Here is a 144179-nt window from a genome sequence, read left to right as displayed (position 1 = left end):
CCCCGCCCCCCAGGTGGGCGACACACGCACTGGAGAATAATTACATTGCAGAAGTTCTCCCACAGGAGTGAGAGTTCTGAGCCCCACGTCAGGCTCCCCAGCCCGGGGGTCCAGCACCGGGAAGCCGAGCTCCCAGAGCATTTGGCTTTGAAGGCCAGCGGGGCTTCATTGCAGGAGCCCACAGGACTGAGGGAAACAGAGACTTCACTCTTAAAGGCACACATAAAATCCGGGGGCAAAAGCAGTCATTTGATAGGAGCCTGGGACCTACCTGCTGGTCTGGGAGAGTCCCCTGGATAGGCAGGGTGGCTGTCCCTCACCCTGGGGCCGTTCATCCACGTGAACATGGCGGCTGCATGTTGGCCTCGTCAGCACCGATACCGCACCTGGTCCCACCCAACAGCCTACAGGCGCCGGAGCTGGGAAGCCTCGGGGCCAAACAAGTAACGCGGGAACAGAGCCCAGCCCATCAGCAGGCAGGCTGCTTAAAGACTGAAGAGCCCCGCCCCCCCCCCGTCTCTACAGGCGTCCCTAGACACGGCCCAGCCCACGTGAGGGCCAGGGCCCGGCTCCACCCACCAGGGGGCAGACACCGGCCCCTCCCACCCGGAAGCCCGCGCAAACCTCAAAGCAGCCTCGCCCACCAGGCGGCAGACACCGGAAGCAAGAAAACTAGGATCAGCAACCCAGGTCAGACCCTACCCTGCGACCGGCTGGCTGGGCGTTGGCCCTGCCCACTAGCAGGCCAAGCCAACCTTCGGGACACCCCACACCCCATACCCAACTGTGTCAGGAGCCGTCTCCCCACCCCCAGCCCTCCTCCGCCCTGAGGAACAATCTGAAAAGAGCTCTGGGCTTCTGGGGCCCTGCCGCCAGACTCTAGAACCTGGCTCTGCCTGCCAGTGGTGGTCCGGTGCTAACCCCAGGGTCTGGCTTCACCTGCCAGTGGGTGTACAACAGCCCCGGAGAATTCAGGACCCTGACCCTGCCCACCAGTGAGCCAGCACTGGCCCCGGGGCCCCCCTAGGGTTCCACAACCAATCGTCACATCCTCGCCAACATTTGTTATTTGTAGACTTTTTGAAGATAGCCGTTCTGACAGGTGTGAGGTGATACTGTGGTTTTGATTTGTGTTTCCCTGATGATTAGTGAGATGGAGCATCTTTTATTGTGCCTGTATGTCATTTTGGGGGAAATGCCTATTCAGGTGCTCTGCCCACTTTTTGATCAGGTTGTTTTTTTTCTTTTGATACTGAGCCATATGACTTCTTTGTATATTTTGGATATTAACCTCTTATTGGTCATATTATTGGCAAATATTTTGTCCCATTCAGCATGTTGTCTTTTCCTTTTGTAGATGGTTTTCTTTGCTGTGCAAAAGCTTCTTAGTTTAATTAGGTCCCATTTGTTTATTTTTGCTTTTATTTCCTTTGCCTTAAGAGACAGATCCAAACTAATACTGCTACGATTTATGTCAAAGACTGTTCTGCCTATGTTCTCTTCTAGAGTTTTATGGTTTCAGGTCTTGTATTTAGGTCTTTAACCATCTTGAGTTTATTTTTGTATATGGTATGAGGAAATGTTCTCATCTCATTCGTTTACATGAAGCTGTCCAGTAGCCATATGGCCTGTGTGCGTGGCATTGCTTCTTGCTGAGAAAAGTCATGGGCATACATGTTCAGCTTTCTCTGCTTTGTCATGTCAATTACCACTTGACCATCTGATTTCTGTCTCCCAATATTCTGTTGACAACTCTATGCAATAGTTGTTTTTCCTCCATGCATTTCATCATTTTAGATATGTGCCTGTATTATTGGCTTATGGACATTTTAATGAGGGTGTAGAGAGGAAGCGGTGTTGATAGCCCGGTGTTGAATTGGCCGTATTTTGCCGGCAGTCCCCAAGTGTCATTACCGAGTGGTTAACTAGCCAGAACTGAAGGGATCAAATTCTTCTACAGGTAATCCTTAATTAATAACAAATCTTAGCAATCATTTTAAGTACTTTATATCTATAGAAATGGTGGTCAGATGAATTGTTATTTCTTATTTATCACTCTAAACTTACATTCTGAGACGAGTGTTGTGACTTATGATGCATTAAAAAAAGGTATTTAAGATAAATAGGAGAAATTTTGTGGAAAGAGTGCTGACCCTGGAGTAAGAAACCCCTGATTCCATCCTGGTGCTGTTCGCTGACTACTTGTGTAGCTGTGAAATGTTGAACCATAATTGTGCTGTAAATTGTCAAATGAAGGTGGGAAGGTGATTATAACCGACTGGCTTTGGGCTGACATTTAGTTTTAAATTTCTGTGTTTCCTTCCCTTTTAACATTTTAGTAAACATGCCTAAATCAAAAGTTTGAGTGCAAATTACATGGTCATTAATAAACAAAAGGCGAAATTATAAAGTAACATTTAGTGCCTACTTATTATGTACTAATTTTCTATGTGTCTTAGTCTGCTTGGGCTGCAATAATAAAATACCATAGACAAGATGGTTTAAACAACAGACATTTATTTCTCAGAGTTCTGGAGTCTTGGGTAGTCCAAGATCAGGGTGCCAGCATGGTAGGGTTCTTGATGAAGGCCTTCTTTCTGGCTTGCAGGTGGGCACCTTCTCCTTGTGTCCTCACATGGTGGGGAGAGGGCAAGCTCTGCTCTCTTCCTCTCTTTGTGAGAATGCTAATCACATTCAGGTGCCTTCGCCGTCATGCAGTCATCTAAACCTAGCTACCACCCAAAAGCCCCGCCACCAAATACTATCACATTGGGGGTTAGGGCTTCAACATAAAAATGTTGGGAGGACACATACATTGGGTCCATAACATTACGTGTTCTACAGTATTAATTTATTAATTCTCTTACCAAAACTATGGGACTAAGAATTTTTAATATCCCCCTTGAGAAGATGAGGAAATTAAGACACAGAGAAGTATAGTAATTCACCCTAGATCACATAGATAGAAAAGCTTATACCAGAAATGCAAATTACAAAACACGTTCTTAACCACGGTGCTGTACAATTGTGATGGATTGTATGTTGCAGCTACTCAGGGAAATAAGTTATATCTATATCTTTCTCATTAGGTGGTTTGTTTTTTTTTTAATGTAATATACCATTTTATTCACTCTAACAATTAGTTAGTTTCAGGGACGGGACTGAAATGATCCTAGGTGTTGAGTATGCCATGACAATAAATTCTAATTCTTATTCTAATCTTTGTGCTTTTCTGAAATGTCCAGATAAATTTTTAACAATAAAACTTCCCAAAGGAATATATTTTGTTAGAATATAAAGCTCAAAAATGATAAATACAATACCACTAATGCCACCACGTATAAAAAAATTTTCTGTAATTGTGCGTGAAAAAATACTTTAAACAAAATAAATTCCTAGTAGCTAAAAAGCATTTAATCTGCGTTCATATTTTAGCAAATAGTAACAAACATACTTTTATTTTAAATCTGTCAACAAATATTTGTTCCGGTTTTTTTTTGCTGCTTCCATTTTAGTGATGCCTTTAAACTCTCTAAACCTCAATTTTATGAAAGAGTCAGCACTAGAAGAGGCTGCACTAGGAAAACCTTTTTTTTTAAACTAATATTTTATTAGTTTCATTCTATTCTGTCTCTGCCTCCCCCTCCCTCTGCATCTCCCCCTCCCCCTTTCTCAAAGAACAATTTTCAATTTTGTTCTATTAATTCCCAGATCATTCAGTCTGACAACTCAATTTACCTTTAAGGAAAATGTTGAAATTACATGATTCTGTGTATTGATTTTTGGAAAATGCTTCAGAAATGATTTATGATATAATGATAAAATGCGTTTTCAAAACATAACCAATGATGGAATCTGGGACACTAGGATAGGAATGAAAAGAAGTGGTCAGTTGATAATACAATGAATAATTGGCAAAATCAACATTTAAATTCATATAAAAGAAACAGTTGATCTCCAGATGCTTGAGTGTAGGCGCTCCATTATTAAACCTGACTAAAATAGAAAGGAATTAAGCAAAACAAGTAAGTTTACAAGAAAAGAAGGCAAAATCTTGCTAAAAGAAATTGATGTTAAATACGATTAAAGAACTAAATATTTTATATTAATATTTAAGTGATGCAAATTCAGTTTTAGTATTCATGTCTGATAAAACTACAAGGATATGCTATACATGTATGTAAAGTGAGTCTGTAAGTGTGAAATATTCTTGAAATCTATGCTGAAAATGTCTCATTAATTTAGAGGAGGAACTATAAACATAATGGCTACTGGGGCCAGCAGATAAGATGAGGATTAGTTGTTGTGTAAGAAAAACTATAAAGTTTTATTTGAAGATAAAACTCCAATATATTAAACCATTTAAATAACTACACATGACTCAGCACATGCTTTACAAAATTTAACATGGTCAATTTGCTTTAAATAAATTTCAAAGAAAAACTAAATAAATGTTGAAAGAATTGAAATTCCCTGGGTAACCATCCCAAATCAAGCCAGGCATTGTTCTAAGACTTTACATATACTACATATATTAACTGATCAAACGCTCATAACATTTTTATGAAGTAGCTTTAATCATCGTCCTCATTTTACAAATAAGGGAATCAAATCAAGAGTTTATGATAGTTAGAGGAGAAGGATTTGAACCCCAGCTATCTAACTGCATGTGACATTGTACACATAGCTTATTGGGGCAAGCACATTCAAAATCTACCAGATATTGTCCACAATTGTTGTATTAATTAACACCCCCAAAAGTCAGGTTTGAGAGGTTATGATTTTCCACATTCTTGTCCATAGTTGGTATTCTCAGACATTTTAATTTTTGTAAATTTGATTATGGTGTACATTGCATTTCCCTAAATCTGAGTAAAGTTGAGTATCTTTTCATATGCTTATTAGCTATATAATGTTTTTCCAGATTTTTCATTATTACATTTTAACTAACAATATTAAGGTGTAATTTAAAAATAACAAAAATGTATAGGTTCAACAAATTATGACAAATTATTCAACTGTTTAACCTCAGTGAAGCTCATTTTCTATCATTATCTCACATGCTTGGATCCAGACAAACCTTGACTTGCTTTCTGTCACTATCAGATTTTTCTTTTCTAGAATCTCATGTAAATAAAAATCATACGGTATCTAGTCTATTCGGTTTGGCTTTTTTCACTCAACATATTTTTGACTTTCATGTATGATGTCATGTGTATTAGTACTTTCTTCCTTTTATTTATAGTGTTCTATTAAATAAATATATTACAAACTGTTTATCCATTCACTTGTTGAAGGACATTTGGATTGCTTCTAACTTTTTTCTTTGTTTTTGTTTTGTTTTTTGCTATTATGAATAAACCTTCTATAAGCATCAGGTACAAGTCTTCACGTGGACATATGTTTTCATTTCCCTTGGACAAATACCTAAGAGGGCAATTGCTAGATCATATGATGAGTCCACATCCTTCAATACTTTTCATTTTAGTCACTTCGGTGGGTGATTAGAGCCATTCACTGTGGTTGTAATATGCATTTCCGTGATTAATGATTCTTCTCAGGGAGACCACAATGCTCCATGTATGATCACCCTCTCTGGACTATTAGGAAGTTGAATCTAGACAGAAATCTGGGGATATCACAGGACTCATCTTATTTGTTTCCCTTTTCTCGGTGATCACGGTCCTTGTTGTCTTTCCTCCAGCGTCTAAAAGCTGCATACTTTTCTGCTTTTCCAGTTTTCTAGTCGTTTACTATGAGAAGGGAAGTTAGATCCCAGTTACTCCATTATGACCAGAAGCTGAAGATTCTTTATTGTTCTTTTTCAAAATAAATACTAATTTTTAGTATTAACTACAATTAGTAGTTAATTGAATTTAGTATTGCTAATGAAATTTAATTTAATTATAAAGAGTTTAGGAGTTTCTGTTTTTTTCATTATTTATATTGCATATTTCTGGATTCTAGATTACCTTAATTAGTACTTACTTTTTTTTTTTTTAAACATCTTTATTGTAGTATAATTGCTTTACAATGGTGCACCAGTTTCTGCTTCATAACAAAGTGAATCACTCATACATATACATACGTTCCAACATCTCCTCCCTCCTGTGTCTCCCCCCCTCCCCCCTCCCCATCCCACCCCTCCAGGCGGTCACAAAGCACCGAGCTGATCTCCCTGTGCTATGCGGCTGCTTCCCACTAGCTATTTATTTTACATTTGGTAGTGTATATATGTCCATGCCACTCTCTCACCCTGTCACATCTTACCCCTCCCCCTCCCCATATCCTCAAGTCCATTCTCTAGTAGGTCTGTGTCTTTATTCGCGTCTTGCCACTAGGTTCTTCATGACCTTTTTTTTTTTTTCTCCTTAGATTCCATATATATGTGTTAGCATACTGTATTTGTTTTTCTCTTTCTGACTTACTTCACTCTGTATGACAGATTCTAACTCCATCCACCTCACTACAAATACCTCCATTTCATTTCTTTTTATGGCTGAGTAATATTCGATTGTATATATGTGCCACATCTTCTTTATCCATTCATCCAATGATGGACACTTAGGTTGCTTCCATGTCCTGGCTATTGTAAATAGAGCTGCAATGAACATTTTGGTACATGACTCTTTTTGAACTATGGTTTTCTCAGGGTATATGCCCAGTAGTTGGATTGCTGGGTCGTATGGTAGTTCTATTTGTAGTTTTTTAAGGAACCTCCATACTGTTCTCCATAGTGGCTGTATCAATTTACATTCCCACCAACAGTGCAAGAGTGTTCCCTTTTCTCCACACCCTCTCCAGCATTTATTGTTTCTAGATTTTTTGATGATGGCCATTCTGACCGGTGTGAGATGATATCTCATTGTAGTTTTGATTTGCATTTCTCTAATGATTAATGATGTGAGCATTCTTTCATATGTCTGTTGGCAATCTGTATATCTTCTTTGGAGAAATGTCTGTTTAGGTCTTCTGCCCATTTTTGGATTGGGTTGTTTGTTTTTTTGTTATTGAGCTGCATGAGCTGCTTGTATATTTTGGAGATTAATCCTTTGTCAGTTGCTTCATTTGCAAATATTTTCTCCCATTCTGAGGGTTGTCTTTTGGTCTTTATGGTTTCCTTTGCTGTGCAAAAGCTTTGAAGTTTCATTAGGTCCCATTTGTTTATTTGTGTTTTTATTTCCATTTCTCTAGGAGCTGGGTCAAAAAGGATCTTGCTGTGATTTATGTCATAGAGTGTTCTGCCTATGTTTTCCTCTAAGAGTTTGATAGTTTCTGGCCTTACACTTAGGTCTTTAATCCATTATGAGTTTATTTTTGTGTATGGTGTCAGGGAGTGTTCTAATTTCATACTTTTACATGTACCTGTCCAGTATTCTCAGCACCACTTATTGAAGAGGCTGTCTTTTCTCCACTGTATATGCTTGCCTCCTTTATCAGAGATAAGGTGACCATATGTGTGTGGGTTTATCTCTGGGTTTTCTATCCTGTTCCATTGATCTATGTTTCTGTTTTTGTGCCAGTACCAAACTGTCTTGATTACTGTAGCTTTGTAATATAGTCTGAAGTCAGGGAGCCTGATTCCTCCAGCTCCATTTTTCGTTCTCAAGATTGCTTTGGCTATTCGGGGTCTTTTGTGTTTCCATACAAATTGTGAAATTTTTTGTTCTAGTTCTGTGAAAAATGCCAGTGGTAGTTTGATAGGGATTGCATTGAATCTGTAGATTGCTTTGGGTAGTAGAGTCATTTTCACAATGTTGATTCTTCCAATCCAAGAACATGGTATATCTCTCCATCTATTTGTATCATCTTTAATTTCTTTCATCAGTGTCTTATAATTTTCTGCATACAGGTCTTTTGTCTCCTTAGGTAGGTTTATTCCTAGATATTTTATTCTTTTTGTTGCAATGGTAAACGGGAGTGTTTTCTTAATTTCACTTTCAGATTTCTCATCATTAGTGTATAGAAATGCAAGAGATTTCTGTGCATTAATTTTGTATCCTGCTACTTTACCAAATTCATTGATTAGCTCTAGTAGTTTTCTGGTAGCATCTTTAGGATTCTCTATGTATAGTATCATGTCATCTGCAAACAGTGACAGCTTTACTTCTTCTTTTCCGATTTGGATTCCTTTTATTTCTTTGTCTTCTCTGATTGCTGTGGCTAACACTTCCAAAACTATGTTGAATAATAGTGGTGAGAGTGGGCAACCTTGTCTTGTTCCTGATCTTAGTGGAAATGGTTTCAGTTTTTCACCATTGAGGACGATGTTGGCTGTGGGTTTGTCTTATATGGCCTTTATTATGTTGAGGAAAGTTCCCTCTATGCCTACTTTCTGCAGGGCTTTTATCATAAATGGGTGTTGAATTTTGTCGAAAGCTTTCTCTGCATCTATTGAGATGATCATATGGTTTTTCTCCTTCAATTTGTTAATATGATGTATCACGTTGATTGATTTGCGTATATTGAAGAATCCTTGCATTCCTGGAATAAACCCCACTTGATCATGGTGTATGATCCTTTTAATGTGCTGTTGTATTCTGTTTGCTAGTATTTTGTTGAGGATTTTTGCATCTATGTTCATCAGTGATATTGGCCTGTAGTTTTCTTTCTTTGTGACATCTTTGTCTGGTTTTGGTATCAGTGTGATGGTGGCTGTGTAGAATGAGTTTGGGAGTGTTCCTCCCTCTGCAACATTTTGGAAGAGTTTGAGAAGGATAGGTGTTAGCTCTTCTCTAAATGTTTGATAGAATTCTCCTGTGAAGCCATCTGGTCCTGGGCTTTTGCTTGTTGGAATATTTTTAATCACAGTTTCAATTTCAGTGCTTGTGATTGGTCTGTTCATATTTTCTGTTTCTTCCTGGTTCAGTCTCGGCAGGTTGTGCATTTCTAAGGCTCTGTCCATTTCTTCCAGGTTGTCCATTTTATTGGCATAGAGTTGCTTGTAGTAATCTCTCATGATCGTTTGTATTTCTGCAGTGTCAGTGGTTACTTCTCCTTTTTCATTTCTAATTCTATTGATTTGAGTCTTCTCCCCTTTTCTCTTGATGAGTCTGGCTAATGGTTTATCAATTTTGTTTATCTTCTCAAAGAACCAGCTTTTAGTTTTATTGATATTTGCTATTGTCTCCTTCATTTTTTTTTCATTTATTTCTAATCTGATCTTTATGATTTCTTTCCTTCTGCTAGCTTTGGGGTTTTTTTGTTCTTCTTTCTCTAATTACTTTAGGTGCAAGGTTAGGTTGTTTATTCGAGATGTTTCCTTTTTCTTGATGTAGGCTTGTATTGCTATAAACTTCCCTCTTAAAACTACTTTTGCTGCATACCATAGGTTTTGGGTCACCGTGTCTCCATTGTCATTTGTTTCTAGGTATTTTTTGATTTCCCCTTTGATTTCTTCAGTGATCACTTCGTTATTAAGTAGTGTATTATGTAGCCTCCCTGTGTTTGTATTTTTTAGAGATCTCTTCCTGTGATTGATATCTAGTCTCATAGCATTGTGGTTGGAAAGGATACTTGATACGATTTCATTTTTCTTAAATAAACCAAGGCTTGACTTGTGACCCAAGATATGATCTATCCTGGATAATGTTCCATGAACACTTGAGAAAAATGTGTATTCTGTTGTTTTTGGGTGGAATGTCCTATAAATATCAATTAAGTCCATCTTGTTTAATGTATCATTTAAAGCTTGTGTTTCCTTATTTATTTTCATTTTGGATGATCTGTCCATTGGTGAAAGTGGGGTGTTAACGTCCCCTACTATGATTGTGTTACTGTTGATTTCCCCTTTTATGGCTGTTAGTATTTGCCTTATGTATTGAGGTGCTCCTATGTTGGGTGCATAAATATTTACAATTGTTATACCTTCCTCTTGGATCGATCCCTTGATCATTATATAGTGTCCTTCTTTGTCTCTTGTAATAGTCTTTATTTTAAAGTCTATTTTGTCTGATATGAGAATTGCTACTCCAGCTTTCTTTTGATTTCCATTTGCATGGAATATCTTTTTCCATCCCCTCACTTTCAGTCTGTATGTGTCTCTAGGTCTGACGTGGGTCTCTTGTAGACAGCATATATATGGGTCTTGTTTTTGTATCCATTCAGCCAGTCTGTGTCTTTTGATGGGAGCATTTAATCCATTTACATTTAAGGTAATTATCGATATGTATGTTCCTATTCCCATTTTCTTAAATGTTTTGGGTTTGTTATTGTAGGTGTTTTCCTTCTCTTGTGTTTCTTGCCTAGGGAAGTTCCTTTAGCATTTGTTGTAAAGCTGGTTTGGTGGTGCTGACCTCTCTCAGCTTTTGCTTGTCTGTAAAGGTTTTAATTTCTCCATCAAATCTGAATGAGATCCTTGCTGGGTAGAGTAATCTTGGTTGTAGGTTTTTCTCCTTCATCACTTTAAGTATATCCTGCCACTCCCTTCTGGTTTGCAGAGTTTCTGCTGAAAGATCAGATGTTAACCTTATGGGGATTCCCTTGTGTGTTATTTGTTTTTTTTCCCTTGCTGCTTTTAATATGTTTTCTTTATGTTTAATTTTTGATACTTTGATTAATATGTGTCTTGGCGTGTTTCTCCTTGGATTTATCCTGTATGGGACTCTCTGTGCTTCCAGGACTTGATTAACTATTTCCTTTCCCATATTAGGGAAGTTTTCAACCATAATCTCTTCAAATATTTTCTCAGTCCCTTTCTTTTTCTCTTCTTCTTCTGGGACCCCTATAATTCGAATGTTGGTGTGTTTAATGTTGTCCCAGAGGTCTCTGAGACTGTTCTCAGTTCTTTTCATTCTTTTTTCTTTATTCTGCTCTGCAGTAGTTATTTCCACTATTTTATCTTCCAGGTCACTTATCCGTTCTTCTGCCTTAGTTATTCTGCTATTGATCCCATCTAGAGTATCTTTAATTTCATTTATTGTGTTTTTCATCATTGCTTGGTTCCTCTTTAGTTCTTCTACGTCCTTGTTAAATGTTTCTTGCATTTTTGTCTATTCTATTTCCAAGATTTTGGATCATCTTTACTATCATTATTCTGAATTCTTTTTCAGGTAGACTGCCTATTTCCTCTTCATTTGTTAGGTCTGGTGTGTTTTGACCTTGCTCCTTCATCTGCTGTGTGTTTTTCTGTCGTCTCATTTTGCTTATCTTACTGTGTTTGGGGTGTCCTTTTCACAGGCTGCAGGTTTGTAGTTCCCGTTGTTTTTGGTATCTTTCCCCAGTGTCTAAGGTTGGTTCAGTGGGTTGTGTAGGCTTACTGGTGAAGGGGACTAGTGCCTGTGTTCTGGTGGATGAGGCTGGATCTTGCCTTTCTGTTAGGCACGTCCACGTCTGGTGGTGTGTTTTGGGGTGTCTGTGGCCTTATTATGATTTTAAGCAGCCTCTCTGCTAATGGATGGGGCTGTATTCCTGTCTTGCTAGTTGTTTGGCATAGGGTGTCCAGCACTGTAGGTTGCTGGTCGTTGAGTGAAGCTGGGTCTTGATGTTGAGATGGAGATCTCTGAGAGATTTTCGCCGTTTGGTATTACGTGGAGCTGGGAGGTCTCTTGTGGACCAGTGTCCTGAAGTTGGCTCTCCCACCTCAGAGGCACAGCCCTGATGCCTGGCTGGAGCACCAAGAGCCTTTCATCCACACGGCTCAGAATAAAAGGGAGAAAAAACAGAAAGAAAGAAAGAAAGAAAGAGAATAAAATAAAATAAAATAAAACAAAGCTATTATAATACAAAATAAGAAAAAAAATTATTAAGAAAAAATTTATTAAGAAAAAATTTTTTTTTAATTTTTTAAGTTTATTAATTTTTTATAATAAAAAATAAAAAAAATTAAGAAAAAAATTTATCATGAAAAAAATGTTTAATTTTTTAAAATAAAAAATACAAAAAACTTATTAAGAAAAAATATTTTTTAATTTTTAAAAATAGAAAATAAGGAAAAAATTATTAAGAAAACATTTATTAAGAAAAAAAATTTTTAAGTAAAAAAAAAGAAAAAAACAAAAACAAAAACGGACGGACTGAACCCTAGGACAAATGGTGAAGGCAAAGCTATACAGTCAATATCTCACCCAGAAGCATAAACATATACACTCACAAAAAAAGGAAAAGGGGAAAAATTAATATATCCTGCTCCCAAAGTCCACCTCCTGAATTTGGGATGATTCGTTGTCTATTCAGGTATTCAACAGATGCAGGTACATCAAGTTGTTTGTGGAGCTTTAATCCGCTGCTTCTGAGGCTGCTGGGAGAGATTTCCCTTTCTCTTCTTTGTTCGTACAGCTCCTGGGGTTCAGCTTTGGATTTGGACCCGCCTCTGCATGTAGGTCGCTTGAGGGCGGCTGTTCTTTGCTCACACAGGACGGGGTTAAAGGAGCAGCTGCTTCGGGGGCTCTGGCTCACTCAGGCCGGGGGAGGGAGCGGTACGGAGGAGGCGGGGCGAGCCTGCGGCGTCAGAGGCGTCGTGACGTTGCAGCAGCCTGGGGCGCGCCGTGCGTTCTCCCCGGGAAGTTGTCCCCGGCTCACGGGAGCCTGGCCGTGTTGGGCTGCACAGGCTCCTGGGAGGGGCGGTGTGGAGAGTGACCTGTGCTCGCACACAGGCTTCTTGGTGGCGGCAGCAGCAGCCTTAGCCTCTCATGCCCGTCTCTGGGGTCTGCGCTGATAGCCGCGGCTCGCGCCTGTCTCTGGAGTTCGTTTAGGCAGTGCTGTGAATCCCCTCTCCTTGCGCGCCACGAAACAAAGAGGCAAGAAAATGTTTCTTGCCTCTTCGGCAGCTGCAGACTTTTTCCCGGACTCCCTCCCGGCTAGCTGTGGTGCGCTAACCCCTTCAGGCTGTGTTCACGCTGCCAACCCCAGTCCTCTCCCTGCGATCCGACCGAAGCCCGAGCCTCAGCTCCCAGCCCCCGCCCGCCCCGGCGGCTGAGCAGACAAGCCTCTCGGGCTGGTGAGTGCTGGTCGGCACCGATCCTCCGTGCGGGAATCTCTCCGCTTTGCCCTCCGCACCCCTGTGGCTGCGCTCTCCTCCATGGCTCCGAAGCTTCCCCCCTCCGCCACCCGCAGTCTCTGCCCACGAAGGGACTTCCTAGTGTGTGGAAACCTTTCTTCCTTCACAGCTCCCTCCCACTGGTGGAGGTCCCGTCCCTATTCTTTTGTCTCTGTTATTTCTTTTTTCTTTTGCCCTACCCGAGTACGTGGGGATTTTCTTGCCTTTTGGGAGGTCTGACGTCTTCTGCCAGCGTTCAGTGGGTGTTCTGTAGGAGCAGTTCCACGTGTAGATGTATTTCTAATGTATCTGTGGGAAGGAAGGTGATTTCCGCATTTTACTCTTCTGCCATCTTGCCCAGACCCAGTACTTACTTTTGTAAACTTAATTTGGTGATAAACTCTCACATTCTTTATAAGTCTGAAAATGTATTTAGTTTTCATCTCACTTTAGAATGATAATTTATGTGCACATTAAATTTTAGTTTATCGGTATTTTTTTTTTTTGGTATTTTGAAGATAATAGTTCCCTACCTTCTTGTATTTTTTCTGATGATATCTTCTTATCTGTCTTATCTTTTTCTTGGGTTTTAAGATCATGTTGTTAACCTTAATATTCAGTAGATTGACTGTGAACAGAGAGCAGAATAGAATGTTGGTTACCAGGGGCCAAGAGGTGGGGAAATTGGGGAGATGTTGGCCAAAGGGTACAAACTTGCAACTAGAAAATGAGTTAAGTTCTAGTGATCTAGTGTACAGCATAGTGATTATAGTCAACAACATTGAATTATATACTTCAAAGTTACTAAGAGACTAGATCTTAAATGTTCTCACCACACAAAAGAAATGCTAAGGGACTTTATAGAGATATTAACACTATGGCGGTAATCATATTACAATATATAAATGTATCAAATAAGCCATTGTGTGCTTTAAACTTATACTGTGTTAAATGTTAACTATATCTCAATAATAAGAAAATAGAGAGAGGGGAGGAGAGACAAAGAGAGGAAGAAAAGGAGAGGTTTACTGGAAGATTGATAGATGATATTTTTTCAAATTTGAAGAGTTCATTTAAATTGCAACAGTGTGTCAAAACTGCCCTTACAATCAGATTTCCTCAATCAAGAGTAAGCTTCAGTTGTAAAAATAGCTCATTTTTTCCCCCTTTGAGGTCAGCTTGTTAAAGATGGAACAGCACAGCACAATGTTTATGCTGAAATAGGTTTTTGAGCTGTGCAGGAGCAGAGGTGGTAATACATGGCATGATTACATTTAATTTACATTTCAATTCTATGTCTCTTGAGCCTGGGATCTGCTTTCTCATTTTCCTTTTTTGTGACAGTGGTGCATAACGTGATAACTATAGATTTTCATGAGTAACTCCCAAATCCCTCCTCTCATTGGTATGCTACAGCAACGTTCTCTCTAGAATGTTTCTTTTTCTTCTGTTTTGGAAATTTGGTGATTTTCTTTTTACCTTGTTCATCCCTCTCTGTTCCCAAAACACAAAGTTATCTGAAATTTGGGTTGCCATTATACTAACTTAACATATAAAGTTATTGAATTAATTTATATCAGATTATATCAAAATTTATTAACATCGGTGTCTTCCAATTAATTGCTGTCAAATTCCATGTGCAGAGGAAATTATTTCTATTTTCTCAGAAACAGGTAAAGAGCACTGATGTGTTTGTTATAGTTGGGGAAGAGAGAGAAGCTGAAATCTAAGCTTTGTAAAACTGCTATCAGTACCAAACCTAAATTTTTAGGACATTTATCACAATTACTCTTACATGTCCACTTACCAAGGTTTTATACCTTCTTGAATTTTAAGCAACACCTGCAAGTTTGGAAAACTATTTTTTTTTCTACATGTTCCCTTTTCTTCTCAGATGGAGATTCTCTTTGAAATGAAATAATTTCATTCTCCCTATGAACCACTGTGTACTACTTACAATTAGGCAGCAAAACTATAAAATTGTGGAATTAAGAGTCATACAATAAATGATGTGAAAAAGGAAGAACAAGTTGAAAAATTCAGATATTGTGATGCACAGAATATATACAAATGTCAAAATGTACTAAGCACCTTCTAAGCCAGATTTCTGCATTTAAGTCTTGTCAATAGATATTTGCTGAGCTCCTGCTTTGTTCATGGAAATATACTGGCTGCTGTGATACATGTAGTATCCCCTTGCCCTTTTCATTCTACAAGACTCATATCTCTTAAACCAATTTTCTTTTCTCTGTCCCTTCTACGACTTCCTTTGTACAAATTTCCGTCCATCATCTCACACCTGTATGTCTGCAGGCCTCCAGGAAGGTCCACCCCTTAGCCATCCTTCCTTGTACTTTTCCTTAAATACAGACCTGCTCAGAGCATTCTTCCGTTCAGTGCCAATCCATTGCCCTCAGTTTAGCATTCAAATGTTTCATCATGACATAGGAGGCGTCTCTTGAGTTTGTTGTACTTTATTGCTTACAACTCCTTTCACCAACATAGCACCCTCCTGTGCATATTTGTTTTGGGGTATACTGCCCCTCCCATTTCATAGTGTTCTATTAGAACCACCACCAACTGTGTCTCTCCAAGGAGTGAGTACCTGACCCAAACTAGACCAATCAAAATCTTCTAAGAATTGAGTCCAGAGTAGAGTGCCAAAAAGGACCTAAGGTGGTTGTAGTTGAACCAATGCAATGACTGTGCATTAAAGAAAATGCCATAAATTCCTGCTACTGAGTTCCCTGGGAATATTATAGTTCTTATATTTCTTGTGTACTGGCTATATAGCTTTTCCATCAGTTTTGTGATTTAACCATTTCAATAAGTTCTTTCATTTTCTAAAAAGCTATCCATAGTTGATTTTGATTGCTTTCAAGGACATTTATTAGTAGACCCTTTCATAGACCTTCAACCTATCTCTTAAAATTCCCCACCTTGCATCTGGGACCTACTGAATTCAGTGTTCTTTATTAATTTACCAGCCTTTTTGTCTTATTCTTACAATATAACACAGTTGTTTCTCATCTGGTTCTAGATATTTGCTCCTCATGCCCCCTTTCCATGGAAACCCCCTTCCTCATATCTGTACTTCTCTAATTCTACATACTCTCTAGAACTCAACTTTATTTTCTGTATGAAAACTTCCTTCATGTCCCAGATGCTGCTACTGCTACTATGTGTGCCTGTATCTTGTTTAACATGCTTTTCAGTTGTTGCTTATCTGCTGTGAAATAGGAAGTTTCATAAGTGTAGAGTCTATGTCTATCTTATTTATATTTTATTCATACTACCTAGCTCAGTGCCTAGTATGTAAAAACAAATTTGCAAATATTTGTTGAATAATGAGTAAATGAATGAACCTAAGAAAAACTTATTTAATTTTATAAAACATTGTATAATCATGCTCCAAATTAAATATAATCCAAGTTGAGGCAGTAAGGCTTCTGGCAAGATAGAAAGCAAGAAAGGAAGGAAGGAAGGAAAGGAGGGAAGGAGGAAGGAAGGAAGGAAGGAAGGGAGGAAGAAAAGAAAGAAAGAAAAGAAAGAAGGGAGATTGGTTCAAGATGGTGGAATAGAAGGACGTGTGCTCACTCCCTCTTGCAAGAGCACTGGAATCACAACTAACTGCTGAACAATCATCAACAGGAAGACACTGGAACTCACCAAAAAAGATATCCCACATCCAAAGGCAAAGGAGAAGCTGCAATGAGATGGTAGTAGGATTGCAATCACAATAAAATCAAATCCCATAACCACTGGGTGAGTGACTCACAAAATGGAGAACAATTATACCACAGAAGTCCACCCACTGAAGTGAAGGTTCTGAGCCCCACCTCAGGCTTCCCAACCTGGGGGTCTGGCAATGGGAGGAAGATTTCCCAGAGTATCAGACTTTGAAGACTAGCAGGATTTGACTGTAGGACTTCGACAGGACTTGGGGAAATAGAGACCCCACTCTTGGAGGGCACACACAAAGTAGTGTGTGTATCAGAACCCGGGGGGAGGAACAGTGACCCCATAGAAGACTGATCCAGACCTACCTGCTAGTGTTGGAGGGTCTCCTGCCGAGGCAGGGGGTGGCTGTGGCTCATTGTGGGGACAAGGACACTAGCAGCAGAAGTTCTGGGAAGTACTCCTTGGCATGCGCCCTCCCAGAGTCCACCATTAGCCCCACCAAAGAGCCTGTAGCCTTCAGTGCTGGGTCACCTCAGACCAAACAACCAACAGGGAGGGAACTCAGCCCCACCCATCAGCAGACAATCGGATTAAAGTTTTACTGAGCTCTGCCCACCAGAGCAACACCCAGCTCTACCCACCACCAGTCCCTCCCATCAGAAAGCTTGCACAATCCTCTTAGATAGCCTTATCCACCAGAGGGCACACAGCAGAAGCAAGAACTACAATTCTGCAGCCTGTGGAACAAAAACCACATTCACAAAGAGACAGACAAAATGAAAAGGCAGAGGAGTATGTACCAGGTGAAGGAACAACATAAAACCCCAGAAAAACAACTAAATGAAGTGGAGATAGGCAACCTTCCAGAAAAATAATTCAGAATAATGATAGTGAGCATGATCCAGGACCTCGGAAAAAGAATGGAGGCAAAGATTGAGGAGATGCAAGAAATGTTTAACAAAGACCTAGAAGAATTAAAGAACAAACACCTAGAAGAATTAAAGAACAAACGAACAGAGATGAACAATACAATAACTGAAATGAAAAATACACTAGAAGGAATCAAAAACAGAATACCTGAGGCAGAAGAATGGAAAAGTGACCTGGAAGACAGAATGGTGGAATTCACTGCCACGGAACACAATAAAGTAAAAAGAATGAAAAGAACTGAAGACAGCCTAAGAGGCCTCTGGGACAATATTAAATGCACGAACATTTGCATTATAGGGGTCCCAGAAGGAGAAGAGAGAGAGAAAGGACCCTAGAAAATATTTGAAGAGATTATAGTCGTAAACTTCCCTAACATGGGAAAGGAAATAGCCACCCAAGTCCAGGAAGCGCAGAGAGTCCCAGGCAGGAAAAAACCCAAGGAGAAACATGCCGAGACACATAGTAATCAAATGGACAAAAGTTAAAGACAAAGCAAAATTATTAAAAGCAACAAGGGAAAAATGACAAATAACACACAAAGGAACTCCCATAAGGTGAAGAGCTGATTTCTCAGCAGAAACACTACAAGCCAGAAGGAAGTGGCACGATATATTTAAAGTGATGAAAGGGAAGAAACTACAACCAAGATTACTCTACCTTGCAAGGATCTCATTCAGATTCCACAGAGAAATCAGAAGCTTTACAGACAAGCAAAAGCTAAGAGAATTCAGCACCACCAAACCAGCTCTACAACAAATGCTAAAGGAACTTCTCTAAGTGGGAAACACAAGAGAAGAAAAGGACCTACAAAAACAAATCCAAAACAATTAAGAAATTGGTAATAGGAACATACATATCAATAATTACCTTAAATGTGAATGGATTAAATGCTGCAACCAAAAGACACAGGCTTGCTGAATGGATACAAAAACAAGACCCATATATATGCTGTCTACAAGAGACCTACTTCAGACCTAGAAATACATACAGACTGAAACTGAGGGGACGGAGAAAGATATTCCATGCAAATGGAAATCAAAAGAAAGCTGGAGTAGCAATCCTCATATCAGATAAAATAGACTTTAAAATAAAGAATGTTACAAGAGACAAGGAAGGACACTACATAATGATCAAGGGATGAATCCAAGAAAAAGATATAACAATTACATATGCACCCAACATAGGAGCTCCTCAATACATAAGGCAACTGCTAACAGGTATAAAAGAGGAAATCGACAATAACACAATAATAGTGGGGGACTTTAACACCTCACTTACACCAATGGACAGATCAGACAGAAAATTAACAAGGACACAAGCTTTAAATGACACAATAGGCCAGATAGATTTAATTGATATTTATAGGACATTCCATCTAAAAACAGCAGATTACACTTTCTTCTCAAGTGCACACAGAACTTGTCCAGGATAGATCACATCTTGGGTCACAAATGAAGGCTTGGTAAATTTTAAAAAACTGAAATTATATCAAGCATCTTTTCTGACCACAGTGGTATGCAATTGGAAATAAATTACGGAGAAAAAAACGTAAAAAACACAAACACATAGAGGCTAAACACTATGTTACTAAATAACCAAGAGATCACTGAAGAAATCAAAGAGGAAATCAAAAAATAACTAGAGACAAATGACCATGAAAACATGACGATCCAAATCCTATGGGATGCAGCAAAAGCAGTGCTAAAAGGGACATTTATAGCAATACAATCCTACCTCAAGAAACAAGAAAAATCTCAAATAAACAACCTAACAGTACACCTAGAGGAACTAGAGAAAGAAGAACAAACAAAACCCAAAGTTAGTAGAAGGAAAGAAACCAGAAAGATCAGATTAGAAATAAATGAAAAAGAAATGAAGGAAACAATAGCAAAGATCAATAAAACTAAAAGCTGGTTCTTTGAGAAGGTAAACAAAATTGATAAACCATTAGCCAGACTCATAAAGAAAAAAAGGGAGAAGACTCAACTCAATAGAATTAGAAATGAAAAAGGAGAAGTAACAACTGACACTGCAGAAATACAAAGGATTATGAGAGATTACAAGCAACTCTATGCCAATAAAATGGACAAGCTGGAAGAAATGGACAAATTCTTAGAAAGGTATCATCTTCCAAGACTGAACAAGGAAGAAATAGAAAATATGAACAGACCAATCACAAGTAATGAAATTGAAACTGCGATTAAAAATCTTCCAACAAACAAAAGTCCAGTATCAGATGGCTTCACAGGTGGATTCTATCAAACATTTAGAGAAGAGCTAACATCCATCCTTCTCAAACTCTTCCGAAAAATTGCAGAGGAAGGAACACCCCAAACTCATTCTATGAGGCCACCATCACCCTGATACCAAAACCAAAGATACTACAAAAATAGAAAATTACAGACCAATATCACTGATGAATACAGATGCAAAAGTCCTCAACAAAATACTAGCAAACAGAATCCAACAACACATTAAACACATTAATCCAATAACACACTTGATCATACACCATGATCAAGTGGGATTTACCCCAGGGATGCAAGTTCTTCAGTATATGCAAATCAATCAATGTGATACACCATATTAACAAATTGAAGAATAAAAACCATATGATCATCTCAATAGATGCAGAGAAAGCTTTTGACAGCATTCAACACCCATTTATGATAAAAACCCTCCAGAAAGTGGGCATACAGGGAACCTACCTCAACATAATAAAGGCCATATACAACAGACCCACAGGAAACATCATTCTCAATGGTGTTTTTTTCAGAAAAACCTGAAAGCATTTCCTCTAAGATCAGGCACAAGAAAAGGATGTCCATTCTTGCCAATCTTATTCACCATAGTTTTGGAAGTCCTAGCCACTGCAATCAGAGAAGAAAAAGAAACAGAAGGAATACAAATTGGAAAAGAAGAAGTAAAACTGTCACTGTTTGCAGATGACATGATACTATACAGAGAATCCTAAAGATGCCACCAGAAAACTACTAGAGCTAATCAATGAATTTGGTAAAGTAGCAGGATACACAATTAATGCACAGAAATCTCTTGCATTCCTATACACTAATGATGAAAAGTCTGAAAGAGAAATTAAGGAAACACTCCCATTTACCATTGCAACTAAAAGAATAAAATATCTAGGAATAAACCTACCTAAGGAGACAAAAGACCTGTATGCAGAAAATTATAAGACACTGATGAAAGAAATTAAAGAGGATACCAGTAGATGGAGAGATATACCATGTTCTTGGATTGGAAGAATCAACACTGTGAAAATGACTCTACTACCCAAAGCAATCTACAGATTCAGTGCAATCCCTATCAAACTACCACTCCATTTTTCAGAACTAGAACAAAAAATTTCACAGTTTGTATGGAAACACAAAAGACCCTGAATAGCCAAAGCAATCTTGAGAAAGAAAAACGGAGCTGGAGGAATCAGGCTCCCTGACTTCAGACTATACTACAAAGCTACAGTAAAGACAATATGGTACTGGCACAAAAACAGAAATATAGATCAACAGATCAGGATAGAAAGCCCAGAGATAAACCCACGCACATATCGTCAACTAATCTATGACAAAGGAGGCAAGGATATACAATGTAGAAAAGACAGTCTCTCCAATAAGTGGTGCTGGGAAAACTGGACAGCTACATGTAAAAGAATGAAATTAGAACACTTTCTAACACCATACACAAAAATAAGTTCAAAATGGATTAAAGACCTAAATGTAAGACTGGACTGTAAAACCCTTTGAGGAAAACATAGGCAGAACATTCTATGACATAAATTGCAGCAAGATCTTTTTGGATCCACCTCCTACAGTAATGGAAATAAAAACAAAAATAAACAAATGGGACCTAATGAAACTTAAAAGCTTTTGCACAGCAAAGGAAACTATAAACAAGACCAAAAGACAACCCTCAGAATGGGAGAAAATATTTGCAAATGAAGCAACTGACAAAGGATTAATCTCCAAAATATATAAACAGCTCATGCAGCTCAATATCAAAAAAACAAACAACCCAATCAAAAAATGGGTGGATGACCTAAATAGACATTTCTCCAAACAAGGTATACAGATGGACAAGAGATGCATGAAAAGCTGCTCAATGTCACTAATAATTAGAGAAATGTAAATCAAAACTACAATGAGGTGTCACCTCACACCAGTTAGAATTGGCATCATCAGAAGATCTATAAACAACAAATGCTGGAGAGGGTGTGGAGAAAAGGGAACCCTCTTGCACTGTTGGTGAGAATGTAAATTGATACAGCCACTATGGAGAACAGTATGGAGGTTCCTTAAAAAGCTAAAAATAGAATTACCATATGACCCAGCAATCCCACTACTGTGCATATACCCAGAGAAAACCATAATTCAGAAAGACACATGCACCCCAGTGTTCATTGCAGCACTATTTACAATAGCCAGGTCATGGAAGCAACCTAAATGCCCATTGACAGACGAATGGATAAAGAAGATGTGGTATATATATACAATGGAATATTACTCAGCCATAGAAGGGAACAAAATTGGGTCATCTGTAGAGACGTGGCTGGACCTAGAGACTGTCATGCAGAGTGAAGTAAGTCAGAAAGAGAAAAACAAATATCGTATATTAATGTATATATGTGGAATCTAGAAAAATGGTACAGATGAACAGGTTTGCAAGGCAGAATTAGAGACACAGATGTAGAGAACCAACTTATGGACACCAAGTGGGTAAAGCAAGGGGGGGCGGGTGGTGGGATGAATTGGGAGATTGGGATTGACATATATACACTAATATGTATAAAATAGATAACTAATAAGAACCTGCTGTATAAAATAAATAATAAAATAAAATTCAAGAAAAAGAAAGAAAGAAAAAGAAAAGAAAGAAAGAAAGAGAAAGAGAAAGAAAGTAAGAAAAGAAGGAAAGAAAGAAAGAAAGGAAGAAAGAGAAAGAAGGAAAAGGTAACAGATGGAAGGAAGGAAGGAAGGAAGGAGAGGAAGGAATGAATTAGTGCTGGTGAGGTTACTAAGGAAGGATGCAGGAACAACATGGGGCTTGATATGGTCCATGAAGACAGATAGCATCCAAGGAGTTGAAAAAAATGAGAACATTTTGGCCCCAGCATTGCAGACTTGGTACTTCAAAATGGTGTTTGTGAAACCTGCAGCACTTTTCTAGGGTAACCTTTCATCACTGTGTAGATGTGTTGACAAATAAGTTTTATTTCACATGTCAATTCTGATTTTTAGTGGGATAATGAGGCCAGTCTTGGCATGAATGAGTATGGTGATTGAATAGCAATAGCTCTCTTGGAAGAGGAATGAGGGAGTTTGAACAGGAGTGACAGGTGTTTTCCATTCATGTGCTGGTATAATCCATTATCTAGTTACCTTTTTGAATTAAAAGTTCCCATAGGGCTTCCCTGGTGGCGCAGTGGTTGAGAATTTGCTTGCCAATGCAGGGGACATGGGTTCGAGCCCTGGTCTGGGAAGATCCCACATGCCGCAGAGCAACTAGGCCCGTGAGCCACAACTACTGAGCCTGTGCGTCTGGAGCCTGTGCTCCGCAACAAGAGAGGCCGCGATAGTGAGAGGCCCGCACACCGCGATGAAGAGTGGCCCATGCTCGCTGCAACTGCAGAAAGCCCTAGCACAGAAACGAAGACCCAACACAGCCAAAAAATAAATAAATAAGTAAAAAAAAAAAAGAAAAAAAGTTCCCATAAATTTCCCATGGAGATGTAGAAAATGCTCATTTGAGAAATGTATTGAGGGCTCATGTAAAATCATAGAAACATAAAATTGTTAAGATGTCTCAAACCTATCTATTCATTTTACAGATTTGGAAGTCAAGATTTGGAGAGGATAAGAGGGCTTGCCCAAGAATGCCCTTCCGTTGATCAGCAAGAAATTATTTTTTCTATTTCTTGGTTTGGAGTTTTCAGGTTACATAAGCAAATTTAAGTTTTCTTTTAAATTCAAAGACTCTGAATTAACAAAGTTCACTTATTAGTTGTGATGACCTGCCCAATTTATTTTCGCTCCTCCATGTTTAAGTAAGTAACAATTTGTCAACAGTTGGATCACACCATATCACATGTAAAGTTATTAGCCAGTACCTGGCGCAGAGTAAGAAATTAAGTGCTAGCTGATATTTTCATTGTGATATTTCAGTTCAAACATAATATTTAAGTGACTCAACTTCCAAATTTCTTGAAAGAACTTGGCATCGATTTTCAAGTCTTGGTAAAATCAGCTGTGTTTAAGGGAGTAGGGCCCCATGTTATAAAGGGTTACCCATTCCACTATGACTTCGTTATGAAACCTTTTCCTCTACTTCATAGAGCACAGTGATGAAGAAAGTCTAGGAAAGTGTAGCTAGGACTTAGGTCACGGAAGCAAGTGGTGAAGACAACTGGAGGATAGCAAGTCTGGAAAAAGAGGAAATGTGAAAGAGAAACCAGAGTTATGATATTTTAAGCCGGGTTTTCTCTAATTCCATCTCTTTTGTAATCTGGAGTTCCACCTTCAAGGTTAAGTTTTCCTTTTCTCACTATAAATTTTATGGATTATTATACTTTTATTTGTACAAGCAGAGGTGGTGACAGCAGCAGGCATGGCTTTGGAACTCTGTCTAACATTCTGCAGCCAAAGTTATTATCATTAATAAAATAGTCTGTGATAAGCAAAGCTAGCCAATATGGAGTCCTGGTTATAGGCCAGGCACTGTACTAATTGCTTATTTACATTATCATTGTTAATCACCATAGTAACTCTATGAGAAATACTGTCTCCATTTTACGGATAAGGAAAATGAGATCTGCAGCAGTTAACTTGCCCAGAGTCACAAAGGTAACAACCAAGTATAAAAATACAGAACCGCCGTGTCTCCAAAGTCCATGCTTTGAACCCTCACAGCAGATTGTATGAAGCACATTACCTCCCTCCTCGTTCCTTGTGATTTGCACACAGAAGGTAACATCTGAGCCTGCACCATCCCCACGGCAATCAGGGTGGAACAAAAGGCAGATCCTTGGGAAGCTCTCCAGTCCCAGCTCGTGTCCTGCCTGGGTGTGCTCCAGGTGCGTCATTTGGCTGGGCCGTTATGAACCATGTGAAGCCTTGGCACCTGCTGTTCCTTCTGCCAGGAAGATCCCTCCTCCATCTTGACAGCTTGTTATTTCTATATCTTGGAAAGCTTACCTGACCTCCCAGGTATGAATCAGGTAAACTCTTCAACCCCTCAGCCCCAGGGGCTGCTTACTCCACCTCAGCAGATCCAGGGCCTTTGTACTTACCTTAATCACACTATGTATGATATGGTACTGAATTTATTGGCTAACTTCCCACTTTCTTCCATAGATAGTGAAATTAGAACAGGAACTCAATTTTATTCTACATTTTTTTAATTGAAGTACGGTTGATTTACAATGTTGTATTAGTTTCAGGTGTACAGCAAACTAATTCAGTTATTTATTTATATTTTCAGATTCTTTTCCCTTATAGGTTATTATAAAATATTGAGTATAGTTGTCTGTGCTATACAGTAGGCCCTTGTTGGTTATCTATTTCATATATAGTAGTGTGTATATGTTAATCCCAAACTCCTAATTTATCCCTCCCCCCACCCTTTCCCCTTTGGTAACCATAAGTTTGTTTTCTATGTCTGTGGGTCTATTTCTGTTTTGTATGTAAGTTCATTTGTATCAGTTTTTTAGATTCCACATATAAGCAATAGCATATATTTGTCTTTCTCTATCTGACTTACTTCTCTTAGTATGATAATCTCTAGGTCCTCCCATGTCTCTGCAAATGGCATTATTTCATTTTTTATGGCTGAGTAATATTCCATTATGTATATTATATGTAAAATATATATTATATATAAATATATATATTTTATATATATATATATATATAATGTGGTGTGTAGATAGGTAGGTAGGTAGATAGATAGATAGATAGATACCACATCTTCTTTTTTCATTCATCTTTTGATGGACATTTAGTTTGCTTCCTTGTCTTGGCTATTGTAAATTGTGCTGCAATGAACACTGGGGTGCATGTATCTTTCCGAATTATGGTTTTCTTCAGCTATATGTTCAGGAGTGGGATGGCAGGATCATATGATAGCTCTATTTTTAGGTTTTTAAGGAACCTCCATACTATTCTCCAGAGTGGCTGCACCAATTTACATTCCCACCAACAGTGCAGGAGGGTTCCTTTTTCTCCACACCCTCTCCAGCATTTATTATCAGTAGACATTTTGATGTTGGCCATTCTGACTGGTGTGAGGTGATACCTCATTGTAGTTTTGATTTTCATTTTTCTAATAATTAGTGATGTTGAGCATCTTTTCATGTGCCTTTTGGCCATTTGTATGTCTTCTTTGGAGAAATATCTATTTAGATCTTCTGCCTATTTTTTGATTGGGTTGTTTGTTTTTTTGATATTGAGCTGCATGAACTGTTTGTATATTTTGGAGATTAATCCCTTGTCAGTCACATCATTTGCAAACATTTTTTTTCCGTTCTGTGGGTTGTCTTTTCATTCTATCCCTAGTGCCCAACACAACAAAGAGAACCTAATAGATTCTCAAAAAGAGTATTGCATGATTGAAAAATTAATAATAATCATATAATTCCTGAATAATTCTATGTGCTGGGCAATGTACTTAGTTTTTCCATGCATTACCTCATTCAATTTTTTCAGTCAATCTGGAAGCTAAATAATATTTCCACCCTAAATCAGAAAAACTAAGCCTAGATAGGATATGGGGTTTACCTTTGTTCACACAGACACTGACAGAGGAAATTTGGATTTTGTTTTCTCTAAAGTAGAATCCATAATCATAAGCACTGCACTTTATTAGATCCCTTCATGAATGGAAATAACACAAGCATCAATACACATGACTTTAGAACATGGTCTTACAATGTAGGCTTCCACTCTTGCTTTCCCATTTTTCTCATCGTTCTCACAGTGTGCCCAGGCTGTTTCTGACTTGGCACCTTTGTCCTTGTGCAGTCCTCTTCGTGATGCTCTCAACTTCTGATCTGCCTATTCACACCTAACCTAGCCGCTTGGGAAGAAGGAGCATTCTTCCCTGATGGTTTTGAGCTCGCATGGGTATACTCACCTCTGAACTCATAGTGCATTTTGTCTCTTCTATTTACTCTTTTCTTGTGGTTTTAGTGAAATTCTGTTGAGGTTAAGAGGAGAGTGTTTGCAGTCAATCGAAGCTGAGTTTGTAGGTGACTCAAAGCAGACTAGCTTTGCCGTTGGGTTAATACTGATTTTACGTGTCGGATCCCTCCATGGTCAGTCTCTGGGCCGGTAAGAGTCTCAGGGTCCAGGGACAAGTGGAGGGGTGAGCGGCTAGTGAGGCTGTGGATGCCTGGCAAGGCGAATGAAGGTTGGGTTGCTGGTGAAGAGAATAAGGAGAATAACAGAAGACAGACCTGCAACTAAACGGGAGGAAATAAGAATTAGAGATTGATCTAAAACAAAATCCCTGCCATAGAGGTTAGAGAAGACTTTGGGGTGGTTGAGGTGTAACCCATAATGCAGAAATTCACAGGGAAGTTAGGTTTAGCCCAGGGACTTAACCAAGCCCGTGCAGGAGGCAATCCTCTCCAGGGCAGGCAGAGGTGAAAACCACACATTCTATCTGTAATATCTGTAGAAATCTTTGGCCTTGTGGCTCTCTGCCCTTGTCTGCTTCTGACAAACAGGATCTTTTTGTTGTTGTTTTAAAATTTTTCCCCTTAGGTTTGTGTTTATTTTTTATTCTTACAAATAAAAAAAAAAAAATGGTATCAGACCTGTCCTTAAAAGCAGGTCCCTTTTGCTCCCAAGGACATTTGTATTGAATGAAGAGAAGCCAAATGGAACAGGTGGAAAGGGAATATTCACTTATTTCTCCCATGTCATACTAGGATGCCCCAATCTCCATGCCACCTGCCTTGTTTAGCAGTCCTCATTAAAGAGCACAGGGCCTGGCAGTCTGTGAAGGCTGCTCCCTGGCAATGCCTGGGCCGCTGTGGGCTGCTAGCAGCCTTATGGTCTCCAGACAATCTGTCGTTTCTGCTTTGTCCCAATAACCTTTGGCAAAACAAAAGCAAACAGGTACCTGAAAGCCAAGGATGCCAGTACAGAGAATTTGCCCTTTCTTTGTTTTAAAAAGTGCAGGTGTCATTGACCCCACAAGAAGGCATTAGCTCTTGAGAAATTTCATTTAGAATCTAGATCACCTATGTGCTTGTTATATTTCTAGACCAAAAAAAATCCCCACATGTGGTTACCATCTTTGTTATACTTTTTACCCTCTCTTCACCAAATTCTGCAAATAGGAGGAAATATTTGGGGAGATAGTAACTACATATGTATGTGTGTGTATGTATCTGTGTGTGCCTATGTTTTTATCTCTCTACTTCTGTATTTTTCTCTCTACGTATGGAAAGAGAGGGAGAAAGAGAGGGAAAGATATAAATAGACACACATACTGCATGACACATATATGTACACATACGTAGTTGTTATTTTCCCAAATATAAGAAAGAGAGAGAAAGTTAAAAACCCAAATATATGAAGAAGGCACTGCATCAAAAAGTCTAACAGCTCTGCTTCCACTGACATGTGCAGTGTTGTAGACTAGGTAGGGGCCTCCAAATGCCTACATAACTGAAAAAGATAATATTAATGAATGAAGCTGAGTCTCTATTACCTACAACCCTCTGATAAGCCCCCCTGGTTTTCAAACCAGCCACTCCTCATCCCTTAGGCAGGATTCTTTAGCCTGTGATATCCCACCTCCTCTTTTGGGTCACCCACCAGGGGTGTGGGTCTAGACTAGACTGTGTCTCCTTCCCTCCTACCAGACTCTCTCAACCTTGGTTGTAGAAGAGCTATCGTAGTTCTCAGAGAAAGTGGCTCCGTACGTGGAGGTAGTTGCGATGTGTTCGTGGGGCGAGGTGAGCACAGCATCTTTCTAGCCCAACGTCTTGATCTCACCTCCACAGCTGGCCCTTCCTAATTTACTGGTGGCAGTCTTTCTTTACTAAAAAAGACAAAGCTTATACCAAATTCCCATCTGTACTTACAATTTTCCATATTTCCATTCCCTTCCCCACCACTTATATCACCCCCTGGCATTAGGCAATCAATAGGAAATGAATAAAATTCACATGTTAAAACATACCTAAGCAGAAGACATACTGTTTAAGTTATTGTTCCAGGAAAATTAGATTTCGTTGGCAGGCCCAATAATCTCATTGTTGGGTTTTTTCAACTATTTTTCCAATTGGAAAAATAGTTTTTTTTGTCATTTTTTTTTTATTGGCATTCAAAAAATGTGCACTATAATCTTGAATCTACCTCTAGCAGGGAGTTTATCCATTATGGCTTTCATTATTTTTTATTTATAAAGTAAAGGAATTAATTTAGAGAAAATTTAAGCCCATTTAAACTCATAAAAAGTGACCTAGTTCCAATCCTGTTTCGAATTGTGGTTTGGCATTTTATAGCTACACAGCAGTGGGTTAGTTCATTTATCTTTTTAAACCTCAGTTTTCTCATCTGTAAAATGGGATTGCCATCACAACATCACAGGGATATGAGAATTAAATAAAATAATACATGAAAATGATGCAGTGTAATCCCTGTCACTAAGAAAGCAATACATTATTGGGAGCTATAAATTAGTGATGATTATCCCTGTTATATCATACAGTGGTTTATTTTCCTATGGAAAGTTTTGTTTAGGATCCATAGAATACACAGACATGACTGAATATCAAGATTCAACTTTTCAAGGGTGCCCTGGCCAAAATTTGTTGGGGAGAAAAAGTCCCTTTTCTTTGGGCCACATATCACTTTAATCTTACCTTTGAATAATCCTTTGCTCAAGAAAAAGTTTTTGAATCACAAATGTTCCTGAGAATACTACCTAAGGCTTGAATTTAAAAACAGTTTTGATATTTCTGTTTCTTTCTATTTTCTGCGGTGGCCATGAAGGAAAAAAGCTGAATTTATGTGGACAACTGACCTACCTATGTGTGGATTCAGTTTCCACATGTTAATTCACCTACTCCCAGTGGTGGTCTGTGCGGAAATAGGGCTCTGAGGAACAGAGACTCACCAATATTAATAAAAACAATTTTAAATGTTTACCTTTTAATAGTTGAATAACTTTGTTAAAGAAAAGTACTCAACAATATTTTGAAGAGACCCTATTGCACCCTTCGCCTTGAGATAATTGTGATGCCAGAAATCCAAATTATATTCAACAATGTCGTTTTGTAACCATCAGTGTTATAAACATCTAGGCAGTGTTTCATTATTTCATGCCAAACTCTAAAACTAGATCATTCTGAGCATAAACTATACTTCATCTTTCAAGATTATAAAAATTTGTAATAATATCCACAGACTTCTCCCTGCTCTTATATTAGTTGAAAATGAGAGCTAATGGGCAAAATAAAGATAGCTACAAACAGCAGGAACAAATGTTTCTGCTTGACCTACAGATAACTGTGCTATAATGTAGAGGGGAGAGTACAGTCTTATTTATGATGTCTGAAATTGAATTTCCTCTTTAAAGGACAAAGCAATTTAATTTTCAAAAAATATTTGAGTTTTATTATGAAAGAAAAAACCCTCTGATTTAACAGTTCCATTGAATTTTATTTTTTCATTGAATTTATACTCGCTGTTCCATTTATGGAGGGAATTTATTATAGTTACTGGTTTTATACTGAATGAGACAAAATCTCCAAGATTTATTTTAATGAAACTTTGAATTCCTTGTCATTGACAGCAAACTGTGTAGATTTTCCTTAGTAACACCACACTTTATTGCTTAAATCCCCAATCTTCCCTCCTTCCTCACCCCCAAGTATTGTTACTTTAGTTTCTGAAATAAAACCAATGAATCCGTAAACATAGGCTGTGGGTAATGTTGATACAATATGCAAATAATAAAATAAAATCTCACATCTGCTTCTGAGCTCCTCTAGTAACTTAATCACTTAAATTATTCTTATTTCCAAGTCCAGATTCTCCCTGTAGATTTACTCTTTTAATGATTTCTTCTCTTTATTGAGATTCTATATTTAATGTATCATTGCTATAATACTTTTCTTTATTATTTGAACATAACTTTTTTCATCCTTTGAACATGCATATTATACTGATTTGAAATCAGCCCACTACAGATGACTCTTTTTCCTTATCTTCCTGTTAAATTTCCATTTCTGCCTCTTTTGCCAGTCTTTTGTTTGCTTTAATAAGTATTGTAACCTCTGGTTACCTTCAGTATTGGCCTTCCTATTCATTTGCCTACAAGATTACTACTATTTCCATGGGTATAGAATTTTTGCATACTTTGCTCCAATTTAAGTAAGAGCCCCCATCCCCCCAGTGGTGAAGATACATATTTATACAGCTTGTGCTTCACTGGTAGCATTATTGCAAAAATGGAGCTGAAGAGGCCACGAGTGCAATTGCAAATTAAAATGTTACATATGAACATTCTTACGAAAGTTTCAGTAGTGCTTTTTTTTTTTTTTTTTTTTAAATAAATACCCCTTACATTGTTGTTGATTTCTAGAATCTGGAAATTATTGCTTTTAGAAAACCTGTCAAGTTTTATTATTGCTTTTGGGGAGAGGAATTGTTCAGGTCCTCACTGCGCCACTCTAGAAATGTCTACATTAACTACTATTATTCCTGTTTTCTGCATAAATGAGGCTCAGAAGGAACTGTACAATGGGTCAAGTCAATATTTAAAGTGGGATCTCTGACTCCAGTGGCCATGCTCTTTCTGCTTCAATGGATACCAAAGTGTTTGTGCTGGCCATCCTCATCATCTCTAGTTTGTTTAGGATGACTTTTCTTTTTGACCTGAAATGCCAATTTTTTTCATGTTGTTTCTCATACTTTTTATGATGATTAATTTTTCAAATAAAACATAGACCAAGGAGATCCAGTGTAAGATTTTTAAAGATGAGTTTTGAAAGTATCTTTATATTAAGTACAAATTATTTTTTTAATCTGGCAAAATCACTTACACAGTGTTTTAAATGAATCAATAGACCTATATGAATTTCTTCTTTTATAACTACTCTATGGTAAGATCAGAGAAGGTAATATGCATAAATTATACTTTGATGGACTATTAATTAGGACATCATCTTTTCTATAATAACATGTGCTACATGTTACAAAGAAAGACAGGTAAATTATCAACCAAAACCAAAAAGAATCTTAATATTTTACAATCCTATGGAAACTTTGATCTCTTTTTAGACTATAAATGTTTTATTGAAAAATAATGTGGCTTTTGAAAATGCAGTAAATCAGCATTCTTTCAAATAGAGTTTTGATGTTTGCTAACTAATACAGAGGACAACCTTCCCTTTCTCTGTGAAATAATCTTAACACTGAACATAGTATAGCTGTTCAATTAATGATTACCAAATGAATGTGTGGATTTGTATAGATATTCTGAAAAACAGAGATCACTAATCAGCTGAATTAGCCAAATTCAACTGGCTGGTACATTACATGTGACAAACAATAGTTTCAAAACTGGAGTTAAAAAGAAATTCAGAATCAAGTGTTTGTTTGTTTTTTTTATTGTAACACTGTAATACATAGCAATATGAGGCCCCTTTCCCCACATGGCACCAAATAGCTGGAGCTGAGGCTAAAGAGACTGGGGGCATGTACTGTTTTTCACAGTCCCCAAAGCTTCCCTTGGTGTGATATTGTCTGCTTTACATATACATGATAGTTCCCTGGCAGTAGACTTTGTGACTGAGTTAAGTTTTAACGTGTTATTATCTTTGAATAAAAAATATGTCCCTTATCATCAGCAGCCTCCCCAACACTAAAGTGTCTGATAAATGTTGAATCATCTTTCAAAACGTAGCTCAGCTAACACTTTCATCTGAAGACGTCCCTCATACCACTTCCCAAGTATAAATGCCCTGTACTTTGTCCCTTTACATCTTTTTTTACTGTTATAACTTTAGGTTCACTTGGATTGTCTATGAAGTTATGAGCTTTCCAAGACCATACTGTTATTTTCATCTCTGTAATCTCAGTAACTACTATAGTACCGGAAGGGTTCTAAGATGTCCCAACTGTTTAGTCAGTGGTTAAATGGCTAACACCTCATAGGTTGGCCTTAAATCCCAAGGCCACTGTCCTGTGGTGCATGACTACTTCATTTCCCCTTGTATTTCAAGTTTCATCTTAGACATTATTAGTTCCTACAGATTCAATAACCTAACCTTATGAAGAGTGGCAAGGAACCCCTGTTATGTGTTTCATTGCATCCTATACTTTTCTTACAATATTTTTATCATTATTTTTGCCTAATTCTTTGTTTTCCTCCCCAATGATAGCATTGATTTCCAGATGGAAAAAGGCCATGAAATATTTATCTCTACATCCCTATTGACTAGCACAGTACTTAACACAGGGTAGAGACTCAGCAAATGTTAGTAGAATTTAGTTTAATTAAATTAACATTTGGAGTTAATTTATTTGACTAAATCATGGCTATAACATAATCAAGTCAGATGACTGCTCTTGTTGGTCACAAGAGCTGGATGGATGTTAGAAAACTCCAACAGAAGAGATTAACGAACAGGTATAATTAAATTCAAACAGATGGTCGGTTATAATGCCAAGTCCATTCTTATTCTGATTCCTTTGATAATTGTTATGGTTAGCCTTGACATGGATGTAGTTTGATAGCCAAAATAATCATCATTCACTACGTTCATTTTTATGAAAGCCAAGAAATCAATGAATGTTATGGTTCACCTAGTTTACATGGGTAGTTTTATTTGGCTTGAATAAGTCATTTCACTGGAGGATTTTAAAAGTATTAATTTTCCTAAGTCCTGAATCATTTTTTAAGAAGATGCATGTTTTATTGTAGAAATATAATTTACTTTGTTTTCACCTGGCAACCATCTGACATAGAAAGATTTGGCCTCACATGGTCTTGTCTGTAGGAGGCAGGTACAGTTTTGTGCCTATTGTTGAAATTTCTCCATTGTCTTTCAAGCGATTACAAGTATTATGTACTTTTATTTTTTATAAAGGTAATTTTTATTTTTTTAACAACTTTATTGGAGTATAATTGCTTTACAATGGTGTGTTAGTTTCTGCTGTATAACAAAGTGAATCAGCTATATGTATACATATATCCCCATATCTCCTCCCTCTTGTGTCTCCCTCCCACGCTCCCTATCCCACCCCTCTAGGTGAACACAAAGCGCCGAGCTGATCTCCATGTGCTATGCGGCTGCTTTCCAATAGCTATCTATTTTACATTTGGTAGTGTATATATGTCCATGCCACTCTGTCACTTCATCTCAGCTTCCCCTTCCCCATCCCTGTGGGCTGAAGGCCATTCTATGTGTCTGCGTCTTTACTCCTTCCCTGCCCCTAGATTCTTCAGAACCATACTTTTTTTTTTTTTTTTTTTTTACATTCCATATATATGTGTTAGCATACGGTATTTGTTTTTCTCTTTCTGACTTACTTCATTCTGTATGACAGTGCCTAGGTCCATCCACCTCACTACAAATAACTCAAACTCGTTTCTTTTTATGACTGAGTAATATTCCATTGTATATATGTGCCACATCTTCTTTATCCATTCATCTGTTGATGGACACTTAGGTTGCTTCCATGTCCTGGCTATTGTAAATAGAGCTGCAATGAACATTGTGGTACATGACTCTTTTTGAGTTATGGTTTTCTCAGGGTATATGCCCAGTAGTGGGATGGATGGGTCATATGGTAGTACTATTTTTAGTTTTTTAAGGAACCTCCATATTGTTCTCCATGTGGCTGTATTAATTTACATTCCCACCAACATTGCAAAAGGGTTCCCATTTCTCCACACCCTCTCCAGCATTTATTGTTTGTAGATTTTTTGATGATGACCACTGTGACTTGTGTGACGTGATGCCTCACTGTAGTTTTGATTTTCATTTCTCTAATGATTAGTGATGTTGAGCATCCTTTCATGTGCTTGTTGGCAATCTGTATATCTTCTTTGGAGAAATGACTATTTAGATCTTCTGCCCATTTTTGGACTGGGATGTTTGTTTCTTCGATATTGAGCTGCATGAACTACTTGTATATTTTGGAGATTAATCCTTTGTCTGTTGCTTCATTTCCAAATATTTTCTCCCATTCTGAGGGTTTTCTTTTCGTCTTGTTTATGGTTTCCTTTGCTGTGCAAATGCTTTTAAGTTTCATTAGGTCCCATTTTTAATTTTTGTTTTTATTTCCATTTCTCTAGGAGGTGGGTCAAAAAGGATCTTGCTGTGATTTATGTCATAGAGTGTTCTCCCTATATTTTCCTCTAAGAGTTTTATAGTGTCTGGCCTTACATTTAGATTTATAATCCATTTTGAGTGTATTTTTGTGTATGGTGTTAGAAAGTGTTCTAATTTCATTCTTTTACATGTAGCTGTCCAGTTTTCCCAGCACCACATATTGAAGTGGCTGTCTTCTCTCCATTGTATATTCTTGCATCCTTTATCAAAGATAAGGTGACCATATGTGTGTGGGTTTATCTCTGGGCTTTCTATCCTGTTCCATTGATTTATATTTCTGTTTTTGTGCCAGTACCATACTGTCTTGATTGCTGTAGCTTTGTAAGTATACCCTAAAGCCAGGCCTGATTCCTCCAGCTCCGTTTTTCTTTCTCAAGATTGCATTGGCTATTCGGGATCTTTTGTGTTTCCATACAAATTGTGAAATTTTTTGTTCTAGTTCTGCAAAAAATGCCGTTGGTAGTTTGATAGGGATTGTATTGAATCTGTAGATTGCCTTGGGTAGTATAGTCATTTTCACAATGTTGATTCTTCCAATCCAAGAACATGGTATATCTCTCCATCTGTTTCTATAATCTTTAATTTCTTTCATCAGTGTCTTATAGTTTTCTGCATACAGATATTTTGTCTCCTTAGGTAGGTCTATTCCTAGGTATTTTATTCTTTTGTTGCAATGGTAAATGGGAGTGTTTCCTTAATTTCTCTTTCAGATTTTTCATCATTAATGTTAGGAATGCAAGAGATTTCTGTGCATTAATTGTGTAATCCTGCTACTTTACCAAATTCATTGATTAGCTCTAGTAGTTTTCTGGTAGCATCTTTAGGATTCTCTATGTATAGTATCATGTCATCTGTAAACAGTGACAGTTTTACTTTTTCTTTTCCGATTTGGATTCCTTTTATTTCTTTTTCTTCTCTGATTGCTGTGGCTAAAACTCCCAAAACTATGTTGAATAGTAGTGGTGAGAGTGGGCACCATTGTCTTGTTCCTGATCTTAGTGGAAATGGTTTCAGTTTTTCACCATTGAGAATGATGCTGGCTGTGGGTTTGTCATATATGGCCTTTATTATGTTGAGGTAAGTTCCCTCTATGCCTACTTTCTGGAGAGTGTTTATCATAAATGGGAGTTGAATTTTGTTGAAAGATTTTTCTGCATCTATTGAGATGATCATATGGTTTTTCTCCTTCAGCTTTTAATATGGTTTTTCACACTGATTGATTTGTGTATACTGAAGAATCCTTGCATTCCTGGGATAAACCCCACTTGATCATGGTGTATGATCTTTTTAATGTGCTATTGGATTCTGTTTGCTAGTATTTTGTTGAAGATTTTACATCTATGTTCATCAGTGATATTGGCCTGTAGTTTTCTTTTTATGTGACATCTTTGTCTGGTTTTGGTATCAGGGTGATGGTGGCTGTGTAGAATGAGTTTGGGAGTGTTCCTCCCTCTGCTATATTTTGGAAGAGTTTGAGAAGGATAGGTGTTAGCTCTTCTCTAAATGTGTGATAGAATTCGCCTGTGAAGCCATCTGGTCCTGGGCTTTTGTTTGATGGAAGATTTTTAATCACAGTCTCAATTTCAGTGCTTGTGATTGGTCTGTTTATATTTTCTGTTTCTTCCTGGTTCAGTGTGGGAAGGTTGTGCTTTTCTAAGAATTTGTCCATTTCTTCCAGGTTGTCCATTTTATTGGCATAGAGTTGCTTGTAGTAATCTCTCATGATCCTTTGTATTTCTGCCGTGTCAGTTGTTACTTCTCCTTTTTCATTTCTAATTCTATTGATTTGAGTTTTCCCCCTTTTTTCTTGATGAGTCAGGCTAATTGTTTATCACTTTTGTTTATCTTCTCAAAGAACCAGCTTTTAGTTTTATTGATCTTTGCTCTTTTTTTCTTTGTTTCTATTTCATTTATTTCTGATCTGATCTTTATGATTTCTTTCCTTCTGCTAACTTTTGGGTTTTTTTGTTCTTCTTTCTCTAACTGGTTTAGGTGTAAGGTACGTGGTTTATTTGAGATGTTTCTTGTTTCATGAGGTAGGATTGTATTGCTATAAACTTCCCTCTTAGGACTGCTTTTGCTGCATCTCATAGGTTTTGGGTCGTTGTGTTTTCGTTGTCATTTGTTTCTAGGTATTTTTGATTTTCTCTTTGATTTCTTCAGTGATCTCTTGGTTTTTTAGTAGTGTGTTGTTTAGCATCCATGTGTTTTTATTTCTTACAGATTTTTTCCTGTAATTGATATCTAGTCTGATAGCGTTGTGGTCGGAAAAGATATTTGATACGATTTCAATATTCTTAAATTTACCAAGGCTTGATTTGTGACCCAAGATGTGATCTATCCTGGACAATGTTCCATGAGCATTTGAGAAGAAAGTGTATTCTGTTGTTTTTTGATGGAATGTCCTAGAAATATCAATTAAGTCCATCTTGTTTAATGTATCATTTAATGCTTGTGTTTCCTTATTTATTTGCATTTTGGATGATCTGTCCATTGGTGAAAGTGGGGTGTTAAAGTTCCCTACTATGATTGTGTTACTGTCGATTTCCCCTTTTATGGCTGTTAGCAGTTGCCTTATGTATTGAGGTGCTCCTATTTTGGTAACATAAATGTTTGCAATTGCTATATCTTCTTCTTGGCTTGATCCCTTGATCATTATGTGGTGTCCTTCTTTGTCTCTTGTAATAGTCTTTATTTTAAAGTCTGTCTTATCTGATATGAGAATTGCTACTCCAGCTTTCTTTTATTTCCATTTGCATGGAATATCTTTCTCCGTCCCCTCACTTTCAGTCTGCATGTGTCCCTAGGTCTGAAGTGGGTCTCTTGCAGACAGCAAATATATGGGTCTGTTTATGTATCCATTCAGCCGGTCTATGTCTTTTGGTTGGAGCATTTCATCCATTTACATTTAAGGTAATTATCAATATGTATGTTCCTATTACCATTTTCTTAATTGTTTTGGGTTTGTTATTGTATGTGTTTTCCTTCTCTTGTGTTTCCTGCCTAGAGAAGTTCCTTTAGCATTTGCTGTAAAGCTGGTTTGGTGATGCTGAATTCTCTTAGCTTTTGCTTGTCTGTAAAGGTTTTAATTTCTCTGTCGAATCTGAATGAGATCCTTGCTGGTAGAGTAATCTTGGTTGTAAGGTTTTTCTGTTTCATCACTTTAAGTATGTCCTGCCACACCCTTCTGGCTTGCAGAGTTTCTGCTGAAAGATCAGCTGTTAACCTTATGGGGATTCCGTTGTATGTTATTTGTTGTTTTTCCCTTGTTGCCTTTAATATTTTTTCTTTGTATTTAATTTTTGATAGTTTGATTAATACGTGTCTTGGTGTGTTTCTCCTTGGATTTATCCTGTATGGGACTCTCTGTGCTTCCTGGACTTGATTATTTCCTTTTCCATATTAGGGAAGTTTTCAACTATAATCTCTTCAAATATTTTCTCAGTCCCTTTCTTTTTCTCTTCATCTTCTGGGACCCCTATAATTCGAATGTTGGTGTGTTTAATGTTGTCCTAGAGGTCTCTGAGACTGTCCTCAATTCTTTTCATTCTTCTTTCTTTATTCTGCTTGTAGTAGTTATTTCCACTATTTTATCTTCCAGGTCACTTATCAGTTCTTTTGCCTCAGTTTTCTGTTATTGATTCCTTCTAGAGGATTTTTAATTTCATTTATTGTGTTGCCCATCATTGTTTGTTTGCTCTTTAATTCTTCTAGGTCCTTGTTAAACTTTTCTTGTATTTTCTCCATTGTATTCCCAAGATTTGGGATCACCTTTACTATCATTACTCTGAATTCTTTTTCAGGTAGACTGCCTATTTCCTGTTTGTTTGTTTGGCCTTGTGGGTTTTTCCCTTGCTCCTTCATCTGCTGTGTATTTCTCTGTCTTCTCATTTTCCTTAACTTACTGTGTTTAGGGTCTCCTTTTCGCAGGCTGCAGGTTCGTAATTCCTATTGTTTTGCTGTCTGCCCCCAGTGGCTAAGTTTGGTTTAGTGGGTTGTGTAGGCTTCATGGTGGAGGGGACTGGTGCCTGTGTTCTGGTGAATAAGGCTGAATCTTGTCTTTCTGTTAGCAGGATCGCGTCTGGTAGTGTGTTTTGGGGTGACCGTGAACTTATTTTGATTTTAGGCAGCCTCTCTGCTAATGGGTGAGGTTGTATTCCTGTCTTGCTAGTTTTTTTGGCATAGGGTGTCCAGCACTGTAGCTTGCTGCTCTTTGAGTGGAGCTGGGTTTTAGTGTTGAGATGGAGATCTCTGGGAGAGCTTTCACCATTTGTTATTACATGTTGCTGGGAGTTCTCTGGTGGACCAACGTCCTGAACTCGGCTCTTCCACCTCAGAGGCTCAGGCCTGACACCTGGCTGGAGCACCAAGACCCTGTCAGCCTCATGGATCAGAACAAAAGGGAGAAAAAGCAGAAAGAAAATAAATAAATAAAATAAAATAAAGTTATTAAAATAAAAAAATTGTTAAAAATAGAAAAGTAATAAAAAGAAAAGAAACAAAGAATGAAGGATGAGAGCAACCAAACCAAAAACCAAATCCACCAATGATTAGAAGTGCTTAAAACTATTTAAAAAAAAAACCAAAAAACAAAAATGAACAGAGAGAACCCTAGGACAAATGGTAAAAGCAAAGCTATACAGACAAAATCAAACAAGGAAGCATACATGTACATACTCACAAAAAGAGAAAAAGGAAAAAAAAATATATATATATAAAAATTTAAAAAAGGAAGAGAGCAACCAAATCAATAAACAAATCTACCAATGATTATAAACTCTAAATTCTAAACTCAGATAAACATAAAACCAGAAACAAATTAGATGCAGAAAGCAAACCCCAAGTCTACAGTTGCTCCCAAAGTCCACCACCTCAGATTTGGGATGATTCGTTGTCTATTCAGGTATTCCACAGATGCAGGGTACCTCAAGTTGATTGTGGAGATTTAATCCACTGCTTCTGAGGCTGCTGGGAGAAATTTCCGTTTCTCTTCTTTGTTCGCACAGCTCCCGGGGATCAGCTTTGGATTTGGCCCCGCCTCTGCGTGTAGGTTGCCTGAGGGCGTCTGTTCCCCACCCAGACAGGACGGGGTTAAAGGAGCAGCTGATTCGGGGGCTCCGGCTCACTCAGGCCGGGGGGAGGGAGGAGTACGGATGCAGGACGAGCCTGTGGCGGCAGAGGCCGGCGTGACGTTGCAGCAGCCTGAGGCGCGCCACGCGTTCTCCAGGGAAGTTGTCCCTGGATCACGGGAGCCTGGCAGTGGCGGGCTGCACAGGCTCCCAGGAGGGGAGGTGTGGATAGTGACCTGTGCTTGCACACAGGCTTCTTGGTGGCAGCAGCAGCAGCCTTAGCGTTTCATGCCCATCTCTGGGGTCCGCGCTGATAGCCACGGCTGGCGCCCATCTCTGGAACACGTTTAAGCGGCTCTCTGAATCCCCCCTCCTCGTGCACCCTGAAACAATGGTCTCTTGCCTCTTCGGCAGCTCCAGACCTTCTCCCGGACTCCCTCCCAGCCAGCTGTGGTGCTCTAGCCCCCTTCAGGCTGTGCTCACGCAGCCAACCCCAGTTCTCTCCCTGCGATCCGACCGAAGCACGAGCCTCAGATCCCAGCCCCCACCCACCCCGGCGGGTGAGCAGACAAGCCTCTTGGGCTGGTGAGTGCTGGTCGGCACCGATCCTCTGTGCAGGAATCTCTCTGCTTTGCCCTCTGCACCCCCGTTGCTGCACTCTCTTCGGTGGCTCCAAAGTTTCCCTGTCGCCCACACCCCAGTCTCTGCCCACGAAGGGGCTTCCTAGTGTGTGGAAACTTTTCCTACGTCACAGCTCCCTCTCAGAGGTGCAGGTCCCGTCCCTATTCTTTTTTCTCTGTTTTTCCTTTTTTCTTTTGCGCTATCCAAGTATGTGGGAGTTTCTTGCCTTTTAGGAAGGCTGAGGTCTTCTGCCAGCATTCAGTAGGTGTTCTGTAGGAGTTGTTCCACATGTAGATGTATTTTTGATGTATTTGTGGGGAGGAAGGTGATCTCCATGTCTTAGTCTTCCACCATCTTGAAGGTCCCTCTCAGTGTTTTGTACTTTAACTTTGTGCTTATAGAAACATTAAGGAATGTAATAGCTCTGCGGGAGCTTTTAAAAGTATAATGCTCAGACTCTTCCTCTAAAACAATTAAACCAGTCTCCCGGGAGTAGATCAGAAAACAAATCGACTGTATTAACAATAGAGATGAACAAACTACTATTGTTTCAGTATGTTGACTCTTTTCTATTTATGCTTTATAAATCTTGAGTTGAGGTGCTACTGGCAGCACCAGATACCAGGTGTTTAACAATTCCTCTTTTTGAAAGTGATTCATTTAAAATCATAGTTTAGGATCATACTATTGATGCATCTTCAAAAATCTTCTGAGTAGCCTAGATTCTTATTAGCACTTGGCACTTTTAGGTGCTCCTACTTGAAAATATTTTAAAACAAGGCAACGGTAGGTCATATTGATAACATGAAAAGAAAGTCAAGCATTCCATTTTTTACTGAATAATGTTAGCTTTATTATTATAATAGAATACAGTATGACATAAAATTAAGAGCTTTTGCTAAACTCTGTAAAGCAATACATGCATCTGCCATAAACAACCTCGATTCATGTTAGGTTTTATTGCCACTTCACTGCACTAAGGTGCAATAAACATTCAGTGTCATCTTTAAAAAATTTTTCCTGGGAGTTTACAGGAACTGTCCTCTATAAGAGTGTATCTTTATTTTCAAGGAAGACTTAACTAGTATTACATGGTTTAGCAAAGCACGGTAGAAAAGCTACATAGAATCATTTGTCTTTGATAAGTTGTGCAATCAATTTATACAATAGAATACTGTCCACATATACTAACAAACTAAGAAATGATAGAAATGCAGTCATTGCATAGCAGAAAGCAGACTAATAAGAAATATTCACATCTAATGAGTAAAATACAGACCAAATGTTTGCTATGAGGAGTCTGGAAGATAAAATGCTCTTAATAAACACATTAGATTAACGCCCCAAAATAACAAGATTAACAGCAACACAGAAGTTAGAGCCATATTTTACTTTATCTCTATACATGATATCTACACATGTTACCGAAGGATGAAATATCCTTGGTTCAGCCTTTATTGGGCTAGCTCATTGAATTTAGGCAGGACCATATCAAACAATAAAGCACATTTAAAAAGAAAACCAGAGTTTGTTTAGGAAAACACAAACTGTATTTTCCTGCATCATTGGATAGCAGCTTTTTGAGACAAACATTGCTCAAAACTTGGGTATGGATCCCAACTGTCTTATTTGGTAATTATGACGACAGGTTTATGTCATAGTATTCTAAATGTGGTTAGACCATAACCTGTGGATTCTGGACACTAATTTTAAATATCTCTGAAATTCTGTCAGACAAAAGGAGGCTTCAAAAATACCTTCTGCATAAATATTTATTTCTAAAACATCTGGGAAGTAATGAAACAGACTAGAATTTTCATAGGGAGTATTAATGGACCTCTTGTCATTAAAGCCCTTACGTAGTATGCCTACAAATATATTGCTACAGTATAAATGAAATGTAATATTACTCAATAAAAGCTATTTCCTGTACATTCTTTCATTTATTTTTATATTTAATGCTACATATGGTACAACACTTATTGAAATAGTTGGTATAAGCAAAGATAGCAATAACATACAGTTGATTTTCTAGCTCCCACTAATGCTTTTCCATTTTCTTTCTATATCACAAGAGCCTAAAATAGGGAAATGTGGGATGACTTGAGCAGATAGCAACTGATTTACTGCTGTACACTGGACAACAGTTTGAATTACAAGCTTTCTCTCCATAAGTAGATTTTATACCCATATATTGGAACTTCCATCTGATTCCTTCAGGCTGTTCTGGTCTTAAATGCAGGCTCTAAAAGGATTTCCATAGCATTTAGCAACATTCTAACAGCTAAGAGCGGTGAGTCCTACACAATATTTTAAGAACACAACCTTTAAAAAAGTAAAAAAATGTACAATCTCATGCCGTATATTTACATATATAATTTATATATTCTATATTTGTTTACTAGTCATAAATTTCAATCTAAAGCTTTTAATGTACTGTTATATAAAATAATACATTCAACAATTCTAGAGCTTGCAAAATATTTTTGCCCCTCTAAAAACATCTTCAGAATGAAAATCCAGTGATTATTGGATGCATGTGCTATCTGGATATAGACAGGATGGAAAATAAATCTTTTAAAATTGTTCTATTTAAATTTATTATTTCTTTTTTTAGTTTTATTGAGTGTGTATCTGTTAAAATGACTCCTCATTGAGTCTAGTGGTAAAAGCTCAGATGATAGTTAAGCAGCCTATTTAAAGCATTTGTCTCCATTGGATTAAATGTGCTTTACAGTGAGGAACTGCACATTTGCCAATGCAATTTCCATAAATTTTAAAATAGCACTTAACAACAAAATAATGCATTAGGCATTTCTTAAAAGGAGAAAGAATGGGGATCTTTAGCTTTGGAAACAGAATGTTAAAGCTATACATCGGTTTAAAAAACAAAACAGAAATGTAAGAAGCACATTGTAGTTTGTGTAATAAAGACATAGATTTTTTAAAATGCTTCTTCATTAAACATTTATAATTTATTCTTTTAAACACCTTCACATAAAAATATTTTTGACATATACAGTATCTTTTTTTCTAGAATATTTGGAAATATATATCTACAAATGACCCAGAGTTATAGAGTTAAGTTTGATTTTTCTTCTACTTTTCCTCATGTTTTTGGACCTACTTCCCCCACCTTTCCTCTCTCTTCCCTTCTGTCTCCTTCTGTCATGATTTTTCTCTCTTGCTCCCTCTTTCAGAATCCTGTCTCTCAGCTGTATGCTCTGCTCTGGACTGCCAGACAGGGGTCTGTTGTTCTTATATGAATTATGGAAATAAGGAAATCTTCAAATTCTTTAAGACAGAGGCAATAAAGCAGATGGGAATTACTGCATTGAGAACAGAAAGCAATTCCCAGTGCAGAGGACTGAACAACAGAATGTGAATGACAGGACCTATTGATGTGGGGTAGGGGCTTTTAGCTGAGGCTCTCTGTTTAAATATGTAGCCCAATAGACCAAGTTAAAGATTCCGAATAACAGCGGGAAGGCTATTCTTGACAGTCGGTCAATTTTGCTGACACTGTTAAAGGTTTTCTTCGGTTCTGGTGGTTTTGTTTCCGTCTTGACTTCTTTTGGTTCTATGGTTGCACTTTTAGCAATGGTGGCTAAGCCTGGGTCACCCCTGGCCAAATTAGGTGTGTAGCTGGTTGCTGTCGGAGCGTAAGTGTTATTTTTCTTAATGAGAGGATCCTTCATTTTCTTTGGCTGTAGAAGGAAAGAGTAAAAGTATTTTGTTTAGTAAATGGTGGGAAGCACGTTTATAAGTTGCTGAGCAAAGTGACCTTTACTTTAGAACTCAAACATGTGCTTTATTTAAAATTTAAGGAATGTAATTTACGACTGCATTTTGGGGAAAAATGAAAAACGCAGATACAAACATCTAGTTATAAGATTGACAAGTGACCTTGCAGGACATTTGTTCCTGTCCAAAATGTCCATAAGACAGTTGGTCCGTAAGACATTTGGTTTACGCCAAGTCCTTGAAATGTGCTCCTATCCAAAATGTCCATGAGCATATCGGATCCATGCCAAATGGTTTTGGACAGGATCAAATAACAAAGTCCTTTGGTGTGGACCAAACGTCTTATGGATGTTTTGGGCAGGACCAAGTATGACCACGTATCAAGGACTTTTTGGCATGAGCCCAGGTCAGACTAATAGAAATACCATCAGGTTTTTCCCAGCCCAAAATGCTTGGTGGTTGTTTTAGGTCACTAAGTTTTGGGGTAGTTTGTTTTGCAGTGAAAAATTGCTGAGCTAATTATTATTTGCTCCTTCTCCCCATGTTTCCCATGGGGAAATGACAAAGCAGGGGTAGTCAGGATACCTGAATTCAATTCTTGCTCAGAGTTAGCTGCTTATCCATGTTATCTGTGCAGTAATTGACAAGTGCAGTATTTCTTAGAGTTTCTGTCATACAGACATTTCTCAAAAATAAAGTGTATCATTGTTTAGAGCTATGTGCTCTGATACAGTTGCCATTAGTAACTTGTGACTATTGAGCACTTGTAATGTGGCTAGTCTAATTTGAGATGTTCTGGAAGTATAAAGTACACATAGGATTTTGAAGGCTTAGTATGAAGAATTTTTAAAAAGTGCAATATTTCTCCTAAATAATGTTTAGAATTATTTACATTTAAAGAGGATATTTTTGATATATTGGCTAAAGTACATTATTAAACTTAATTTTACTGGTTTGTACTTTTAAAATAAGGCTACCAGAAATATGTTAATTATATATATGGCTCACATTTGTGGCTCACTTATATTCCTGCTGGATAGCACTAGTCTAGAAGAGTGAGCCTTGTTTTTTTGTGCACACTAAATCACCAGTTAAAATTTTTTTAAGTGTAAATGTCTTGGGCACAATCTTGCATTTTGAATCAGAACTCCTAGGGAAGTGAAGCCTGATTATTGACATTGTGAAAAAACTACACAGAGAATGTTCATGAGCAGCTAAACTTGACCAACCAGCCTCGATATACTCTGGACAATCTGTATTTTTAATATCAAATCAGAATAAAATATTACTTCTAGAAGAGCTGATACTTCTCACTCACAAGGTGCAATTTTAACAGGTTAATTTCTTTATTATCCAACTCCATGACCTATCTGCTACCTTTTCTCCTCTCCAAATCCTTAAGCGTACATTCACTGGGACTTAAAAAAAAAAAAAAGCCCAGATTATTTTTTCTCCTAGTATTACACCATTAAAAGTAAGGTCACTTAGTCCAAGTATACACCCATTTCATAGTAAAGGCAGATTTGCTTAAGCTTTAGGAGGATTGACAGAAATTTCTATAATTATTTGTATAAAAATAAAATGAGTAAAATTGATTCTCTCTGAATGTGGTCCAAATGACTACAAGTCAAAAATTTATATGAATTATTTCAACACAAACAGCCAGACTGAACTTGTATTGAGTCCACTGCTTAGAAAATAGCAGATCTAATATTAAAGGATACATTGAAAAGCATGTATGTCCTTTAGATAAAATGTATATGCACTCTGATGTTTAAGAGAGGCAATGGGTTCTAATCTAAACAAAATTTGTTGAGTGACAGATACCTTATTAGATAAACTGAAATGAATAATCTGCCACAGGAACAATTCTTGGAGAAGAGTTTGTATTATTGGTAGATTTCGTCTCTCCCACTGCCAATTTATCATAGTACCCTAATACTAAGTTTTCTCAACTTAAGTGTTTTATTTCTTTCTTTCTTTTTGCAGCATCATGTTGAAAAGGATATTTAGAAATATCTGGTTGGTTTCTCAGGAAATAATATAGTTTTTTTCATTTCTGAAAATATTGAGCTCCCCCATATTCATCAAGAAGTTGGTATTTCTTTCAGCAATTAAACATATGAGGATGGATCTTAAGAAGGCTACTATATGCTTGCTTGAAAACATGATGCCCTATGGGGATTTTCTTTTTTTGTTGTTGAAGTTATACCATGTCAGAGATTGAAATTTTACCTCTCCTGAAAACACTCACCTGGTCACAGGAGAAATATGTTATTTATTCTCTCTGAATGTCAAAATGAGACCTGGATCACACTGTGATCAATCTCCTTATTATAAGCTAATCAAACTGGCAAAGCCCTGGGGAAGATTTTTACAGAGACATAGATAAATTATAAAAAATATTCTCTTTCTCATTAGGATGACAGATATGGGCATTATGTATATGCATCTATCTATCTATCTATCTATCTATCTATCTATATATATATATATACATAAAAAAATATATATATAGAGAGAGAGATGTAGATATGACCATACCTATATCTATATATGTACACTGAATAACACGGACTGTAGATTGATAGAGATTGAAATATGTTATTTGAGACACAGCACTTGAAAGACTAACATACGGTCAGAAAGAGAGAAATACAAACTCAACTATGAGCTCACCAATGCCTCAACCCAAATTCTATGCTTTCCAGATCAAGTTCAATTCATCTAACAAGTCATTGACAACTGATACTGATGAGCCACAATCAGAAAGACATTGGCCTCTTGCAGCATGGAAAGAAAGGATTAAGATAGAAAAGCAACTTTTCCCAGTGCTTGCATTTCATTTTTCAGTTGCATGTCACCGACGTTTGCATATAATTAATTCTGAAGAACTTTAATAGAGTATGCCAGTGATTCTAAGATGTGCATTTTTTAAATGTCCACATCTATGACTTTGGGCTATGTCTTACAATTGGTAGTGTCTTATGATCACTCATCTTCAGTTTTGGTGCTCTTTCCTTTGGGACTGCCCTTCTGTTCTAGGACAAATGGAGGCCATCAATGGCTAAGGTAAGTATTAGACAAAACGCTGTCTCCACTCTCTCACCCCTTTCTCCAACTGGTAAATGCAGTCCCTTTTGTCTTGTCTCCTCTTTACTGAACCTGAGCCAAGGCTCTTGATTTGAAAATTCAGAGATTTTTTTATACTGGGCAAGGATGTTTCAAGGCAAGGTGAATTTTGAGGACTGGTTCTGGCCCATTTTGGTTGTGATAGTGCATCTGATACAGAACCTTCTATGCTGTTGCTTGTGTACAAGATCATTGAGGTGTTCAACTGATTCACCTGTGGCTGAAAGGTAAAGCTCAAAGAGCTTTTGCTTGGCAGCATATTTTCTTTCTTATGTATACGTATATTAGTGGTACATCATATAATCAGTAACACTTTAGATTCTATTAAATGTGGTAGATGTTTCCAACACAAAGGATCCTCTTTTCTAGTATATTTGTGGAGCTATGGGAAAAACATCATTAAATGGATTTCTTTACTATACACCCTCTCAGACTCTTTAATATACTGTGACTTGGTGACAGTATGCAGAATTATTCAAGTGTATTTGACCACAGAACTGTATATTTAGGGACTGACTCAAGACACTAGAATTCTATATTTGCTGTAGAGTGATTCCTCCTAGATTACTTCTAGATGTCTTAGAATCTCTTTGTCTCTGACTTTGCCCTTCTTTCCACCATCCCAAGGCTCCCTTGCATTTTGACATATTTTTCCTTCAAACCCCAGAAGTAGAAATATCCTCCCCAGCTGTGCTTTATTTATTTACTTATTTATTTTGGCTGCACCCTGCAGCATGCAGGACCTTAGTTCCCTGACCAGGGATGGAACCCTCACCACCTGAATTGGAAGGAAGAGTCTTAACCACCGGACCATGGGGGAAGTCCCTCCCAACTATGCTTTAAAATCCACTCTAAAGTAGGTTCTAATTGAGAAGAACAGTGATATTCTTGACTTGATAATTTTCTACAGTGAAGAATTTTTCTGTGAATTCTGTGTGTTACGTTTCTTAAAGCAAACCTCTATTTTGGAAAAAGAAAATGTGTTTCCTACCCTTTAGTGAAAATTAGAGATAATGCATTTTGCAAGCTCAATTCAATTGAGCCATTAAAGTAATAACATTTATGACCAAAGTTATTAGGCTTGGAAAACAACCAGAAGACTATAATTTTCAAGTTACAAAAATTATAATGGCATAATTGCTCCTAATGTCAGGTTTGTTAAAACTGTTCTCACATCAATGGGGACCATAGGAAAGCATATTTGAGGAGAGATGTTTACCTTTGTGTTTCTCCTTTATCTCATTCCTTCTACTCTGAACATCTATCCACTGAAACAACCTTTCCTTAGCAATAACAAAATTCTCACAGCACTTAATCATTTGTGACATAAGAAACAAAGAATCCTCTTTACCCTCTCTCTGCATTCTTCATCCATTCCCCCAAGTCCAAACATCCCATCCTATATGTTTAAAAAGACATAATAGTGCTATATCACAGGAAATATTAAAGCATTTACCTTTTCTGGAACCACACTTTTGCCATCCCATGCATAACCTCTTTTGGTGAAATAGTTTACTGTGGCAAACTCAATTAGAGCTGAGAATACAAAGGCATAGCACACTGCAATAAACCAATCCATAGCAGTTGCATAAGCCACCTTAGGGAGGGAATTTCTGGCACTGATACTCAAAGTTGTCATGGTGAGCACAGTTGTTACTCCTGTAAAGAAAGAAAGTGAATTTGTAGGTTCATACTACAAACTTTCATCACTGAGGTCAGCCTACTTATGTAAAGGGAAACACAGACAGAGTGTGTTTTCAAGTTCATCCCATTTTGGTTTGGGATGGATGAGTTTTAATTTAACCCCAGTGTAGTTTGCAGTTCATGATATGGCAGTATTGATGGAGAGCTTTTGGAGGGATAAACTCCTCTGCTGTTGAGAAGCTGTTAATAAGATAGTGAACTCCTGTAAATAGGCGTCTTGAACATGGTGTCCTGGGTAGGAAAGGAAATAATATTCCTTCACTGTCCCCAACTCTAGAAAAAGGAAAGCAGGTATCTTCACTGTCCTTGATCCATAAGTAATCTCAGGATCCTCAGCTCTGTTTAATATTCTACCTGTGTACTTTGAATATACAATCCAAGAAACCAATAACTTTTTGATAATTCATCATTGATAGATAATTAAATTATTTTAGGATAATATCTTGTTACATTATTAACTCTTTGGCCTTTATACTATATTTTCCTGATTCTTCAAATAGCTACTCTTTTGAAGATGTTCCTGAAATAAGTTGCATGTAACTTGCTTGAGGTCACATAGCTCAGAAGTAGCAAAACCAAATTTGAACACATTCATCTGATTCAAATGTCCACAGTCTTACTCTCTCTGCCCTATCTTCCCTATTCTGTGAATCTATCCCTACTGATTAAAATCACCTATATTCAAAGCAATTTTCAAGTCAGTTGCTTTTAGTTTACTTAGATTATTATATGAGTTGGTATGTGAATGATGACATCCATTAATGTTCATTTAACAAATTAATATTATCAACCTACTATATGTAATGCACTAAACTAGTTAGAATACTGTAAGTTCCCTTTTAAGCCATTTGAAAATGTATGAAAAAAAATCACAGGAACCCAGTGGGGGTGGCTTAGGTTGCATGGTGTTGAAAAAAATCTTAACCTCTTCCAGTAACTAGTTCCTCACTACTTCTTAGCTCTATAGCCTTGAGTAAGCGAGTTAACTTCTAGGGCCCTCAGTCTCCATAACTGTAAAAGTGATGATTTAAACTTCATTCTCTTGATTGTCTACATCATTGTTGAAATTCTAAGAGAGGAAAAGTTCTGCACATTTACAAGATTATTTGAGGATTAAATATAATAATATGTGAAAGCATTTTAAAGATAAGTAAATTATTGCCACAGAAGATATTGTCATCCCATGTGTCTAAAACTCATACCTATGATTCCCCCTTTTGATTAATTTTAGAGAATCAGCAGGGTTACACAGCTGGTAGGTGGCTAATTTTTCTAAGCTGTTTTAAACCATCCAATATTCCCTAGTTTCCGCGATTATCAAGATAGATGATCTTTGTAAGTCTATTAGAAAGTGATAGGACTAAGAAGAAACACTGAGATTTTTATTAACATATTTTTGATACATGGTCACAGTTGTAGGAAATAGACTTACTATGAACATTGGAGGTGTTGCAGAAAGTTCTGGGGCATTAACCATATTATGTAACCAACAAATGGTTTAAGGAATATTGGCGGGAAAATAGCCCCCAAATTTACATATCAATATTAACTTGAGCAAAGAGCAAGGTAATTAAATGTCAGTATTTGGAGAACAGAGCAACCCAGTTTCAAATCCCAGCTCTGTAACTGCTGAGTGATGTTGGGAAAATTGCCTCACAGTTCTGAGCTTCTGGATTTTTTGTAATTATTCCCTTATAAATTAATTTTAATAAGTCTAACTCAGAGGGCTATTGTGAGTATTAAATAAAATAATGTAATAAAGTGTTTAGCACTTAGCCTGATACTTACTAAGGACAAAGTTAATAACATTTTTTAAGTTTTTGGCTGTTTTGGGTCTTCGCTGCTGCACTCAGGCTTTCTCTAGTTGCGGTGAGAGGGGCTACTCTTCGTTACGGTGCATGGGCTTCTCATTGCGGTGGCTTCTCTTGTTGCAGATTACGGGCTCTAGAGCGTGGGCTCAGTAGTTGTGACTCACGGGCTCTAGAGCACAGGCTCAGTAGTTGTGGCGCATGGGCTTAGTTGCTCCGTGGCATGTGGGATCTTCCCGGACCAGGGCTCGAACGCGTGTCGCCTGCATTGGCAGGCGGATTCTTAACCACTGTGCCACCAGGGAAGCCCCAAAGTTAATAACTTATTATTGACAACTTCAGTCCTTTTGGATAAATCCCCGCTAAAGTGAATTCCATTTTTTATTTGAATTTTGGTTTATGTGGGCAACCAACTGTTAAAAGTAATTGGGGAATGAGTGTTCTTAAAAAAAATGTATCCATAAATTAAAAACAGTTAAGAATAACATAAAGAGAGGTGTGTGTGTATGTGTGTGTGTGTGTGTGTGTGTGTGTGTGTGTGTGTGTGTGTGTGTGTGTGTTGTCTTACAATTCCTGCTATAGGGAAAGGGAAAAAACCAAAAATATGTTGAGTATCTATTAAGTTTCAAGTATTGAGCCCGACAATTTCCAAATTTTATTTTATTTTATTTTTCTCACCTAATCTTTTAAATGGCACTATTTTATTTTAATTGTACTCGCATTTTATAGGCAACTGACACTTAGAAGACTGAAGATTGAACCTAAAACTTGGGTCTATCTGGCAGCAAAATTACATGACCACAGCCTTCAAATGAGAAAGAGCATGGAAGTTCAAGAAGATGATGTTTTAAGACATGAAATGGCTCCAGCTTTGTTGCATTTTGGATGCCATTTAATAAACTGTTATAAGGTACAACTTTTGCTTTATTTTTTCCCTTTGGTATTTTTTCTTTAAATACCCATGACCCTCTCAGGCATTCCCCACAGCTCAGAGGAATGTGCTGAGCGCACACTAGAAGGAATAGAGACGTGTACTAAATAAATGTTAGAAGGCTGAAGGTCTCAGAAAATTGTATTTGTGATTTTATTGAACTTAAAACATTAGAAATATATAACTTGATACACAGAAACACTTGCCATGGTTGAGTTTACAGATATGCAGTTATGTTTACCAAAAGGGCATGAGTCATCTGAGATAGCAGACTTTTGAAAATGTTAAGAACAAGGTTTTTGACTTATAAAACATTCCAAAGTGCTTTAGGGGATTTCCAAACAGGAAGGGTAGGATTTGTTGGGGACCGAGGCGGGGTAAGTGAGCATTTTAAAAAATCATTTTCACTATAGTGCTGGGCTCATTCTACAAAAATAAACATAAAACATAAAGTCCATGTCTTTTGTTCTCATTTAAAAAAAATTCAAGTGAATAAAGGGCTCAAACTACATACACATACAGAAGTGAGCATCTGACAAGAGTTCAATCTTCAGTTCTAATAAGTGGCGTAAACACTAGTTAATATTTACAAATTGTGTTAAGGGAAAAAAAGAGTTTTAAATGAACTACTCTATTGCTCTGCAGGTGGAATCATTCTGGGTCTTGATTTAGCTGTGTTCTTAGGCTAATGTCACAGCAAAGATTTCGTGGTTTCCAACCCAGAAGCACCTTGCTAAGTTCAGAAGAAAAGATGTTTTTCTGGGCCCTTGTAACAGAGTCTTGCTTTTTTTTCCTGAGATGACTGATGCCACATGGCATATTGTGCATATTCTCTGCACAAGAATAATCCTCAGTTTAGATTGTAAGCACCTGAAGTCTTCTGTTTTGTAGTAAAGGGTTTTAAACATAGCATGTGCCTAGTTGATATTTTTGGAATGAACCTTGACAGTTGTACCTTTCACCAATTATATATGTGGTTATAATTTCCAGATGAATTATGTTGCCCACGACAACCCTGTTCCATGCCTTGTCATTGCAGCAGGCAGTACATGGGTAGTTGTACCTCATCATCATTAAGCGCACAGACTCTAGAGCTAAGAGGCTGGGTCTTACTCCAGACTTCTTCACCTCATAGCTTCTGAACTTGGGCAAGTTACTTAATATCTCGCTCCTTAGCTTTCTTGTCTACACCACAGGGATAATATTAGAGAGGATTCTTTTAGTGTTAAATAAGATAATATAGGGTTGTTTCATAGAACAAAGCCTGATATAAAAGCATTCAATAAGTATTCTGCATGATTTTATTGTTATTCAAATTTTAAGCTCCAGAATTTAACATTCATGAAAAGAATGGTTTATGTTAGGGTAACAGCTACATTCCATGCATAGAACATAGTAGGACCTCATAGTAGATTTCAAAGAAAAAGTCAGTGATTGAATGAGTGAATGAATGAATCAGTAAGTTTTTGGTGATGAAATCTTGTTTTCATCAGTCTGAAAAGTACACTTAAGACAGTGTACTATGATACAGGCAGGAAATACCTGTTTATATGAAATACAAACTTCTAAAATTATAAATTAGGGAGTGAGTTTTCCTATTAGTAAAAAGTTATTACCCTTTAAACATTTTTCCATTAGACTGACTTAAAGCATCTAAGGCATTTAAAATATTTTCATAGAAAAAAATATTTGTAACTCTTCAGAAGTGCACACATTGGGTAAAATGAGATATTCCTGTACTGGTATCATGGTCATCAATGAGTTCTTTCTACATAAGGACCACTTGCTTTCATATATGTAAGGAAGTAGTTCTGCTGATACTATATTTTCTCAGATTCTCAAAAAATACACTGACACATGATTCTAAATGTATGATTTAAGTATTAATGTTTTAGAATCATTAGATTCTAAATGATTCTAAATGTATGATTTAAGTATTAATGTTTCTATGTGTGCATTTTAATCTATCACATGCATTTTATGCCTGCTTCATTCCATTTTTCTCCTAAAATAGCAAATCAAGTGTTCATTAATCCCATCGATTAACATGCACTAAAACAGCTTGCTATTTTTAAAAAAGAATTTTTTTACAATCATGTCATAATGAGAATGGTAATTCCTTGAACATTCCTATTGTACTAACTTCAGATTTCAATGTATTATTATTTTTTTCATTCTATCTGCAATATCACAGATATGATACAACTTGCCCTCCAGACCCTTGCATGGGCGTCTTGATTGGCACTTACCAAAGACAGTCCTTGCTGGTACAGACTCTCTGTTGAGCCAGAACGAGACTTGGGAGAGAATAACCGTCATTATGCATGGCAGGTATGTTTGAATAACAAAATAGCCAATCTTTCTCTTCAGGTGGAAATGAGTGGTCATAACAACATATTCTCCTGGAGGGTGAAACAGACAGTAAGGTGAGCAATTTGACTTTGAAAAGAAATTATCTCTGAGTTTTTCCATCAGCAGCAAGAACCTGGAGGTTAGACATAGCCTTTCTCCACGTGACATCTGGTAAGCTTTTATCCAGGGAAGAAAAGAGACATTTAAAAAACACACCATAACACATTACTGTATATAAAATAGATAACTAATAAGAACCTGCTGTACAGCACAGGGAACTCTACTCAATACTCTGTAATGGCCTGTATGGGAAAAGAATCTAAAAAAAAAATAAAGAGTGGATATATGTATATGTATAACTGATTCACTTTGCTGTACACCTGAAACTAACACAACATTGTAAATCAACTATACTCCAATAAAAATTTTTAAAAAAACCAAACACCAAAATGGCACTGAGGATGAGATTGATGTGCCAGAGATATCATCGATTTTCTTATGTCCTAATCCCGGTACCTGATACATTTAAGAGACAAATCTGAGCATATATTTACAGATTGGCTTTAATAACCCTGAAGGCAATGTGCTAGATCCTGATGATGTACCACCCGTGGATTAGAAGACACCAGATCCCCAGTTTGTCCTCTGCAGAAAAGAGTCAGGCTGTCTAATGGAGGAGCTTTGGTGTCCAAGTCAGGGGAGTTGAATTCCAGCCCCTGCACTTTCTTTTGGTAGCTCTCGGACCTGGGATTTGGCTTACCCTGATTATCAAAATGAGAAGAGTGTGATAGAACTCTCAAAATTTGTTTTGAGGAGCACCTTCATCACAATCACCTGGGAAGATTTCGAAACATGCAGCTCTTCAGGTCCCACCTGTACACACAAACCATTCTTTAAGGTGAGGGCAGAAAAATCCTATTTGTCACTAGCTTTTGAACTTGTCCCAATTCCTAGACCAGTCTGGGAAATAATGGAGTAGCTAGGAACTCTCCATGGTCTTTATATATGTCAAAGTCTGATTTGATTAGAGGCCCAAAGAAATAAACACACAACCCAAATTGTAGGAGGTGTTTTTTGTTTTTAGTTGATGTTATTTCTTAATTGCAAGTCTTAGAAGTTTTTAGCTTTACTCACTCTGAATATATACTTAGTTATCTGTGTGTGGGTAAGAGAAAAATAGGTGTATTCTTACTAAGAAAATATTGCTTTCTGTGGTATTCACATTTCTCTATCTTCCTCCTTCCCTTCAACTCCAAACTTTTCTCTCTTCAACCTGTGATTTATGTCTCAGCTCATGGCCATCCAGCTTCAGCCCCTATAATGTGGTTAAAAGTGCTCATGATCTCTTAATATCCATAACTGAACATCTCAGTCTTAAAGGAGATCTCAATCTTCAAGCCCACTGACCACCTTCTTTGTAGCACTAAAAATTAAGCAATGCTGACTGCCCCTACCATCTTGATAGCACTCTCTAAACTCACATTCTCCTTTTAGCTCTCATTTTCAGTTTCTTTTGCTAACTCACTGGATATTTCAGTCAGAGAGTTATGAGTTCTTCCTGTCTCTTGGGCACTAATATTCATCTTTCTGCAAAGCAAATGTAGAGGTTCCTGGTATAGTTCTGTCTTTAGCTGTCATCTCTATTTTTTTTTTCTTGACTCTAATGAGGAATTTTCCTTCTCACCCCTGCTCTTAATGTCATTTTTATCCAGATGGCTGCGGGAATCTACATCTCTAAGTGACATTGCTCTCAAAAACCACTGTATTTCCAAATATCTACTAGACATTTCATAGCTACTGATTTTTCATTGATATCACCAACTAAATATGTTCAAAAGTGATATTACTTAAACTTTTCCATAAAAAATAATGACTAGCATATAGCAGGGCTTCTTTTCCACTTAGCGTCCATTTCTAAATTCATGGCACTCTCATCTGTCTATTCACTCAGGCTATTGATAAAAACCTGGAATTAATCCTTGGATGTTAAGTAGGACTTCCAAAAGAGAGAGAAAGGAGTCAGTTGATCATCACAATTTTAATTTCACCTGTGCAGTATCTTTCAGTTTATCTCTTATCTCATGGTCATTGCCCTTATCTCCTTTGCAGATTTACAGTGTAAATCTACCATAATCTATGAACTGTCTTGTTTGTCTCCAGTCAGGTCCTAAACTACAATTTTCCCTAAATTTGAGGTCAGAGTGATTGTTTTAAAGCATACGTACATACCTTAAAACACCTTAATGGATTCCCATTATCCACATCAGGGTTTCTCAACCTCAGTACTACTGACATTTCAGAACAGAGAATTGTTTATTGTGGGAGCTGTCTTGTGTAATGTAGGATATTTAGCCACATACCTTGCCTCTTGCCCACTAGATGCCACTAGTAGCCACTCTCCTTTCCCACAATGTGATAATCAACAATGTCTCCAGTGTTACATACTAACAAGCAAACTCCCTAACCAGTATTCAACACTCTCCACATCCTAGCTCGGATACGCGTTTCAGTATCACATCTCATGTCTCACCACACATTTTCATATCTCAGTAATCTGATCAACAAAATTCCCTACTTGACCTCTTCTATAGCCGAATATTTTGTTCGTATATGGGTTGGGCTCAGTCCATAGTAGAAGAGGAAGAAATGTACTGTATGGGGAGACTTTATTAGCTTTAGAAGCAAATGAATTTGGGTTCAAAAACCAGATATGCTATTTTCTTGCTGTGTAGCCTTAAACTCTCTTAAACTCTCTGATCCTCAGTTTCCTCATTATAAAATAGTGATAAGTATATTGTGGGGAGAATAAAGAATAAGGGCTCTAGTTAAGATCATTCTACATAAGAGTTTTAAAATAAATTTTAGTTCCTTTCTCCATTTTTTTCTCTCGTTTCTCCAGTCAGAATTGGTAGAATTATTGGTAGAAGAAATGCCCCCTATACTCTCTATAGTAGGAAATCATCGATATATTCATTTATGTTTTCATGATTGTTATTAATAACACTTGCCATTTACTGATCAATATTAAGTAACTTCAAATTTATTTACAGCTTCTGTTTACACTTATAAATATATTGTATACTTTTAATTTTAGTTATTTATGTACTTATACCCCTCCACCAAACTGAAAGCTAATTAAGAAGAGAGAGTTCTTTGAGTATAGCATGGCTTTACATATCCTAAATATTCAGCACCTGCCTATGGTAAAAAGGGATGAATGAGGCTTAAGAATACTCATTGCAATTAACATCCACTAGTATCTCTTTTTTGAAAGGTAAATAAAATGTTATCTAATTTTTTTCTATTTTCTGTAGATAAATTGGATAATGTCTCCAAGGTCATCTGAAATAAACAAGTGATTCAAATTTGAGAAAAATGCAAAAAAACACATTTTTTCCTGGGACTCTGCTAAAATGTAGCCTTGGGTAGACATAGTCAGGTTACATCTCACCTCCCAGGAGTACACATTATTATTCCTAACCATTCATTCAATTGTAGCCTGCAAAATGTCATCAGCTCAAAGAAAAAATTCCATCTCTCATATAATGCCAGAAAGGTGAGTGTCTATATATATTCCATTATCATCTTTTGTTGTTCACAATGTGACATTTTAGGAAGATTCTGCAAAGATTATTTTTTTGGAGAAGCTATCATGTGACATTATATTTGTTTTATAAACCGCTTCCTCACTAACAAATTAGAAAAAGTAGAGGAAAACTTCAAATCTTTTGACGTCGCCTTCCTGAATTAAACAAAATCTAAGAAGTTTTGGTACAAAATGTTGATGGAAGAAATTTTCATATGTTGAGGTATGGGGAAGTCATTCTGGCTTATACATGATTTGGTTGATACTTATTGCTAACCAGAACAGCCTGTCTTGTGGCCTATCAAGCATGCATTGTACGTCTACTTTAACCATTAAAGAAAAGAATGCATTTAAAAATCTAAATGGAATAACTGAGGTTCAGGCATCCAAAATGGATCTGGGTGGCCATTGTGGATGTGGTTTCAGATATATTCCTGTATCACTGAGAATTTCAATTTTCTGAACTCTACCAGACTCAAGGATACCTCTAGCCATTCTCAAAATAATATCTGCTAGCAGCTGCCGGCTGCAACCTTATGGTCTCAAGTTCTCCCCATGTAACTATGCATCCATTTCGGACCCCAACCGACCCTTGCTTAATAAACATCCTTACTTCTTGCCAGCTACATCTATAATTTCTGACAAACAACTTATGTAATTTTGCAGTTTTTGCCTTTATAAGCCTCTCCCATTTTTGTAGTCTGGCAGAGCACAATTTGAGCACTTCTTGAATCTGTGTCTCCCAGGCTATAGTCCACAGTTTGGCTCAAATAAAACTTTTATGTATTCTTATTATATATTATTTATTGATTATTTCCATCAATAACATTTAAATAAGGAAAGCAAAAGGTGGCAAAATCAGAATCACATTTTAATCGTTTAAAAATGAAAGAAAAACACAACAAAGAAGTCATGTAAATTGGATTGAAAGAGTATCTCTAGACATCAAGTGCTTATGCACTAAGCATGTCAAATTATTTCCCTCTGATTTAACAGTCTAGAAGAATTGTAATTCAAATATCCTTGCACATCATGTAACCCTGAGGGAAGCTTGTAAATTAGATGTGACAATATTTCTTATACATCACAATGCAAAATTAAAGAGAGAGAAGAAAAGAAGTAGGAATATAATTTTGTAAAGCAGCATTGAGGGTTTCTTTAGATCTGGCTTTCATCCTTTACTTTCTTAAATGTTGGTTACTTAGAGTAAATTCCTTGCTTAACTTTATCTGACTTCAGTTTTCTCATTTATTCAGTAAAAAGGATAGTGTGCTACTTAACTGTTTCCTGGGATGCTGTGAGGATAATACGAAATAACAGATATGAAAGTTCTTCTAAAAAAGTCTGAGTCACATACAGATTTACAGTGTAAATTTCATTTCTTTAACAAAATTGTAGTGGATACTGATTCCATGTAAAGCTATCACTTTCCTTTCAAGTATTCTAAATTTTGTGTTTTCTAAGATGCTACCTTTTTCAAAGGAATGAGGAATAAAAAATGTCATTGAGGGAGGGGCTGGTATTTTAATATCTGCTTCAGAGAATACTGAAATAGAAATAAGGAAACAATGGTTATAGTTCTAGGCCACTTAACCCCTCTGGACCTATCTCCTCATCTGAAATATGATTAGGTTGACCAGATGACTATGTAAATCTCCCTCTCCACCTTCCACCCTACAAACCTGTTTTCACATCTTATGGTTATATTATTTCTCTGGAGATCATGTATTAGGCTGCAAAAATAGAAGTCCTGAGGCTCCTTTGGTGAATGTCGATCACCACTGTTGCTCCCTGGTCAGTGAAAACAGTTGCTTTCCTCATTCATTTCAACCCTGCAGAGTCATCCTTAACTCATCCAGAGAAGACTGTTTCTAGGAAAGAGGATCTTATAATTTTCCCTGGTCATCCATTCTAAGAATAAACAATAGTCATTCACAAAGAGACATTCTTATTAGACAAAACTCACCTACGTTTCCTTTGATCACACCTGTCTATTGACTTAGGTAAATATGACGACTTTCCAGTCATCATTGTTGTGTTTTAAAAAAGCATTTTATATTACATTCTTCTTATTTTATAGCCATGATATAATTCTTATACCTAATGCCAAATTTAACAACTTTGCATCTCTGTATAAGTCACATTGTCATGGCCCTTAATTACAATTATAATTTTTGTGTGGGCTTTCCTTAAAGAATTCCTTAGGAAGCATAATGTGGTATATTAGAATGAGTCAGGGGGCCATGGCTGCGGTCTAGTTTCAAACCGCCCTCCCTCATACTTCAAGAAGAAATGACTTCTTCTTAGGTGTCATCATGTAGCTTTCTTGTACTAACTTCATCATTATTATTAATAGTAATATCTAATATTTATTATATAATTTTTACATGTCAGATACTCTGGTAAGCAGTTTACATGCATTTTTCTCATTTCAATTTCGCAGTAACTCATGAAGTAGATCCTCTGATCATCTCCAAATAGTACAAGAGAAAGGATGAATAGATAAAGGTCACACAGTTAATAAGTGGTAAAACCAGCATTCAAAACCTCACAGTATATCTCCAGGATCCACCCCTTAAGCTTTGTGCTATACCACATTGTTGCATTTTCACATGTCTATCTTGCCTATTACTAGTGTGTCATATGGTTGAGAGCACACACTCTATAGCTAGACTTCCCAAGTTCAAATCCCAGCTCTGCCACTGCCTAGCTGTGTGACCTTGGAAAAATTATTAAACCTCTCTAGGCCTCAATTACGTCCCACCTGTAAAATGGAGATAATGATAATACCTACAACCTCGGACTGTTGTAAGGATTAGAACAACACAATGCATATTAGCTACTTATATCACTCAACCATGAGCTTCTTGAGTTCAGGAACTATGGGTCCTTCATCTCTCTTCTCCAGGCCCAATCACAGTGTCAAACAGAGTAAATGAGCAAATGGTTGAAGGAATAAGTGAATAAATGAATGGACAACAGAGAATTGCATCGGATGTGAAAGCTGACTAGACTCATCCTTCTGTGTCCTTGTAACAAGTTTGCTCTGCCAGGTGAATAAGTCCACTTCAAACTAAGTCTCCAACTCATTTTTCCCCCCAAACTGATGGCAGATTCCAATGAAGGGACTGTCCCTCTAATATGTTTGCACTGAGAAAAATCCAAGTATTGGATTGAGCCTCATATCTTCCCTCCTATGGCACTGAAGTGATCTAGAGGTATTTGACCTGAAAGAGGTCACTGGTAGTGTGTGTGAGTGAGTATCCACACATGTGCTGGTTACATGCAAGTGAGGAAACACCTTCTAACCTTCTAGAAGGTGATCTGAATTGCTTCTCTCCCACAGAGAATTTTAAGGTAGGAGAAGATGCTTTTTATCTAATCATTCTCAATGTGTGTGTACTTTTCTGCCACCATTCCTAGTCTTCTGGCAGAAACAGGGAGATAATAGCACTCAATGTCATTTATCTTAATGTTTTCAAGGCTCTATAGGAGATGTGAAATATGGGATTGAAGACCTTACAAAAGATCTTTGTTTCTTCTCATAGAAATGTATCAAGGTGGATTTTTGATGAGCTAAAGGAGACCCAGAGGAAGGGTAGTTCAGGGTTTTAGTGTGGAGGGGAAAACATACATCAAACTGAGCTCCCACATTTGAGAATTTGCTCTTTATTCTCCTCCCCCCTCCCCCCATATCCATTATTGGAATGACAAGGAAAAGATCTTATTTTGTACAGATAAACTTGCAGCTCTAACATGAAATGATGACTTTTAATAAACCCAACTTATGAGGTCCAGCCAGCTTGGTGGTGGTGGGTTGGACCACTCTTTCTCACCTATTGCCCTTTTGGGACTGTATATCTTTTCTGAGTAACAAGAATGTAGGTAGGCTGATTTAGGAAACCAAAAGTGAAAAAGGTCTCCAAGTTCATCAAACTAAGCCACTCATTTTGCAGACATGGGAACTAGAATATAAAGAGGGATACAGTGACACACCAAGGTCACTAGCATTAGAATAGAATGGAAGCACTCCTTCCTCCCAGCAACCATCGTATATATTTGTCCTATTGCATGCATGCTATTGCACTTGAAATACTATTTCCCTGACATCCTCCAACCTCCATTCTAATGATAGTAGGGAGAGAATTTCTTGAGGGAAAGTTCTTTGTCTATTATTCTGAATGTCGTGGCCTAGAATAGTGATTACTTGGATCCCAATAAATACAGATTGACAAAATGAAAGTCAACCCCTGCAGCAATCCTTCCTTGATTACCCAGGCTGGATTCATTTATTTTTTATTCATTAATTCAAAATATTTATTTAGTGCCTCCTGTTTCATCTACTGTAGTAAATCATAGGGATACGGAAGACAGACACGTACTTGCCCTCCCAAAAATGTTAATCACAACACTTACCACCCATTTTGATAACTATAGTTTGTGTTTGTCTTCCTTTAGACTTCAGATTTCATGAGAGCAAGATATGTGTCTTGTCTATCATTGACTGTAGTGCCTGCCACAATATCCAGTTTATGATAGCATTCAAGTTTTAAAAAGTAAGCACTGCTCATTTTAGTATCTTTTCCAACATAACTTGGTGAAGAAGAAAAATTTTCGGTATTTTCCACACTCTGGGATGTTTTCAGGACAATAACAACAGCTACTGCACACCATTTTGAGCATCTGCTGTATAACACTCTGCTTCGTGTTTTATACTATCTCATCTTTAATGCAAAATTACAGACTCGCCATTCTTAGAAGAGAACAGAGTTTCTAATTGGATAAATGACCTTCCCAAAGTCACCAGGCTTCTAAGTGGCAGGACTAGGACTTGAGCCCCCATCTTTCTCACTGCAAAGCCTAAGACATTCCCACTACGCCATGTGCATTTCTAAGGTAGGCAAAGCTGAGAGAAAATCTTCTCCATTTTTCAAAACAAGAAACATAAATATTTCAACTTCTATAGTAGCCATGGATGCTATAAAGTAAGCAAAAGACAGATCCTGTTAAGCAGCGATTATCCAATAATCAGAGTAAGATATATTGACCTATTACTTGAATTTAGAATGGTCAGATTATAATGATCGTGGTACTAATATAAAGTCTGAAATGTAAGGAAGGAATTTTCCTGAGAAAAAGAGCAGTTCTGCCTTTACATATCACTTGTCTTTTTTTTAGGAATTACAAATCAAAGTGAATGAACTAATTTCAAATTTTAAATACAGTCATAAAATTGTTGATCCTTGCTAAGCTTTCAGTAATTGAACATAATTAAAAATATTGGGATTAAGGGAGTACATTTTCCTAATTGTTAGAATCCAAATTTTATTTATAATTATCTGACCCTATGATCACATATCCCTTAGTCACAAAAGGGATACCTGCATAACTAAACTCATCTTATTTCTTGAAACAACTTCAAAAGTTTAAAATTTTAGATCCAGCTGCTTGATAGTATCTGATCTAATTCTGAGTATTTCATTGGTAAAACAGTTACAGTACCAAGAAGGATGGTGGTCCATCTACTTTTAATTCCAGTATGGAGTGATCAGTGTAGATTTTAGCTGTGGAAGATCCTTGGCTAGAGTTACAAATGGATTTGTGGGGAAAAAAAGGCTTTTTGGTATCCTATGTGTAATGATTGCCGCTAGAAATTTACCAAGATTTATTGAATCATGACAATAAATGGGGCCTAGATGATATTAATAGCTAACATTTATTAAGAGTTTTCTATGTGCCAGGAAGTGTGATGATTACTCTTCATGGATTTAGTTCATTCCTTCCAACAACGCTGTGAGGTGACCACAATTAACTGGCAAGCTGGAGGAATAAGGATTTAACCCATATATTCTTCTCCAGAAGTTCACATGTCTAAATACAATGCTACCCTGATCACATGGAACTACTTCTTCATTTTGTAAACAAACAAACAACAACAACAACAAAACCCCCCAGAGACCAAAAGGCATTAAATGTCAAATTCAGGGTCATGGGTCTATAGAGTTTACACTAGCTCCCAGTCCAACTGTTTCCCAGTTTAGTGCAGTTTTCACTCTCTCTACTTGTGTCATTGAAGGACTAAACTGAATTTGCACATTCTTACAAAAACTTCTTCTGGTCCTTCTCCCCTATCTAAAGTAACTAAATGGCACTTACCTGTGCTAGACTGAACAATCCCAGAGTCTACTGTTTGTCCAAGAAGATCGTACTGGTTTAGGCGTGACCCATCTTCTGCTACAACCACTGAGCGTGCTGGCTCTCTGGTCCACTCATAAACAACTTCCGCTCTCGTGTAAGCATCTAAAAGGAAAGAATGGAAGATGGTCCATGTGTTTTGCCACTTTGCTTCTCCTAGTTAGTTGGTGTGTTCTATCAGTTTCATATTTTCTAACACATGGTTCCAGAGGTCAGCCTAGGAAAGGAGAGCCCATATCCCTTAGTTTAGGAAAACTGAGACACATTTTCCTGATTCATTCAGTTATCTGTTCACTCATAACAAATGGTATTTAAGCATCTACAAAGGACTAAGTACTTTGCTGAGGATACAGCAGTGAACATAACAAACACCTGATCTTGTGGAACATGCATTGCAGTAGTGGGGACAAAAGCAGAGAAGCTAATGAATACATAATTCAGGTAGTGTTAAATGCAGTAAAGCCATATACAACAGATATGAGAATAGAGAATGAAGGGGATGGGGCCTATTCTAGGTAAGGGACTCAAAGAGGTTCACTGAGGAAATGATATTTATACAAATACATGACAGAAATGTGAGAGGGAGCCATGTAAGTCTTGGGGAAGAGTACGCTGGATAGATGAGCTAACAAGTTTCTTCCTCCAGGGCAGGTAAAAGCTTGACATATTTAACGAAGAACAAGAAGACCAATGTGGCCAGAATGAAGAGTTGAAATGAGGTTAGAGGCAGTAGCCTGGGTCCAGATTATATCAGGCCAGGGGAAGGTCATGATAAATGTGATAACACTGGAAATTTTACTAAGCATCCTTTTTTTTTTTAACATCTTTATTGGAATATAATTGCTTTACAATGGTGTGTTAGTTTCTGCTTTATAACAAAGTGAATCAGCTATACATATACATATATCCCCATATCTCCTCCCTCTTGCGTTTCCCTCCCACCCTCCCTATCCCACCCCTCTAGGTGGTCACAAAGCACCGAGCTGATCTCCCTGTGCTATGTGGCTGCTTCCCACTAGCTCTCGATTTTACATTTGGTAGTGTATATATGTCCATGCCACTCTCTCGCTTCGTCCCAGCTTACCCTTCCCCCTCCCCATGTCCTCAAGTCCATTCTCTACATCTGCATCTTTATTCCTGTCCTGCCCCTAGGTTCTTCAGAACCATTTTTTTTTTGATTCCATATATATGTGTTAGCATACGGTATTTGTTGGTTTCTCTTTCTGACTTCACTCTGTATGACAGACTCTAGGTCCATCCACCTCACTACAAATAACTCAATTTCGTTTCTTTTTATGGCTGAGTAATATTCCATTGTATATATGTGCCACATCTTCTTTATCCATTCATCTGTCGATGGATACTTAGGTTGCTTCGATGTCCTGGCTACTGTAAATAGTGTTGCAAAGAACACTGTGGTACATGACTCTTTTTGAATTATGGTTTTCTCAGGGTATATGCCCAGGAGTGGGATTGCTGGGTCATATGGTAGTTCTATTTTTAGTTTTTTAAGGAACTTCCATACTGTTCTCCGTAGTGGCTGTATCAATTTACATTCCCACCAACAGTGCAAGAGGGTTCCCTTTTCTCCACACCCTCTCCAGCATTTATTGTTTGTAGATTTTTAGTTGATGGCCATTCTGACTGGTGTGAGGTGATACCTCCATTTTTAAAGAAAGTGTGATTTTACTTTCTTTTTAATTAATTATCCTTCTCATAGATATTTGCTATCATGATGATGAGGAAGAGGAGGAGGAGGAGTACCATATAGCTCTTTCCACTTCTCAATCATTCTTATTTGTCATGTAACACTTTAACCTAGTCATCCTCCTATAGGAGAGGTTAGGTCATAATCCTGATCTTTAATTCAGGAAGGTTAGAAGAGGAGATGTACAGAGTGAGAGAGACAGAGAAGGAGAAAGAGAAGGAATTCCATAGCTTTTCTGATCTCTAGTCACAGAACACCCATGTCATTTAGGTTGTAATGATGGTACCTATTCTCCTCTGTTTAGATGTAGAGAGAGAAACATGGAAGGGATGTCGCATCAGCAAAAACAATTTCCAGGGCTTCTGAGTGGGAGATATGATAGCAAAAGTTAGCCCTATGGTGAAAGCTTTACCCCTTGGCCAACTTCTCCATTAGGGACAGTAGGCTCCGTACCTGGGGCCTACAATGCTTTTAGGAGGCACAGACATGTTTCACTTTCTTTTAAAATCAGAAGGAAAAATGAATATAATCCAACTTTTTATTAACATCATCATAAAATATAAAAATTTAAAAGAGAAAATAAAAATTAAAATACATTTTTAATATATATGTTTGGAGGAACGGCCCTCAAAGGCAAACATGCCTGTGGCTCAGAAGTCATAATGAGTCCCTGCTCAACACAACCCTCACCCCATGGTAACCTGGCTTGGGTACTTTGTCCAAATCTGTATTTGTCCAAGCTACAATACTATGAGATGTAAAATAATGGTGGCCTTTTCACACAAACATCAGGCTGCCTAAAACCAGATGTGAGCCCGTGCCCCTCATTCTCTGAACCACATTCTCTTTAGAGTGACCACTTGTTTCTGGGTGATTGATGCAGAAAAATGTAGCTAGTATTCCCCAGATTTTATGTGGGTATCCTGTCTGCTCCAGCATCATTCCTGAACCAACTTACAGTCAGATAGCTTTTTCAACAAATTTTTTCAGAAGTTTGAGAGAATATACTAGGAATTAATTTAGTGGTTATGGCTTCTTTCAGAAACATGTAAGAGTGACAGTGGATAATTTTAGAGTTTATCGTCATTGCCTTTTTTATGTTATTAATTGTGGTGGTCCTCAATGAAATTTTTTTAACTGCAGTAATCTTTTATTAATTTATTTTCAGCTTTATTGAGGTATAATTAACAAAACTGTAAGATATTTAAAGTATACAACGTGAGGATTTATTATACATATACATTGTGAAAGGATTTCTCCCACTGACTTAACACAACTCATTGACTTAAAAAAAAAACAAACAAACAAAACTAAGCATTTCAGAATTGTATATAGTGGCATGACTGCATTTGTTAGGAGGGTCTAAAACTTTATTTATTAAAAAAGAAAATCCCTTTGGAGAGGCCAGAGCACACATTTGAAAAGAACCATATCACTTAAAATTTGTAGGTACCTATATTCAGTAAAATGTTTTTCTGGTCATGATAAACCCTTGTTTGTCAAGTGGAAGGGTCTTACCAAAGAGGACATACTGGGTTTATGGTGACCTGGAATCACTGAATGTTAATGTGGAAGAACTTTTAGAGTCACATAGTTTATTTCATTTTACAAGTGGCAAGCTGGGGCACAGGTACATTAAATGACTTGTTTAAGGGTGCATAGTTACTTAGTGGGAAAACCAAGATAAGAACATAGAATGCCATTCATTCTATTCCACTGCTGTTAGTAAGAATTTTCTAGGCAAAGACTCTCTAATATATGCTCAAAAGCCAAGCAAAGATAACTGGTGGTCATGTAACTATTGATGAAACCAATTCTAGATCTTGTGTCATTTCATAACAAATTAGAATTCTTGCCACTTTATCACACTGTCATTAGCAACAGTGCCTGGACCCTATCTTTTATACCTTGTCATGTGTTGCCAATGGGCTGCTAATTTACTTGTAGAGGGAAAAGAAAAATGTGTTACCATCGATTTCTCATTTAATATAATTCAGTGTCTCATTTCTTGCAATTTCTTAGAAACTCCATTGTGTATGAAATCTACTATAAATATGCTATTGTTGTGAAGGTAGAGATTACTCATTGTTTACATCTCTATTTATCCCTTTTTCCTTGTTTATAAGACACTGCTTGATAATCAGTCAGGAAATGATCATTTATTAAATCCTGACTACATCTAGCACTTGCCTAGATCTTATTGTCAGAATATAATCTGAATCTCTTCTTCTAGAATCAAAGCCTTATTTTGTAAATTCCTCAGAAAGCAGTTAAAAGATGTCAGCTGCCTTATGCATACTGTGTTTGAGTTATCTGGCCTTATACAGAGGGTGTTATCCCTAACAAGCAGAAAGTATAACATAGCACTGACAATCAGAATCTAATGGCGAGTGGTAAGGAAAACATCTGCTTTTCCAGGTTTGGTTCTTATCAACATATGGATGAAGTTGCTTCCGTACCTCATAAACATTTATTACATAGTGCTTTACTAAATTATTGCAAAATCATCATGCTTATGTTTTCCTTATTCTCTCTGATACTGTGGCAAGGTGTTTGCTTTAAAAGTTGGGTCAAAGCATTTTTATCTCACTTTTGCCTCAGTTTCTTTATCTCTGAAATACACTAGTTAGGCCACGTTTGAGAAATGACTGTACAATAAATGGACCACTGCTGCATCTTCCCATGCCACTGGCAGGCAACAGTAATTCGCCATGGTGTTCCCTTCCACTGAGCATGTGCCTTCTGAGCCTGTCCTTCAATATTAAGTCTTTGATGTTGAGGTTTCATTCCCCACAGTCCTTAAACCCTCTTTTCTGAGGCCATCATTTCTGAGGCTTAAACACTGAAGGGGCATTTAAAACCTGATTATTATCATCTTTATCCATTCAATAAATATTTATTGAGTGCCTACATTGTATTAGGCTCTGTGCTAGGAAATGTAGAACAAAATAGATTCTGCTGTCATGGAGTTTACAGTCTCCAGACAATAACACTGTTAACAAAACTAATAATTATTTCTGTGATAAATAGTATAAAATAAATGTGTATTGTGATCAAGAAGACTGATGGGAGCACCTACAATTTTGATAAGGGCTTCAAGGAAGGCCCTCGGAACCGATATTTATGCTGAGATGTAGGGGATAAATAAAACCAGGCACGGGGAATTCCCTGGCGGTCCAGTGGTTAGGACTCGGCACTTTCAGTGCCGAGGGCCAGGGTTCAATCCCTGGTTGGGGAACTAAGATCCCACAAGCTGCGAGGCATGGCCAAAAAAATAAATAAATAAAAATCCTATATTTAAAAAATAAAACCAGCTCTGCTAAGAACCAAGGGGAGAGTAACCCAGGCAGAGAAAAGAGCATGTGCAAAGGCTCTGAGGTGGAAAACAGCTTACATGTTTTTCTTTAAATTTCAGTTTTCTTATATGAGACATTATTTGTTTTCTCCTCACTGTCCATTTTCTTCAGGAAGACAATGTGCCTAGTTAAAAATATTTTTCCCCAGCCTCCTTTGCAGTTAGCATTGGTCATGTGACACAACTTTAATTAATAAGATGTGAGAAGATACCTGTTAGGATTTTAGGGAAAGATTTTACTTTTTTGACACAGGCACTACTCTTTTCTTCTTTTCCCACTATTCCTCTTCATCTTGAAAGCAGAGGCAATGGCTGGAGTTGCAACAAACATTCTGTCATCAGGAAGAACTTCTAAGGACATCTTAAGACAGCATCCTTGTTAAGATGCTGAACTAACCAGCAATTAACCGTCACTTACCTTCATATATCTTATATAAAAATATAAACTCCTCTTTTTTAAGCTATACTCACTGCTTAAAAGTGAGTGAGCTAACTAATATACTAAACATAAAATTAATTGTCTAAAACAAGATATTTTTGAAGCCAAAAGGAGGCACTATTAGTTATACCAAGATTTTAGGCATGAATCAGTACTGTTTCAGGCAAACTATGATGTATGATATCCCTAACTATAAGATTATTTTGTGGATTAGATGAGCTGATGCATATACAAATATTTAGTACACTGCCTGGCATACAAGTAACACATAATACATAATATTATTGTTAAAAATGGAACTGGTAATCAGAAAAAAAATAATAGTTCATGGCATAGAACATACGTTAAATTGGGGGAAAAAAATGGAGAGGAGGGAGTTATCATCAAAGGCCTGTTTAGCTGACATTTTTAAAAGTAGTTTACCCTTGGGTTTCAGTATAGAATGAGATTTATAAATAGAGAAAGTTGTCTTTCCATGACTAGCGCTGCTAGGGACCCGAAGGCCCTTTGCTATTTTCTTTGCTTGCTGCCTTCCTACACTACCACTATTTTTCTTCTGTGAATCATACCTTCACCAAAATAGTTGCTCAGATTGCGTGTCTAGTGAGAACAGAAAGCTGGTTAGGTTAGTCCAGAGGTTGACTCAGTCCTTATACGTAACTCCCCTGCAGGAAACCAGGAATACATTATTCCTCCTCACTTTATGCATGCACAGTAATCAAAAGCAGAAAAGTAGAGGAAGACAAGAGAACCTAACTCTGCTGACCACTGTTCTCTGGGCTCCTCTAACGTGTGTGCCTGCATATTTTCAAGTAGCAGAAACCCTGGAAGTTATCATAAAGGTGATTTCTAAGATAGCTTCAAAAGCATTAATATATACATGAACTTCATGAGATACTCAAATATATCTAGAACTGTTTTAAGACAATAATTAGAGTAAATTCTTTTCTAGCATCATCTTTGGGTGTAGGCTTCATTATTAAGAAAACCTAATTATTGTCCTTTGCCACCTACCAATATTTCCATTTGATCAACAAGTCAAATTATTCTTAAGAACAAACAAATGTCAGTAATGATATAAAATAAACACAGTGATCTCCATTTATTGGAAAGAAGATATTATCTATGAGGTATAAGCATTCATACTCCATTTGGTTTTTTATGAATACTACTTGAACAAAAATAGAATTTTTCCACTAAATAGTTAAATCCATTCTTTCTAGTTCAACAGATAGGGAATAACCCCTTCCTAAAAAAAATATTAAAAAGTGAAGTAAAAGATTATTACTTATAGAAAGCACTTGCAGTAAATCACTGTTTAAACTTTCTTGATGTTCTTTATCTGTCTCTTGAACATTCATAACTAACTGGAGGTTTCTTGCTTAAAGACATGCCTCTCATAAAAATAAAAATAAAATAAATTTACTCACAGCTCCCAAATTTTAGTGGGCAAGCATGGGCATCCATAGGGAAATCCTCCAAATGCATTGGACATTCAGCTCTCACCGTCAGCCTTATCGATTAAGGGAAATATGGGATACAGACAAAAGTCCTATAGATTAGATACTTTCTGATAAATACAAGTGGGATGTTATTAACTATAGCAAATATATTAAGAAAGCAGGAGAGACAAACACAAATGGCAATGCTATACCGAGCTGTTAATAATCAAACGATCTAAAAAGAATTATTGGACTTCCCTGGTGGTGCAGTGGTTAAGAATCCACCTGCCAATGCAGGGGATATGGGTTCGAGCCCTGGTCCGGGAAGATCCCACATGCCGCGGAGCAACTAAGCCCGTGCACCACAAGTACTGAGCCTGCGCTCTAGAGCCCACGAGCCACACCTACGGAGCCCATGAGCCACGACTACTGAAGCCCGCGCACCTAGAGCCCATGCTCTGCAACAAAGACAAGCCACCACAATGAGAAGCCTCAGCACCACAATGAAGAGTAGACCCCGCTCACCGCGACAAGAGAAAGCCTGTGCGCAGCAACGAAGACCCAATGCAGCCAAAAATAAATAAATAAATTTTTAAAAATAAAATAAAAAATAAAAAGAATTATTTACAACAATGACTGGATTCTATCCATTTTTTGGTCTGTTTTGAGAAAATAGGTGACACCTGATTTCGTATGATGGGCAAGCATTGCCCAAGTTTTCCAAAATAGGCATCATCAACTAATCCACCTACCAGAGCAAATCCTTTGAGAATAAAATGGGATGTAAGCAAATAAATACTTGCAATAATACTAATTCACCCTTGGTTGAGAAGACATGGATAACAAGGAAGAGAGGCAAATTTCTCCATTCCTAAGTGCATCTCTCCCCACCTCCTTCCCTAATATAGCACCAAATGCATAAGACAGCAAAGGAGTAGGTAAGGGAGGAACTGTCCTCAGGTTCTGTGAAGCTGACATTCGCTTAAAGTCTCTTTTATAAGTGATTTCACTATATTCCAACCATTTAGTTTTACCTACAAATCTACTGCCTAATTGAAGCCAGGACTCTGCTGAGCTTCTTTTTAGTCCCTATGTTATGGGAATGGGAATGTGAATTCTATTTATGTTTTAAAAAGGGTAGTCAAGAAAGGAATTCACTGGAATATATTTGATCTCATTTGGTGGAACTATGGAGAATTTACACCCAAATTCCTCACATAATTTTCAGAAAATATATTTACCCATACTATTAAGTAACTCTAATGTGGCAAGATGGCTTTATAACAAAATCATGAAGTGATTACAATATTAATTAAAGTAAATATGAAATGTGTAAATTAATGATTAAACTCATATACTTAAGTCAAACTATTCAGGGAAGTGGTAACACATTAGCAAAGGTGATGAGAAATGTAGGAGAAGGGGGATATAGGTTAGTTACTGATGAAGAATATTACATATATCAGGAACTATTAACTGATAAACTTTTCAGTATACACAAATCCCTCCTTAGATAATTACCAGCTGGCAGGAAGGACACTAGATTTAGGCTCAAAAACAAGTGTAGGTTATTTTACAAGGGGAGAATATTTCAAATTTCAAATATAAATAAATCCTGCTTAGATGATCTGGAACGTTCTCAACACATCTGTCCACTGATCCTCTGCTTTCTCTCTTTCCTGGATTTTTCATTCTTTCAGTCCTATTACACTTTTACTAGTTGAGTCCAACATCTATCTAAAGTGGCCCTTAAAGCAGTTTTTCTTTCATTTGGGTATAAAAAGCTAGGAATTCTGGCAGCTTTCTCCAAAGTCAAAATATCACTCTACTCCCACTCGAAACACAATCCACCAAGTCTGGGGGTTGCCTTCATTACCTTTTCATAACAAAGGAATAATTGGATGGTCTAAATTACCAAATGCTGGCCAGATCTACAAAAACAACATTCCAACAAGTCATCTGGATATGAAAAAACTGCTCTTCAGAATGAGTCCTACATAATTTTTTTTAATATTTATTTTATTTATTTATTTTATATTTTGGCCGTGTCAGGTCTTAGCTGTGGTACACAGGATCTTCGTTGCGGCATGTGGGATCTTTCGCTGCGGTCCGTGGGCTTCTCTCTAGTTGCGGCGTGCGGGCTCTGTAGTTTGCGACACACAGGCTCTCTAGCTGAGGTGCGCGAGCTCAGTAGTTGTGGCGCACGGGTTTAGTTGCCCTGCAGCATGTGGGATGTTAGTTCTCCGACCAGGGATCGAACCCATGTCCGCTGCATTGGAAGGCGGATTCTCTACCACTGGACCACCAGGGAAGTCCCAAGTCGTGGATAATTCTTAATTTCTCATAAATTAGGAATATTTTTAAACAACTTTTTTTCTAAAAATATTCAAACCTTTATTCAATTCATGTTTCTTTCATTCATCCATAAATGAATGATTGGTATCCAGATTCTGGGCTTACAGTAATCTCAAAATGGGGGAAATGTTTATGGAGCAAAAATATATATGTAGTCTTCAACTTAAGCAAAATTAAGAATATTTATATTCTCAGTCTAGTTAACATCATTGTGAATTAATATACTTCCTCAAAATGTATACTTCCACATGAATTTATGTTTAAAAATTTTGAACTTTTTCTATGTTCTGGGTTTTTTCTCCTTTTTAAATAGAAACATTTTCAGATATATACCATGAGATAGCTTCTAGAAATTTAATCTAGACCTTACTGGAATGCAGGAATCCACGAGGTTAATAGTAGGGAGAAGTTCCTCTATTGAATTAGAACATATTGGAGAGATATATATATATATATATATATATTGCATTACTTATACGTTGTAAACATTTTTTTTCATTTTGTCTAATCATTTTACTTAACACTTTAATACTTGCATAATATTTCAGCCAGTTTAGTTTTCATAGTAGAGTAATTATTAAAGTTGAAAACCAGGGAAAACAGGAAACCAGATGCTCTACAATGGCCCATCAGCTTGATGATTGCCTACACATGGCAGAGAAGGTCTAGAAAATTCACGAATGGAAGCACAGTCATCCTTACCTCATGGTGTACAACAAGGTCCCATCCTCCGTGATCCGTAGGAGCTTGTTGGGCATGGTCATGTTGTGTGCCACTGATTTCTTTCCATTGTGGAAAAAGGTATCCGGAGTCCAGATTTTACTTGCCATTAGGTTATTTAACCGGAGTACCGTCATGGGTCCTTTAAATTTTAACCTTTCATCCTTCCAGCTTTGACGGAAGAATACATCTATTGTATATTCCTAGGTAATTTTGGAAAATGGCAAAGAGTTCACGGTGCTGTATTTTGCAATGCAAATGGCTTACACAGACGATGCATAATTTTTGCAACTTTAGAAGCAAAATTTTGACCTAGATGATGTTCCTAGAAGTAAACTTCTGGGGGCCTGTACATAATGGTATCAGGTGAATCGTTGGTTGACATAATCACTTTAAACATATCTAAATGCCTGAATTACTTTTTGGTGAGAAAACTTCTGCTGAGTACCTCCTCAGACATGTGAAAGGAAACTAGCACCCTATTCCCACCACCACCTCCACCACATCAGTACTCGAAGAGATAAAATATATTGCAAGTGAAAACAAAACTCATGTTACAGATTATTACATACAGGAAAATGTTTAAGTTAGGCAATTGTAGTTATAAAAATAAAGCATTTGTGGGGGCCCTCTCACAGTCTGAAAACCCCACACCCAGTCCCAAGACATCCATGGTGCTAATGTGGATGTGATAATCCCATCTTCTTTTTGGCTAAGTGAACATTTTTTTCCACAAATAATGTATATAGATTTTCAATTCTACACAGTGAAGAAGATTATGAAAATAAGAAATTGTTTCACTGGTAATTTGCATACTTTCCAAGAAAAAAAGAAAAGAATGCAGAATACGCGGGTGTGTGTGAGTGTGTGTTTGTGAGTATATATATATATATATATGTGTGTGTGTATGAGACACAGGAGAAATGTGTGAAGCTCATCATCATTCACAGCCAGGGAATCTATTTATTTGAATAAGCACAGCATTCCTCATGGCAAGACCCAGAGACAAACATCTGCTAATCTGAAAACAAGCAATGTGATTTACCAGCTCCTAAAATTGAAAGGGGTAATAATATCCATCTTCCTTGCAGGACTTGCTACACTGACACTAAAATTGGAAGTCAGTGGTTTGAAATAAAGATTACCACATTCTCCATTAATCTTAGAATGCTCCAAACTGGAAGGAAGACTAACTTGAAAACATCATGCTCCGTTTTCTTAATCCCCTGAACCCTGATGCATCAGAAAGCTGTTTTTTAAAATCTTTTATACACATCGTCTTTAGCACATGCACAATAGTGTCTGTGTTCAGACTTTTTGTGCACGAATTTTACTACCTGTCTCTTTCCCAGGGTTAATGCAAGTTTGGGTAAAGACTGAATGAAGATTTTCAAAGCACACATTTGACATTGATGAGCCGTTACTGATCAGGTAACTAAGAATTATTATTGGTTAGTCTGTAATGTACCAGGCGTAGTGGTAATTGCAATTGAGATAGAAACAAAAAAGTGTAACAGGACACCAGTCTATCTTTGCAGGCAAGAGAAGTTACTTTGTTTGTTTCTTCTGTCTGGAAGTGTCAGATGAGAGGCACTGGGATACCTGGCACAGGAATTTACTTAGAAACATTTATTATGCATCTGTTAAATTCGGCAGAGGGAGAAACTGTTTGGACTTGGAAGCTATAGGAAAAACTTGTGGAGGAGTAAAATGGGTTTAGAATAGTATTTTCCATGAGGAGAGAAATGAGGGGAGTGCCTGTGGATTTTATCAGGAAAAGATCCAGAGTAGCAGTGCTTGCTAGGGAAGCAGAGCGGATGGGTTTACTCTGGGCTGTGCACGTTCTCTTCTCTGGACAGTAGAGAAGCTTCTGAGATAGGGCTATGATAATGATGCTATTTCTGTTACTCAGGAATCAGCGCTCTATAGTTTATCCAACTGAATAACTTTAGCCTGGTCAGCAGTGGAGACAACAGTCTCTCGTAAACCAAGGTTCCAAGGATGTCTAAACTGACCATATTCCCATGAATCTGAAACATTTGTTCCCTTGTTGCTTGCTCCAAGGAGATTTTTGAATATAAAATAAATGTTACATATAAAATAAACTTAAAATATATTTATCATCAAGTGTTTGACAAGATATATCCCAAAGGCAAAGATTCCAAAAACTTATGTCAAAACTTGCCAAGGTCCTAAGGTTTACAAGTTTATCATATTTACAGCTAGCTTTATTTACCTGTGATAATGGTGGACAATGAAATCCCCAAATTCATTTAAGATGCTCTCTTTTCGAATACTGTCCTAGTTACACAAGCATGCATGTGCACACACACACATACACAAGTACAAGGGGCAAAATTAACTAGATTAGCTTCCATTTCCATGATTTCCTCTGTTAGAAGTGGAAATGAAAACTGATATAAAGCAGTTGATCATGATCACCTCTTGCCTAAAAAAGAGTGTATTTGGTCTCCCATATTCTGAGAATGGCCCCTGCAATATTGCCATGGTAGCAGCATGCAGCTCCCAGCAGTTCCTTGTATAGTGTGACCTCTCCCCATGGTCGAAATTCATTAGACCAAGATGGGCCAGAGCCCGTTCTTTAGGAAGCTGGAACAAGAAGGAGAGGGTAGAGCCAGAGCATAATGGTTACAAATGTAAATTCTAAGTCTGCTAACCAGAACTGAATCGTCCCTCTGCCAGATGAATGGCCTTAGGTCATTTTCTTATTTTCTCTAATGCCCTAGTTGCCAATTTATAAAGTGGGGATCATGGAAATACTTATTTCACTTTCCTGTTGTGAGAAATGTCAACACAAGTGAACAGCTTACAAGATGTCTAGAGCAGCGGTCTCCAAACTTTTTGGCACCCAGGGACCGGTTTCGTGGAAGACAATTTTTCCACGGACCATGGTGGGTGAGGGGCAGGGGGATAGTTTAGGCGGTAATGCAAGCGATGGTTCAGGCGGGAATGGGAGCGATGGGGAGTGGCAGATGAAGTTTCGCTCGCTTGCCCGCTGCTCACCTCCTGCTGTGCGGCCTAGTTCCTAACAGGCCGCGGACTGGTATCGGTCCGCTGCCCGGGGGTTGGGGACCCCTAGTCTAGAGCACAGAAGTTCTCAGTAAACATTAAAAGTTATTGTCTCCCTTTTTTTTTTTTTTTTTTATCAACACAAATTTATATTAGATTTCTAGGTAGCTGGGAATGGAAAAAGTGCTATTTCTTTGGAAGGCTGGTAGGACAGAAAACCTGAAGAAAGTGAGAAAGTGGTCATAACTAAGCAAAACAAAAGAAGAAGGCAAAACAGAAGACTCCACAGAAAAGTGCCTGAACAAATAAGAAGCTCTGGTGAACACTTTGTTCAGGGTTCAGTGTTCTAGCCCACATCACTTGAGTGAAAATTCTCTCCAAGTTACCCTGTTCAATAGAGTAGGACCCTAGAGAATATGAGCCTTTTTCTGAAGACTGGGACAAAACATCCGTTATATTCCTAAATAAATATTGTACTGAAGCGTTCCCGCTTGCACCATTTATTACCGTCTGTGTGTGCTTTGATTTAATACATTTTAAGCGCTATGGAAAACAGGGCTGTATGACTGTGCTGCCTGGATATTTCTGTCAGAACCTAGTGCCCTGGGAATGTGAGGTTTGATTGCCAATTAATGGTTTTTAAAATAAAGTTAAGGAGTTGTCCTAATTTTGTTTTCTATTCCAGATAAAGTCAAATGCCTTGGGAGCTGTGGAGTCTCTAAGGACGGACAAGGCGAGTTCAAGTTGCTACCTAGCTGGGTCACTTTTCTCCTCTGGAAAATGTGGGTAATAATAACACTTAGCTAAAATGTTGGCAGGAGGATTAGAAGAAATATGATCAATAAAACCCTTAGCACAGTGCCTAACATATTGTAAGCATTCAATAGTGTTGAATGTTGTTATGGTTATTATTATTAATTAGATATTTTATTAGCACTCAGTTTAAAAACTACATTTCATGTCTTGAAAAATAGCTTTGTCATTCTGCCTTTTAATTTTGATAGCCTCTAAATCGTACTGCTCTTTCTTACGGATAATTCCCCAGTAATGTAGTTTAAATGATTAATCTTCTCAAAGTGGTAAGGTACAGTTTCTGCTTGTCACTTAGGAAACCAGTTGCAGACCTATGGCTAATTTGATCCCTTGATAGAACAATTCAAATATTGTCTTGTTCAAGAGTTTTAGGCAAAACAGTATCACTGGTTTAGACTCTGTTCCCTTCTTCCTACCTGATATTTGATCAAAGGCCGTAAATAAAAAGTAATTCATGATAATCTTAGGGTTAATGGTGTATCCAAAATCCTAGAGTGCATCTTTTCTCTAAGACAAAAGACATCATTGGTTCCTAAGATCATACTTAATCTGAACCAATAACTCAAAGGTATGCCAAATATTTTTAAGAGAAAACTTTTTGATTGCATGTGGCTTTATTTGGGCACTGTCCCTAACAACTTCTATCAAGCATCTACTCTTTGTGAGACATCATGCTAGGTGCCAGAGATAGAGAGAGAAAAGTTATTTATTATTATTATTAGGAGTAATATCATTATCAGTATGTGCTCTTTGTAATGCTTCATCCCCTCTCTCAGTGTTTCCATCTATGAGAAGAGAGCTTCACCAGTGTAAAACTTCCGAAAGTTCTCCTTTATCTCACACTCTTCTATTTGGGGAGGGGAGAGAGGAGGAATAATTTAATTTGACAGGAGAATTTGGAAGGAGAAATCAATCTTGCCTATCTCAGCCTCTTCCTCTTGTCTTCTGCATTTTGGATGCTGGCTGTCCATTAGGCTCACAAATGCAGCTGTGTTCCTCTATGCTAGAAGTTTTACATGGACAGTCTACACCCTCGCAGAGGGAAGCCAACACTGCCTGCTGATGGGGTGGGTTAATCTGACTGGTGTTTACACTCTGGAAACTCACTTGTCTGCAGATATGAGCCACCTTTTGCAATACCATCATTATTAGTAATAAAGATGATATTCTCATTTTCCATATCCCTTACACTGTGGCCTTATTTCTCAAAAGGTTCAGGATTCAGGTAAGAAAGAGGGTGTTATTTACTGAGTTTCAGAAGACCTTAATTTTTAAAAGATAATATAGACTCCTAAGCCTTTCACCAAATAAGTAGAAATTCAACACTTACTGTAAAACAGCAATGCACTGTTACTGTGAGGGATGCAAAACAAGAGTGCCTTTATGTTTTTTGGCATCACTTTAGGAAAATAAGATATTTATGTAAGATAAATAACTTTACAAAGCAGTGTGCAAAAGCTAAATTGTACTTTACAGTCAATAAATGTGATTATAATGCAGAAAGGAAAAGTTAACTTGTTATTGGATTAATTAAAAAAAAAGTTTTCATCAAGCATTTGGGTCCTGATTAGGGCTTTTGTGGAAATACAGAATTTAGATGGGTGGAGAATAGAGGAAATTTCCACAAAGAGTGCATGGCATGATAAAGGGTTCAGAGGCAAAATAATAATAGCTACTATTTATTGAGCGCCATCAATAGACCATTATTTACATATCTCATTTAAAATTCCTAACAGTCTTACAAGGATAGGTAATTATAATAATATACCCACTTTAGAGACTTTGAGCCTTACAACCTTAACTGATTTGCCCAAGGTCATGCTGCTGTTAGTGATGAATTTGAATTCAGCCAGCCTGAATCCTAGAGCCAATCCTGCTAACCCCCAGTGTTATGCCTCACAGAAAGTAGTACTAACGTAAATGACTAAATAGTAAATATTGGGAACAAGTGAGGTCTAGTGGTAAATCGTGTATGGATTGTATGGGATACAGGAAGAGGAGTTTAAATTTGACTTTAAACTTGACTAGGATCTATTAAATGTTCTTGATTAGAAAAGTAGCATGAGAGAATAGGGTGGTGGAAAGACTGAGTTCCAATATGGGAGAATCACAATAGGTCCTCAGACCGCAATCAATCTAGCAAAAATAATTGTATCACACAGTATTTCAATAAATGTGGTCTACAGACTGACCACACTGACAAAATGAATTGCCAGAGGAATAAATCCACAATTATGGCTAACTTTTATATTTCTATTTCTTACATAATAATAATGGCTGACATTTGTTGAGTGCTCATGATACGCCAATGATTTTTAAGTGCTTTTCATGTATTAATTTGTTTAATACTTGTGATAACCCCATGAAGTATTATTATGATTACTCCCATTTTACATCTGAAGAAACTGAGGCAGAGACATATTAAGCAACTTCCCCAAGGATACACTCTTATAAGTGGAGGAGCTGGGATTATAAACCCAGGCATTCTGGTTCAGAGATCTGTCTTCTTACCTAGCACTCTGCTGTCTCTCATATGCTCCACTGACTCTAATTTGTACAGTTGGTGCATTTCATAACCTCTCTTATCCTAAGCCAGCATTTCCCAATGTATGACTCACAGACTGTCAACAAGTATCACTTGAAGGAAAGGGTTTTGGACAAATACGATTGGAACACACTAGATTAAATGCAGTTAAACGGTTTACCTTACCTCAGGGCTGGTCAGAGCTTTAACCCTGCCAAGCTGGGTGCCCTGTGAATTTCCACCCTTTGGGAAATGCTGGTCTAAATTGATATTTTCTGTAACTTTTATTCTGAATCATCTGAGCTACTATGAAATCAGAAGACTTTAATGTTAAGGTGGTATCAACAAAAAGGCATTTCAAAAATAGTATTTAATTAATATATCTTCAAAATATCCATAACGATGTATCTTCACGGCCTCTTTATGATTTTTTGCTTATACAGGAGCTTGGCTGTTCTGAGTTCAGAAATATTATACAATATCTGCAGAGCTCTACGGATTTACCAACTCCCATCAGACAGAAGAGAAATTCATGTTAGTTCATTTGGGTTGGGAAAAGAGAGAACAGGTATGTATTCATTTTATTCTCACTCTTGGTAATAATTTAACGATTGCCTTTTGCAATGAAGCTGAACCTTTCCCACAGGTGTTATTTCATTCTCTGTCTAATTCTGGTCAAGTATTCATTCAGCTTTTAAACACATTTCTCCTTTTTAACCAAAAATAATTCAGCAATTGCAGTGTTTATGGCTGTTTTATAATAGCTGTGGCTAGCCAGAAACCTAGCATCCTTCAATCAGTATGTCCTCCTAACTAAAATATAAGGTAATTCACAGTACTTGTCTCGCAGAACATAAACCAAGGCAAAGGAATAATTTCAGGGATGGAACAAAAGAAGACTGCAGTGGTTGATAACCATAATAGGCCTGGTCTGGAAAGTAAATGGGTATTTTCTATTACATAAATATTATATGTATTACATGTTACATATTGTGCACACAGAGAGACACAAAGATATAGCCAAGGCATCGCGAGCTGCTTCCTAAATACCTAATCTATATTTTTTCTTTCAAAAGTTAAATTTAGAAAATACCCCAGAAAAACCAAAAATGCAGTCACTTACCATATCATGGTCCGAAACGGGTCCGAAACTGGTGACGAAGATGTCAGTCTTCACTTCAGTTACACGCTCTAATGAAGCAGGAAATTGGGACAGTGAATGTCTATCAACAGCCCTTATTAGATCTCACCACCGCAAACTCACACCCAAATGGGAAATTTATAGGCTTTGATTAGCTATTTCTAAAATTAGTCCACTGTGTAGTCCTGATAATTTACTGCTTACACATGAAATTTCACAGTGAATATCTTTCAATGAAAAAACGGAGCCTAAATATGCCACTTTGGGAGACAGATTTTATGGAGAGGTCAGATGATGCTTAATGAATTCTTTAAGAATAGACACACTTTCCTGAATGATACCAAGCCATTTCATATTATAATAAAAATATGTTAGCGTATGGATATGGTTTGAGCTTAAATAGTCTTATACAGCTCTCCAGATGCTCCAGGTACTTCGGCTACTCTTGGGAAGTATATAGTGTACTGTAGTGAGCTTTATTAACTGTTTAAGGACTCAAGGGTATGTTTTATAAATGATTGCTTTCTGGCACTAAATCATAACTTAATTATCCAAATTACTCCCTGGGAAAAAAAAATCTGACAACCTATATAAGTTTCTTCAGTTTTGAGGATGAGAAGAACATATTACGGTACAGCAAAAGTTCATTTAATAGATTCCATTTCAAGCTCAATGAGATTTTATGTTATTGGTCTCTGAGGCATATATTTCAACCAATAAAACATATGTATTATAGTTTGGTGACAACTCAACACAGATATTTTCAAGGAAATACAGTCACTCACCAAAAAAAAAAAGAAAAAAATTTTGCCTGTATAAAAGGAAACACTTTGTTAAGAGGTGAAAATGAAAAAAGATGACTCCGTAATTTTCAACTTTAGCTCTGAGATATAACAGTCCAGTATTTTAAGCAATCCCTTTCATTTATCAGGACATTTGTATCTTTGGTATAGGACATTAAAAAGGTGATCCAATACATGCAATAAGAATTCTTTTGAAAATCAAAACTTTTATCCCTTAGCAATTCACTTTTAAACAGTTAATACTTTCAATATAAATTTGGCTCAACAAATGATATAATAATTTTGAGGTGGAGATAGTCGCCTCAATAACCAATCTAATATTTTTAGGCCATTTCCCCCCCAACAATTTGACTGGCTCCAAAATGCTTAAATGAGCCCCCTGACATAATAGTTATGTGGGGTTTACTGTTTAACGCTTCGAAATAGAGGAGGTAGTTTGAGACAAAGAGAACAGAGATATGTTTTTAGAACTCATTTCCAGCCTCAGCTTTAACATCCAACATCCTGCAGCAACTGCGTCGCTTAAGAAGAGCAGCTGTCAGCAATAAGTCTCAGCTGTAATAACCACTTGCCTCTCATACCAGTCCCCCTTCTCACCCCTTCCAGCAGTCACTTCCCCAGTGTATACATCTCTCTACTGCACACTCTCTTTCCATATATATATATTTTTTACTAGACTGATTCTTTTCTTAGTTTAAATATCTGTTATTTCTTAAGACTCCATCAAGAGCTCACACTTTATTAGAATGTCAGGAATGACTTTCAATTAAAAACCATAATGAAAAGAAAATATATGCTATCTAGTCACAAAAGCTAGAATCTATCTTATTAATTGAGCTCACTTTCATCTTTCTCTTTCAAGATTTCCCCTTCTAGATCAAGCGAAAAACCTCATTTTGTTCCCAAGTTTGAGTTTTGGTTCTCTCCAGATTATAAACTATAAGATTTATGGTGAATATCTTACAGATTTGAGTGACACTTATGGAATTAAAATTATGTCCTTTCTTTCATTTTTATTTTTACGGCAGAGATCTGTCATTAAATGCATAATCATTTGGGAAATATACACGAATCTCAGTTTGCACACTTGCAAGTGCTTGGTGGTGCGGGATGGTTCTCTTGGACTCCTTTATCACTATTATCCATTTCGGGGGTGTGAGGAGGGTATAATTTCTGCACTTTAAGGTAACTCCCCAAGGTAGCTAGCTTTACAAAACTTGGCTTACCAGATGTTTTAGGGGCAACCAATCTTTTTTTTTTTTTAAATGCTGGAGAGGGTGTGAAGAAAAGGGAACCCTCCTACACTGTTGGTGGGAATGTAAATTGGTACAGCCACTATGGAGAACAGTATGGAGGTTCCTTAAAAAACTAAAAATAGAGCTACCATATGATCCAGCAGAGAAATCCATAATTCAAAAATATACATGCACCCCAATGTTCATAGCAGCACTATTTATAATAGCCAGGACATGGAAGCAACATAAATGCCCATCAATAGAGGAGTGGATAAAGAAGATGTGGTACATATATACAATGGAATATTACTCAGCCATGAAAAGAATGAAATAATGCCATTTGCAGCAACATGGATGGACCTACAGATTGTCATACTGAGTGAAGTAAGTCAGACAGAAAAAGACAAATACCATATATCACCTATATGTGGAATCTAAAAAATAGGGTACAAACTTATTTACAAAACAGAAATAGAGTTACAGATGTAGAAAACAAACTTATGGTTACCAGGGGGTAAGGTGGGGGAGGGACAAATTGGGAGATTGTGATTGACACATACACACCACAAATCTGTTTTATCTAGCATGATAAAATGCTCTGAAGAAGTGAGCTATCCACTTGCCAAATATATGGACTATTTCCCTCTGGTGATTTTAGATTGTTAGCAGATGATTCCATCTTTAACTTGTGGGGGTAAGATAATCAGAAGAGGAGAACACTCACTTTCTATATTTTCCCTTCTAATATATTTCCCTTGTCACACATCCAAACAGTTTTCTTTGATTTGTCATCAGCTGTTAGTAAGTATGCAGTAGAGCAAGAAGTTTCCATTGCTGTAAAACTCTGCTTATTACGTATGCCTCCGAAAGATTTGTCTTGGACATTAGCATGCTAATGTCTCTAAGAAACCATGTTTTAAATAAATGTGGTCAACATCATCTACCCCTGTGTTTCCCAAACTTACTTGGGAATGCTACTCTAAAACATTGCAAAAGCTTTAGGGTAAGCATGAGGCCCATATAACATATTATGTTGTTTATAAAAAATTTTAAAAGTTCATAGTATAAGTTCAGAAACTTCAGAAAAATATTTTTAAAAATTTAAATTCCCTGAAATACCACCTTCCACATAAATCCACTGTTAATATCTTGATGTATTCCCTTACATATTTTTTTCTATTCAAATATATACTTAATGATTATCCTCAAACCACATTCTCACTCAGTTGAGTACAGTCTCAGAGACAAGGAATAGGATCCTTTGACCAAAGTGTGTCTTTCACTCCAGCTCACCAGGGAGTCCGTGAGTGGCATGTGAAGTCGTTCTGCTTTAAGATAGAAAGTTTATAATCTGGAGTGCAAAGGTTCAAGATAGAGGGTTGTTGTGAATCAACTTCAACCAAACTGTAAATAGAGGCATGGTTAACTTGCTTTTTTGACAAAGAAATGGTGGTTTGAAATCAAGTGCTCTTCAGGTGTACCAGGCTTAAATGGAAGATGAGCTCATACCTATGTGCTTTGGCTGAGAGCTAGGGCAATTGCTGAGGAAACTTATTTTTTCCCAATTCCAGAAAAACTTTGTCATCCCCCCCGCCAACATGAAATCCCTGTTGTAGGGGGATATATATATATAATATACATATATAATTTATTATTTAAGGAACATTGAAACAGAATTTAAATCACGTGCTCTAATACTAGACTTTATTGACTTAGCATTAGACTCTGAAGTGTTATTAGAAATACCTATAAAGTACTCAAGGCCTTTCTATGGGTCACATGAGGAAAAGTCAAAATATTTTTATGCTTCGATATATTCTATTTAAGAGCATACAGCATGAGTCAGGAACTTCTGATGAAGTTCAGCTAGGAAGATTATACACCTAGCCAAAGTTAAACATGAATGAACCTCTTATGTAATGAGGAAATTGTATGCAAGTGGAAATCAATTAAAATAACTCAGTTGGAAGAAATGTTCAGAGAGTAGATTAATCAGCAAATAATTTTTTTCAATCAAATATTTTCATCACAATAATCCTTCTCTGTCCAATGTAAAAAAATCAAGATTCTTTCAAATTAGTATAACTGAATACACATGTTCAAGTTTTCAAAGGATAAAGATAGAATGAAATTATATAAAATGAGATTATGATGATGATGGTTGTTATTGCAGTGACTAAGAATATCTTAAGATAGTACATCAATGTAAATGAAGTTTATGATGATAAATTAATTAAAATCAGTCTTTGAACAAGCACACTCTTCAAAGACATGTTTTACATACAACATATATATATATAATTTATATAACATATATGAGCACACACACATATATGTACACAAACACACATATATGTATACATATATATACACACTATATTATATCCCTCTATAACAGCTAGACAGCAGTAAATCTGTTTTTACTGGGGATTTCCTACAATGTTGATATCCTGCTGATAAGTATTGAAGTAACAGATGTTTTGAAGTGATAATTCAAAAAGATGATTAGTGCTTGAGGCAGAAATGAGAAAAGCAGTGCAGTATAGTGAGTAATAAGCACATTGGATTAAGAGTCAAAACACTTGGATTTTAACTTTGATTTTCCTAGAGAACAAGCTGTGTGACTTTAGGTACAGTCCTTTAATGTCCCTGAGACTGTTTCATCACTTCTTCAATGAAGAAATAATACCCGCAAAGCCAACTCCATTGCCTTAGAGTGAGGGTCAAATAAGATTGTAATGCGAAAAACACTTTGAGATGTATTTACTGGGTACATTAATTTAGTCAACAAATGTTTACTGAGCATTTTCTATGTGCCAGGAAGGCACTGTTCTAGGTAATAGTAATATTGATACATTGGTGAGCAAAAGTACAATTGCTCCTTTTCTTCTGTAGCATATCTCACAATCTTAGGTAAAACATATTTTAGGTAAATAGGTTAGAAACATAGATAGATAGGTAGGTAGGTAGATAGATAGGAAGAATTACATACGTAGTTGTGTACGAACACATATGCACAAACTATACTAGTTAATGTCAGATCATTATAAATGTTCTGAAAGAGTGTCTTTGAAGAGATGACATTTGAACTGCAACCTAAAAGGTGAGAAAAATTCAAGGATGAACAGAGACAGGGAAAGACATTTCAGGGAGAGGAAAGAATAAGGCAAAGATCTGAGGTGAGAATAGATGCGCTTGACTTAAGAAACAGAAAGTCCAGTACATCTGGAGCTTGGTGATCCTGATGATCACGGTACAAGATGACACTCTAGAGGAAAGAGGGGTCACACCTAAAGAGCTTCTTATAGAAGCAGCTGACCTTTGTTCTAATGCAATAAGAAGTCTTTGGGTAATGAAGCAAAGGAATGTTACTTGCAGTTTAAGAGGACAGCTGATGTGTGAAGAGTGGATTTTAAGAGTGACTGTAATTTTAAAAATAATGGAAGAGGGAATCAATAGTGAAGAATGGTAGGTGGTGTTTTCTTAGGAATCCCTATTACAACAATTTATTTAATATGGCATTGGCCCTATTTTCACTGGAAATGCTGTCTATTGAGGAACTCAGAATAATATTCACTGGTCCCAGTTCCGTGTACTCAGAACTTATGAAGGAGGTTTATTGCCTCCTTCAAACTACTTTGCTTCTATTAATTCACAGAGGCAGTCACTATATGGAGAATGAATTGGCTAACATTAGTCATCATAATAAAGTATTTCTTAAAACCCTGCTTTGAAATGGTCCTGTTTGGAAATTGAAAATATCCTGAGCTCCCTACATAACCATCAGTTTATACTCCTGGATGGGACAATGTCTCAGCTCCCTGCCAGTCTGCCTGGAGCAACATTTTTTGCTCCTTGTCCTTCATTTCCATTCCCTTAATTCTTTAGAATAGTTGGCAATTTTCCCCTCCCTGATAACGTAGAGCAACTTAATGTTGGTGATATTCAGCTACTAAACCTGGATATGGGGTAGAAAATCACATTTCGAGGTGTCTAACCAATTCCTGGTCCTTTGTGTTTTCAGATTCCAAGAACTCAGATGATACAAGAATCTCCCAGGGAAAAAAAGGTAAAGTTTATTACAGGAGACATTTATTTCATCTCGATTGAGAATTTGCCTCCTTCCCTCCTTATATCATGGCATTTTCTATTGGGAGAGAGCAAAGCTGTAGAGAAGAATGTGATTGCTGTGTTGGAGGAATAGGTTTCTTTTGGTCTGTAGAAGTCTTGATCAAAATTGCCTAACCTGCAGTAGCTTTAAGGTATCCTACTTTCTGTTCCTATTATTGAATTTTAATTATATGAGAATAATAATATAATATCATTATATATTATATATATATTATGGAGGGATATGGCATCCACTTAGGACTCGGTTTTAAGTTTTTCAAAATGGCAGAGTCCATGACTATTAACAATGAGATTCTTACCTCAGAAACATTACAAACACTCTTTTTCAAATAAAGAACTCAAGTTCAGGTTGCAAAAAAAAATCATATACAGAAAAAATATATATGTATATTTTTTAATATTTCACATTGGTTCTAGAATCAAGATAGGAAATGGAAACTATATAAAAAGTCCAAAAGTAACTGCACAAAATATAAACTGCAGCTGTTTACTAATAATTTGGCCTTTATAACTTCAGCAAAATCTCAGTGGCTACATTTTATCTTAGGAAATGCTTGGCAAGATGATTTATATACAATAGGAAAAGATGGAAGGAGAAAGTTTCTAAATATGCTAGAACATTCCTCTGGGCATCTCAGTTGGATTCATTAGATGAGCTGGCTTCATGAGCTGACTGGATTTCTCAGCCAGTAAAGGTTAAAAGGTGTTCTCTGTTCATTTTAACAATTCCTCTTGGGTTTTTGGTAACTGCTTTTTCTCTAAAATTCAACTGAATTATAGAATGTCTAGATATAGTATTTCAGTGGAAATAGATTGCATTATGCCAAAGTCTGAGCATCTGCTCCACACCTTGCATTAAAAGCACCAGATACACCTATAGAAAATTCAAAAAGAAGAGTTCCAGAGTAGAATTTCAAAAGCTGATACGAAAAGCCATTATCTGGTAAAGAAAATGTAACAACAACAATAAAAAAATATTGGATAAATCTAACCTTTTTAAATTTGGGTGGGCGTATTGTCAGTAATTTAGAATCTTTTTATTTTATTGAAGGCAAACACATTGTGACACAGATATCTTGCCCTGTAAATTTTAGAAATTCTGGCTTTTTAATATAAATACAAAATGTGTGTTTTAAGTTAGGTGAACATGAATAAAATGGTTGCCTCTGATCTCAACATCACACAGGATACAAAAACATAATGAAAGATCACATGAATATCAGATATCATCTTGAGATAGAACAAAGTCTAGTCACCTAAAGTTTAGAGTTGCACAAAATTTCACAAGTTAATCTGATTTTTTTTCTCCAGAACACTCTTAGTTTCCCACCTTTACTTATTTTGACCTAAAGAAACATAACCCAATATCCCAAGCTAATTCCCCAAGGAGCCCGTACCGCCTTGCCAGTAGCACTCATATCCAACCCAGTCTCCTTGCCTTGTTGGAGATGCTTATATCTTAAAGCTAAGATTTCTGGCAATAATTGGGCTAAATGAAGTCTAAAAGGTCGCATACAGGCATAAAAAATCAAAAATTGGGAAAATTAAGAAGTCTGCTTTGAAGCATAGATTGTTTGTTAAATAGTATGTCTTGCTAAAATACCTTGAGAGAAAAATCCCAGCTACATTCCAGTCACAAATACTCACCTAACTGATAGCTTCAATTAAGTAAAATCTAAAACAAACAAAAAAATTCCCCCCAATTCTATAACACTTCTAGGAGAAAGAAGAAAATCTTAACTAAATGTGTTAAGCATCTAGTAGGAATAAAGCCCATTCTCTACCTACATTCCTACCTACCTGTTTACTTATTTACTTCTCCCCCCATCCATCTGGGTTTGTCACATGATGAGTACACACGTGCACTCTTTCAAAAGAAAGAGAGATGTAGCCTGTATATATGGTGTGGCAGAACGGAAGGGAAAGATGTCACTGGAAGGGCATTACTTCTTAAAAATCTGAAAACTTTCTTCAGAATGTAGTTTTGGATCTATGTTTCTGGATTTTTCTTACTCCCTCTCCCAGAGTGCAGGGAAAGCCAAAATGATGGTGGCTGAAATTTTACCCAGATAGGTGCAATTCAGGGGGAGCATCATTTAATTTTTTAGGAAGTTGGAGAAAATTCAGGCTTCTTTCGTTTATTAGATTCAGAGTCAATAAGGAGAAACCTTGAGGAAATGGATTTTCTCAGAAGGTGGTTGGTTTGGTCTTGATTTAAAACGAAAAGAGGAATCTTGATTAACCAAGGAACACCCGAGCCTACCCATCCTCCTACCACAGCTGCCTTTTCCATTTTCTCTAAGTTGCTCTCCTTCGCCTTCTCCAGCCCTCTCACTTTTCTCTGTTCTTTCTCCTTATTTTCAATACCCTCTTTTGCTCTCCTTTCTTCTGTAACCTTTTCTTTCTTCTCTTGCCACTTTTTTTTTTTTTTCTGGATTTTACCTCCTCCCCTCTCTCAACCATTTTATTCTTCTCTAGTGACCATGCTTTAGGCAAGAGCTTTTCAAATTCTTCAGGCCCTGGTTGCAAGGAAGAACCAGCCCTCCACATCTTGCCCTCAAAGAAAGAGATATTAAATGAGAATGAATCCAACAATCACTGACAGTTTCGATTTGTATTTTCTGAGTACTGACTATTTCAATTCAAGTCTATTTAAAGGTTTCTTCATTAATTTTATACTTAAAATATGAACTTGCCAACATATTTTTCTGTTTACATCCCTGAATAGAGTATATTATTAGAATTCCACACAGTCTATCCTTTTTAGTTCTTTTATCTCATTTAAAAAGATAAGTGTCTTCCAGGATATCTCTCTTTATGTTGCCCTTTTCTTTCTACTTTCTCAGGATTGCTCTTGACCCTGAAAAGATAGCCTTTTTAAATAGTGTTACAATATCTGCAACTGATTCCTATCATCTGGATGAACCATGTTATATATCTGTTTTCTTAGTTATTGGATCCAGGGTGTACATCTCCAAAGAATAATGTTACACTTTTGGATGCTGTGTTTCTGAAAAACAGGTCATGATGAATCTGCATGTACAAGAGTTTCTTACATTAGTCTCAAGTCTTAGCTTATCACATTTCTATATTTTCTCAAGACATTCAGAACAAAATATCCCTGCCTTCTGCACAATGTTGTTATTTTTATAAAACCAGACTTTTATCACAATAAAGAAGAGAGTGGGCTCCTATCTCTTGCGAGAGAAGATTATCCCAGCTGTGATCATGAACCTTCTAAGAGGAAATTTTTACCGCCTTATAAGCTAATGATAATCTTTCACGTATTGCCTCTACATAGTTTTTACATCTGAAAGCAAACGGATCATGTAAAAAAATCCATTTTTATAATGGAGAGCTACTAGAATGCATGTCATACTTAGCTTACCAGAAATCTATGATAAAGAAATAAAATTAAATAATTTTGCAGAAATATATATATTAGATAATTTCAATTTATAGCATCCAAAAATCATGGTGTTAACATTTTGCTCTATTCTGTAGCTGATTATGTTTTATGAAACATCTAAAATCTGTGCTTAATATTTAAGATGTTTTCTGAAGACAGATAAACATTCTCAAAATGTATTTAAACGTGTTAATGATTCTGGAGATATATGTAGTAAACACATGCTATATATGTAATAAACACATGCCATTATATCCCTTAAGACTGAAAAAGCATGCCAAAAAAATGATAAACATTTAGTTAGTATTAAAGTTTTTTCATAAATCTCAAATCCATCAGATTTAATTGCAGTATGCTCCAGGATGATACATAAAATAGAAATAGAGGAAACTATTTGGGCTACTTTTTAATTTGTTTTCATGTCTATCATAATCTCAAAATCACTGTTTCCAGAAATCATAAATATCAGAAAAATCATCTTTAGCAAAAATTAAAGCATATCCATTCTCTTTGATTTTCCTGAGCCCTTGAATTCTCTATTACTGTAGCATATTATATCCATTTCAATTAAAAAGAATATATCCTGTCTATATTTAGCCAACTACTATTTCTGTTCTTTAAATATCTATTTTTGTTATTTTGAGGGATTAAGTAGGTAATAAAGTAGATTCCACCAAAACTGCAGCCTGAATTAATGTAGTTGTTTCTGTTAATAAATCCACCATTATCTTGAGTCTTGAAAATTAGCTTTTCGACCCATTCTTAGTCTATATTATACATCCTCAAGGTCTGTGGCTCTCCAAGACATAGGTATGCATATGAGGAGTAGGTGAAATGCTTCCTGCTTACACAATATTTGATTAAAGAGTTAATATATACATTTATTAAAGAGTTATTACACATAATTAAATGTAAATGAGCAGTCATGGGCTTGTTATTTGTACTCCAAATAACAATACGACCAAACAGCTGATTATTAAAGAAGGGGTGTGTGTGTGTGTGTGTGTGTGTAAAATTGTTTAACAAACTGAAAACTATGCACAGAACTTATAGAGGGTACTCACATTCACAAGGTAAAGTATTAAATGGGATTTCCTAAACTAGGATGAAGATAAGATTTTCTAGATGTGTTATACAATTCTGCTGATTTTCTAAGGATTGATATCATGGAGAAGGAAGAAGAATAAGTAAAGAAATCAGATGCATGCCCATTAGTACTTTAAAAGTCTTCTTTTTAAAAGTTATTACCACTGTCCTGAAATTCTTCTTTTTGTACGTTCCTCCCCTACCTGCAGTCTTTGTAATTTATTTCAAATTTTATGAACCAAGAACAATTTTCCTGAAACCACTCCAGAGATTTAGATATACACAGACCTTATATTAATACATCACATACACATTTATGCACTCCATTTTGTGACCAATGCATTTTGTTCCTTAATATTTTTTCAAAGAACTTAGTAAAAGGAAACCAAGTGGAATACAAACCTGGAGGAATTTGTATAGTGTGTCCTAGAACGAATGCTTGAGATTGATAGGAAAGGACACCTGGTAAGACCGTTGACATATATCTGAGTCATGTCTTCGATAAGGGAGTTTCCCTTAAACCTCTGAGACACTAATGACATTTGGCAGCCTCAAAACAGACCTATGATCCATATCTGTGTCATTACACTGCCCAGAGTATTAACAGGAAGACCCTAAATCCATGTTACCATCCTGTTTTAAAATCAAAAATTGAATTCTTAACCTTCTTATTCTTTGCATAACTTTGCTGTCTAGATGAAGAAGAGATAAATTTCTTAATATTGTTATTTCATTGTAATTTAAATATTGCTATTAAATAGTTTCAACAAATGCTCTGGAGAAAGTGCAGCATAAGTTATAGTTGGGAGTCATAGATTCTATCCTTGGTTTCCTATGTGACTTTGAACAATAATTTATTCCCTTGCTTCACTTGTTTTACTCTGAGATCAATATTTTGTTTTGGCTTCATTAGTCTTTGTTTAACTAAATAAGATAGGTTGATTATCTTACTCAAGGATTATTTAAACAAGTGTGTAATGCCTTGCACTATTTACTCTTATTGTTATAAATACTGTATTATTAAGTGCTAACTTCTCCCTGAGTAGAAATTCATTAGTAAAACCAATGAACTGACATACAAAAAAAAAAAAAAATACATTTTAACTATAGAAAATTAGGGTTTAATTTTAAATTCACAATCAAAAAAAAAAAACACACTATCATCTATCTCATTCACCTTTTATCCTAGAGGTGGGGGTAATCTAACACAAAATAGTGGATCAATATGTAATATTCCAAAATAAATGTTTAGAGCAATAGATTCAGAGATATTCTACTTGAATTCAATGCAAACATAGCTATGCCTAATGAAACAGAGATGCAGTATTTGGGCTGGAAGAGATAATATTACCCCCCTTTTTCCCTCGTAAAATCAAATCATACATGGAAAAGATTGATTGTCAAGTAAATGTAACATTTATTTCATGACATTATGAGAAGTTTGAATCTGGCTTCTACTACGTATGGGTATGTGCATGGGATGACTGTGGAAAATTGGATTAATGTTGAGCAATATACTAAAAATAGGATGTCATTACACTACATGCTTCCATTCTTATTACTTTAACATGTAGAGGGAAGCAATACTTTAATAGTAAATGTTTAATATTGTTCTGTAAAATAAAAACACAATAATGCTACCCACCTCCCAATCCTGGTCTCAGGCGATTGTCATAACCATCTAGGAGTCGGTCCAAAATCCTAGTGAAGACAGTGGTGTTGTCTTTAAGTTCATCTTGTAATGAGGGTTGTCCATAGCTGAAAAAAAAAGTAAAGGGAGGCAATATCTAAATTATACATTTCTACTAAAACCTTTTTCCAGATAAAACCTTCCACAATTTTCCAACTTCCTTTCTATTGAATCTTAATTTGAAAATTTCTTCTGGTAAAGTAAAAAAAAAGTCATAGTTTAATTCTTACCATTTTCTCATATTTGTTCTCATAGATGATATGCTCTTTATTCTAATATTTCTAACTATGGAAGGAAAATTACAGGAAATGAGTTGTCTCTTTACATTTATAATTCTCAGCGTGTATACAATGTTGTAATGAATGTTTTCTCTGGGCAAGCAAGAACATTAATGTACTTTAGTAAAAAACCTAAATCTGGGAAACTTCTTCCCAAATTAAAAAAAAAATGTATTTCTGAGCTACCAAAATACTTAATAGCTTTGTTTTCATTTAATTTAACACGTAGCATAATCCTAAGATTTCACCTACCAACAACCATCCCTTTATCCACTTCATATATATCTATGTTTTGTGTTTTTGATGTTCTTTCTGGTATTTAGATGAGAAAAATAGATAAAACTTGTTTCTGAGGATAATTACATGTTCACATCAGTGTGTAATTTCCATTCTTCTTAAGGTTTATGAACCAATTTTTATAATTTGTCTATTCAAACCTCTAATTAATTGAATTTTGTCATTTCTGGTCTTAGAAGTAAAAGATACCTTGGAAAAAATATGGTCCAGTATTCTTAATTTATGGTTTTACTAAACTAATGTAGGATTAGCGTTTTAAGAAAACACAGCCATTTGTAGAGTTTGAACTAGAATCCAGCTTTCTTTAACTTTTAGTCTAAAACTTTATTTTCATTCTTCTATATCAGAGTAATTGTTCCTATTTAAGTCTTTCTATGTGAAGGTCTAGTTTTTATCCCTTACCAATCATTACTAGTCTTTGAATTTTGACCACATAATGACTGCAGTTCACATATTATGTATTTATTACATCAATCACATTATTATCTATGCTCCTTAAATCATATTTATGTAATGATTAGAATGACAGCTCCAAAATCCTTTGAGAGAAGAGTCTTCTATCTTAGGAGGGATCACACTTACTGATATATTTCAATGATAGCTCTGACCTTGAGCAAAAAAAAGAAAAAAAAAAAAAAGAATATAGAGTGTAAACTAAAAAACTGACACAAAAGTGTCACTTTCATACTTTCAATTTAATATGCTTTTGGCATCTCTCTTGTGTGTTTATATTACTGATCAATCTAAGAAAGATAATAGCATTTGAAACCAGGGTTCACTGATTTGACAGAAGCAAGAAATATAATCAAAGTATCAATTCAAAAACAAACACTATTGTTTGGGTAATAATGTTATACTGGCAAAATGCAAAACTTTTCTGATAAAATTTTAATTTAATAGCTATTATAACTAAAAGTTATTCATGATATGAAATATATGAAATGTACCTCTATGAAACAGTTCTCCATTCTCCTAAATTCAACATTAATACTGTGCAGATTGAGGGTTTACTCTCCTTTGGCAGAATTAAAGATCTTACTAGTTTTTGAAATCAAATTTTCAGCGAGCGCTGTGTCTTCCAGGATGTCTTGCTAGCAGATGATAGCAGCAAAGCAAAAATAGTTTTCTGAATACAATTATTTATAAAAACACCTTGTCACAAAACCTACTGCCATGCATGCATCTTTCAAGGATACTGGAAGGTCATCTTGATAAAGATGGAAAAGAAATGCTAACACACTTTGAGTTGTGAAGAGAGCCTGACCAAGTAGTCTAAGGAAGAATCACTAAAATAAGAAGGGCGAAAAAGATGAGGTGGGGTGACATGACAGAGCAAACTAGATTGTTGATATGATTCCCAAAATATGGGGTGATCTACTACCTTTACCTGCATTCTCTTTGTTTTCATAGCTTATGTCAAATTCAGGAAATGCTTTTTTTCCCCCTGGTTTTATTTATAAATGTTGTACTCACCAATTGTTTGCGTTGGAATACAAATGCCAAAAGAGACTTTTCCCTCCCTCCCAGAGAACCAGTTCTGCTCTGCCAATTGGAATGATAATCTTTCTTTTATGTGCTTTTCTTAATCAGGTTATGCTTCATCTTTAATTCTAATTTACTATGTAATTGTCAGACAATGACCCTAGGATAAAGATCAAGATTATTTATTTGCTATTAAACACTCATGCCAATGTAATGTTTCCTAAACTGAATATATAATTTGTAGAGAAATGTCAGTTACAGTACGTGATTTTGATTCCATATGAACCACTATATAATAAAACATTGTGCACTAACTCCATCTACAGGTCATTACAATAGCAACACTTCATATAATTTTTCAAGAGCGGTGAAGAACATTTAACTCCTCAGATTAAGAGTATCTGGCAGTCATTATTTACCATACACAATAACAAACAATAAAAATAGACAACTTCTCAATTTAAAAAATCCTCCTTAGTCCTTATCTTTCCAGACTATTCCATCTCTCTGCCTTAACTCATAAGGGTTCACTTTTCATTACATTATGGAGAATCTTAGATTTTTGTAATATGTCTAAGACTTTCTTTGGGGCTACAGGAGTGGACTACACAAAAAAATATAAAAGCAGATAAAGGAGAATCTGAAATATTTGGTTATTTATATCTTTGCTAGTATAATATGTCTATACATTTGATGGGATCATTAGCAAATATTTTGAATATGGTTAATCATATTATTACATTTTTTCTCATAACTTGTCTCCACAGTAGTTAAACTTAAATAGAGAAGTTCAGTTTTATCTAACGTTCTTAAATATGTGTCTAGTATATTCTACTTCTATTGGTTATATAAATAACAGTTTCAAAACATAATGCACATGCATTTATAAAAACTTATGACTTTCAAATTACAAATATTATTCTAACCTTTCCACTTCTACATAGTTAGAAGTTACTCTATGATCTTTGCAACTGGTTAGAAATTTTCTTGTTGGAAAGTCAACTCACATAGTATGCTGACATTAATTGGGGTAACTTTTTCTGTAAATTAGGAAACCACATGTTTTGTTCAGTTACAACTGAGCAGTGAAAAGTTCAATTTAAGAATTAAATGTTGAATTAATATGTTCCTTAACAAAAGCGTGTTAAGTGTATTCTAACCAACATGCAAATAAGTTGATTATTTTTTCATATTGTTCTTCTTTATGAGCTGGAATTTTATTGCAGTTAAGTTTTTTGAATTCCCTTAGTCATGAATTCATCCAAGGACAATTTTCTTCCCCCTGAAAGAATAAATGAAAAGTTACAGAAATTCTCATGCAGATTTAAAATAAAGGTCCCCACCTTCTTCCAGTCAATGTGCTCAGAAGGAGGGTCCAGCCCCAAATGTAGTCAGAGAGACCCGGACTTTTCTTCATTGCGGGCTTGTGCAGCTGAAAAGTAGAACAAGTAGAGATCAGTGTCTCTTGCAAGAAACATCAGGTTATAACCACTAGGGCTGACTGAGGCAGTTCAGATAAACGCTTTGAAGTCAGGAAATGACCTCACTGGGATATGACACCTCACTGGAAGCAATGGAAACCTGGACCATCCATTCTCCACTTTCACTTCCATTTCTCCATTCAGAAATATCAGTGTCTAAATTTCTCCTGTAAAAGAATACAAGTTGAAATTCTCTCAGGTGACAATATTGCTCAACATAAAAACTGTGAGTTGTTCTTTCTCTAGGTTTTATATTTACAATATAGTTTGAATTACTCTCTTCTTGTTATCATCTGAAAAATTTGACCTTTCTGATTTGAGTTCCCACAACTGAACTGTGCACTGAAAATTTTCAGCTGGTGTCTACAACAGGGAGAGCATGTTTGGAGGCTGTTGAGGGGGTAGGTTAATATGCTTTGATGACTGAATTCATCTTTGGATTCTGGATGCACCTTGATTTCAGAAGCAACTGCTATTTATCTTTTTTTTTTAAAAATAAAATCATAGGAAACACTCAGTTGAATGCCGAAATCATGCTTGTAATTCTCTGCCTGTGATTGCCTTGTTAAATATGCTCGCTAATGCTTCTGTGAGGCTAAAGGACACACTTTATAGTCAAGCCATGTGCTGATCTCTCACACACAAACCACACTCACATAAATGCACACAAGCATGCCCACACATGTCTTTTAAGCCCTCTCAGTTCTGCCAGGTTGCTGCTAGAAAATGTTTTATCTCAAACAGATGGAAGCTGGAGTGCTTTGCTTTGCATGAAAAAGGGAATCTTTTTTCCCTCTTAGGTAAAGTGCAATCAATCACCCTCTGTTGAATTTAGACTTGGTAGTGGGATGTTGGAGGAATGGAGGAGCATGGAAAGCTTAGAGAATTTTTAAAATTATAATCTATTTGTGTAATTACTTCTTAAAAATCAGAGCACTACCTGGTGAAAGAGCAGACATGGTAACACTATTTGAATGTGCTATAACTGATTCCAGTCATAATATGAGAAATGTTCAAGGTAAAATTTGTTAGCACTTCCCTGAATCTGTACTCCTTAGTTGGGTCAGTGATTAATGGATTGCAAGTCTTTTAAAGCATATTTTTCATTAGGCACTCTATAGTTTAATGTGGTATGCCTTTAAATACATCTACACAAATGCTTTCCGCACTCTCCAGGATCATTTATATCAGTAAAAACCATTCCAAACAGGCATGTAAGCAATGAAACATAAAGTGTTTAGAGTGAAATGGTCTAGACCTAGAGGTAAGAACTGTGAGCTTCATAGTTTTTCCCTAATTTAGTGACTGCTTTTGACGTAGATGAGTTGAATACGACAAGAAATATTGGGTAAATATCCTTATGTTAAAATATTGCACCTAAATTGCATAATTATAATTCACCCTTTTATTAACCTTCAACATCCGTTATGAAGGAAAGACAACTTCTCGTACCGTTTTAATATTTGTTGGTCTTTATAAAAAAGGGTAATTCCCAAAGGGGTAAATGAAACAAAACAAAACCCCAAAGCAAGATACCATAGCTTTTTGTCCTCCTCTGACATTTTAAAAAGAGAAAAACAAGCCTATCATGGCACTTGAGTTGTTGAGTAAGAAAGTTTCTTGCAAATGCAAACCTAATAGTTTAAAAGAAACGCTAAGCTGTCTCCTTACCCCTTTCCACCTTCAACCTCGCCCCATCAAACACACACTCCGAACACCCATATCTGTGCCACCCACAGCAAATGATAACTTGAATTTTTCGTGTTCGGAATGAGAGAGACCCCTACACCAGACGGCATTACAGCAGCGTCCACTGGAAAGGAGAAAAGAAGCATTTTTGCAGCCAGAAAGAGAGAGTGCCTTCCCTACGATGGAACATTGAGATAGGTTTTCTATCCCAGCGTCTTAACTTTAGACCATGCACCCAACGCCCCTCCCCACCTCACCCCAGCTCCCTCTTGCAAAAAACAAAAAAACAAAAAAAGACCAAAACAACATGTCACCACCCACCCCGCGGAATACATTCAAATCTGCCTAAGAAAGAGGGAAAGAAGAGAGACGGAGAAAATAATAATAGTAATAATAATAATGCTCCTAGATCGCTGCGGTTTTCACCCTGAAAGAAAAACATTCGTTCTTTCTACCTGCTGTGGGATCAGGCTCTTGTCCTGTTCCCTCCTTCTCTTTTTTTCTATTGCATTCCTGTCCCTCCAGCAAGGAAAAGGCACGTTCAAAGCTTGTGTGTGGCGGTCCGATGCCGCACTTACCTCGGGCCCCCTCTGGGCAGAGGATCGCTCAAGACCCGAGAAAAGTCTGCGAGAGAAAATCGTGGAGAGCTGGGAGCCAGCGCGAGTCCGCGAGTCCCGGCGCGCCGGCAGCGCAGGGGCGTCCTCGCTCTGCCGCTCGCTCACTCGCTCTGAGCGGTCAGAGCCATCATGGACTCTGCGTGCTCCTTTGCTGAAGATTTCACACCCAAATTTGCTTCCCAGTATCCAATCTGCAGCTATACAACAAAAGATTTTTCTTTACCAAGACAGTAGTAATACGTCCCAGGGCAAACCGGATGTGAAATAGGCGGTGACTTCATGCCAGAGAGATTTTATTTTAGAAAGGAAGGTGGTACCAGCCTCTGGATCTGGAGACCAATCCGCCCATTTTTTATAGGCAGCACAATTTAACTTGCACCGCTCTGGCCCTAATCCCCTTCTCTCTAGCTGCAGACTCAAATCCTTCTACAATCTGCTGCAAGCTTTCCTTTTTTGGGGGGGGGGAGTAGACATGGGGGAGGGAAGAGTAGAAAAGCGTTAGAGACATAGGGACGATACTCAGAATCTTTTCACGCTTTCAATTGATGAACCCTCTATTTTAAGGCGTGCCTATTAAAAATACAACTGATGAGTGTAACTATTCCACCTTTGATCAAATATTTAACCACTGCACGCATATGAACGGGCGCAAGCTATGAAACAGGGAGATGCAGGGTTCCACATGTGGAAAGCGCACTCTCCTGTCGCCTGTCTCCCTCACACGCACTCCCACACACGTCTGAGTCCCTGCGTCTTGCAGAGTCACGAATGATGAGGGCTGGTAGGGAAGAGTTCTGGCCGGTGGCGAATTGGCCACCGGGTTGAGAGAGTCTTCGGCACTTTCACAGGTTGTGAGCGCTCTCCACCGGCCCTCAGTCTGCAGTTTAGAGGACAGCAAGAACGCGCTCCGGAACCGGGTTTTTCATCTTTGGAGGCAACTGGTTGTTTGTTTATGTCATGATGCAGAAAACACGGCCTCCTTTAAATATGACTTCTGCTGGGTTCCTAGGACGAGGAGGGTTTAACTTTAAATAAATCACCCAGATCATTTCTAGGTTTGAGAGTCATATCTGCATTTCCGGAATCATTCCCTTGCCTATAACTCCATCATCCTCAGGATTAGGAAAATGAGAGAGGGGGACGAGAGATTAACAGAAAGCCGTTTAGAAGTCAGGTCAAAACCCGCTTCTACTTTTTTTCCCCTCTTTCCTCTTCTGTTACCCTCCCTGGTGGCTCTTCACCCACGAATAATTATACACTGAGGGAAGGAGGGTGTGTTTCAACATCAGTCTAACTAAATTTCCAAGGAATCAGGGACGACTGTAGTTCTCTCCTCAGATTTTGTGAATGGGTGTTTGTAGCAGAGAGGAGATGGGTACTGTGTTCCTGCGAGCGCTTACTGAAATGACCTGAGGCTCTGGGAATTGTCCCTTTAGCACTTTCCCCTGGACTACGTAGCAGGTGCTGAAAAGAAAAGATGGGGTGCCTCTGTGCAGTGCTTCTGGTGAATAAGGGCTGAACTGTGGTGAGCTCCCTAGTCATTTTCCGTGGATTTCTACCAGAGGAGACATTTCAGATAGGGTCAGATCTTGGCTAAGGGAAGAAAACAATCTAAATGGCCAGTCCATACCACTCATGCGTTTTTGATTCTACAAGTGTTCGTTGACTTTGTGCTGCAATGAAGTCAGCTTACATGAATAAAACTTAAGACAGGTGAATGAAATAATAAGGAATATATAATTGAAGATCACATTTAGAATTGGGCTTGTTTCTTCTGAGTTTTGAAAGGGAAGTGTCATTGGGAAATTATTTTAGAAATAAATCTTCAAGGAAGGGAGATTTGAAGATCATTTTATAATATCCTTGGTTAGTCGCCTACTCTATTCAGACACAACAAATGTAATGTATTGTTTTAAAATAAATTTATTTATTTGTTTGTTTTTATATTTGGCTGTGTTGGGTCTTTGTTGCTGGGCATGGGCTTTCTCTAGTTGAGGCGAGCGGGGGGCTACTCTTCGTTGCCCTGCACGGGCTTCTCATTGTCCTGGCTTCTCTTGTTGTGGAGCAGGGCTCTAGGCACACGGGCTTCAGTAGCTGTGGTTCGTGGGCTCAGTAGTTGTGGCTTGCAAGCTCTAGAGCGCAGGCTCAGTAGTTGTGGCACCCGGGCTTAGTTGCTCCGGGGCATGTGGAATCTTTCCGGACCAGGGCTTGAACCCATGTCCCCTGCACTGGCAGGCAGATTCCCAACCACTGCACCACCAGGGAAGCCCATGTAATATAGTCTTAACGATAGCCATTGAAGGAACATCAGAGCTTCCTTATGTGACATTACCCAATTTTTATTTATTTATGTGCTTATCCATTAATTTACTTATTTATTGAGCAGTTCTGAGAATAAAGCTCACATTGGTAAGGTTTTGAAACCCTGAGTTAATTAGAAAACATTATTTTCTTACCTGGCAATATAAAATGCAATTCCATAGTTTTGTTTTGATTCAACAAAGACTAATAGTCCTAAAAGTGACCTTTTAGACTTTTTTTTCCTCCTGACTAAATTCTCACAGCTCATTTGACTTCCCTTTACAAATTGAGAATGACTTTATATCCTATACCTAATGACATACAACTAAATCACTCTACTGATTGTTTTTTCGAGCACAATCGCTGAAACTTTATCATTTGAACAATAATCTCTGAAAACAATGCCAGTCACATCTTACTTGAGACTAAAAGTGTTATGTGACTATCCAACAGGATACAATTGCACAGCATTTCCATACATTTTAAAACAAATGAATATTTATAAATAGTTATGGGTTTATCTTAAAACTATGGTACAAATATGGAAATGGAAATTCCATATTCTGATTCTTTATTTAAGATACAATATTCACAAGGTAGTTTTTGCTAGATGATGTATATATAATTTGTTTTGGGACATGTATGTTTTTAATAAATAAATTTAATAAATAAATTGTGGGTGTTTAAAATATTGTAATTTGACTATTCCAAAAACAGCAATTGCAAATCTAAATTATGAGTATGCTTATTATTTTCCATCTAAGGTATCATTAACATATGCACATAACACTAGGGAATAAACCATAAGAAATTAATGGCAAGGAAATCACTTTTTTATATTTTCTTATTAAATTGACTCTTTTATATAATTGTTGAAATTCTTGATAAATCTCTTCAAAGTAAGTGTGCATCTGATTGAATTAAGTTTTTGAAATCACAATAACCATGATGTTTAATATTCTTAAAATATTTACTGAGTGCCAAGTAATGTGCTAACAATTTGCATAAATCATTCCATTTAATTCTCAAAACAAGTCTGTGATAATCTTATATCCCTCTTTTACAAATCACTCAATAATTTGTGGATTAGAGAGAGCGAGAGATTTGGTCAAGGTGACACAGCAAGTGAGTGTTTATGCTAGAATGCAAACTCGGATCTTCTGACTTCAAAGCTTATTCTCTTAACCATGTTTCTACCTTACTTTATTTCCTTACTATGTGGTTGTGAGCTCATGTTAAGATCTGTTTTATTCTTCTTATATCTATGTTCGACTATCTTAATAGCAGTCACATAAAACCTACCTCTGAGTTTTTAAAAAAGGTATTTATTCATGATGAGATTCTTCCATTTGATGATCTAGTGCATCCAACTGTAACAGGGTGTCAGGCTGACTTTAGTATTTTGGAATTTCCTGCTGTTTTCCTTCAGTCTCATGAGGCCAGTTTTGAAGGCCCTTTGAACAGTCACTAGTTTTGGGCAGAAGGGATTTGAGGTCAAACCTAGGACCAGGGATCCTGGGGAGGCCTCATAGCTCTATTTCCAGTGTTGCAGACTGGTACATTTTGCTTTTTCTGTCAATTTTAAATGGCAGGAAGCCCTGACCTAATTGAAGAAGTGTACTGATTCTTTTCAACAGAAATGTTTTTACTTTATCCAACTAAATGTGAACCAAATGAGAAAAAAATAGCAAGCATGTTCTCATTAATTCAGTGTGGCTTTTTAACATTTACAAAATAATTTGAGATGAGGGAGAAGAGATAAGTAAAATGATAAAATACCAAATAAGCTTCTGCTGAAATCTAGGATAAAGTGGTCTTTTTAAATGTGTTTGCATGGCTCAGATATATATGCTGAAAATATATTTTAATGCTAACATTTTAATGGTTATCAATCTGTAACAAGAAATGTACACGTGGCAGTTAAATATGATTTCACCCCAATTTATGTGTATATATATATATATATATATGTATATATATATATTTGGATATTTATATGGAATATTTTCACCCACTAAGCTAGCTCCCCTTTTTCTAATTTCCCTGTATATAATACAGACCATCTTGTTAATGAACTATACATGTGTCCAGAGGGCTAGCCCTTCTCTTATAATTGATGTTGAACTAATAGTTCAGTTCATAAAAAGAAAAGAACTGCGATAAGTAATAGAGTAATTTTTATTCCTTAAGCGAGACTTCTTTGTCATCAGGTTAGTTAGACAAATTCTTTTTCCCAGGCTGGAAAGCTAGTTTGACATCTCAGCATAGTGAGAGACTTGGTAAGTACAGTAAAAAGAAAACCAAACTTTTCTCATACTTAAGTCATAAATGTTTGACATTCTAAAGGAATTGTTTGTTCCAACCTCTCTGACAAATCCAAAAGATTATGTAATTTCCCCCAAGATTTTTGCAGAAGAAGAACCCAGGTTAGGATGGCACCGTGAGTGCTCATACATGGATATAGATCTGAAGTCACTGACCCCTAATAGATGTGTGACCATTGGTATGTTACTCAACTTTCCTGAATCTCATTTTCTGAAGTTTTAAAATGAGGTACTATTATTAGCTGGTTGTGGCATAATATGGGAAAACAAATGCAAATCACATAGTCCTCTTGCATAGCATCTAGTAGGTATCCAGTGAATGCCAGTTTCCTTCTCTTTTTTATCTCAACACAAATTCATTATTTATCAAACATTTTAGTGCATTATCTACAGCATGTTCATATAACTCGCAATACTGATTATTTTATCCACATTTTCCATAAGCTTTAACGGAACCATAAAATTCTCAGTTATCAGACAAGCTACTATGGCAAGCTAGCTCACATGCCACCTTAAGTCCTAGGCCCATATTCTTAATTCTAAGGTATTCCGAGAAAAAGAATGCTTCTCGCTACTCCTGCCCTAGGCATAGAGGATTTTATACACAATCCAAACCATACATCTCAGTTGTTCTTATTTTCTCTCTGTTAAAAACTTCCGACTTCCCGCTCTGTGCATCCATTCTCCTTCCATGTTCTTCGATCATTTTTCTTATCATTACTCTGAACTCTTTCTCGGGTAGATTGCCTGTCTCCCCATCACTTAGTTCTTTTCTTTATTTCTTTTAATTAATCAATTTATTTATTTATTTTTGGCTGCATTGGGTCTTCGTTGCTGTGCGTGGGCTTTCTCTAATTGCGGAGAGCCGGGGCAACTCTTCACTGCGGTGCTGGCTTCTCACTGCGGTGGCTTCTCTTGTTGCAGAGCATGGGCTCTAGGCACACGGGCTTCAGTAGTTGTGCCTCGTGGGCTTCAGAGCACAGGCTCAGTAGTTGTGCCACACGGGCTTAGTTGCTCCGCGGCATGTGGGATCTTCCCGGACCAGGGGTCGAACCTGTGTCCCCTTCATTGGCAGGCGGACTCTTAATCACTGTGCCACCAGGGAAGTCTCTCACTTAGTTCTTCTTCTGGGGTTTTATCTTATTCCTTCATCTGGAACATGTTCCTCTGCCACCTCATTTCGTCTAAGTTGCTATTTGTATTTTCATGTCTGTGGTAGGTTAGTTATGTTTCTCGGCCTTGGAGAAGTGGCCCTCTGTAGGAGGCGTTCTATGAGTCCCAGCAGTCACCCAAGCTCTATGCTCTGGCGGTTCCCCCTAAGAGGGCTGCACGAGTCCTTCTATTGTGGGGCTGACTATGTGGGCTGTCTGGTAGGCTTGGTTGGCCCCTAGTCTGGTTGGTTGCCAGGCCCTGCCTTGTGTGGCTGCTGTTTAGTGGGGCCTGGTCACAAGGGGGCCAGTTGAGGAACCCTAGGAGTCCCAGGGCTAGTGCTGGCACACTGGTGGGCAGAGTCAGGGTCCTGAAGACTCAGGCTGTTGCACACCCAGTGGCAGGTAGAGCCAGGTCCTGGGGTTAGTGCCAGTCTACTGGCAGGCAGAGCTGCTTCCTGGAGTCTGGCTGCAGGGCTCAGGGATCCCAGAGCTCGATTCAGATAATTGGTGGTGGGAGATGGTTCCTGCACAGTTGGGTAAGGGGTAGGGGGTGTCCCGAAGGTTGCGTTGGTCTTATCGTGGACAGAGCCAGGGCCCAGGTGGTCCCAGGGTAGGGTCTAACCTGCATTGCAAGAGTGTAGAATTTTTGCTTCCGGTGTCTGCCGCCTGGTGGGCGAGGCTGCTTTAGAGGTTTGCGCGGGCTTCCGGGTGGGAGGGGCCGGTGTCTGCCCCCTGGTGGGTGGAGCCGGGCCCTGGCCCTCACGTGGGCTGGGCCGTGTCTAGGGACGCCTGTAGAGACAGCTGGGGGCTCTTCAGTCTTTAAGCAGCCTGCCTGCTGATGGGCTGGGCTCTGTTCCCGCGTTACTTGTTTGGTCCCGAGGCTTCCCAGCTCCGGCGCCTGTAGGCTGTTGGGTGGGACCAGGTGCGGTATCGGTGCTGACGAGGCCAACACGCAGCCGCCATGTTCACGTGGATGAACGGCCCCAGGGTGAGGGACAGCCACCCTGCCTATCCAGGGGACTCTCCCAGACCAGCAGGTAGGTCCCAGGCTCCTATCAAATGACTGCTTTTGCCCCCGGATTTTATGTGTGCCTTTAAGAGTGAAGTCTCTGTTTCCCTCAGTCCTGTGGGCTCCTGCAATGAAGCCCCGCTGGCCTTCAAAGCCAAATGCTCTGGGAGCTCGGCTTCCCGGTGCTGGACCCCCGGGCTGGGGAGCCTGACGTGGGGCTCAGAACTCTCACTCCTGTGGGAGAACTTCTGCAATGTAATTATTCTCCAGTGCGTGTGTCGCCCACCTGGGGGGCGGGGGATGGGATTTGATTACTTTGCGAGTCTGCTCCTCCTGCCTTCGCATTGTGGTTCCTTCTTTATGTTGGAGAAGGTCTTTTCTGGTAGGTTCCAGTCTTTTTCATTGATGGTTGTTCTGCAGATAGTTGTGATTTTGGTGTGCTTGTGAGAGGAGGTGAGCTCAGAGTCTTTCCCCATCATCCTGGCTGCTCTCACCCAAACCAGAAGGATTTGAAGAGAATATGGTCCAAGATAGAACCGACCATTGTCCAGTTTTCTTCTGTGGCAGTTTTCAGTTATCAGCAACTCATGTGTAACAGGTTCACTCATTTTCTTTCAAAGTCTTTTCTTTGCATAGATGTCAATCCCATCAATCCAAGCAGGAAACTGCAGTTTTATTCAAAGTTAAGAGGAATTATAGTATGCTGATAGTTGAAAGAAATTATTTTCAAATGTCATATAAGTATCAATAATTTCTAAAACTTTGAACAAGGGTTTTGGCGTCTGTAGATTCCATTTGCAGCTTGAAGATTGCAATGTAAGCCAGGAGGGAGGTAAGAAAACAAACATAGTTTGTTAAAATACTGTCACAACCCTAGATTCGATATTTTTAAATGTTATATCCTATGTGACTTGCTTGAGGAAACATGCATTCTCTATTTTTATGGCAAAATTAAGGCATTTGCGATGTCTATCTGTTTCCTTCAGTAAGCTTTGAGAGTGTGCATGTGTGCACAGGGTCTCTGTGTAATGTCCTATAAACCATTAGTATGTTCATATATTCCTATTTTTCTTTAAGATAAACATAATGAATAGATAATCAGTATCATTTATTAAGTATCTAGCATGCAGCATGGAAAAATAAAGATCTGAGTCAGGAATCAATTTTCAGGTATTAGTTATCAGAAATAATAAAAAACATTAGACATGTTGGTGCCAAGAAACTGCATTTAGTTTATGCAGAATCTTCTGGCAGGATTAGGATATGCCTAGTTTGGAATATTTGAAGATTTTAATGTGTCCTCATTATCCTGTTTGATCACCTGTGTTTACATATTTGTTTGAAATTGTAAAACACAAAAAGTGACATGAACATTAAAGCAGCATTTAAAAAATCATTCATCATGCCCTGAATGGCCATAGGATTTGTGGAAAGGATATGAAACGGAAGGATTTACTAGAACAAAGATCAAGAATTAAGACACTAATGCCCCATCTGTTCAATAGCTCCCAATTCTTGATGTTTATAATAATTGTGCTCTGTACAGTGAAATGAAAACGAGTCTGTAGATATGAATGCATTTTTATTAGGTTGTTAATAAATGTATCCAAATGTAACTTATGTCCTTGTATTAAATGTAGAAAATAGAACTAATTAGACTTTTTTTTTCTATCGTTTACAACTAAAGAATCTCAACCTAACCCATTTCCATTTTGCTTAAAATAACATTCACCAAGCTTTTTCTAAGAGAATATTTCAAAACCTCCTTTAATTATATGTATTCTTGTAATATAATATATATTCAGTTATATATATTGTATTATACATATATTCAATTATATATATTCAGTTATATGTATGTATATACACATGTATACATATGAGCTTGGGCAGGGGTAGGGAGGAACTAAAGAGTTTTAAAGGAGAATGATAAACACTTTTGAGTAATTGTATTTATGAAACAAAAAACCCATGCAAATCTTGTAAATATAGGCTGTTCACCATGAGAACTAGAAACTTGGCCCAGTGAGCATTGCTCTTGATGAGTGAAAAGATACATCAGAAACCATATAGTCCAATACCAACTTAAAGACTCAAGATGACAAATGAAGAAATATTTATTTGTCTTACACTTCAACTGCTTATAAAGATGACAGCTCCTAATTGCCTTTGAAAGATGTAAAGTGTGATTCTGAAAGCAGTTGAGTGGGCTTACTGTTTGTCACTACTCATATTCAGTGTTAGAATTTCAACATAAAGTAGACCTTTCATAAATTTCATTTAAGGAGATGAGATAATGAGCTCCACAATACTATTCTCTCCCCTCACAATAGAGATTATCGCCTATTTAATAGCTATAATATACAAGACACTGTACTAATTTCTCCCCCCTCAACATAATCTTTGCAACTGCATTCTCACAATAATGCTGTTTACAGATAGAGAACCTAGGTTCAAAAAGAATAAGGGACTTTCCCAGAGACACATGGGGTATAAATCAGAGCCTGGATTTGAACCGAGGCATAGATTTTGTGGCTTCCAAAAATTCGTAATTATAAGGGAATGAAGGTAGGTCCCTTCTGTGTAGCTTGGGGGTAGAACTGTCATGAGAGACTGATGAAAATATTTCTGACCACAAATGTTTGTGACAGTGAAATGTAGTTCTTATGAAGTAAAATGTTTAAATGTTTGGTATAGAGAAGCAGAATAATATAAAGAAAGTAGAATTTGGAGTCGGACATTTTCCTTCCCTGTCAATGACTTACTGTTTGGTCACCTAACTTCTCTAAACTTCAGTTTCTTTATTTGTATTGTATTAATGATTAATAACTTTATTTTACATGGAACATTCATGATATAATACCTACAAAATATTTTCAACAATTGGTAGTTGTAGTTAACACAGTCTTTGCAATGTAATAATCTGTGATAACATATGACTTTTCCAGTAACGTAGTTTTTCAAATATTGAAATTAAGGTTTTGCACATGGCAAACAATTAAGTGGAAGCTTTGCAGTTGAACCAGTACAGCCAAAGTGTATCAAATACCAGATTGACCATTCAGTCTTTTTCCTCATATAGTTGGAGGCTGTAGTAAGAAACCATTGGCCTTTGCAAGGAAAGTGAATTCATTATTTCAGAGAAATTAGACTCAGTAGGTGGTAGGACATGAGACATAAAATGCTTAAGGCTGAAGCATCTGCAAGACTCAGCCATAACCCCACAACAGGAGATGAAAAATTCTTCCCCATCCAACTTCTGCTCAACTATTTTGCCAGTAAGACAATGTACGTTTAGTGAAAATATAAGATGGCTTAATATTGAAATTAGATGAAATGGAATACAAAATAAATGGGGTGAAAATTAATGAATAAAAGGTTGAGGAAAATTATCTATTCTTGCTATGTTTTACTCTTGTCTGATAATTGGAGTAGATGCTGCTGAAGTAGGAAGCAGTTCAGAAACTCTAGAAGGAAACATTGAAGGACAAGCCATCTATTATGGATTCAGCAAATTCTGAAATTGAAAAGCAACCTTTACTAGGCAAATAAGGAATCAGGGAAAACTCTTATGAAGATCTATTTTTATACCATGCTTTTTCTTTTATTTATGTGTGTGGGAATCTTTCAGCAGGGAAGTTCATTCCTTGATAAACCAAACAAATCATATCGATGTTCTGAAATTCAAGTTAAACACAAATATCAACTATTATTGAATTGAAAATCATGCAAAACATTTTGTTTTGTTTCACAATTTTCAATAGATCCATCTGAATTAAAAGCGTGCTTATATTGCTTCTAAACGAGCCAAGTGGTATAAAGCCAGAACATAGAAACAGTGTCTGAAAAGCAGCTTACTAGACAGATGTTCTGTTCTTATCCTTCATTATTAGTTCGGTGAACCAGGTTAAAATACTATAGTTATGGGCTTCTGTGGTGGCACAGTGGTTGAGAATCTGCCTGCCAATGCAGGGGACATGGGTTCGGGCCCTGGTCTGGGAAGATCCCACATGCCGCGGAGCAACTAGGCCCGTGAGCCACAACAACTGAGCCTGCGCGTCTGGAGCCTGTGCTCCGCAACAAGAGAGGCCGTGACAGTGAAAGGCCCGCGCACCGCGATGAAGAGTGGCCCCCGCTTGCCGCAACTAGAGAAAGCCCTCGCACAGAAACGAAGACCCAACACAGCCAAAAATAAATAAATAATTTAAAAAAAAATACTATAGTTACACTTTAGGTGACCTTGAGAGACTACATACCTCTAGGAAAACTAGCTATTTCAGGGATTGAACTGTCCTAAGTTAGTCTGACAGCCATATGTTTAAATCATGATTTCATTGCCTAGAGAAATTTTTGTCAGGCTCCCAAGCAAGTCAGCGAATTCAGAACTGCCCCGTGGCATTGGAAGAAGAGGGCTGGGGAAGGTCAGTCAGGGTTCAGAAAGCCTTTGTCAAAGGCTTAAGGAGGATGCAAATACAAGCCCTGTTCTCAGACAGAGCGGCATCTATAGCCCATATATATGCTCATGGGAGGCCCCATAAATTATGAAAAAAAATCCATTACAAACTGTGGCCTCCTCCCCTCACATTTCTCCACATCAGTGTATAACTTGGCCCTGAGCAATATATAAGAACAAAGGAAAATAAAAAATAAAAACAGGAGACAGGCTAATACCTTCCTTGAGAAGTGCTTGTGAGGCACCAGGAAAATGTAGGAGGAAAAAGACCCAAACATTTTAGGACTAAATTTGTTTAAACCTTATAGTAACTCCTCTACTATAATGCAGGGATACAGGTAGAGAAAGTGTTTGTAAAATTTGAAAATGTAGCCCTTTCAAATATCATTCTTACTCTAAAGTTGCTAAAATCCCTTCTCTTTTGAAACAGTGATTAAGACATAAAGATAAGTAATGTCTTCAGAGCTAAACACATCAAATATATGGAAAAATAAAATTTTATATAAAATTTTAAAAAATGACACCTGGACAATATTAAGTAGTGACTTGTTCATGCCATTTTTATCTGAAGAGGCTTCAGTAACCAACCTTTTTACAAATCATAATTTCTATTTAGTTTCCAAATTCAAATTTGAGGTTTCTTTATTTAACAGCATACTCTGTTGAAGGACACATCTGCTTAGGACTACTAGTTTCGCTTTCTCATGCCCATTTGCAGAATTCAATCTATATATATTACTGCCTTGGACTTTCCAGAGTTTATTTCATATAAAATCTTCACAAATGTACTAAATAGTCAGATTATTTTTAGAACTGGTGAAGTCAATTCACAAGTTCTTCTGAAGGAGTATATGTGAACAAAATCATCAAGAATTTTGGGGGGGAGAAAAAGTCTAGGCATAGAGATTGTTCTACCACATAGAAAAATATACATGAATAGCTATAGTAAATAAACTCAAAATGTCTGGCCCAGAAACAGATTCATGCACATATGAGAAATTTTATATGAAAAGGTAGTATTCCTAATCAGTGAAATCGTTTATTATTTAATACATGAACAGGATTATGAATCATACATTAAAATCAAACAAAAACCTTTAAATTAGATTTACACCTCCAACTGTAAATAAAAATGGATTCCTGGTGAAGGGAGGAATCTACAAATCCTATAAATCAATTAAATCAATAATAAAACACAAACACCTCAGAAAAATGAGTACAGAGGATGAAATGGTACATCAGTATGGAAATTCTGCTAATAGAAACATGAGAGCAGATATTTAACTGCAATTGTGATCAAGAAAATACAAACTAAAGCAAGATAATGTCCTGGTTACCAGATTAATAAAAATGTTTTAAAGAATTTGATGTTCTTATTTAATGTTCATCTGAAAAGTTGCTGGTAATAAAATTGGAAGCATTCTGTTAGTATATATCAAATGATAAGTACATATATACAAAATTTAAATAATACTATTTCTAGGAATTCATTCTTTAGATATTTTAGTGCAAGTGGGAAAGGGTATATGTAGATGGAGATTTAATGTAGAATCATCTGTAAATACCTCTGAAATTAGAAGCATCTTAAAAGTTCAAAAATAGGGGAATGGTTGAATAAATTTTGGTGTATTCACATCATGAAATTATATGCAATGTTTAAAAAGGACTAAGTAAATCTTTACCCATTGACACAGAAAGATACTTGCAATGTATTGCTGAATCAAAAAGCAAACATGTAAATAGTATGATTTCTGTTTTGCAAAATATGTATAAAAACAAGATAAAATATAGGTCTGAAATGGCACACATTTCAGATACCTAAAACCATCAACAGAGATCACACCTTTTTATTTTGTCCTTTCCACATAGTACAATTTTTAAGTAAGTGTGTACATCTTTTGTAAAATTTTTAATAAAACAATAACCAAAAGAAAAAGGGTAAGACAAATGCCTGGATACAGAAGAAATAAATCAACAACACCTGAGTTCACTTAAAACCCCAGAAGTCTGACTCTTATGTGTTTACAGAGACAGGTTTGTTATTATAATTATCACCCAGAAAGAGTTGGATTCTCAGAATTGCTGAGATTTCATTCACTTCTCTTAGAAGTTGAGGAGGAAGTGGCAGTCTAGTGCTAGAAGCTCAAACTCACTTTCTCCGTTTTCCTAATTACCTAGTTATCCAGGAGTAACACTTCCTTTCAGAAACAAGATAACCTGTTCAGAATCTTAGGCACTGCTCCAAATAATGTGCTTATAGGTTTACTGTAAACTCCATAACAAATGATGGAAAGATAGAGGCTGTCAATTAACCAACAGACATGGTTGAGTAGGAAAGATGCTGGGGTTCATGCTATAAATACCAGATCAGTTTACAGTGTCACCAATATGGAGACTTACAGCCCCCCAGCCTTTCTTTCTTTTTTTTTTTTTTTTGGTTTCAGGGTTTCAGGCAGAATTTATTTTGTGCTTGCCACTTACCCTAGAGAGCATTATGTTTAAATATGTTAGCATCACATTGATGGGAACCAGAGTTCTTCGCCTAGTTCTCTGTCTGCAGACTTTGGAACTCTTCACTAGTATGTAATTCTCATAGGCTTATTGTTAAATAAATCCCCTTTTATCCCTTACTTTGAAAGATGTGTAAGTTTGGTTCTGTGGTTTTGCATAACAGGTATGTGAGTAAACAACTCCAAATCCCTATCAAGCATGTTCTTTTCCCTCATATGGAAGGTTTTATTTTTGTTTTTGTTTTTGTTTTCACATAGCCTCAGCAAAGAGAGTAAGCTTTAAAACAGAGAGTAAATTTAAATGTCTCAAGTTTCTTTGTTTTCACTCCTAAAATATGTACCATCATAAGTTCATTTCTTATGGAAATTTTAAAAAAGTTAACCTCATGGTCAAGAGAAAAGTATAATTCTGCTTTGCATCTTGGTACAAGGAAAGAAAACAATTCTTCCATAATGCATATACATTACATTTTGGGCATCTATTTTCTATGGATTGAAAGCATAGCTTTCTGTCTAAAGGATGAAAGGATCAGGCTTAATCATTGATAAATATATCTGCAGGATTTTATTGAAACACTTCTAAGTTTAAAACTCTATTACATTTTACTATTGCATCGTGGTAGATGAGACTAGCATTTCTTATTTCCCACCCAACTTAAATAAATTTACATTTCAAAAGAGTTTAAGTGAGTAAAGCTTAGCTTGATAGTCAACAATAGCATGGTCCAGGAAAGTAAGGCGTGCATCAGTCTCCAGACTGGTTATAAAGAGGACTTCCCTTCTGCTCTTCAGATGAAGATAGAGTAGAGTTTGCAGGTAGGGGCTACATGTCCAATCTTGGAGGGGCATAAAGGTGGCTTAGAGGTTTTGTTCAAAATAAACTCCATGAAATAAATGTCCAAGTAGAGGTACAGCAGAGCAGTTTCAGGGAAACAGGGGTCATGTCTTGGCTCAGCTAATTACTGAGCTAAGTCACTTAACCTTCCTGTGTCTCTGATTATTTGCCTGATAATTAGGAATAAGAGCCACTTCAAATTTTTTCCTATGAGGCCTAGATTGGATAGATAAAGTGCTTAGCACAGTGCCTAGCACATAATAAATGCTCAATAAACATTTTAAAAGAGGTAACTGATATTATTTCTATTCTTATTAATATTATTATTATCACTACTATAAGAAACCTTTCTGAGACTCAGTTTCTCTGTAGACTGAGATTAATATTTGTTCTTCACAGTGAGGTTAGAAATCAATAATCTGAGGGAAATTTCACCATAGGTACCATTACTGGAGACACTGACACTATAAGATTTTTATTTAAGGAACACAGCTGTGTCACCATCGCTTGAGAATTTACAAAATAAGCATGAAAATGCCACACATCAAGGAACACATGTCTCTGAATGCACTGTACAATTTAGGATTTAATGGATGAATTCAAGATTCCTAGAAGTGATGCTAATGTATATCAGCATAGGCAGTCATAGGCTTTAGATAACCCTATTTTAAAGACTACACTCTAGTGATAAATGTTTAGAAAGATCAAGATCATACGAACACTGAAGTTAGATCAGTCAGAATGCACAATTACTTCTCCTTGGCTCCATGAATCTGTGCATAAGTAAAAGTATGTTAATGTTGCAGTTTTCAAGTTGTATATGCCCCCATCCCCTTCTCTACTTTTTGAATTCTAAAGGCTATGTCCCTCATTGCAATTATTAGGCAAGAAGATTGTTTTCCTATATATCAGCCCATGTATCCCTTATGTATAAGGCAAAAGACCTTACTGAGCATTTTCAAAAACTTGACACTCAGGTATTGGTGCCTAGGCTTCTACTGGACTAAAAACTTCCCTCCCCTAATCCTGTCCTTACAAATATAGACAGATTACATTGCAAACTATGACAGGCATATTTCCAGCTCCAAAGTATTGGAGCCATGCTGATTAGGGATATTCTGATTATTACAAATATCAACAATTCACATGAGGGGATTTTTCTCAGTGCAATTATTATTATTTTTTTTAATGAAGCAGTTCTTTTTTGTCGTTTTTTTTTTTTTTTTTTTGATGTGGACCATTTTTAAAGTCTTTATTGAATTTGTTAACAATATTGCTTCTGTTTTCTGTTTTGGTTTTTTGGCCACAAGGCATGTGGGGTCTTAGCTCCTCAACCAGGGATCGAACCCACACCCCGTGCATTGGAAGGCGAAGTCCCAACCACTGGACTGCCAGGGAATTCCCTCAGTGCAATCATTCTTAAACTTCTCCTGCTGAGTTTAATATTTCTAAGTGCTTCAGAAGATAGCCAGCCTTCTATTCTCACTGAAAAGCATTACATGACTACTTTTTGTCTAGTATACCTAGGGAGATAGCCCTGAGAAACAGTGGCCGCCACTTCAACTATTTAGGGGGCTGTACTCATGAGGTGGGGTAGGTAATACTGGTTTTGGAGCTGGAAAACCTGGGTTTCCTTACTCACTAATATTAGACTATAAGCTCCTTGAGAACCAGAAGCTTTCAGAGTAGATAAGTGGATTGAACAAGTCATGTATAAGATAGAAGCTAGAAGAGCAAAATAGACATTGGGGTGAAATGTGAGTACGAGTTAGACGGACTTGTTGGGAGACAATCCTCTGTTGTTTTCTAACATTTCTGCACATCTTATGAGCAGAGGACAATCGTTGCTTTATTCCAAATTATTTTTTCATGGATGTTTCTTTAGTAAACATCCTTATAAGAGAGTGTCTCTCTTCAGAGCAAAAAGCATATTTTCTTATACCCTTGGAAGGTAGAGATAGTGTTTCCATCTGGAACAAAGGGCAAGCATGCTCACTTCTCATAGTAAGAGATGTGGGTTCCCTAAGTTGAAAGATCTTCTCCCATAATGCACCCCATTCCATTTGCAGATGTTACCTGGCCCTCTTCGTGTCACCCTGTGGAAATTGGGGCATGGAGCACTGATGCAAACGTGATGGTCGTGCTGCTTGCTGTGCCTGGAATAATAAAGTCCTTCATCTTTGATTTAGGAGTCTTATGTCTTCTGCCAGCATCCATGAAACTGCAGCAGAATAAAGTGTTAGCTTACAAGTAGGATAAAGTATTAGATACTTCATGGTTCTTGACAGAACATAGAAAAATAAAGAGATACGGCATATAAAAGAACTGTGGCAGGATAAAAGAGCAAACAATACCCTGTGATTCCCTTTCTTCATGCTTAATAAATGTTTACTTAGCATTAATTCATTGATTCAAGCATATATCAAGCACATTGCGGGTGACAGGTATTATTCTAGGTACCAGGAATAGAGCACTAACCATGGCTAACAATATCCCTCCTCTCGCTGCATGCCTACTAGTGAGCAGGGACAAATATAAATAGGTGAATAAATAGATTTTAAAATCCCAGATGGTTATAAATGTTATGAAGCTAAATGAAAAGGATAATGTCACTAGGACAGCTTCTTTAATTAGGGAGGTCAGGGAAGGCCTTTCTGAAGTGATAGCATTTAGGATAAGATCTGCCATGTAGAGTTTTGGGGAAAGAACATTCCGGGAGGACAGGGAAAAGGACAGGGAGAGAGAGTGAGAAGGAGGGAAAAAGAGATAGAGGGAGAGAGCGAGAAGCAGCAAGAGTAAACACTGAAGCTTGAAAGAGAGAAGGAAAGGCAGTGTGGCTGGAACATGATGAGTGATTAGAAAAGGGATACGGGATGAATTGAGCCATTTGTGCAGGAGACAGATCTTGTTGAAAATTATAGACTACAGTAGGCAGTCAGGTGGGATAGATGCTGTCTCTGTTCCTTTGTGAAGTTAAATTTGCTCACGTTCCTCATTATTTTTAAAAAGGCACAAAGTCTATTGATGCCATGAGTTTTCTGAAAATAAGGAATACATTTGCACAGTGGAATGCAGGTGTACGGAGTGTGAAAAAAAATGAGAAAAAAAATGCCTTTACCTGGAAATGTTTGTAGAACAGGATGAAGTGTATTTGCAACTAACTTTCTATTACTACTAAAACACTAATACTTCTACTGCTACTAAAAATAATCTAAAGATGAGGAAAAGGATGAGAAGGGATGAGGAATGAACAAGAAGACAAGGAAAACAACAAATTATGGAGGAGCACGTGTGCCAAGAACCATGCTCAATGCTTTACTGGCTTTTTTCTAAACCTTGAAATTACTCTGCAAAATGCTTTGATGCTCCTTTCAGAGATGGAAATTCAGGCTCATAGAGGTAAAGCTCTTTGCCTGAGATTTTTCCATCTACCCAATGCCTGAGCCAGGATTTGAACCTTGGAACAATCTGGCTCCAGAGCCAGGATATTTGCAGAATAAGCAGCCTGTATTTTAATGCAGCATCTTTTATGCTGCAGATGTTTCTTCCCTTATAAAGCAGGCAGCTTTGTCATCAGTTGGTAGAGAATTGTAGTATCCCAACGATTGTTAGGTTCAGTCATGGGACAAGATGATTGGTGGTTTTTATCTGCATTGTTTGAAAAGCCTGGCTCTATACAGCAGCTGAAATACAGCACATAACATTTTTTCTTCCAGTGGATGCCATAGCAGACGACAGATTGTCTACATAATAAGATGGGCAGAAGTGCCAAAACTGATCATCTAGCATAAGAAAATAGCTGACCCATGCTTTATTCCAGGTGCTTCTAGACTATGGTCCTTTGGAAGAAAAATGATGCATTTCTGGAAGATATCTCTAAAGAGAAAAGATTATCATCCTAGAGAAAATGCTTCACAAATGCACAGAGCCAAAGGAAACACAAAAATTTATCTTAACTAAAAAGGCAGGTTTTGATCTAATAGAAGAGTAGAATATCAAATCTGAGGGGATCTGAAATTCACTCCTAGGGTACCTAGTAATTAATGACATATTTTTACACTGGGAAAAATGTTTAAAAGAGATTATCTAGACCATTGTTTCTGAAACTGTGTTGCAAAGAATGCACGTTTCTAGAAATGCTAGTGTTTTATGAAATTAGGGTTTCATAGTTTGAAACACCTCTAGCAGAATTTATTTATCCACATCTCTTCCTTCTTAGTAACAGAACACTGTTTTTTATGTTTTAGTTGAAGAAGGAGTAGAACTAGGGTAATATATATATATATATTAAAACCAGGTGACTATATTTCCCAGCCTCTGTTTCACTGAGGAGGCCAATGAAATGTAAATCTAATTTTGGATTGTGTTTGAGAAAAGTTCTTTAGAGAGGGCTGTAAGTAAGATTGGAAGGGATCCATTTTGCCATTTTCTTGTTTTACTTTTCTGGTTGGTAGTTATATGTGATGGCTGGAGTTCCAGTAGTTCACACTCGTGTGACATTGGGTTGTTTTTAGGATAAAATCCAAGAAGTTAGCATGATAGCACTGTTTTGTGCCAGTATCAGCCTACTGATAACCAGGGTTGTGGCTGGACCAGCCCTTGTGGTTCTTATTATGACTGCAAGTTTGCGGGAGGAAAAAACTTTCCTCTACCCTTCCAGGTTCTTCTGGCTGATCTAAGAATTAAATTGACATGGGACAGATTAACAGGAGAAAAATGAGCAAAAAATTTAATAATTTTAATTTCATTTCCTGGGTCTCTCACATGCAAGAGACCCAGGAAAACCAAGTAACTCACTAAAATGGCCAAAGCCCTCACCTTAAACACCATCTATTTACAGCTAAAGACAAAAGGGAACTTTGGGGGTATTGGATTGGGACTTCAAAGGGAAGGAAGGCGATTCACATGGAGATGGAAAAACAAATGTTTGATAAACAAATGTTTGCTGGGCCACGCAGAGACAATGGGACACAGGCAGGACTTTGCCAAGGACTCTCCAGGCCCTGCCAAGTTCCTTCTCCCCACATAGCCCGGTTCTTGGTAGATATCTTTGGTGATAGTTCCATTCCTGTTGCAGCCCCTTTTATCTAATTCTTTAGGCAGCTAAGGGTGAAGTAGAAAGAAAGACTTCCTGAGTCTTCTTTCTCTTAAAAATAATCAACCTAAAATAATCCTCATGTCAAAGAGACACACGCTGGGGTGCCACTTTTGCTTCCCTACGCAAGACACCCCCAGCAATAACCATCAGGAAACTTTAGGGGGAAAAAAATGTTTGTTACTTACAAGTCATGGAAATTACATGGCACATTTAGGGCCCCACGGCAGGTCTCAGAGAGAGAGAGAGAGAGAGCGCCAGCACACTTGGAGTTCAGCTTGATTGGGGTCTAGGGTGAGGGCCTATGGTTTCAAAGGCTCATTCTGTATTGGTGAATTTAAAACCTAAATGTGGAAATTTAAGGCACAGGAAGAGAAAAACAATGTCCCAAATAGTCGGTTATTGAAATTAACCAATACCTCTAAAACAAAGCGGGTAGGGGGCATGGCCTGGCTCTTTATCTGGCCCTGTGGGTGGCATTGTGTTCATTCCAGATAGCCATCATTGAAGTGGATGCCTAGGCAGATTTTAAATCACGCACTTGCATTACAAAAAGGAAAACTGCCGGAGTTTTTTCTTTTCTACAAAACTCTATAAATGAAACTTCAGTTTACTTTGTGACACTACCACATCAGCCCTACCTCTTATCTTGATTTCAGTGAGAATATAAAACCCTAATGTGTTTAAGCCATTCCAACCAGGTCTCTGTTACCAGCAATTGGATGCAATTCCTGATACACCCTGTACGTTCCACACTCCTCTTAAAGGATTGCAGGCACATTTGTTTATTAAGGATCCTGAAAATTACTGTCATAAACATTACATACATAAATAAAACAACTATTAAGAAATTACCGGGCTTCCCTGGTGGCGCAGTGGTTGAGAATCTGCCTGCCAATGCAGGGGACACGGGTTCGAGCCCTGGTCTGGGAAGATCCCACATGCCGTGGAGCAACTGGGCCCGTGAACCACAACTACTGAGCCTGCGCGTCTGGAGCCTGTGCTCTGCAACAAGAGAGGCCGCGATAATGAGAGGCCCGCGCACCGCGATGAAGAGTGGCCCCCGCTCGCCGCAACTAGAGAAAACCCTCGCACAGAAACGAAGACCCAACACAGCCAAAAATAAATAAGTAAATAAAAATTAAAAAAAAAAAAAAAAAAGAAATTACCCTGTACCGGCTACTGTGCGAATGTTGAGGATGTGGGAAAAGAGAGAATGTTTGACTCTGAGTATGTCGTGGAAGTTTTTCCAAAAGAAGCTCACTTAAGTTTTGAGGGTTGAATAGGAATTTTGCAAGTAGAGAAGAAATGGAAATACAGGATGGGTAGAAAATGTAGTAAGTGAAAAGAGACAGCAGTATGGTGTTTCCCAAGAACTTCAGCATCTTTGCTGTAGCTAGAGAATAAAAGTGAGTTGGTCTTTAAGTAGATACCTGGTCCTGGGACAGAATTACACATTTAGAGAGGTAGACAAAGGCAAAACTGTGAAAGACTTTTAATGCAAATCTAAGGAACTTAGGCTTTATATTCTAGGCAATGTGGCACTCTTAAGCAATTTTAGGCAAAAACAAACATGATCAAATTTGTGTTCTTGAAAGACCTCTCTGACGTCACTGTGAAGAATGCATAAGAGAGGCTAATTTGAGGAGGTAAGTGAGGTGGGGTACGAAACTAGATATTAGAAAGCCAAGTTGGAATCTACTGGAATGGTCCAGAGCAGATATCAAGAGGGGACAAACTGCTGCAGTAGTAACTTCTTTGACGGGCTAGTAACAGGCCACTAGTATTTATTCATGGAGCAATGCCAGTTCCATGAACCTAACCAACAGTCATAGGAGAAAAAGGCATGCTGACTCATTTTACCAATAGAAATCCCATGTTTGAGGAAACTGATTCTATGAAATAAAAGTTTTAAAAAAATTCCATTCTCCAATTTTTTAAAAAACCACTTTTTTTTTCTTTTTTAAGAGCACAAAATGCTGATGCTTATTTGATCTAAACTGGTTCTCCCACTAACACTCAGCTTGCTCCATGCTGAAGATGGGTTTGATTTCTCTGCCACTTTGCAGACCTCCCATGATCCCAGGATAGGAGCACAGAATCTACGCATCTCTTCATATCTGTAGTCAAGGAGACTTCCATTTTTCCAGGGTTCACCATTCCTGGTATTGACAAGATGCTGAGAAACAGGCCACTGTGGCATTTGAGCATTGTGACTGAAGCCAGGGTTTTTTCCACTGAAGTAGTACCATTTAAGCTAATGAACCAGTGACCACAGCATCAACAAAAATCTGCACAGTCCCAATTTCAGAGAAAATGATTATTTCCTTGGGAGACAATAACATTTTTAGGATCCCTTAGCCTTTCTAAAATTAAAACAACAATGTTGCAATTATTTATATCCCATCCACAACTCTCATCACCTCCATCCACCCTGCCAGCTAGATTTCTGGGAGAAATCAGTCAGCATATGAAGAAGTAGAACTCAAGTTCATCAATGCTGCTTTCGCCTACCATCTATCTTCCTTTAAAAAGAGTTCTACCTCTGACATTATTCCCTTAGGAAACTTTTTCCTTTTGAGTTCATGAAATACATACCCTCATGCAAGAGTATGTATCCAAGAACCACTACTCACAAAGCTTTTGGCAGAAAGCAACACTAACCTCCATCAGATTATGGCAGAGGCTGAGTGAGTGGAAAATTGCATCATGCTGTTGCATACCCAGTGGACTTAATAAATAAATAAATAGTTTAACTAGAAAATAATGATTAGGTAGATTAGACATATATTTCAAGAAAGTAGCCTACTTATTGAACATAATATAAGAACATAGTCTACTTATGTTTTGTTTATTTTTATATGGACTCCACCTAGTTCTCAAAGAGAATATGGCATGGCTTGTGGTGTTCACTGCCTCTGCTTTATTATCATTATTCTGTTAAAAGTTTTACTGATGTCCTAGAGCACAAATTCAGAAGAAGAGGACATTATTGCACATGGTAGAAGCTTCTTTTTTATATCAATTAAATTCATCTCTTTATTTCCATGAGAGAAATATATTCAATGAGAAAAAAAGACAATAATATTTAGATAATTTGGAAATTAGGAAGATAAAGAGCCAGGAAGCTTAGTGTTTGTTTTTCACAAATGGAAAAACAATGAGATAAAAAATCATGGAACTGAACCTTTAAAACATTTATAAAACAAAAATTTTCAAGGATTAAAGGCATTTCCCTGTGTCTAGAAAACATCCTGACTACAGTTTTATAAAATTAGTAAAAATCATGAAATCCCACAGATCTTGAGATGAATCAGCTTATGCAATGATGATTCTTAGAGAGCATTTAATCCAGTACCTGAACTTCACAATAAGGAAACAAAGATCCCAGGGCAGTTAAGCAAATTTTCCAATGTCACAGATTAATAGAGGCTAACTAGGGCTTCCTGAACCTTACTTCAAATTTATTACTATGTGAAGTGCTCCCAGGCAACTTATTCTAGGGGGAAAGCCCTGGTCCAGGACTCTAGTTTTGCCCCTTCTACCATGTAGACTGGTGTATGTATGAACTAGGATACATTTATTTTCCTGAATTTTTGATAGAAGGTACAATCCTGGTTTAAAAAAAGAAAAAAAAAACTAACTAAAACCAACTAAAGAAACAACATTTGAACCAGTGTCAGAAATCAAAGACTGAAGCGTCCTCCGTTTAGAAACTAAATGTGACATATTTCAAATCAGATTTTAAAAACTAGGTAGAACACTGTATGTAATTACTTCTCTTAAAGAAGGGAGACATGAGAACACATTCCTTCAAATAATAATAATTTTAAAAAGGCCTTTATTATATTCAGTTAAGCTTCCACCAGTTAAAAGATTAAAGAATCTTCCCTAGGTTTCTAGAAGTACTTGGTAATCCAGTTTCATAAGATTCCATTACATCACAGCAGGGTGCATGTTTGAGAGCTCTTGGATGTAAAAGTTTAGCCTAGGGGAAAAAAAAAGCCAATCTAGTGGAAGGAAAGTACTCTCTTTTCTTGAATTTCACCTTTAGTAATTAAATTAATCAAATAGATATTTTTCACTTTCCTTCCATAAAATACATATTTAGGTACCATTCAAATATAAATTGCTCTCATAATCATGCTAATTGGCTCTCTGGTAATTCAGGAGATGACTTCTTGATGAAGATAATAATGATAAGCTCTCAAAGGAATTTAAGAAAATTCAATTTTTAAGAGCAATCCTACTCATATTTTTTTCAAGTTGTAAATAAGAAGAAACACTTCGGAATAGAAGCTTGAGAAGGGTTCCTTAAAGGTGTAGTAACATTGATATTCATTGTCTCTAATCCTCAGGGTAAAAAAAAGGAAATCTCTGAACTACAATCTCATAAATTGAGTAAGAATCACAGACTCTCAGATAATAGGATGAAAGTGTGTGTTCTGCTTAGCTCCACCATTATGATTTTCCCAAAATGTAAAAACTTTGCAATTGCTTATATCCTATTATTCTATATGGAAGAGAAAGACCACATTCCTCCTTTGCACTGAAAAAAAAAAGTTTAAAATTTATAAAGCAGAGAAGTAGAAATGTTCCCGGAATCCAGGAGCCTGGCAGTCTCAGTTGGTTGCCCCATCTGCCTATTTCTTTGCTGCAGAATCTCCACTTGATTGGATGTTCCCCTTCATATGACTCAAAAGAAAATAGAGGGGAAGAATTCTGATGGTCTTCTACCCCTTGGCAGTCATTAATTAGGCATGAATGAGCGACCCAATCTTGACCAAAAGAACAGGCATGTAAATCTGTCAATGTGGCTTCACCAGTAAAAGAGAAGCAAGAGTAGAAACATCTCTTTTTCACTATATCAGGCCAGACATCAATATGATACCAAGAAACTGCTGTAAACATCTTACAACCATGAGTAAAAACATCAACTTGCTAAGGATAACAGAGAACCAAAGTTCTCTGGGCCCTGGGTCCATGATGCTATTGCTGACTTGCTAAAGCCATCCTGGAATCAACCTGAAGCTAAGCTTTGAGAGACAATTTCCCATGGGTCTCCTGCATTTCTGCCTATCTTGCAAGCAGTGGTACTGACAGCCTTTGTTTCTTATTAATTTTTCAAGGATGTTTGTATAATGAACAGGCTTGGAAGATAGAAATTGAGTCTCCTTCTGCAACAAAGAGCTGGTTTGTTTACTTTTCAGTATGATGAAGATAATATTTACCTCTAAGATAAAGCTTAGGCAAGATTACAGCCTGTTAAAAAAGATTCTGGTTTCCTAAGCTTAGAATTTCTCTCCTGTAATGCAACCAACTTTATGAACAGGCATCACCCAGCCCTTTGATTTTCCCTGTGGAAGTGGGACTCATGGGAGTGGTGCAAAAGCTGATACTGTGGCCCGTGTTATTGCTGTGATTAATAAAGCCTTCTGTTTCTGACCCAGAGTCTTGTGTTCACTTGCATTCATGAAACTGTTACAGGCCAGTTTTTTTACAGGTAGAGCAAAATCTCAGACCCTTTACAGTTATTGACAGTAAGCTTCCTGCTGTGTGAAGTAGTATAATCCCCCGATGATTACCCCTTATTGTGAATTTCAGGCATTGGATTAAATGCCCTCTAAGAATCATCATTCCATAAACTGATTCATCTCAGGATCTGTGAGATTTCATGATTCTTACTAATTTTGTAGGTCTGTAGTCAGGATGTTTTCTAGACATGGGATATTTTATTGTTTATGGCTCAAGTCATCCATCAAGATATTATCACAATACTGTGTATTTTTGGAAGAGAGGAGCAAAATACTCTAAGTGTAATTTTACGTTGTCTTAAAGTCAGTTGCGTGGTATAGTGAAAGTGGGAGAATTTGATACTTCTGAGAACTTATAAAACTACTGTTGAATAGTGACAGTAAATATGACCTACCTACGTATGGTCTTATATAAGGGCTGTACTTTGCATATAATATATATAGTTGCCTTTATTGAATTAAAATCATAAGATTTTACGTGAGTATTCTCTATAAAGAAACTTAGAATTGTTTATATAATTAGTGTTGCACCACAACCTTTTTTATTCTAATTTCAGGGTTTACAAGTGATAGAGTTCTTGAATTCTAAAATAAACACCTTTTAATTTAACTTAATTTTTTCCCCTGGGGATAGAACTGCAAAGAGACAAAGTCTTAGGTACCACTGTAGAATTATTTCTTTAGTTGACTCAAATTTACGTATATAACCCCAAAAGCAAACAGAAAGAGCTATGTTTTTTTTTCCCTCTTCTTTTCCTTTCTCTTTCTGTTGGTATTCTAAGAATGTACAGTGTGAGCTATGATGAATCTTTTGTGAAGTACTCATTAGTGGACAAAAATGCTATTAAAAATTCATGTGTAGTTTTTCTTTTCCTTCTCTTCCCTGTGTAAAGGAGAACATATGTCACCTAGCATGTGAGGTGGTGAGGGGAGAGGGAGTTGCAAAACTGCATGGAGCTGTGGGATGGTAGGATTGATGGTGACCAGGGAGGCAGGGCACTGAGGAAGGGCTAGAGATACACATTGCTCAGCAGACTGGAAGACTTGATGACCAAGAATGAGAGTGATGTGAGAAGGTTGGAGATGACAGAAGAGATGACCTGCATGGCTAGAGTGTGGTTACGTTGAGCAAATAAATACATGCATTGAGAATAATATGAAGCCTCTGGAAGCAAAAGAAGATATTAACAAAGAAAAGTAAAGCATGAAAAGAAGCATGACGTGTTAGACTAAAACTGGAGATTTCACTATGGACTCATGATTTTGTAACATATACATACAACTATACATATAAGTAATTGTAGTTGTATATGGAGTCATATACATATATTTCCAAGCTCTGCCCATTAATTAATAGGGCAACAGCAATCTTATAACAATGAATACAGTGAGTGCCAAGACATCTCAATGATGTCTTTACTAAAAGGAACCAGGGCTTCCTGGAGAACTAACTATTCGTAGGACTAGGCAGGGAAAGGATGAGATAAGCCTTGAACATCATATTGTACCTGAAATTAATGTAATGCTCAGTGAATGTTGGGACATGTCAAAGCACATAGGAGACAGTTTGGGATGATTTTGGCATCAAAATAAATAACAATAATGATAGATTGCAACCCCATTGAATCAGATGTTAACTCATGATATTATACTGATAGAATATATGAACGAATGAATGAATGAATAGAATTGTGGGTTCTATTATAGATAGCCTATATATTATGTTATAGCTATATAAATAAACCTATGTAGAGATAAAATTCTTCCTTACAATAGATTGCCAACAAATTTTGTAGGGATAATGGAAATAGAGAATTGCCATTTGGCAAACATCAGAAATCATGGTTAATTAAGAAGATGCTGTTAATGGATACCAAAATTATTTGGTGGTAGTTTGATGAATGGGTTTATGGAATTATTTTTAAATACTTTCCTACAATATACTACTAATCAATTAAACTGGGGAAATGATGACTGTAAAGGGGAAGAACTTGGCAGAGGCCAGTATTACCAGGTAGTTAAAGTGACCAAAGGAAGGATTGTTACACATCAAGTGTCTCCTGAAGTGATGCACCAAGAAGTGTGTAACATCATTTCTGTGGAATTCCTACCAAAAATGCATGACCTCCGTCAGGACATGAAGAATCATCAGGTGGACCCAGGTTGAGGGTCATGCTATAGAGTTTAAGACCTGTCCCCTTTAAACCCATCAAAGACAAAAAGACATGAAAATACTGAGGAACTGATTCAGGATGGAGGAATCAGAAGAGACCTGACAATTTAGTGCACTATGGTGTCTTGGATAAGAATGAGAACCAGAATGGGAAAGGAGTCATAATTGTGGCAGCTGATAAAATTTGAATGGGAACGTGGGCTTGAATTTTGTACCAATTTTAGGTTCCTGATTGAGGAACTTAAACTGAGGGAGGGTTATATGATTTTTATTCGAGAAAGTATCCTTGTTTAGGGAACATAAATACTGTATTGTTTGGAGTGAGGGGACATTCTGCCTACATCTTACTCTTGAAAAGTTTAGGAAGAGATGAACGATAATAGCTATATATTTATATATAGGTTGGGCGATAGAACAAAATGTGGCAAAACTTAACAATCAGAGGATTGGGTAAGAGAAATATCCGAGCTGTTTTCAATAAAAACACTCTTTCAGCAGTAGGAAGAAAAGGTTCAGTTGGAGGACCTACAGTGGAGAGATGATGAGTTAAGAAGGTAGCAATGGAAACGGGAAGACATAGTCAAGATTTGGTGACAAAGTAGATGTGGGGGATGAGATAAGAATCATTCAACTGATGGTGGGGGGATGGACTGGGAGTTTGGAATTAGCAGATGCAAACTATTATGAATATATAGCATGGATAAACAACAAGGTCGTACTGTATAGCACAGGGAGTTCTATTCAGTATCCTGTGATAAACCTTAATGGAAAAGAATATGAAAAAGAATGTATAAATATATATAACTGAATCACTTTGCTGTGCAATATAAATTAAGACAGCATTGTAAATTAGCTATACTTCAATAAAATAAATTTAAAAAACAAAACAAAAAAACTTTAAAAAATATATATGTATACATATATATGTATATATTTGCATGACCATTGGAAAGAATAGAGTTATCTCCATTTATATTTAAGTTGGGTGTTCAATATATCATTCATTAGTCCAACAAATACTGAGATTCCACTTTGTTCCGCTATTTTAGGTACAGGATCTATAGGGGGAACAAGATATAAACAAAGATCCCGCCCACAAATATCTAGAATCTAGTGGAATTCACATAACCATGTGAGGTCTGTGATTCTTTTTCTGAAGTAATTAATTCATTAGAACATTATTTTTATTTATATTATTTTTAGACATTCCAGTGGCCTTGTGAAAGGAGATGAGGAAATCTGAGGAAGAAATAACATTCAACAGAAAACTCTCTCCACCTAAACCTCTTCTTTATGGCAAACGTATTCTCTTTTTTAATTTCTGGGATCTTGAGTCTAGAAAGTATGTTATATTCTGTTATTACCAGGATTATGAATGGATGAGGTTTTTTGTTTGTTTGTTTGGTTTGGTTGTTTTTTTAACTTTTCCTGTACCTTCACAAGCTCTGATCTCTTTTGTCAGAGCTAAAATCAGCCGGGTTGTGCACTGCCACCTCAAATAATAAATACTGATTCCCTCCCAGTTCCTTGAATTTCAAAGGTCAGCAGCATTCTGAACAAAAGAGTAAAGACCAAAAACCTTTATAAATTGTGGTAGAGGCCTTCAGTGGAAACATTATTTTTAAAGTGCTTTAAATCAAAACCATAAAAAGGTGGTATCCACAGTATACTGACATATTTCTTCCAAGTTCAGTTTTTTTAAATAGTAAAGCTTGTTTTGGACTTTTAATTTATCCTTTATTCTTCATTATCTCTTTCATAAATATAGACTTACAAAACCACGAAGAAAAAAAAATAAAATGCCTAAGAACGTTTGCAATCTCACTAAGAATTTATGTTGTGTTTCCTTTTGTCAAGTTGCAATACTTTTTTGCAAGGGGGACTGGACAAATGACTAATAATAATTATCCTGGTTTCCACTTTTACTTCATAATCTGAATTTACTTTATTTGCACATGCATAGTAGTTATTCAGAATATCTGTATAGATGAAAAGTAGAATTCAATCTAGAACATATTCCTTGAATGGCCAAACTGCCTCAAGCCCAATGCTGCTAGACACAAGAAGCATAAAACAAATGAAAAGTAATCCCTTAACAGGAAATTCATTCTGGTAATAAATAAATACCAATTTGATAAGTGAATTCATTAATATATCCATAAATAAGGTGTAGAGAAAATTTAGAGAAAAGTATAACTGCCTCCAGTTAAAGGAGTACCAGGGATGGCTTTCTGGGAATATGACAGCAAATGAGATTTTAAGATTGAATACAAGTTTGTCAAATCAAAAAGCAAACATCCCAAAAGATATAAAAGCGTGGGAAAAAAATCATAGAATGCAATGACTATATTCATTACTGCTTCAGCACAAAGTATGTGTGTATGCATGTTTGTATGTGTGTGATGGATGAATGGGAATTGCTTACAAAGGTGAGGATAGAGAAAGGTACAGGGACCAGATCATGAGGAACTTTTTAAAAAAATTTATTTTACTGAAGTATAGTTGATTTATAATGTGTTAATTTCTGCTGTACAGCAAACTGATTTAGTTATACATATATATATTATTTTTCATATTCTTTTCCATTATGGTTTATGACAGGATATTGAATATAGTTTCCTGTGCTACACAGTAGGACCTTGTTGTTTCTCAGTTCTATATATAATAGTTTGCATCTGCTAATCCCAAATTCCCAGTCGGTCCCTTCCCCACCCACTCCACCCCTTGGCAAACAGAAGTCTATTCTCTTCGTCTATGAGTCTGTTTCTGTTTCGTAGATAAGTTCATTAGTTTCATATTCTAGATTCTACATATAAGTGATATCATATGGTATTTGTCTTTCTCTGAATTACTTCACTTAGTATGATAATCTCTAGGTCCATCCATGTAGCTGCAAATGGCATATTTCATTCTTTTTAATGGCTGAATATTATTCCATTGTATATATGCACCACATCTTCTTTATCCATTCATCTGTTGATGGGCATTTAGGTTGCTTCCATGTCTTGGCTGTTGTGAATAGGGCTGCTATGAACATTGGGGTGCATGTTTCTTTTTGAATTATGGTTTTCTCTGGATATATGCTCAGGGGTGGGATTGCTGGGTCATATGGTAGCTCTATTTTTAGTTTCTTAAGGAACCTCCATACTGTTCTCCATAATGGCTGCACCAATTTACATTCCCAGCAACGGTGTAGGAAGGTTCCCTTTTCCATGAGCAACTTTAAATGCCTGAATTTTATCCTAGAAAATAAAAGAAAACAGAGAGCTGGTAAAAAAAAAAAAGAAAAAAAATTAGAGGTAAGAATTACCTGGCCATAGAAAAAAATTAAAGAAAACCATCGTTAACAATTGGATAGCATTCAGGAATAAAATGCACCTTAACAATAGAAAATATGTAAGTTGTTACGTACTGAATGTTTTGCATATGAAATTATATCTAGTTTAGTGTTCCATTCATATCAGAGTTGCCATCTGTAGGGTAGGGTCCCGTTCCCCGTGAGGTTTCTCATACTGCTGCAGGGGCAGGCAGCTTGGACAGAGAGAGAGGGAGACACACCTATATCTGGTGTTCAGAGACGTGGAATGCTATCATAAACTCCACTGTCACCATGTACCTAATGCTGTGCAAAATACTCTTTCCCCATCCTTTACACCCTTCCACAGGTGGCATGTGGGGTGTGAAGATGTAGTTCATGTGTGTAGATTTCACCCATTCTTAGTTCTTTCTCTATGCAATAGCCAGAGTGACTGTTCAAAAACTCACATTAGATCATGTCACTCTTCTAACTTAAAAGCAGTGGCTTCCTGCTGTGCTTAGAATAAAATCTGAATTCCTTTATATAACCTACAGGACCATGTAGGATCTAGACTTTGCCTACTCTTTAGTCTCATTTCAAACACTTTCCTTGTCAGTCACTCAAATTCCAACTATGTTGGCCTTTTGTCAGTTTCTAGAATAATCCGTACTCTTCCCTGACATATGGGCCCTTGAACTTACTGATTCTTCTGCATAACATAGCGTACCTATTAGCAGAGTGACTCCTTTATATACTTCATGTTATAGATTAAATGGCACTCAACTCAGAAAGGAAATTCCATATGGCTCAAACTACTACTACATTATGCTGCTCTCCACGGACATGGTGACATTAACCGTTGGAAGCAAGACGGAAACAGTTGGCCCAGCGGAATGCCCACAGGGTTTGGACTGAAATCTGTAGTTAAAATTCTGGTTGTACAACTTATAAGTTGTGAGTCTTTGGATAAATTCCTTAAAAATACATTTATCTTAGCCTCCTTTATTCTGTTTTGCATTCACAGGTTCATTCATTCATTCAGGCACTGTTCTAAACACTGGGGTTTAAGCAGTGCCTGAGGCAGACAATACCTCCACATTATTGACGATGGGAGTTACAGTTTATAAGTATATATTACAATTTCCAGGAGTGATATAACTTGGGTGGAGCCTGTTTTCCACAGTTTGATCAAGAAAATTCTGTCTTTCTTAAGAAACGGCATTTTAGCAAAGTAACAATGCCATGTTTCTCTTTACACTAGGTGTAAAGTAAAATTAGGGGCAGACAGAATGTCAGCAAGCACCAATCCAGAAACAATACTGGAGTGCTCCCAGATTAAAATGTGTAGTTACTGAGACCATTTTACAGCGTTGCTGTTTTGGGAATCAAGCAAAGTGTATCACTTGGTCTGCTATTCATTCCTTCTAGTGTGTTTTTTATTTCCGCTATTGAATTCTTCATTTCTGGTTGGGTCTTTTTATTTTCTAGTTTCTTGTTAAAGTATTCCCTGATTACATCGCTTATTTTCCCTAATTCAGTTAACATTTTAATTCCCAATGCTTTGAATTATTTATCTGGTAAATTGTTTATTTCTGTTTCATTATTTATTTTTTCCAGGAGTTTTCTCATACTTGTTCACTTGAGAGTAGTTCCTCTGCCTTTTCATTTTGCTTAACTTTCTCTGCATCTATGAATTTGAGTGAAACAGCTACTTACTGTGGTCTTGAATGTGTGTCTTATGTGGGAGCATTCCTGTACAGACCATGTGTGCCCAGTGCCTTTGGTGGGAGAGCTGGATTTGATGCGGATGCAAGTCACGTCTTTCCTCAGGGTGTGCTAGAGCTATCACCTTGGTAGGAGGTGGCGTTGGAGGTGGCGGGGCTAGAGCTGGAGCCAGGTGTGAGGTGGGACTTCCTCTCTGCTCAGTGACTATCACCACCCTATCAGGGTGCGGTCTGAAGCCCAAGCAGGCTCTGTTCCCTTGAACTGTGTGTTTTTCCCTCTCCCAGCACCGGGACCTTTGCCCCGGAGAGGGTAGTGCTGAAGTAAGTGGGGCCCCTGCAGGTTCTCAGCTTATGTCAGCCACAGACAGAGGTTCAGTGTGCAGGCACCGGTGCCTTCTCTCAGATGTGTCCTTGGATGCAAGTCCCCTTTGTCCAGCACAGCTGATCGCTGACCCCAGCCTCTGCTGCCCCTGCCCCATTGTAGAGCTGCTTTGCAGTGTGGGCAGGGCCCACGTGGGCTCTCAGCATGCCTCAGGAGGGGAGCTGTGGTTGTGCGGCCGCCGTCAGAGATCTGGGCTGCTTCTGAGACACTGCTTGAATAAGCACCGACCATGGCCACTGTCCCACTCAGGCTCTGTCTCAGGACCGGGTCACCTCTGCGTCCCATGGTCCAGTCTTTTCCCCTGTCATAGCCACCCCAGATCTAGTGCTGCTCTGTGACGTGGAGTGAGTGGGGCCGAAGTGTTTGCTCAGCTCAGACTGGGATACACAGAGAAGTAGTTGCTGGAAATACAGTAGCCTTCAGAACAGACCTCTCTCCACCCTGCCTCGGGGGCAAGCTAGCATGTAGGCCCCTCATGAGTGGAGTCCAGGCTTCCCACAGCCCTTCTGTTAGGCCCAGTGGTCCTCCAACCAGCCAACGGGGATAGTCTCCCTCTCATGGGGCCCCAGGATCCGGGTGCCCAGTCTGTGGCTCAAACTGTACACTACCCAGGGTGGAAGTCCGCCTGTGTTATCTCCTTTTTCCTCTGTGTCCCTTCCCAAGGGCACAGGTCCTGACCTGATTGCCTTTCTTCCCTTCCTACTCAATTAGGTGTGTATCTTTCTTACAGCCTTGGTTGTACAGAAGCCCTTCTGACAGTTTCCAGTTAGATTTCAGTGAGGAGTGTTCCACCTGTAGATGCGTTTTTGTTGTGTTCATGGGGGAAAGTGAGCGCCACGCTCCTTTAGCTCCACCATCCTGATCTGAACTGCCTACTACAGGTGTATAGTAAAACTTGAGGTCACGTAGTATCAGTCCTCCAACTTTGTTCTTCTCCTTCAATATTGTGTTGACTATTCTGGGTCTTTTGCCACTCCATATAAAGTTTAGAATCAGTTTCTTGATATCCACAAAATGACTTGCTGAGCTTTTGATGCGGATTGCATTGATCCATGTTAGTATTATGATAAATAGTCTTTACATGTTTTTAAGTGCCATTTCTATCCTGAAGTGTGAAACAAACATCTTTAGATTTGGTTTTAGTCTAGACCTAAGGATAGGAGTGCCATCTGCTGAGTTATTGCCTATGTTTCCTAGCTGGCCTATATTAAAATGTGGAGACAGCAAACTCTAGAGTAAGATCATGTGGTACATCCATATTCCATAAAACTCAAAGACATGGCGGATCACTGCCGTTTTTTCAGTGTACAATTAAGCCACTAAATTAGTCATCTTCAACAAATGTTTCAGTACTTATGGATTTTTAATTATTTTGTGGTGTTTTTCTCTTACAAGTTACCCTCAGACCTTTTCTATCTGGTTCTATATTACCTATAGGTAAAAAAATCTACCAAGGAATCTTTTTTTTTTTTTGTATTGTATTTGATTTATTTTTTATACAGCAGGTTCTTATTAGTTATCTATTTTATACGTATTAGTGTATATATGTCAATCCCAGTCTCCCAATTCATCCCCCCACCACCCCCCACCACTTTCCCCACCAAGGAATCTTATGAGAAATCACTTGCTTTAGTTTTGTTGTTGTTTTGTCTGTTTTTAAGTCATGGTTGTTTTTCCAAATGACAGATACAATACATACTAAACCAAAAATAGTGAAAAATTTAGAAATTTAAAGCATAGAAAAATGTGACGATAATCTCATTGTTCAAGTATGTGTACCATTAATATTTTACCTCTCATTCTCTTTAACTTTTGTTGTCCATGGAAAAATAAATACCCACACATAAACATTATTCTCTTTTCCTCTTCATAAATGCTGTAAAATAATGAACACTTTTGGAAATCCAGATTCAAGTTAGTGAACAGTATTAACCTGGCACTAAAGTTAATCCAATATTCCATAAATGGGATAGATTTATATTTAGGATGGCAGCAATTTAAAGATTGTATTTAATTAATATTTTCATAATGCCTCTGGATTTTAAGCACATTTTACCAGAACTAGAGTCTTTCAAAAATTTAGTTACTATCATTCATATTCCAAATTCATAACATTTTTTCAAGTATATAAATTTATTTGATTAGTTAACCGTCCCATTTAGTACTTTTCAAATGGCGTTTTCAATTCAGTTTAATCACTAATTTCTAACTGATTGCCAAGGAAAATAAAAATCATTAAGTATAGAACATCATTTTTAAATTTTTTTGTATGCTTATCACATTGTGGCTAAAATATATATATATTATTTATATATTAGCCACATATATATATACACACATATATATAAAGGGTATATAAGAGTACTATACCATTACCCTTAAATTCCTGTGCTTATAGAATATGAGTACTCTCAACTTTTACAAATATAGGTAAATGTAAATTCAAGATTCAGTGGCTATTTATCTAAAGGCTTTAGAACAGATTTTTTTTTAATTTAAAAGATAATTTAAATTGTGTTTAATTTTACAAGCATTTTTTCAATTTTAAGTAAATAGTATTTAAATGAAATTGTTTTTACCAGTAGAGCCACCGTGTCGGGAGGAAAGTAGGAGTGAAATGAGAAATGGAACGCACACTGAGGCCATACACTTTCTAATTTATGTTCTGCTGAGGAAACTTTTCCAACTCTAATTCTTTTAGTCACAGTAGACTTAAAGGATTTAAAGAAATTCCTAGTTTTGTTAGAAAGAGTTTTTCACAATCTCTAAATAACATATAAATCCGCTTCAGTATTGCCATGACATGCTATTCCTGCTATGGTCACAGTTTTTTTAAAGCATGAGAAGAAACTAAAAAATATAGAATCTTAAGTTTAAGTGCATTTAGTTAAGGAAAACTGTACAAAGTTGTTTTTTAATAGTTTTCTTCCCTGAAGTAGATTTTTAACACATGATCTTATCCAAAAAGTCTTCCATACTATATCACCTTACAATTCCTTTAATATTTGATCCAAGACCATTTCAATAATCAAGAGATTGAGAGAAAGATGAGTTTCATTGAAAAAAGTAAAGGAAAATTCTAAATTGAAAATAATATCTAATAGTAAGTAACAGCTAATAAATGCGATTAGTATTCCATACTGCATTTAACTAGCTCTGTAACTTTGGGCATGTCACTTCCTCTCTCTGAGCTTCAGTTTCCTGACCAATAAAACAAAGATATTGAACTAGAAGTGATCTGTAAAATGTTTTCTATTTCTTATGTCCAATTACTCGTAACAGTCTACCTAAGCCAAGTAATCTTCCTGACTTTGGAAGAAATCACATTACACCATTTGCAGCTCCTGCCACCCGCTTCCCACCCTCCAGTCTTTGAGGCAGAATTAACTACTCCCATGGCACAATGATTACACCTCCTGAAGAACACTTATGCTGTCCTGCCTTCGATAAAATTGTTTCCATCACATCCTACACTTTCAGACCTTATGACCACTTGTGCACTTCACAGTTCTAGGGATCCCCACGGAGGGAGCAATACTACAAAGGCCCCCAGGGGAGTCATCAGGGTATCGCCACACACAGCTTGGATTTTCAAGTTGTTATCTCCCATAGCATGTAAGTTGCTTGAAGACCAAGACTGTGTTTTGTTCTTCTTGCAGGTAGCACAAAGCCTAATGTTTTGTACATAGTGGGCTTTTGCTAAATACACACACACATACATGCATACTGAATGAATAAATGCATGATGAATTAATATGTAATCCTTTATTTGGCAATTAATTCCTAGTCAGGTTTAACATGGAAAACAAACTCATACATGAGGTTTGATTGCTAATGTCTCTTTGAAAACAGATCTTATGAAGCTGGACCCACTGCCAGTAAATGCAGGCAGATAAACACAGGTGGGAGAGATGGTGCTAAGAGAAAAAGAAAGTCCATAATATGTGAGATTGCAATGTTGTTATTTTCTCAAGATGTAATTTTTGTTTTGTTTTGCTTTTGGTCTTTCTTGTTTTAGTAGTTTTCAGTTAATGATTGAAATTAGGTAAAACTCTATTATAATTTCTTATGGACACTTTTAAAATGTAAGGAAAAAAGTTCCTCTTTTGTTACTGGGAAAATATTTTGAAAGCAATAGTATCCTTTAGGCTAAAATATACCTTGCAAAACAAATTTTGAAAGATTTCAGGAACTGATGCCTAAATCCATGATAAATTATTCCTTTTAAAATTAATGCAGCCTTCTTAATTTTTAAATAATTCCCTAAATATGGAATCATAGTATTATAAGTATTTAGACAAGTATCCTTGGTTATTGCTTCTATTAGAGTCCCTGATTATGTGTAGTTTACTAAAATGAATCTAAGATATATGTAGTTATATTTATATATTGTTCAAATTTTCTTGTATTAATAGCTTTTAATGCTATATTTGTATATATACAAATATGTATATATTAGATGTAAGGCTGTTCTAAGTTCTGGTTAGTATTAGTAAAAAAGCAGCTGAAAACCTCTGCCCACATGGAGCTTTCATCCTTGTGGGTGGAGATCACATAAACAATGTAAAAATTATATACTTTGCTATAAGGTGTTAAGTTCTGGAGAGAAAAATAAAACAAGGAAGGGGAACAGGAAATATAGATATGGAGGTGACACTTTGAATAGAGTGACCATGGAAGACCTCACTGAGCAGATGATATCTGAACAACATTGTGAAGAAAGGGAGAAAGACCTGAGCTAGTTTGAAGATGTGTTCTGGACAAATGGAACAACAGGGGCCAAGTTCTAACACACGGTGCCGCACAGGTTGAAGATGCTAGGCTGGCTTGTGAGCAATAAGTGACTTTAAAAATAATTTTAAAGATTATTTACAAATAAGGAAAAAACCTTTCTCTTAAAAGTCTCATACATTGCACTAATATAAAATCAATAAAGCACATCTCTCCCCAAATTTTATATCAGAATACCATAGGAACAGAGAACAGTTACTTTCTAATTATAACCACTAATGAAATAGAGCTGGGATAAAGCTCGCAGGACCTGTTTGAGAGAAAGCTTGTAAATCAAGGACCAACAAGTTTTTTGCTTCAGTCTTCCTTCCCTCCATCTATACTGCATAAAATAATGTGTCTCTCTATTAACCCACATAGAAACTAGCCACAGAAATCATATTTGGTCCCATAATTTTTCCTGAAACTTCCCCAAAGGCAGTATCCCTGCTTGAAAAATAAAGCCTACTATTATGATGTGATGGGGTTCAGGGGAGGCTGCCCCAGAATGTGCCACTTTGGTAAGTGAGTTATTTCTAGCTGAAGACAATTAGGGCCCAACAGACTCGAGAAGAGGCTAGATCTTATAGTAAGTGCTCTGATCACAAAAAGGGAAAACATATAAACAAACAAACAAAAAACACAAGAGGGGGGCAAGAGGAAACTTTTGTAAGTGATGGATACATTTATGGCACTAATAGTGCTGATGGTTTCAAGAGTGTATACCTACCTCCAAACATCAAGTTGTATAAATTAAATATTTACAGCTTTTATTTGTTACTCATACCTCAGTAAAGCAGTTAAAATTGTAATTGTTTGCAATTCAAATTTTACAAGGGAAAATGATATTTTAATGATACGTTGTACTATCCACACATATCATTTAAAACAGCATATCTTGGGGCTTCCCTGGTGGCGCAGTGGTTGAGAGTCTGCCTGCCAATGCAGGGGACACGGGTTTGGGCCCTGGTCTGGGAGGATCCCACATGCCGCGGAGCAACTGGGCCCGTGAGCCACAACTGCTGAGCCTGCGCGTCTGGAGCTTGTGCTCTGCAACGGGAGAGGCCGTGATAGTGAGAGGCCCGCGCACCGCGATGAAGAGTGGCCCCTGCTTGCCACAACTAGAGAAAGCCCTAGCACAGAAACGAAGACCCAACACAGCCATAAATAAATAAATTAATTAATTAAAAAAAAAAAACAACAGCATATCTTGCTTTTGCCCTCAACAGAGAGCAAAATGTGTGAATTAAAACGGAGCAGCTCTTGGGACTTTACTCGTGGCGCAGTGGTTAAGAATCCACCTGCCAGTGCAGGGGACACGGGTTCAATCCCTGGTCTGGGAAGATCCTACATGCCACGGAGCAACTAAGCCCTTGCACCACAACTACTGAGCCTGTGCTCTAGAACCCATGAGCCACACCTACTGAGCCAGCGTGCCACAACTACTGATGCCTGCATGCCTAGAGCCCGTGCTCTGCAACAAGAGAAGGCACTGCAATGAGAAGCCTGAGCACCACAATGAAGAGTAGCCCCTGCTTGCTGCAACTAGAGAAAGCCCACGCACAGTAAGGAAGACTCAACGCAGCCAAAAATAAATAAATAAATTTATTTTTTTAAAAAAAAGGAACAGCTCTTAAAGGTACAAATCCCTAAAATGGAATAAAACAATCTTACCATCAAATAGTTTCTTTCCAACCTCTATAGCACCAACTAGAGAGATGCAGATGTTGCTAAGATCAAGAAGCATGTGAGTGCTATTGTGTGTGGACTTGTTCCCAAGGGGATTATTCAGAGGACACTCAGCCTGGTGAACATGGCACACATATGTCCTGTTTTCTTAATCTGTTGCAACACTTAAATGCATTTGGCAGTCTAAGTACATTGGTTCTTTCTGAAGGAGGTTTTCTGCTGAAGGTTATGCCATGCTTTCCACTAAAACGTAAATCCGTTGGCTGTTTGTTAAGCCTCCTGTACAGTGAAATCAAAGCAATCATCAGTGGTTATGGTTCACTGGAAAATGTAAACTGGCTTCTCTACCCAAGAGAAATGGATTAAGCAATGCAGGAGGTCTTGCACGCACACTCTCTACACACAACATCTCTCTTTTTAGGGATATTTTTACTGCAGTGCTTCTCATTGCACCTGCCAACTCCCTCTCTTCTCCTAGGAACACAAATTCCCATTCCACATCGAAGAATGAGTAATGCCTCTAAGTGCCCAAAATGCGTTTATAATAATTGATATTTCACCCTTTGGTGCCAGGGCTAGACAAATGAAGGGCTTTATGTAAAAGCTCAGGAATGTGCTTTTGTCCCTTTGGTGTCCTGCCCAGATTAAATGTGCCCACAATCCACACAGGACTAATGGAATGAAGCCCATAAGAGACAGCATCTCACAGAAAGAGGAGCACTGGAAGCTTGTATTATATGTCAGAGATATCAAAGTTTTCTTTGGGGAGATAAAAATATGATACAGGAAAATATGATACAGGAAAACAAGCACCCAGTTTTTCTAAGGAAGTCAGATCTATATTTATAGGGATAACAGGGCAAGAAATTTAGACTCCAAAGCTTATTACACCTCTAAACTTTGTTTAAATCAAATATTTCTATTCATTGTTATAAACTGTCTCTGCTCTTTACTCAAGGAAAAACATTTACCATCACATGAATCTCATCTATTATCTAATGAATATAGTCTTTAATAATTTGAATAAATTTTATTCAGTCATTTAGATTTCTCTTGGATATTCTTTTTTTATTGAAATATAGTTGATTTACAATGTTGTGCTAATCTCTGCTGTATAGCAAAGTGACTCAGTCATAGACATACAGACATTCTTTTTTAATATTCTTTTCCATTATGATTTATCCCAGGAGATTGGATTTAATTCCCTGTGCTATACAGTAGAACTTTGTTGTTTATCCCTTCTAAATGTAATAGTTTGCATCTACCAACCCCAAATTTCCGGTCCATCCCTCTACCTCCCCTCCTTGGCAACCACAAGTCTGGACATTTTTCACAGAAATAGAAAAATATTCTAAAATTTGTATGGAACCACAGAAGGCCTCTACTAGCCAAAGCAATCCTAAGAAAGAAGAACAAAGCTGGAGGCATCTTACTTCCTGATTTCAAACTTATTACAAAGCTATAGTAATTAAAACAGTGTGGTACTGGCAAAAAAAAAACATAATAAAGCAATGGAACAGAATAGAGAGCCTAGAAATGAACACTTCAACTGATATTTGACAAAGAAGTCAAGAATACTTAATGGAGAAATGATAGTCTATTCAATAAATGTTGCTGGAAAAGCTGGATTACCACCTGCAAAAAATAAATTGGACTCCTATCTTACACCACTCACAAAAATTATCTCAAAATGAATTAAAGACTTAAACATAAGATTTGAAACTGTAAAACTCCTAGAAGAAAACAGGGGAAAAAAACTCCTTCACATTGGTCTTGGCAGCAATTTCTGGATATGACACAAAAAGTACAAGCAATAAAAGCAAAAATCGATAAGTGGGACTACATCAAACTAAGAAGCTTCTGCACTTTTTAGTTCTGCAAACTAAAAGTAAAAGGAACAATCAATACAATATAAAGGCAACATACAGAATGGGAGAAAATATTTGCAAACTGCCTATCTAATAACAGCTTAACACCCCAAATATATAAGGAACACATACAACTCAATAGCAACAAATCAAACAATCGAACTAAAAATGAGCGGAGGACCTGAATAGACATTTTTCCAAAGAAGACGTACAGATGGCCAATAGATATATGAAAAGATGCTCAATATCACTAATCATCAGGGAAATAGAAATCAAAACCACAATGAGATATCACCTCACACCTGTTTGTTAGCAGAAAGTTAAAAAATAAGTGTTGGTAAGGACATGGAGAAAAAGGGCCCAGTTGGTGGGAATGTAAATTGGTACAGCCACTGTGGAAAACAGTATGAAGGTTCCTCAAAAAATTAAAAATAGAACTGCCATGTGAGCCAGCAATCCTGCTTCTGTATATATATTCAAAGGGAATGAAATCAGGATTTCAAAGAGATATCTGCCCTCTCATGTTCATTGCAGAATTATTCACAACGGACCAGATATGGAAACAACCTAAGTGACTGTCTATATATGAATGGATAAAGAAGATGTGATATATATACTCCATTATATTCAGCCATTAAAAAGAAGGAAATCCTGCCATTTGTGACAACATGGATAGAGCTTGAGGGCATTATACTAAGTGAACTAAGTCAGTGAAAGACAAATACTGTATGATCTCACATGTGGAATCTAAAAAAGCCAAACTCACAGAAACAGAGAGTAGAATAGTTGTCAGGGGCTGAGGGTTAGGGGAAATGGGGAGATGGTGGTGCTATCAGAGAGGGATGGGCATGAAGTTGCAGTCACATCAGACAATATGAAAAATGATGGCCAACATGGGGTACCAGGAAATGTCCTTTAAGATAGGCAGAACATGGCAATGGGAGAATTTGAGAACAAGCATTATATAGATATTAGGACTGGTTTTATTCATCATAAAATTCAATAATTAGATGTGTTATTATTGAAGTATTTTTTTGAGAAACATCTTAACAAATGATCGCCATCCCATATTTCACACAATTGTGCCCTTTGGAATAGCAATGGTGCTGACACCAGACCAGCAGTGCCATCTACCACAGGAAATTTTACTCTGAAAATTTCAACCAAAAAGTCTGGTTTTTCCATCAGTCTAGATTTTATATAATTTCAGTGGACAAAGCTAGCATTGCTTGAAATATTACTCCTCTTACAAGTAATTTTAAATATTAATAGTATTCTTTATTCCTTTCAGTACAGTGACTGATGTTAGCTTTGGGCTATTATTTTATTCATTTATTTTTAAAAATTCATTGTAGGAACAAATATTTGTCAGGCGCTCATTATGTGTCAGGTTTATGCTAGTCACTGGTGATATAAACGTGAATCAAGTTGGTGAGGTTTCTGCTCTCAGGATTCTAACAGTCTAATAGGGGAAACAGACCTTAATCAAATAATCATAGAAAACTTGTGACGGAAAAACTTGCTAAGTCCTATGAATACTAATAATTAATACTTACTGAGGGCTTGTTCTGTGCCAGACATTGGTGTAATATTTAATTACATTTAATGTTAATATTAATATTAACTCATTTAATCCCGACCACCACCTTATGAGGTATATACTAGTATTATATCCATTTCACAAGTAAAGTAACAGAAGCCAAAGACATTAAATAATGTGATATCTTAGAACACAAAATACCAAGTGGCAGAATGGACATCGAATATAGGAGTTTGAATTTAGAGCCTGTCTAATACTACCATGCTATACTTCCTCTTACTTAAAAAAAAAAAAGTAAACTATGACAGTGAACTACTCAGCTTTCATTACATTATATTCAAATAACAAACATATCCCAAGTCTCTGTGACCTACAACAATAAAGGTTTAATTACTTATTTATAGCTCATATTAATGTCCCTTGTGGGTCAGCTGCAACTCTGCTCCATGCCCTTTTTTTCCAGAATCCAGGAGAAAAGATCATCTCCTATCTTAGCTATACCAGCCTTGAAGCCTCTTCATGAACATGCCATCAGCACTTTCACTCTCATTTCATTGTATAAAGCAAGCCTCATCGTACAATCAAGCATCAGTGGGAAAGGAAATACACTCCTCCTATAAAGAGCAACACCAGAGAAGGGTCCCACCGAGGATATTTTAAACAAATAATGCAACCCACAATAGACATGTGAAAGAGATCCTCAGCCTAGTTGAGGAAGCAAGGAAAGCCTGAGGGTAGCACTGTCTCAGTGCTGTTCTAACGGATGAGATGTAATTAACTGCAAACTGTGGTCCACAGAGAAAATTCCATGCAGTACAAACAGCAAATGGAAATGTTATGAGATGCAAGTAAGCATGACCTTTTGGAGAAATGAAAGAAATAAAGCTGAAGTAAAGGCAGAGATGGGGAGGTTATCCTGAGATGAGTATGTAGCAGTGAGTAAGGTATTTGTAGCCTCTTAAGAATTTAAACATTTATCTTAATGGGGAGCCACTGAAGTATTTTAAGCAAGGGAGTGATTTCTCTGGTAATATTGGCTGCTTTACAAAAGAATCATTCTAGGTGAGCTTCATTAACCTAGAGATCTCCCCATCCCCCAGGTCTTCCTAAGAGTATTGTTTTAACTCTTTAAGAAGAGAAAGTGAGCTATATTTTCTATTAAGTTACCCTAGCAGAGCTCACTATCAGATCCATCCAAATACAGTGATTCAGAAGGAAGTCAGTAACTTCCTCCCTTCCTCTCACAGGGAGCAGTTTATACCTTATCACCTTTATGGTTCAAGTTCTCCCCAGTCACAGGAATCCTTCTGTATTCCCATCTAGTCTTCCTAATGAGCTGAAAAATGAGTGAACAGTGACATGGCAAGTGTGTGCTGAGGCTTTTTGCCCTTTATAGTAAGGAGTGGAGCTCAGCAGGGAATTGTAGCAGTTTAGGGTACGGAATCTGGGCAAATAACTTCAAAGTAGAGCATTCAATTTGGAAAAGGTGCTGCAAGTGTTTCAGATATTTTCAACAGAAAGAAATGCCACCACCCTGTTGCCATGGCAACCATCATTACATTCTGATGTGAACTCAGGTCTGCCTCAAGCATTCCATAGAGAATTGTGCCATCCCCAAAAGGATGTACTGCTCATCGTAGCCTTTCTTCCTGCTATTAGTAATATAGGGTCATTTTATTTGTCTCTTCAACTGCTACC

The 144179-nt window shown here is 37.2% G+C and overlaps 1 protein-coding gene across 2 annotated transcripts; it reads right to left on the bottom strand.

The window, feature by feature from the left end:
* Positions 1-40636: 40636 nt before the first annotated feature.
* Positions 40637-104050, bottom strand: GABRA1 (gamma-aminobutyric acid type A receptor subunit alpha1). 2 transcript variants are annotated; one of them, XM_082378772.1, is made up of 11 exons: positions 100433-104050; positions 99664-100022; positions 97382-97470; positions 93937-94049; positions 81610-81677; positions 74102-74322; positions 71033-71115; positions 64062-64205; positions 54217-54369; positions 48981-49183; positions 40637-44355 (listed from the first exon to the last, which is right to left on the bottom strand). In XM_082378772.1, the coding sequence occupies exons 1-11, from the start codon at positions 100461-100463 to the stop codon at positions 44044-44046; spliced, it is 1776 nt and encodes a 591-aa protein (XP_082234898.1). In that variant the 5' UTR covers positions 100464-104050; the 3' UTR covers positions 40637-44043. The 2 variants fall into 2 exon arrangements, with proteins under 2 accessions (XP_082234898.1, XP_082234899.1); XM_082378773.1 differs by having other exon boundaries at positions 99787-100022.
* Between the last annotated feature and the right edge of the window lie 40129 nt (positions 104051-144179).

The sequence above is a fragment of the Balaenoptera borealis genome (assembly GCF_965194805.1).
Source record: "Balaenoptera borealis genome assembly, chromosome: 2".
NCBI classification, from domain to species: Eukaryota; Metazoa; Chordata; class Mammalia; order Artiodactyla; family Balaenopteridae; genus Balaenoptera; species Balaenoptera borealis.
This window is presented reverse-complemented; position numbering and strand designations above follow the sequence as displayed.

Excerpts from the sequence above, each read along its gene's own strand:
- GABRA1 (XM_082378772.1), bottom strand. The coding sequence starts at position 100,463 with ATGCGTGCAGTGGTTAAATATTTGATCAAAG. Across the intron at positions 94,050-97,381 it reads AGCACATTGACTGGAAGAAG|CTATGGACAACCCTCATTAC; the intron begins GTGGGGACCTTT and ends TTTTTTTTTCAG. Across the intron at positions 64,206-71,032 it reads CCCACTAAAATTTGGGAGCT|ATGCTTACACGAGAGCGGAA; the intron begins GTGAGTAAATTT and ends CTTTCCTTTTAG.